At 47.8% G+C, this 143826-nt stretch overlaps 1 protein-coding gene across 1 annotated transcript; it reads left to right on the top strand.

Moving 5' to 3' along the window:
* The first annotated feature begins 40518 nt into the window (after positions 1–40518).
* On the top strand, positions 40519–118505 carry slc23a2 (solute carrier family 23 member 2). Its single transcript, XM_078429178.1, has 16 exons — positions 40519–40687; positions 43496–43778; positions 68567–68665; positions 78632–78748; positions 85030–85187; positions 92254–92342; positions 94404–94471; positions 96036–96217; positions 102627–102747; positions 106669–106825; positions 108858–109005; positions 110636–110741; positions 112140–112269; positions 114306–114443; positions 115771–115866; positions 117996–118505. Exons 2-16 carry the CDS (start codon positions 43671–43673, stop codon positions 118220–118222), a joined length of 1944 nt encoding a protein of 647 aa, XP_078285304.1. The 5' UTR covers positions 40519–40687; positions 43496–43670; the 3' UTR covers positions 118223–118505.
* Positions 118506–143826: the final 25321 nt, after the last annotated feature.

Raw genomic sequence — 143826 nt, 5'->3', positions numbered from 1 at the left:
CAAATTCATAGCAAACGATGTAAATATATTTTAGATTGTGAAACACTGTATTAGTCCCTGCTTAATTAGCTCGTTTTCTGCCAAACAACTGCCCAAAGGCCTAATCAGAAATGTACAATGAGCAAACATCTGTCCATGCATGAATTGTCTTCTCACCTTTTCTTCATGTGTGAAATGTCTGCTAACCTTTTGCAATAAACTGTGGGTCAGTTGTTCATCAGTTGAAAGGATATAGCGATATTCTATAGTTATATATCAGAAGAAACAACAAACTGTCAGATGCATTAGCGTCCACATAGACACCAGAGAGTGCTGGAATCTGGAGCAACAAATAATCTGCTATCCAACATCATTCTACCCCACCCTAAGCACCTTTCTTTCCACTTGCCCTGCTCTCATTACCCACCTCCCACTTTTCCAGGTTCCCCATTTTTAATCCCCTCCCCTTCCCTTTCCTCCCCTCCCCTCACATTCACTTCCACCCACCAACCATTCCTGATTCTACAGTTTACAAGCCATCTTTCTTTCTTAACAGATTCTACCTTTTGCCTTCTACACTTATTATCTCCAGCCTTGGTTAGGTCCAAATTTGGTTACCATCTACTCCCCCCCGCCCCATCTGGCATCTGTCAAGCAACCCCTGCACCTGGATTCAAATATCACTTGCCAGCCCTTGGCCCACCTCACCTCTCTACAAGCTATCTAATCTCCATCACTGAAGAAAGGTCCCGACCTGTACATTTCCTAACACAGATACTGTCTGACAGCCTGAGTTCTTCCAGCAGTCTGTTTTTTACTCATGGACACAGCCATCCCCAACATTGAAAGTGTCCACGTGAGATGCTGCCTCATGAAGGTGGCATCTATCATCAAGGATCCTAACCATCTGGGCCATGCCCTCTTCCTACTACTACCAGTAGTAGGTACAGAAGCCTGAAGCCCCACGGAACCATGTTCAGGAGCAGCTACGTTCTTAACGAAGAAGGGTCTCGACCCGAAACGTCACCCATCCCTTCTCTCCAGAGATGCAGCCTGTCCCGCTGAGTTACTCCTGCATTTTGTATCTATCTACAACTATCGGGTTCTTGAACTCACGGGCACAATACTAATCCTACCTCGGCAAGGGAACACTACAGGCCATGGAGTTGTTTGTAATGTAGAAGCAAGGAACTGCAGATGCTGAGTTACTCTGCTGTGCTGCTTTGTGTCTTGTTTTCTAATTGAGTCTTGTTGCTTGCGGAGTCTTTCCCTTTTCCATGTCTTGTAGAAATTTGTATTATTCAGGCATGTGGTTTGCACTATTAACGATTGTATGTAGACACAAAATTCAGACAGCCTGAAGAAGGGTCTCGGCCCAAAACGTCAGCCATGGCTTCCGTCCTGAGATGCTGCCTGTCCCGCTGTTTTACTCCAGCATTTTGTGTCTAACTTCGATTTAAACCAACATCTGCAGTTCCATCCTCATGATTGTACGTGTTGTCTGCAAAGATTTTTATTGTGCTTTTATCTCACCGTGCATGTGACATTAAACTCGACTTGATCCAGATAACGTCCAGTGCAATTGGAGAACAAATTGCCTACCTTCTCCACAGTGCAGATAGACACAAAATGCTGTACTAACTCAACAGATCAGGCAACATCTCTGGAGAGAAGGAATGGGTGACGATTCGGGTCGAGACCCTTATTCAGACTGTGAGTCAGGGGAGAGGTAGACTAGAGCTACGGAAGGGTAATGTGTGAAAATGACAGATCAAAGCAGATGTTCATCCTTCAAAATGTAGAATGATTCATTGTTAGCTGAGGGGAAGGTGACAAGGAGGCACACAAATAGTAAAATTAATTGGGAAGGCAGTGAAACTGGTCAGAGAACTAGGGTGGGGGAGGGACGGAGAGAGAGGGAAAGCAAGGGTTACTTGAAGTTAGAGAAATCAATGTTCATACCACTGGGTTATAAGATGTCCAGATTCCACTGTGCCCTGTGTTTAGGAGGACCAGTGCCCTGGTGGTGGGAGGACCATTGACCAGTGCTCTGCTCTGACCCCTGGTGTTGGGAGGACCATCGGCCAGTGCTCCCCTGGTGTGACACAAGGGGTTGGACAGGCTAGATGCAGGAAGATTGTTCCCGATGTTGGGGATGTCCAGAACAAGGGGTCACAGTTTAAGGATAAGGGGGAAGTCTTTTAGGACCGAGATGAGAAAGTTTTTTTTCACACAGAGAGTGGTGAATTCTCTGCCACAGAAGGTAGTTGAGGCCAGTTCATTGGCTATATTTAAGAGGGAGTTAGATGTGGCCCTTGTGGCTAAAGGGATCAGGGGGTATGGAGAGAAGGCAAGTATGGGATACTGAGTTGGATGATCAGCCATGATCATATTGAATGGCGGTGCAGGCTCGAAGGGCCGAATGGCCTACTCCTGCACCTATTTTCTATGTCTATGTTTCTAAAATGCTGGAGTAACTCAGCGGGTCAGGCAGCATCTCAGGAGTGAAAGAATGGGTGGCGTTTCGGGTCGAGACCCATTTTCAGACTGATGTCAGGGGAGGAGGCGGGACAAAGATAGGATGTAGTCGGAGACAGGAAGACTAGTGGGAGAACTTGGGATAGAGAGGGGAAGCAGGGACTACCTGAAGTGGGAGAAGTCCGTGTTCATACCGCTGGGGTGTAAACTGAGCTTGTATAGACTCAAATGGAGAAAGTGCAGAATATCCTAGTATCACACCCAAGGACCCTCAAAAGTCAGGTCTTGACCAAAATAGTGGTGGGTTACTAGGCGATAGACTGTATACATCCTATAAGATGAATAATGATCTGGATAGATTATTTCAGCAGGTCAGGCAGCATCTCAGGAGAGAAGGAATGGGTGACGTTTCGGGTCGAGATCCTTCTTCAGACTGATGTCAGGGGGCGGGACAAAGGAAGGATATAGGTGGAGACAGGAAGATAGAGGGAGAACTGGGAAGGGGGAGGGGAAGAGAGGGACAGAGAAACTATCTAAAGTTGGAGAAGTCAATGTTCATGCCGCTGGGCTGCAAGCTGCCCAAACGAAATATGAGGTGCTGTTCCTCCAATTTCCGGTGGGCCTCACTATGGCACTGGAGGAGGCCCATGACAGAAAGGTCAGACTGGGAATGGGAGGGGGAGTTGAAGTGATCAGCCACCGGGAGATCAGGTTGGTTAAGGCGAACTGAGCGAAGGTGCTGAGCGAAACGATCGCCGAGCCTGCGTTTGGTCTCGCCGATGTAGAGAAGTTGACATCTGGAACAGCGGATGCAATAGATGAGGGAAGGGGGAGCAAGAGCGGAGCTGCAGGATACTGAGGAGACCCCAGTGAGAGCCTCATCTATAATGGAAGAGGCAATCCCCGTTTCCTAAAGAATGAGGAGATCTTCGATGCCCTAGTATGGAACACCTCACGCTGGGCGCAGATGTCAACTTCTCTACATCGGCGAGCCCAAGCGCTCCCTCGGCGATCGTTTCGCTGAACACCTCCGCTCCGTCCGTCTCAACCAACCTGATCTCCCGGTGGCTCAGCACTTTAACTCCCCCTCCCATTCCCAATTCAACTCCCACTCAATTAGAAAACAAGTCACAAAGCAGCACAGCGGAGTAACTCAGCATCTGCAGTTCCTTGTTTCTACATTACAAAACAACTCCATGGCCTGTGGTGTTCCCTTGCCGAGGTAGGATTAGTATTGTGCCAGTGAGTTCAAGAACCCGATAGTTGTAGATAGATACAAAGTGCAGATACAAAGTAACTCAGCGGGACAGGCTGCATCTCTGGAGAGAAGGAATGGGTGATGTTTTGGGTCGAGACCCTTCTTCGTTAAGAAAGTAGCTGTTCCTGAACATGGTTCCGTGGGGCTTCAGGCTTCTGTACCTTCTGTACCTACTACTGGTAGTAGTGGGAAGAGGGCATGGTCCAGATGGTTAGGATCCTTGATGATAGATGCCACCTTCCTGAGGCAGCATCTCACGTGGACACTTTCAATGTTGGGGAGGGCTGTGTCCATGAGTAAAAAATAGATTGCTGGAAGAACTCAGTGTGTCAGATAGTATCTGTGGTAGGAAATGTACAGGTCGGGACCGTTCTTCAGACTGATGGAGATGAGCTAGCTTGTAGAGAGGTGAGGTGGGCCAAGGGCTGGCAAGTGATAGGTGAATCCAGGTGGAGGGGTTGCTTGACAGGTGCCAGATGGGGCGGGGGGGTGGGGGGGTAGTAGATGGCAACCAAATTTGGACCTAACCAAGGCCGGAGATAATAAGTGGAGAAGGCAAAAGGTAGAATCTGTTAAGAAAGAAAGATGGCTTGTAAACTGTAGAATCAGGAATGGTTGGTGGGTGGAAGTGAATGTGAGGGGAGGAGAGGAAAGGGAAGGGGAGGGGATAAAAATGGGGAACCAGGAAAAGTGGGAGGTGGGTAATGGGAGCAGGGCGAGTGGAAAGAAAGGTGCTTAGGGTGGGGTAGAAGGATGTTGGATAGCAGATTATTTGTTGCTCCAGATTCCAGCACTCTCTGTTGTCTATGCGGATGCTAGTGCATCTGACAGTTTGTTGTATCTTCTGATGTATAACAATAGAATATCGCTATATCCTTTCAACTGACGAACAACTGACCCACAGTTTATTACAAAAGGTTAGCAGACATTTCACACATGAAGAAAAGGTTAGAAGACAATTCATGCATGGACAGATGTTTGCTCATTGTACATTTCTGATTAGGCCTTTGAGCAGTTGTTTGGCAGAAAACGAGCAGGGACTAATACAGTGTTTCACAATCTAAAATATATTGACATCGTTTGCTATGAATTTGCAGCTGTCAATTTTCAGGAATAAGTCTTAATATTATGCATAGAATGGAACTGCAGATGCTGGTTTATATGGAAGATAGACACGAAAAGCCTCGTACCCCAGCGGGGAGAAAAGGATTGGGTGACGTTTCGGGCCGGGACCCTTCTTTAGACTCAATTAAATTTAATTGAGTTGGTATCATGAAAATGTGATTCAAATAATGAGGGTTTTCAAATTTTATTTTTAGGTCAATATTTTTTTAAAATGAAACGTAATTTTGCGCTGTTGACATATATGATTGTACTGATTGAGAATGATCAGCCATGATCACATTGAATGGTGGTGCTGGCTCAAAGGGCCGAATAGCCTCCTCCTGCACCTATTGTCTATTGTCTATTGTCATATGGAAGGAATGATTTGCATGAGGTTATATCAGGAGGGAAGGGCGCTTCAGACCCGTTCATTTGCGAGTGAGACTGGGTGCGAGTGAGTTGGCCCTGCAATTAAACCGACTCCCTCTCATTTCTTCGGCGCTGCAAGTGCTTGATATTATTCGTAGATGTTCGAGGCCCACTTGGTGCAGGGGAGCAGCCTGAAGAAGGTGCTGGAGTCCCTGAAAGATCTGATCACCGATTTAGAAGGAATGGGTGATATTTTGGGTCGGGACGCTTCTGAAGATGAAGAAGGTTTGCCCACCTTAAGGCCTTGTCACCCGTTACTTTTCTCCAGAGATGCTTCCTGTCCCGCTGAGTTACTTCAGCATTTTGTGTCTATCTTCAGAGTAATGAATAAGTTGGCTGTTGGGTGCAAGTCTTTGCAATTAAACCAAAGATTGCTTGAAATAGACAAGTTCTACGGGGTCTTGATGGAGAGGATGTTTTCTATCTCGTGGGAGATTCTAGTTCAAATGATCACAAAAGTAATAAGCAGTCCTCTAAGGCGAGTGGGTTTTTGTTCTTGCAGAGAATCGTAAGTATTTGCAAATCTACCTCAAAGGGCAATAGATGTAGAAACAAAGAGCTGCAGATGCTGGTTTACACAAAAGGACACCAAGTGCTGGAGGAACTCAGCATTTCCAGAGAACATGCATGAGTGATATTTCAGGTTGGGACCTTCAGGCTGATTCTGATTTGCTTTACCAAAGAGGTGGCGGGCAAGGGGTTAGAGATTACCATGGTAGGTTGGAACCTGGCATTGAGGTTACAGCATCGGTGCAGGCTGAGCAGATTTGAGGGCCTGTGTCTGCTCCTACTTTGTATGTTTATTTGCCCATTGGATGTCGGGTTATGGGGAGAAGGCAGGAGAATGGGGTTGAGAGGGAAATATAGAACAGCCATGATTGAATGCCAGAGTAGGCTTGATGGGCTGAATGGCCTAATCTGCTCTGATAACATGAACAGACATCTATGGGCCAACGGTTAAAATTTATCTGTAAAAGAGAATTTCTCATAACCAATGCACGCAGGCGTTTTGCCCACCGTACGGCCTCTTCAAACCACCATGGGTGGAGCAGCTGGTGGAGCTGCAGCCACGCGCATCTACTGACCCGGGTTCAATCCTGACCTCCGGCATTATTTGCGGGGATCTGTACATTATCCCTGTGACTGAATGGGATTCTTGAATGAATGGAAATAATGAATGAATATAACTTTATGTATAAGAAAATAACTGCAGATGCTGGTACAAATCGAAGGTATTTATTCACAAAATGCTGGAGTAACTCCACAGGTCAGGCAGCATCTCAGGAGAGAAGGGATGGGTGACGTTTCGGGTCGAGACCCAAAACGTCTTCAGTCTGAAGAAGGGTCTCGACCCGAAACGTCACCCATTCCTTCTCTCCTGAGATGCTGCCTGACCTGCTGAGTTACTCCAGCATTTTGTGAATATAACTTTATTGTCATTCAAAAACTATACACCAGACGAGTGCATATTTGAACGAAATTCCGTTGCATCTGGCTCACAATGTAACACCGAATAATAAAAATAGATTAAAAAAAATATATATGTAACTCGCACATGAAAATAATGGCGGCCGATTATTGGGTGTTCAAGAGTCTGATTGCTCGGGGGAAGAAGCTATTGCAGAACCTGGCTGTTCTGCTCCGTGTGCTGCAGTACCTTTGACCAGAGGGCAGCAGGGTGAACAGTCCATGATGGGTGGGGTCTTTGATAATGTTGTTGCCCTTGGTCAAGCAGCGTTTGTGTGCAATGTCCTGGATGGAAGGAAGTGAAGTCCCGATGATTTTCCCAGCCGTCCTCACCACTCTCTGCACGGACTTCCAGTCTGAGGCAGTCTTCCAGGTGCTCCAGCATCCTTCCATGACCCACAGACGTTGTAGACCTTAAGACAGAAGAGCAGAAATTAGGCCCATAGAGTCTTGCCTGTCATTCGATGGTGGCTGAACTATTTTGAAAATGGATCCAAATTGCACTGGATACCTAGCTGGTGGGTTGGTAATCAATGGTTGAGGTTGAAGAAAAGATCATGTGGTAATAAATTGGTGGTGAAATGAGATTGATCAAAGAGCTTGTATAGACTCAAATGGAGAAAGTGCAGAATATCCTAGTATCACACCCAAGGACCCTCAAAAGTCAGGTCTTGACCAAAGTACTGGTGGGTTACTAGGCGATGGACTGTGCATCCTATAAGATGAATAATGATCTGGATAGATTATTTCAGCAGGTCAGGCAGCATCTCAGGAGAGAAGGAATGGGTAACATTTCGGGTCGAGATCCTTCTTCAGACTGATGTCAGGGGGGCGGGACAAAGGAAGGATATAGGTGGAAACAGGAACTATCTAAAGTTGGAGAAGTCAATGTTCATGCCCGTGGGCTGCAAACTGCCCAGGCGAAATATGAGGTGCTGTTCCTCCAATTTCCGGTGGGCCTCACTATGGCACTGGAGGAGGCCCATGACAGAAAGGTCAGACTGGGAGTGGGAGGGGGAGTTGAAGTGCTCAGCCACCGGGAGATCAGGTTGGTTAAGGCGGACTGAGCGAAGGTGTTGAGCAAAACGATCGCCGAGCCTGTGTTTGGTTTCGCCGATGTAAAGAAGTTGAGCATTGGATACAATAGATGAGGTTGGAGGAGGTGCAGGTGAACCTCTGTCTCACCTGTAAAGACTGTTTGGGTCCTTTGGTGGAGTTGAGGGGGGAGGTAAAGGGACAGGTGTTGCATCTCCTGCGGTTGCAGGGGAAAGTGCCCGGGGATGGGGTGGTTTGGGTAGGAAGGGAACGAGTGGACCAGGGAGTTACGGAGGGAACGTTCTCTGCGGAATGCAGAAAGGGGAGGTGATAAGAAGATGTGGCCAGTAGTGGGGTCCCATTGTAGGTGACGGAAATGTTGGAGGATGATTTGTTGGATATGCTGGCTGATGGGGTGGAAGGTGAGAACGAGGGGGATTCTGTCCTTGTTACGAAAGGGGGGAGGGGGAGCAAGAGCGGAGCTGCGGGATGTAGAAAAGGCCCGACTGAGAGCTTCATTTATAATGGAAGAGGGGAAGCCCCGTTTCCTGAAGAATGAGGACATCTCTGATGCCCTAGTGTGAAACACCTCATCCCGGGCGCAGATGCGGCGTAGACGGAGAAACTGGGAGTAGGGGATAGACTTTTTGCAGGAGACAGGGTGGGAAGAAGTGTAGTCCAGATAGCTGTGCGAGTCAGTGGGTTTATAGTAAATGTCCGTCACTAGTCTGTCTCCTGTGATGGAGATGGTGAGGTCCAGAAACGGGAGGGAGATGTCGGAGATAGTCCAAGTATATTTAAGTGCAGGATGGAAATTGGAAGTGAAGTGTATGAAGTCAGTGAGTTCTGCATGGGTACAAGAGGTAGCACTAATGCAGTCGTCGATGTAACGGAGGTAGAGTTCGGGGATGGGGCCAGTGTACGTCTGGAACAGGGATTGTTCGACGTACCCGACAAAGAGGCAGGCATAACTAGGGCCCATGCAAGTGCCCATAGCTACGCCTCTGGTTTGGAGGAAGTGGGAGGAGTCAAAGGAGAAGTTGTTAAGGGTAAGAACCAGCTCTGCTGGGCGGAGGAGAGTGTTGGTCGATGGGGATTGGCTGGTTCTACGGTCGAGGAAGAAACGGAGGGCTTCAAGACCATCCTTGTGGGGGATGGAGGTGTAGAGTGACTGGACATCCATGGTAAAGATGAGGGAGTGGGGGCCTGGAAACCGGAAGTTATTGAGGAGATGGAGAGCATGTGAGGTGTCTTGGACGTAGGTGGGGAGGAATTTGACCAGGGGGGATAGGATGGACTCGAGGTAGGTGGAAATAAGTTTGTGGGGACATGAACAGGCAGAAACAATGGGTCTGCCGGGACAGTTCTGTTTATGGATTTTACGTAGGAGGTAAAATCGGGCCTTGCGGGGCTGGGGAACGATAAGTTTGGAGGCATTGGAGGGTAGAGCGCCGGAAATGGTGAGGTCCGTGATGGTGCTGATGATTAAGGTCTGGTTTTCGTCGGTGGGGTCATGGTCCAACATCTTCTCATCCCCTCCCCTTTCTGCGTTCCGCAGAGACCGTTCCCTCCGTAACTCCCTGGTCCACTCGTTCCCTTCCTACCCAAACCACCCCATCCCCAGGCACTTTCCCCTGCAACTGCAGGAGATGCAACACCTGTCCCTTTACCTCCAATTTGCCTACACCGACTGAGGTCCCATCTGCACTAGTCCCACCTGCCTGTGTTTGGCCCATACCCCTCTAATCCTATCCTATCTATATACCTGTCTAAATGTTTCTTAAACGTTGGATAGTACCTGCCACAACTGCCTCCTCTGGCAGACGAGATGTGTAGACCTATTCCTGATATACCACCAGGGGGCGCCGCATGATGGCTGCCTCGCCAACGGTCCGTCTTCGTCTTTTCCTTCTTTGTGTTTTTAGTTTTGTCGTAAAATGTATGTTTTAGTTTACCTTTAGTTTTGTATTATGTGTGGGGTGGTGGAAACTTTTCTATATCTCTTTCCTCGACGGAGATGCAATAGACAATAAACAATAGACAATAGGTGCAGGAGTAGGCCATTCGGCCCTTCGAGCCAGCACCGCCATTCAAGGTGATCATGGCTGATCATTCTCAATCAGTACCCCGTTCCTGCCTTCTCCCCATACCCCCTGACTCCGCTATCCTTAAGAGCTCTATCTAGCTCTCTCTTGAATGTATTCAGAGAATTGGCCTCCACTGCCCTCTGAGGCAGAGAATTCCACAGATTCACAACTCTGACTAAAAAAAGTTTTTCCTCATCTCTGTTCTAAATGTCCTACCCCTTATTCTTAAACTGTGGCCCCTGGTTCTGGACTCCCCCAACATTGGGAACATGTTTCCTGCCTCTAACATGTCCAACCCCTTAATAATCTTATACGTTTCGATAAGATCCCCTCTCATCCTTCTAAATTCCAGTGTATACAAACCTAGTCGCTCCAGTCTTTCAACATAGGACAGTCCTGCCATTCCTGGAATTAACCTAGTGAACGTACGCTGCACGCCCTCAAAGATGCGACTTTTTCCATGTGGTATCTCCGTCGGCACTGCGGCCTAACATCGTGGAGTTGGCGGCCTCTTGCTGGGACTTGCTGGGAGCTCCAAAACCGCGGAGCCTTCGGACTTTAACATCTCGGAGCGGGCGATCCCTTTGCCAGGGGTCGCCCTTTGATGCTCCAACCTGCGGGAGCTGCGGAATTTAACAGCGTGAAGCTCAAGGTCCCTGGTTTGGGACTGATTTCGGGTACTCCAAGCCGCAGGAGTTTCGACCGCCCCGATACAGGAGCTTAGACCCCCCCAACATGGGAGCTCGATCGCTGTCTGTGGATGGTTCGACTCCCCCGACGGGCGGGAAGAAAGGAGGAAAGAAGATAAGACTTTATTGCCTTCTACCACAGTGGTGAATGTGGAGAAGCCGCTGTGGTGGATGTTTATGTCAATTTTTATGTAGTTGTGTGTCTTGTTGCTTCTTTGGTATGACTGGATGGCAAACTAAATTCCTCGTATGTTGCAAAACGTACTTGGCTAATAAATTATGATTATGATTATGATGATTATGATGCTGTGTCCTTTTGTGTATTAACCAGCAGTTGCAGTTCTATGTTTCCACGTGAGACAGGAAAAGCTGGGTGACGGAATGGGAAGAGGAGAGCGGAGCAGGGAGGGAAAGAGAGAGCCGTGGATGTGTGAGTGAGGAAGAGCGAATGAGATCATTTGGGGGAGTGGGAGAGGGGAGAGTGAGAAAGAGCAAGGGGGACTGAGAGGGGGAGAAAGAGAGAACATTAGAAATGGGAGCAAGATAAATTACTTGGCTCCTCATGCATGCTCCTCCATTTAACATGATCATGGGTAAACATGAATCTCAGCACCTCGTTCCTACGTGAACCAAGTATCCATTGATTGAGAGAGTATCCAGAGAGGGGGAGGGAGAGAGGGAGAGGGAGAGAGAAAACAAAATGGAGGGTTCGTCTGATCATTTTCCAAATGAGTTGCAGAACCTCCTCAGCTCCTTTGCATGATCATTGATTTAGCCACAATGGTTCTCAATGCCATACTTTAGGAGAGATGTTAAGGTCTTGCAGAGGGTGTGCAAGTTATCTACCAAAATGATTCAAGTAAGAAGGATTCCTCTGAATACACCAGAGAGGTGAGGTTGCTCTCCTTAGAACAAATAGTTGAGATAGAATGTGTTATAAGGATTTTCCATCATGGAAGATAAGATGGCAGCACAGTGATGCAGCGGTAGAGTTGCTGCCTTACAGCGCCAAAGACCCGGGTTCAACCCTGACTGGGGTAGGTGCACAGTTTGTACGTTCTACCTTTGACTGCTTGGGCTTTCCCTGGGTGCTCCCTTTTTCCTCCCATACTTCAAAGACGTACAGGATTGTAGCTCAATTGGCTTCGGTAAAGATTGTAAATCGTCCCTCGTGCGTAGGATAGTGCAGCGTACAGGGATCGCTGGTCGGCACGGCCTCGGTGGGTTGAAAGGCCTGTTTCCACGCTGTGTCTCGAAACTAAACTAAACTAGACTAAATACCACAGATGATATCTGCGGATCACTGCTATCTGAGTACGGACCAGGCATAAGCACCGCCGTGCAGCACCCTTTAGGCAGAATTCTGTGGTGAAGTTTACTCGAGGTGCTCTTGGATGTGGGAAAAAGCTTTTTTTTTTCTGGTGGCTGCATATTACACTGTGCGACTGAAATGAACACAAACAATTTCAGGTTACCCAGGCCATCGTTAATGTGTAGTAACAAGCTATATGTCCGGGTCTCGAAAAAGTCAATAGACAATAGGTGCAGGAGTAGGCCATTCGGCCCTTCGAGCCAGCACCACCATTCAATGTGATCATGGCTGATCATTCACAATCAGTATCCCGTTCCTGCCTTCTCCCCATACTCCCTGACTCCGCTATCCTTAAGAGCTCTATCTAGCTCTCTCTTGAATGCATTCAGACAATTGGCCTCCACTGCCTTCTGAGACAGTTGGCTACTTCAGACACACAAAGGCATCTCGAATATTTGGAAAAACAGGCTATTCACTCCTATGACTACAGCAATCCAAACAGGCAAATTCTAAGATGTTCATCAGCAGTTCTGGGTATGTATTTACTATTTCTGCAGCTTGATAAAAATCAAAGAAGCTTTAGGGGAATTTGTATTTCCATATCTGTGACTGAGTTTATAAAATTCAGATATGCATTGACCCAGATTAAAAAAAAATGTTTTTTGATGATATTTCTTTGAGGATGTTCTAAATGAGATTTGCAAACCTTTTGTTCTGGATTAATTATGATACTATTTAATTTTTGTTGAAACGTTATTGGTATTTGGACCTATCTCCTGCCAGCCACCAGGAAACAGAGAGTGGGTTTAGTTTAGTTCAGTTTAGAGATACAGCGCGGAAACAGGCTTTTCGGCCCACCGATTCCGCACCGCCCAGCGAGCCTCGCACACTAACACTATCTTACACACACTGGGGACAATTTATAGAGACCAATTAACCTACAAACTACATGTCTTTGGAAAGTGGGAGGAAACCGGACCACCCAGAGAAAACCCGCACAGTCACAAGGAGAACATACAAGCTCCGTACAGACAGCACCTGTGGTTAGGATCAACCCCGGCTCTCTGGCGCTATAAAGCAGCAACTCTACTGCTGTGCCACCGTATCACCCCATGGTTGTCAGAGGGTCATTCTCTGGTTGGGAAGATGTAATATGTGGTGTGCCACAGGGATTGGTGTTGGATCCTTAACCTTTTACTATTTATATAAATGGATTGGGGTAAATAATTACAGTCATTTTTCCCAGGGTAGGAGAGTCTATAACTAGAGAGTATGCTGTGTGTTAGAGAGGGAAAGATTTAAAGTGGACCTGATGGCCAAATTTTTCACACAGAGGGTGGTGGTTACATGGAACTAGCAGCGAGAGGAAGTGGTAGAGGCAGGTACAATTAGAACAATTAAAAGTCACTTGGACAGGTGCATGGATAGGAAAGGTTTAGAGGGATATGGGACAAATGCAGGCAATGGTATTAACTCATATCAGCACAGAGGAGTTAGACCAAAGAGCTGTTTCAGTGCAGTATAACTTTATGATTCTAAATAACTTGGAATAGTATGACTGTTAAAATTCTTAGTTATTGAGTCGTGCATCATGAAAACAGGCACTTCGACCCAACTTGTCCATACTGACTGACATGTCCCATCTACACCATTCCAACCTGCCTGTGTTTAGCCCATCTGTGTTTTGCCTGAACTACAGCCAAAATGGTACACGATAGCGCGACAATTTTAGGCCCACCTTACTCACCGTCGTCCCTTTGGTGCTAATGGAAGAAGTTTCATTGAAGTCGGTGTTATATATTTTTAAAGTTATTCATATTTTACAGTTTAAATTTATCTCCTGAGGAGGGAGCGGGGGGAGGGAGGGAGGGAGGGGAGGGAGGGAGGGAGGGGAGAGGAGGGAGGATAAGGGGGGTTGAGGGGGGGTGGAGTGGGAGGGAGGAGAAGGGGGAGGGGAGGGGGAAGGGGAGGGGGAAGGGGAGGGGGGAGGGAAGGGAGGGGAGGGGGAAGGGGGAGGGGAGGGGGAAGGGAAGGGGGAAGGGGAGGGGGGAGGGAAGGGAGGGGGTGGGGGGAGGGGAGGGGGGAGGGGGAGGGAAGGGAGGGGGAGGGGGGGAGGGGAGGGGGAGTGGGGGGATGGGGGGAGGAGAGGGTGCTGCACCAATACAGAAGAGGTTTGGGCCCAACGGGTCCACTTGGTCTAGTATCCCTCGAAACTTATCCTATTCATGTACAGTACCTGTCTAAATGTTTCTTAAACATTGGATAGTATCTGCCTCAACTACCTCCTCTGGCAGACGAGATGTGTAGACCTATTCCTTTTCTCCAGAGATGCTGTCTGACCCGCTGAGTTACTCCAGCTTTTTGTACCTACCTCCTCTGGCAGCTCGTTTCATACACACTACCAACCTTTGTGTGAACAAATCTTGTTGACAGAAAGACAGCTAGAAAGGAAAGTTTTGTGATGTTCGTTCAGTCCCTATGGAACTCCAATGCCTCAGTGATGATATTGCTGCCATTTGAAGTGGTGACTGTGGATTATTTTTACAAGTTCAGTCCCTGCACCACGATGAAGATACCCCCCTGATTTTTCTTTGAATCAATCATTTTAGACAATAGACAATAGACAATAGGTGCAGGAGGAGGCCATTCGGCCCTTCGAGCCAGCACCGCCATTCAATGTGATCATGGCTGATCATTCTCAATCAGTACCCCGTTCCTGCCTTCTCCCCATACCCCCTGACTCCGCTATCATTATGAGCTCTTTCTAGCTCTCTCTTGAATGCATTCAGAGAATTGGCCTCCACTGCCTTCTGAGGCAGAGAATTCCACAGATTCACAACTCTCTGACTGAAAACGTTTTTCCTCATCTCAGTTCTAAATGGCCTACCCCTTATTCTTAAACTGTGGCCCCAGTATTCTTAAACTGTGGTCTCAGTTTTAACTGAGACTTTTGTGTGGTCCTCCGATCCACTATATTAACCATCCAATTTCTTTAACCTCGACAGCTCACTGGAAAAGTTGATGGATGGAAGAAATTTCGTACCGGGAACCAATTAACCAATTATCGGGAACCAATTAATCTGCAAACCCACGTCTTTGGGATGTGAGAGGAAACTGGAACAGGAAACCCATGTGAACGCAGGAAGAACGTACAAACTCCAAGCAGACTTTTAGGTCAAGGCATATATATCTTTAAGGTGAGAGAACCCAGTTTAGGAGCAAAGTTTAAAGGAGGTGTGCTGAGCAAGATTTGTTACACAGATGCAGGTGAGTGCCTGGAACGCACTACCATTGGTGGGGGTTGAGACACACACAATAGTCGCATTTAAGAGACTTTTGGATGAGGCACGTGGATATGCAGGGAATGGCGGAATATGGATTATGGGCGGACAGATACATGTTAGTCTTAGTTAGACACAAAATGCTGGAGTAACTCAGCGGGTCAGGTAGCATTTCTGGAGAGAAGAAATGGGTGACGCCCAGTGGTATGAATGTCGACTTCTCCAACTTTAGATAGTCCCTCTGTCCCTCCCTTCCCCTCCCCCTTCCCAGATCTCCCTCTATCTTCCTGTCTCCACCTATATCCTTCCTTTGTCCCGCCCCCCTGACATCAGTCTGAAGAAGGGTCTCGACCCGAAACGTCACCCATTCCTTCTCTCCAGAGGTGCTGCCTGACCCGCTGAGTTACTCCAGCATTTGTGTCTACCTTCGATTTAAACAAGCATCTGCAGTTGTTTTTTTCCTGCCTGTTGGTCTTAGTTAGTTAGTTAGTTTAGTTTATTGCCACATGTACCTAGGTACAATGAAAAGCTTTTGTTGCTCGTTAACCAGTCAGCGGGAAGATATTCCACGATTACAATCGAGCCATCCACAGTGTACGGACACATGATAAAGGGAATAATGCGTTATCATGTTTGGCACAGACATTGTGGGCCGAAGGGCCTGATTTGGTGCTGCACTGTTCTATGTCTACAAAGTGTGGCTTGAGTTTGCAGTTTCTACAGGAATGATTTGAACTGGGACAGCCGTGGGTAGCGGGGGTGTGAGTGTGGCTCATAGCATCACTGCATCCAATCAAGATTGCATCAACCGTTTCATCCTGCAACAAGGACTCATTCTGCAGAAGGACCTCGAGTGCCAAGGGCAAAAATCTGCACCGCACTTGACAACGTTCCTCGTGGCATGATACGGAATGAGCATCCAAGGATGAATGAATCCCAGTGGGCTCTGCTTCCATCTGTTGTAAAGCCACAGTCAGCCGGTTATCACGGTCTGATGGCGGAGGTCATCGCACGATGCATTCACATCGATATCTCGTCCTTGCAAGGAACAGTCTCACTGACTGGTCGCCACATCCTTTCCAAGGCATCTGTGAAGATACGATACGATAGAACTTTATTTTATCCAATGAAGGAAATTGGTCTGCCAACAGTCATGAAACACAACCAGATACATGAAGCATGAAATTAAAATGACGAGTAGGAAGTCCAGGATTGGGGTTGTGCAATGATTGGGGGTGCAGGGGGGGGGGGGGGGGGGAGTTTGAAGGGGAGTCGGTCTGCCCCATGGCAGAAGGGGGAGGAGCTGTACAGTTTAATAGCCACAAGGAAGAAGGATCTCCTGTGGCATTCTGTGCTGCATCTTGGTGGGACCAGTCTGTTGCTGAAGGTGATCTTCAGGTTGACCAGCGTGTCATGGAGGGGGTGAGCTGTATTGTCCAAGATGCTCCGCAGTTTGAGGAGCATCCTCCCCTCCAAGACCCCCTCCCATGAATCCAGCTCCACCCCCAGGCCGGAGCCAGCCTTCCTGATGAGCTTGTTGATTCTGTTGGCGTCCATGGCCTTCAGCCTGTGTCAAGAATCTATCAGGAGTCATTGCTTGTGAACCCAGGGGACTAATTTCCTTTTGTACTACGTCACTTTCATGATTAGATGTTGGGTTTATTTATTCATCCAATGGGTTGCAGCAAGAACTGTTTGTCCATGATCACTGAAGAGCTGAGTGACTTGAAGGCCCGTTGCAGAGAACGGTGAGTCATCTTGGGCCTGGAGGTGTACGAGTCAAATTGACTGAACACGTTCCCTTCGCCAGTGAATAGAAAGTGGTTTTTAACCACAATTTGTTCTAATTTGCTGCCACGGGGATTTGAACACGTGTCACCAGACCCTTGCGTCAGAGCTCCTCTCCTGATTACAGTGTAGAAATGTAGCTTGGGCAGCCTGGTGGCTCAGCGGTAGAGTTGCTGCCTTACAGCGCCAGGGACGCAGGTTCGATCCCGACTATGAGTGCTTGTCTGTACACTGTTTTTACGTTCTCCCTGCCACCTGCATGGGCTTTCTCCTACACTCCAAAGGTGTCGAGATTTGTAAGTTAATTGGCTTGGTATAATTGTAAATTGTCCCTAGTGTTAGTGCTTTGAGATAGCAGATCGGCGCGGACTCGGTGGGCCGAAGGGCCTGTTTCCACGCTGTATCTCTAAACTAAAACTGAAAATTAAACTTCATTTTGCCGTGCTCCCAATCATATGCCTTCCAGCTGTACCCACCGAATACTCCTGCCTCTCCCTTCCCAGTGTACTGTTCTCATTATGTGGCGACTCAATTTAACAGCCAGCCAAACGCCGCCCAATAAATGCATAAGAGTCAGGGATCATCTTAGTTGTGCCTTTTATTAAGATGCCGTTGTAGGTGCATTCATCATATCATATCATATCATATATATACAGCCGGAAACAGGCCTTTTCGGCCCACCAAGTCCATGCCGCCCAGCGATCCCCGTACATTAACACTATCCTACACCCACTAGGGACAATTTTTACATTTACCCAGCCAATTAACCTACATACCTGTACGTCTTTGGAGTGTGGGAGGAAACCGAAGATCTCGGAGAAAACCCACGCAGGTCACGGGGAGAACGTACAAACTCCTTACAGTGCAGCACCCGTAGTCAGGATCGAACCTGAGTCTCCGGCGCTGCATTCGCTGTAAAGCAGCAACTCTACCGCTGCGCTACCGTGCCAAAAGATGATGCTTTCACAAGCTGAAAGGAAAGGATGGCAGCAGATTTACGAGTGTGCTTCTTGGACTGTCTGAGGAGAAAATGCCTGCTTTGAGGTCACGCTTTGAGGTCGCGCTTTGATGTCACAAGAGACCTACTACCTGATCAAACAAATCACCACTAGGGGGCGGTAAAACAGAGCTAAAAGAACTCAAAAGCCTGGGGCAGAACACCCAGCAAGTTCAGTCTGAAGAAGGGTCTCGACCCGAAACGTCACCCATTCCTTCTCTCCCGAGATGCTGCCTGACCTGCTGAGTTACTCCAGCATTTTATGAATAAACACCCAGCAAGTTCATCTTTGCAAGCCCCGCCTTTCCGTGCCGAAGTCAAGATTTCTCATTCATTGACTGAATAATTACGGATCATGAATGAATGAATGAATAAATGAATAAATTTATTGGCCAAGTAGGTACACGTACAAGGAATGTGCCCTGGTGCTCCACTCGCAAGTAACAACACAAACATACAGTAAACAATTAAGAATAAAGCATAAAACATTAAAACATTAAGAATACAACATTACAATTGAAACAAAGTGAGTGAAATAAAGAGCAAAAAGAGACCACAGACTTTTGGCTATTGAGTAGAGCTACTACTCGTGGAAAAAGGCTGTTTTTTGATGATGTTTTTATCATCGGTCGAACAGTTAGTAGAGCCACACAGCTTGGAAACAGGTCCTTCGGCCCAGTTTGTCCATGACAACCAAATTGCCAAACTAAGCTAGTCCCACTTGCTTGCACCTGACTCATACACCTCCACACTTTCCCTATCTATGTACTTGTCCTAGTGTCTATTGAATGCTGTAATTGTATCCCCCTCTACCACTACCTCGGACAAGTGGTTCCATATATGCACCCCACTCTGTGAAAAAGTTGCCCCTCACGTCCCTTTTAAATCTTTCCTCTTCTACCTTAAACCCATGCGTTGGACTCCCCTACCCAAGGACAAAGATTGCGGCAGTTCACCTTATCTATGCCCCTCGTACATTTATATACCTCCACAAGATTACCCCTCAGCCCACAAGCTGAGAAACACCCAACGTATCCAGCCTCTCTTGATTACTTGGTCTTTTCCCAGCCACAGTGCTTTTTAAAAAACGAAACTACAGAAGTGGGCAGCACAGTGACACAGTGGTTGAGTTGCTGCCTGAGAGCGCTAGAGACCTGGGTTCAATCTTGACTGCAGGTGCTGTCTGGATGGAGTTTGTACGTTTTCTCTGTGGCCACCTGGGTTTTCTCCAGGTGCTCCGGTTTCCTCCCACACTCAACAGACATGCAGGTTTGTAGGTTAATTGGCTTCTGTAAATTGTGAATCGTCTCTAGTGCATAGGATAGTGCTAGTGTACCAGGATCGCTGGTTGTCGTGGACTCAGTGGACCACAGGCCTGTTTCCACACTGTATCAGAATCAGAATAACCTTTATTGTCATCCAAAATGAAACAAGTCTAACAAGTATCTCAACAAAAAGGTATTCAAGTCATATAGACAACGTAGAATATAGAACAGTACACCACAGCAACTGGCCTTCCAGCCCACAAACTCCATGCCGAAACTTCACCTATTCATTTTCTCCGGAGATGCTGTCTGACCCGCTGAGTTACTCCAGTGTTTTGTGTCTATCTTCGGTTTAAACCAGCATCTGCAGTTCCTTCCTGCAAGCTGGCGTAATCTCTTATACCTGCACGTAATCCAAATCTCTCCATTCTCTGCATGTGCCTATCTAAAAGCCTCTTAAATGCCACTGTCCTAACTGCCTCCATTGCTGTCCGTGACAGCGCGTTCCTGACTCTCACCACTCTCTGTAGAAAAGACTTAATCCGCACATCTCCTTTCAACTTTTCCCCGCTCACCTTAAGGCTATGTTCCTGTCTCCACCTTCCTGTCTTCCTGTCTCCACCTACATCCTTCCTTTGTCCCGCCCCCCTGACATCAGTCTGAAGAAGGGTCTCGACCCGAAACGTCACCCATTCCTTCTCTCCCGAGATGCTGCCTGACCTGCTGAGTTACTCCAGCATTTTGTGAATAAATTAAGGCTATGTTCTCCAGTCTTAAACATTTCCAGCCTTTCTACCCTATCTAAGCCTCTCATTATTTTATATCCTTCTTCCAGGTTACCTCTTAACCTCCAGCATTCCAGAGAAAACAATCCAACTATCCAAATAGTTGTCAAATTAATCTTAAAATATAATAAGGAAAGTGGTGTGATTTCATGAAGAGAAGTGTTCTCTTTAGTTTAGTTTAGTTTAGTTTAGTTTAGTTTAGTTTAGTTTAGTTTAGTTTAGAGATGCAGCATGGAATCAATCCCTTTGGCCCATTGACCAGCGATCCCCGTGCACTAACACTATCCTACACACACTAGGGACAATTTACAATTTTTACCAAGCCAATTCATCTACAAACCTGTACGTCTTGATAGCATGGGAGGAAACCGGATGATCGGAAGAAAACCCACACAGGTCTCGGGGAGAACGTATAAATTTCGTACAGACAGCACCCATAGTCAGGATCGAACCCGGGTCTCTGGTGCTGTAAGGCAGCAACTCTACCGCAGAGCCACTGCGGTGCCCTAAAGTCCTTTCAATGCTGCACTGCCATGCATTGAGTGTGATCCTGCACAAGCCCCCTTCAACTTCATTCACTCAATGGGTCAAAGGTTCTTTATTATCACATGTACCAAGCTACAGTGAAATTCCTTTTTCTTTAACATACTGATCAGTAAGATTACTGCAATATGTAAATACAATCCCAGATTAAGTACAGAATGCATAGAACCAGCCAACTGACAATAGGTGCAGGAGGAGGCCATTCAGCCCTTCGAGCCAGCACCGCCATTCAATGTGATCATGGCTGATCATTCTCAATCAGTACCCCGTTCCTGCCTTCTCCCCATAACCCCTGACTCCGCTATCCTTAAGAGCTCTATCTAGCTCTCTCTTGAATGTATTCAGAGAGTTGGCCTCCACTGCCTTCTGAGGCAGAGAATTCCACCCATTCACAACTCTCTGACTGAAAAAGTTTTTCCTCATCTCAGTTCTAAATGGTCTACCCCTTATTCTTAAACTGTGGCCCCTTGTTCTGTTTCCTGCCTCTAACATGTCCAACCCCTTAATAATCTTATACGTTTCGATAAGATCTCCTCTCATCCTTCTAAATTCCAGTGTATCCAAGCCTAAACTGAACCCATACGCAGGCGTTGCCAGGTTTTGATGCCATTTTCACCGTTCCAGCTACAGCTGGCCATAAAGACCAATTGCAGCCATCACCTCCTCCCGCGAACCGTTGACCCGCTCCTCGCCCGGCCACTTTCAGCCTTTGTGCCCCGCGAGGCGGACTCTCACAGCCGACCTTGAAGGCGCAGAAGGTAAGACCCCCGGTCCATTAGTGTTGTGTAGAAAGGAACTGCAGGTGCTGGTATATACTGAAGATAGACACAAAGTGCTGGAGTAACTCAGCGGGTCAGCCAGCATCTCTGGAGAAAAAGGGTGGGTGACGTTTCAGATCAGGACCCTTCCCCAGTCAGAACTATCAATGGAGATGTATTGGAACTCTATACATTGCGAGTTTGAACATATGCAAGAAATGAGCAGCTACGGTCCTATATAAATAGAGAATTGCAAACATTTTAATCCTCTATAAATAAATCTCTTCTAAAGTCTTAAAGTTTGATCGCCCATTTTGTGGGAGTATGCTCCCTAGTTCTATCCAACAAACTATATCCTCTATGCCAATTCCAATGATAATCCTCAATAATGGGATTAATTGCCACAGAAGGCCAAATCAATGGATATTTCCAAGGCAGAGATAGATAGATTCTTGATTAGCACGGGTGTCAGGGGTTATGGTGAGAAGGCATGAGAATGGGGTTCGGAGGGAGAGATAGATCATCCATGATTGAATGGCAGAGTAGACTGGATGGGCCAAATGGCCTAATTCATCTCCTATCACTTATGAACTTACACCCTTCTCCATGGTGGAAGATGGAGGCATTCAGCGCAGAAACAGGCCCTTCGGGCCAACTCGTCCATGCTGACCAAGATGCCGCATCTAAACTAGTCCCATTCGCCCTTGTTTAACCCATATCCATGCACCTGTCCAAATGTCTTTTATAATCTTGTTATTGATAGAGTGAAATCAAATTAACCGTTAACGCAAGCAATCAGGATTGAAACCAACCTTTGAGGAATGAATCACACGGTCTGATAAAAGACAGCAATCTGGCTTGATTTCTCTCCCATGATCTGATTAGCTTTCCTGATGTAAGGATGACTGTGAGATAATGAAATTCTCTGTTCTGCAACAGACCCCCTGAAAAACGGCAGCAAGAATCTATTTCCCATCGCAGGGATGTCGAAGACACGAAGGGAAAGTTTTAAAGTGAGAGGTGAGGGGTTTCGAGGGGATCTCAGGGGAAGATTTGGGAATCTGAATGTACTGACTGTGGATGTAATGGAGGAAGTACACTCACAACACTTACGAAGCATTTTGACAAGCATAGAATGCCTTGGCTAATGAGGACAGATGAGACTAGTATAGAAGGGTGTAATGTTCAGCGCAGACAAGGTGGGCCGAAGGGCCTGTTTCTGTGCTGTACAACTCTCTAAAACATAGAACGCTACAGCACAGGAAAGGGCCCTTCAGCCCACAAAGTTTGTGCCAAACATGATGCCCAGTGGAACTATGTAGGAAGGAACTGCAGATGCTGGTTTACATCGACGATAGACACAGAATGCTGGAGTAACTCAGAAGGACAGGCAGCATCTCTGGAGAGGAATGGGTGACGTTTCAGGTCGAGATCCTTCATCAGACTGAGAGTCAGGGGAGTTAAACTGATCTCATCAGTTCGGGCAGCACAGTGGCGCAGCGGTAGAGTTGCTGCCTTAAAGAGCTTGCAGCGCCGGAGACCCGGGTTCAATATCAACTACGGGTGCTATCTGTACCGAGTTTGTATGTTCTTCCCGTGACTGTGTGGGTTTTCTCCGAGAACTTCGGTTTCCTCCCACACTCCAAAGACGTACAGGTATGTAGGCTAATTGGCTTGGTGTATGTGTAAAGTGTCCCCAGTGTGTGTAGGATAGTGTTAATGTGTGAGGACCACTGGTCAGTCCGGACTCGGTAGGCAGAAGGGCCTGTTTCCGCGCTGTATCTCTAAACTAAACTAAACTATATCTGCCTGCATATGATCCAAATCCCTCTATTCCCTGCACTTCCATGCACCTATCTAAAAGTCTCTTAAAAGACATTATTGTATCTGCCTCCACCACACTCCTACAATGCGTTCCAGCCCCCACCACTCACTGTGTTAAAAAAAAAACTGGCCCCACACATCATTCACATCATTAAATTTTCCACCTCCCACCTTGCAGCTATGCCAATAGACAATAGACAATAGGTGCAGGAGTAGGCCATTCGGCCCTTCGAGCCAGCACCGCCATTCAATGTGATCATGGCTGATCATTCTCAATCAGCACCCCGTTCCTGCTTTCTCCCCATACCCCCTGACTCCGCTATCCTTAAGAGCTCTATCTAGCTCTCTCTTGAATGTATTCAGAGAATTGACCTCCACTGCCTTCTGAGGCAGAGAATTCCACAGATTCACAACTCTCTGACTAAAAATGTTTTTCCTCATCTCTGTTCTAAATGGCCTACCCCTTATTCTTAAACTGTGGCCCTTGGTTCTGGACTCCCCCAACATTGGGAACATGTTTCCTGCCTCTAACATGTCCAACCGCTTAATAATCTTAATAATAATAGTGTTGGACAGTTCCACCCTGACTGTAACTGGAAGGTTCCTGGAATCGGTCAGTCCAAATTGTACCAAAAGCCATCTTTTCCCATTTGGAGCAGTTTTCTTACCCATATCTGCTTTAACATTCATTCCTTGCATCAGAAATGTAATAATTTTGAAGACTAGACCGAAGAAGGGTCACGACCTGAAACGTCACCCATTCCTTCTATCCGGCGATGCTGACTGTTCCGCTGAGTTACTCCAGCATTTTGTGTCCATCTTCGGTGTAAACTGGCATCTGCAGATGCCTTCCTACACATACTGTATTGTAAGTCAAGATGTGCAACAGAATAGAAAGCTTGGCAAAATCGGCATGGGAAATTGTATTGCGTTTCATTCTTTTTCTCTCTGAAACATTTTGAAGCTCAATTTGCCTCAGAGTCAAACATAATCGCAACATCTCTGAGTTATTTCATGTCATTCTGGAATTTTGCCGTTGGGTGTCAGTATGATTCATCCTTGCACGTATGGCGAGTCCGGAAACTTGTTGGTTGTAGAAGAAGTTTATTGCAGCCGCAATATTCGAATACAGAGTTAAACAACAAGGTAAAGGACAACCATCAAAAACTTACTGTCTTCTTCGAAGACTTCGCCGAACTAACTATTTCGGGCGCCAAACGTGCACATGACATCGCTGGCCAATCAGCGATGTCGCTCCCTGGACCAATCCCCATGGTCGCGTTCACACGTGACCTCGCTGGCCAATCCGAGGGTTCGACGACCTGGACCATTCTCTATGGTCGCTACATGACCCCCCCCAGAACCCGAGGTGCGGAACCTAGCAGGGAGCCGGATTTCGCGACCATAACGAGTACGGAGAGGGACAGCCTGAACCACAGGAGCCGGGGGTTCCGAACTTGGCGGAACAGCCGGAATGGGAGGTCCTGGAGGAACTACCGGAACGGGGGGTCCTGGAGGAACTGCCGGAACGGGGGGTCCTGGAGGAACTGTCGGAACGGGGGGTCCTGGACTGAGCGGAACTAACGTAGGTCGGCCTCTCCTAGGGGTTTGACCGACCAGGACTGGTTGATCCGGATCCAAATGTGCAGGTTTGAGCCGGGACACCGAGACGAGCTCACTCTTGCCGCACATGTCTAAGGTGAAGGTAGCCGTTCCCTTACGCAAAACCCGGAACGGCCCTTGATAGACCCTCTGCAACGGGGCGCGATGGGAATCTTTTCGCAGAAAAACGAACTCACAGTCCTTCAGGGAAGGCGGTTCATGTACCATGGGACACCCATGACGTGAAGTCGGAACTGGAGCCAGGGAGCCCACCCGTTCCCGGAGAGATGCTAACACTGATGGGACTGTAGGCAGCTGGTCTGAAGGGTCCGGAAACAGATCTCCGGGTACTCGAAGTGTCGAGCCATATACTAGCTCTGCGGACGACGCACCGAGATCTAGCTTAGGAGCAGTCCGGATGCCCAAAAGAACCCAAGGGAGCTGGTCTACCCAGTCCGGGCCTTCAAGCCTTGCACTGAGGGACGCCTTAAGTTGGCGGTGGAACCTTTCTACGAGTCCATTTGCCTGGGGGTGATATGCAGTCGTGGGTTGTAACTTGGACCCGTACAGTTCTGCGAGCGCGGCCCAGAGGGACGAAGTGAATTGTGGGCCTCTGTCAGTGGTAATAACTGCCGGGACCCTGAAACGAGCTACCCAATGAAGGGCCAAAGTCCTAGCACAAGACGCTGACGAAATATCAGACAATGGGAAAGCCTCTGGCCACCGGGTGAACCGATCCACCACCGTGAGGAGGTGGGTGTAGCCCCGGGAGGAAGGCAAAGGACCGACCAAATCCACGTGGATGTGGAAAAAACGAACAGCCGGGACCTCGAAATCCTGTACGGGGGGGTGGACATGGCGCTGGACTTTAGCGGTCTGACAGGGAACGCAGGCACGCGCCCAACTCGCTACCTGTTTCCGTAGGCCATGCCAGACAAACCGAGCTGCTACCAAAGCAGAGGTGGAGCGGATGGACGGGTGCGCCAGCCCATGAATGGCATCGAAAACCCGGCGCTGAAGGGAGGGCGGTACTACCGGCCTGGGACAGGGAAGAGAAACATCGCACCAGACTTTTGTGCCTTCTGACCCACAAGCTACCTGGGCCAACTTCAATCCCGAAGTGGTGGACTGGTATGCCGAAGCGGTATCCGCTAGAAGCTGTGCCTCCGCAAGCTCTTGGGGATCCACTTCGCAGTCCACCGCCGAAATAGGGGGAAAAGCAGGTCTAGACAGGGCGTCAGCAACGGCATTAAGCTTACCCGCGACATGACGGACATCGGTGGTGAATTCGGAGATAGCAGTCAGGTGCCGCTGCTGGCGGGCCGACCGTGGATCAGACAATTTGACAAAAGCAAATGTTAATGGTTTATGGTCCGTAAAGGCCACAAATGGGCGGCCCTCAAGGAAGTACCTGAAATGACGAACAGCTAAATAGAGGGCCAAAAGCTCTCGGTCAAATGCGCTATACTTCAGCTCAGCCGAATTTAGTTGCCGGCTGAAAAACGCCAAAGGCTGCCAACGGCCACCGACCTGCTGCTCCAGAACCCCGCCCACCGCCACGTCAGAGGCGTCAACCGTCAGGGCCGTGGGGGCGGAGGGGCTCGGGTGGACCAACATGGTGGCGTCTGCCAAAGCTGCCTTAGCTGCTGTAAAAGCCGACTCTGCGGTCGGGGACCATATCAACTCTACCGGATTCCCTGCAAGGCATTGGAAGAGTGGGCGCATGACTCGCGCAGCTGCCGGAACGAACCTATGGTAGAAATTAACCATGCCTACGAACTCCTGTAGCCCTTTTACTGTGGTGGGCCTAGGAAATGCCCGGATAGCCTCCACCTTTTCGGGCAAAGGGGAGGCGCCGGCAGGGGTAATTCTGTGCCCTAGAAAATCAAGAGCAGGAAGGCCGAATTGACATTTGGAGGGTTGGATTATGAGCCCGTGGTCTTGGAGCCGCTGGAAAACGGTCCGCAAGTGGGCCTGGTGTTCCTGTACTGAGGTGCTGGCAACCAGGATGTCGTCTAAATAAATAAACAAAAAGGGTAAATCCCGGCCCACGCGGTCCATCAGTCGTTGGAAAGCCTGTGCCGCGTTCTTTAAACCAAAAGGCATACGCAACCATTCAAACAACCCGAACGGAGTAATCGTTGCAGTTTTCTGTATGTCCTCCGGTCGCACCGGGATCTGGTGGTATCCTCGCACCAAATCGATTTTGGAGAACACCACCGCTCCTTCCAGCCCAGATGAAAAGTCCTGTAGGTGCGGTATGGGGTAGCGATCAGCCGTGGTGACAGCATTGAGACGCCGATAATCGCCACATGGTCTCCACCCCCCAGATGCCTTGGAGACCATATGTAACGGCGAGGCCCACGGGCTGTCAGACTGACGAACAATTCCCATTTCCTCCATCTTCCTGAACTCTGCCCGTGCCACCACCAGTTTGTCTGGCGGTAGCCTCCTGGCCCGAGCGAAAACAGGAGGGCCTTCGGTGCGGATGTGATGGACCACGCCGTGCTTGGCCGAAGACGTGTCGAAACGTTGAATGAGCAGCTCTGGAAACTCCGCCAGAATCTCAGCATACGAGTCGGGGGCCGCGACGACGGCCTGGACAGTAGGGCTGGGCGAGGAGGCGATTGTCGGAGCGAGGTGCTCATCTTCGGCGGAGGGTCGGAGGTCGTTACCGCGGACATCAGGGACCAGTGAAAAAGCCCAGAGAAAATCTGCTCCCAAGATCGCTTGTTTGACGTCGGCTATGATGAATGGCCATTCGTACGTGCGGAGGCCTAACACAAGGGACATCTTCCGTATACCGAAAGTGCGAATTGGGCTGCCATTAACCGCGATGAGGGTGGGACCTGTCTTACCCGATCTGGTTTCGAGGTCGGTCGGCGGCACTATACTGACGATGGCTCCCGTGTCCACCAAAAATTCTGTGTCCGTGAATCGATCATGGACATAGAGGCGCCGGTTCTGGCCAATCGTAACTGCCCCTATGTACGATCGGCCGAGGCATTTCCCGCGAAGGTACAAGGTGAGCGGCAGTTGTGGGATTCGCTACCCCATCGTAGGTGATAATAGCACCAGCCGCGCTTGTGCGGATCTTTTTGGCGGGCTTTCGGAGAATTGGCGGGAGACGTGGCGCCATCTTGCCGTCGCTGTGGCGTGGTCACTGATGTTGAGACCTTGTTGATCGAACCGCTTGCCTGGTCCTTTGCCTTGTTTTTAGCCGCTATGAGCGCGTCCGCTTTCGCTGCATATGCTTCGGGGTCCTTAAAAGAACAATCCGTGAGCAGCAGTCGGACATCCTCAGGAAGCTTCTCGCGGAATGCCTGTTCGAACATCGGGCAATCCGTATGCTCACCGGCTAGCATCATCATTTCGGACATGAGGACGGAAGGCAGTCGGTCTCCAAGATCCGGTAGGTGCAGAAGTCTTGTCGCACCACCATGCTTATTAAACCCGAAGATTCGCAGTAATACTTTCTTCAGGGCCTCGTACTTGCTTTCCGCAGGTGGATTAACGATGAACCGCATCACGCGCGTGGTCGTCTCCGATGATAGAGCGCTGACGAGGTAGTAATACCTCGTGGAGTCGTCCGATATCTTCTTTATATGAAATTGAGCTTCGGTGTGTATAAACCAAGATTGCGGTGCGTGCGTCCAAAACCACGGAAGGTGAACGCTTACCGCGCTTGACTCCGGTGTGCCCGGCGCGGCCATCGCCGACGAGGCGTCGGGTCCCTGCATAGTCGGTGATCGTCCAGATCACGTCGGGGTCACCAATATGGCGAGTCCGGAAACTTGTTGGTTGTAGAAGAAGTTTATTGCAGCCGCAATATTCGAATACAGAGTTAAACAACAAGGTAAAGGACAACCATCAAAAACTTACTGTCTTCTTCGAAGACTTCGCCGAACTAACTATTTCGGGCGCCAAACGCGCACATGACATCGCTGGCCAATCAGCGATGTCGCTCCCTGGACCAATCCCCATGGTCGCGTTCACACGTGACCTCGCTGGCCAATCCGAGGGTTCGACGACCTGGACCATTCTCTATGGTCGCTACACACGTGTTAAAATGTGATGATATAATTGCCCATTGGAGTGCACCTGTTTGGACAGGGAAACATGGAGCAACATTTCATGGGCGTTGTACCCTTGGCCACTACAGGGACAATTACGTTTCCACATCGCATGGGTGGGTTAAGATCTGATTGATGTTAGGGTCATTAATTTGTACTAAAAATAACCTAATAAGACACATGCTCGTAACTATATTGAAGCAATAGGCAGAGGCATGTTTGTTATAAGCACAATACATTTACTGTCATTGGTGCCTTGGCACAGACTGCTCTTTGAAATCTCAAGGGCTTTCCCCTTTTGGAAACATGATCTCTTTTCAAAATGCTGTATCATGCTGAATAGTTTAGATTCGTTTAGTTTATTGTCACGTGTACCGAGACCGAGGTACGGTGAAAATCCTTTTTTGTTGCGTGCTAACCAGTCAGCGCAAAGACTGTACGATACGATACGATAAAACTTTATTCATCCCCAGAGGGGCCAACAGTCACAACACACAACAAGGTACACGAAAGACTTAAAATTAAAAGTGTAAAGAAAAAGAAAAAGACAAGCGACTGTTGGAACAAATGAACAAACAAACACAGACTGTATATAAACCCAGGCTACTTATCTATTGCCAACACAACCCCAGGACTTCCACACCCTGCAATTCTTAAAGATGATTATGTTTCAACGCATTTTTTACAGATTGCACCTTTTTGTTCAACGTACCACTTTGCTTCTCAACCTTATACCAATGAGTACATAGTTAAAGTTCCTATTTTAAGGGGCGGCACAGTGGCACAGTGGTAGAGATGCTCCCTTCCAGTGCCAGAGACCCGGATTCGATCCTGACCTCTGGTGTGGTTGGTGCAGGGTTTGTACGTTCTCCCAGTGACCGCCTGGGTTTGCCCCGGATGCTCCGGTTTCATCCCACATTCCAAAGACATACCGGTTTGTAGGCTAACTTGGCTTTGGTAAAAACTGTCAATTTTCCCTAGTGTGTCGGATAGTGCTTGTGTACGGGGTGCTCGTTGGTTATCTCTGGCTCGGTGGGCCGAAGGGCCTGTTTCCGCGCTGCATCTCTAAACTAAACTAAACTAAAGTGTCTTATATGAAAATATTTTACTCTTTGGTTAAGCAGCTTCCCGCACATCGTTCTCATGTTCATCTTGTCCCGCACGGCTTCATTACCCAACCCTCCCTGTAATATTAATCCCACTCTGCGAGGAACAGGTCCAACTGATCTTGTTACTGAGCTCCCTTTCTCCAAGGTCTAGACCCAGTTCCTGCTGCTGATTCTCACTCCCCAACCCCTATGATCTTGCTTCCGCAATCCTCTAAATTCATTTCCCAACATACGGATTCCATTCCTGTCTTCCTGACCCCTCCCCGATCAACCCCATCTCTCCATATCCCACCCTTCTCCTGCCATCCATTTGACTGTCAACCCATTTGACTGTCAGTCTGAAGAAGGGTCTCGACCCGAAACGTCACCCATTCCTTCTCTCCTGAGATGCTGCCTGACCTGCTGAGTTGCTCCAGCATTTTGTGAAATAAATACCTTCGGTAGAACTGGTTGGGCAGGTTGGGCCAAAGGGCGTGTTTCCGTGCTGTTTGACTCTATGACGAAGAGTCATAGTAATGGAGAAGGTAACGGAGGTAAACATCAGTGGCAAGATGAGGGGAGGAGGGTTGTCTCCAAGCAGGATCAGAGTTAGTAGGAGGGTTGACGGTCAAATGGGTGGCAGGAGAAGGGTGGGATATGGAGAGATGGGCTTGATCGGGGAGCTCAGTAACAAGATCAGTTGGACCTGTTCCTCAGAGAGTGGGATTAATATTACCGGGGTCAGAGTGAAGAAGGGTCACCCATTCCTTCTCTCCTGAGATGCTGCCTGACCTGCTGAGTTACTCCAGCATTTTGTGAAATAAATACCTTCGATTTGTACCAGCATCTGCAGTTATTTTCTTACAACTAGTTCTACCTATTTTCTTACAACTAGTTCTTTGCGTTTGGCCCATTTCCCTCTAAACCTTTCCCATCCACGTACCTATTCAAAAACTTAAATCAAATATAATACTTAAATAGACGTATGGGTTGAGACCATTCTGCAGACACGAAATGCTGGAGGAACTCAGCAGATCAGATGGAATCTGTGGAGGTAAATGGGCAGGCAAGGTTTTGGGTCAGGTCCCTTCTTCACACCCAAAACGTCGCCTGTTCATTTCCCTCCACAGATACTGCCTGCCCTGCTGAGTTTCTCTGGCACTTTGTGTGAGATGCTCAAGGTTTCAGCTTCTGCAATTTCTTGTGTCTCCACAATGTGTTTTGCTACCTACCAATATATTATCACAACATTTTCGAATCAATTATTAAATAAATTTGATAATGCCTCCACCTTCTCTTCACTTGATTCTCTTAAAATGCATGGATGCAGTCCATTTGGACAATGGTTCTTATCCTTCCAGTCTGATCAGCTTTTATTTTCCATTTTAAATGCATTCATTTCATTAGTCATCTGAATGTAATGACGTGTTCACATGTTCTATCCACCGAACAAATACTGTTATTAAAATAATGATTTCATGTTTGTCATCTTGCCGAGTTCATCACATTTGCTTTTAATTAAGTTTTAATAATAAAATCTCGGCTCAATAATTAGAAGCATGAAACTATTAGACTATTCTCCCTCTTTTCCCATCGGGCAATGGTGAAAGTCGTGTGAAAACTCATACCTCCAGATTCAGGGACAGTTTCTTCCCAGCTGTTATCAGGCAACTGAATCATCCTGTATCAATGGTCCTGAGCTACTTCCTACCTCATTGGAGACCCCCCAGACTATCTTTAATCGGATTTTACTGGACTTTATCTCGCACTAAATGTTATTCCCTTTATTCTGTATCCATGCACTGTGGACGGTTTGCTAGTAGTCAAGTTTAGTCTTTCTGCTAACTGGATAGCATGCATCAAATAAAACGCCTTATTAAATACTTTACAATACAATACTAATACAATCAGAGGTACTTTTTGATGTACACAGTGCTGGAGGAACTCTGACGTGAACAGCTAACCTGTTCATTATATAAATGTAATTATATAAATGCAAATATAAATGTTCACTGTATAAATATATACAAATTCAAACATTATGCAATATACTAAATTGCTTTACAATACTAAACTAAACTAAACTACACTAAACTAAACTATGCTAATTTAAACTAAGCTAAACCAAACTATTGTAAAATCTCATCCATGTTATTTTGATAGTTCTATTCATACTCTAATCTTTTGTTGTTTTCATTGATATGTCTATAATAATATTTTGTTATTGTTCCTTGATCATTAATGGCAGGACTTTCATATGAAGAAAGACTGGATAGACTAGGCTTATACTCGCTGGAATTTAGAAGACTGAGGGGGGATCTTATAGAAACATATAAAATTCTTAAGGGGTTGGAGAGGCTAGATGCGGGAAGATTGTTCCCGATGTTGGGGAAGTCCAGAACCAGGGGTCACAGCTTAAGGATAAGGGGGAAGTCTTTTAGGACCGAGATGAGAAAACATTTCTTCACACAGAGAGTGGTGAGTCTGTGGAATTCTCTGCCACATAAGGTAGTTGAGGCCAGTTCATTGGCTATATTTAAGAGGGAGTTAGATGTGGCCCTTGTGGCTAAAGGGATCAGGAGGTCTGGAGAGAAGGCAGGTACAGGTTACTGAGCTGGATGATCAGCCATGGTCATATTGAATGGCGGTGCAGGCTCGAAGGGCCGAATAGCCTACTCCTGCACCTATTTTCTATGTTTCTATGTTTCTATTCAAGGGGCCTTGAAGAACTTTTCAACCAACTAAGTATTTTTGAGGTCACTTTTGTATACTTGGTAGCCAATTTATGCGCAGCAAATTCACACAAGGAAAAAATGTGATACGTTTTTTACCGAATGTGGACTTTGCTAATCGTGCTAAAATGTGTTCTCTGGTCGTAATTGTTCTTGCATTGAGGAGGGAGTGAAATGTCAATGGCATTGGTGGATCTACACATAACATAAAGGCCAGGAAGGGTAGTTTTTTGGAGATTTCCTTCCCTGGAGGGTATTTTAAACCCATAAAGTTCTACAACAATCCATATTTTTCTCATGAGAGAAATAGTTTAGTTTAGAGATACAGCACGGAAACAGGACCTTCGGCCCATCGATTCCGCATCAACCAGCAATCCCCGCACATTAACACTATCCTACACACACTGAGAATGATCAGCCATGATCACATTGTATGGCGGTGCTGGCTCGAAGGGCCGAATGGCCTCCTACTATTGTCTATTGTCTATCTCAGAGAAAACCCACGTGGTCACGGGGAGAACGTACAAACTCCGTACAGACAAGCACCCGTAATTGGGATCGAACCTGTATTTCTGCCACTGAAAGCGCTGTAAGGCAGCAACTCTACCGCAGTGCACCGTGCCGCCCAATAGATAGGGTACATGCACAGTCTTTTATCCAGAGTAGGGGAAATCAAGAACCAGAGGAAATAGGTTTAAGTTGAGGGGAGAAAGTTTTAATAGGAACCTGAGGGGCCATTATTTTAACACAAAGGATGGTAATAATAATAATAATAATAATGCATTACATTTATATAGCGCTTTTCATACACTCAAAGACGCTTTACAGGGATTTAAAGAACATAGGGAAGTGAATAAATAGATAAATAAGTAAACGAACAGAGAAAGGAGACAGAAGGTGAGGTGACCTTCAGTGGTTGAAGGCAGTACTGAACAGGTGATACTTCAGTGATGTTTTGAATGTGGTGAGTGAGGAGGAGTCTCTGACGGTTTGGGGTAGTGAGTTCCATAGGGTGGGAGCAGCGATGGAGGTATATGGTAGGTATATGGAACGAGCTGCTGGAGGAGTTATTTGAGGCAGGTACTATCACAACATGAAAAAATATTTGGGCAGATACATGGACAATATAGGTTTAGAGGGATATGGGTCAAGGGCAGGCAGGTGGGACTAGTGTAGAAGGGGTATGTTGGTAGGCATGGGCAAATTTGGATGAAGGCCTGTTTCCACGCTGTATGACTCTGTGACTCTATTTTCATGCAGATTATTAGAGAGACTAATTTATATAAAACAGAGAATAGTGCAGCAGAAGAACATACCCTGTCTGTGCTGAACATGATACTAAGTTAAACTAATCTTCGATGCCTGCATGTGATGCCTAACCCTTCATTACCTGGATATCCATGTACCTATCTAAAAGCCTCACAAATGCCACTGCCGTATCTGCCTCCATCTCCTCCCTCAGAATCTGCTTTCCAGGCACCCACCTTCCTCTGTGTAAGAAAGTCTAGACCCGCACATCTCTATACTAAAACTCTCGTTTGTTTGTTTGTTTGTTTGTTCCTGAACTACAGCCAAAACGGTACACGATAGCGCGACAGTTTTAGGCCCACCTTACTCACCGTTGTCCCTTTGGTGCTAAAGGAGGAAGTTTCATTGAAAGTTTCATTATAACGGTGTTATATTTTAAAAGTTATTCGCATTTTGACGTTTAAATCTATCTCCGAGGGACGGGGGGGGAGGAGAGAGGATAAGGGCGGTTGAGGGGGATGGAGTGGGGGAAGGGGGGAGAGGGGAGGGGTAGGGGAGGGGTAGGGGAGGGGGAGGGGGAGGGGTAGGGGAGGGGGAGGGGGAGGGGAGGGGGAGGGGGAGGGGAGGGAGGGGGGGAGGGAGGGAGGGAGAGAGGGAGGGGGAGGGAGGGGGGCGAGGGGGGAGGGAGGGGGAGGGAGAGGGGGAGGGGGAGGGAGGGGGGCGAGGGGGGAGGGAGGGAGTGGGAGGGGAGGGGAGGGGAGGGGAGGGGAGGGGAGGGAGAGGGGGAGGGGGGAGGGAGGGAGGGGGGAGGGAGGGAGGGAGGGGGAGGGAGGGAGGGAGGGGGAGGGAGGGAGGGAGGGGGAGGGAGGGAGGGGGAGGGAGGGAGGGGGAGGGAGAGAGGGAGGGGGAGGGGGAAGGGGAGGGAAGGGGAGGGGAGGGGAGGGGAGGGGAGGGGAGGGGAGGGGAGGGGAGGGGAGGGGAGGGGAGGGGAGGGGAGGGGAGGGGAGGGGAGGGGAGGGGAGGGGGGGGGAGGGGGGGGGAGGGGGGGTAAGGGGGGAGGAAGGGAGGAGAGGGTGCTGCACCAATGCAGGAGAAGTTTGGGCCCAACGGGTCCACTTGGTCTAGTCTTTGAATATTGCTCCTCTCAACTTAAAGCTATGCCTTCTAAACTTTAACAACCCAAGTTTGTCCAATCTCCCATCAGAGCTCAAAAATCCTCTAACACTCTGGTAAACCTGTTCTGCCTCTTTTTGCAGATTTTTCCCCCTGAAATGTTTGAAAAAATAATCTAACTATCTGAACTTAGTTTCACTCGTTGCCATTGTCAGGATTCAAACACATCTCTGGATCAAAGATTGAGCCTCTTGGTATTAGACAAGCCACTTAAAGGTGATGCGACCATACCTCATGTTGCTTAGCCTGCAGGGCATGTTTATCCTTTCCAGCTTTAATTTTTGGCCTTCAGCATCTGAAGTATTTTGTTTCTGGTTCATCTGAGCATTATCACTGTATCACTGTGTGAATCAGTTGGAAGAAATTGCCTGATTATGTAGAATCTAGACAACAGTATCTGCAGTTTCTTCCTACACATTTTGCCAAATTATTTTGCCTTTCCATCTTATCTAGGGTGGTGCAAAATGACATGTTATACAATAATAGTGAACAGAATTAACGAAGGACAAAGGTATATGATCTCCGATCCTTAAAGGTTGCAGGGCGGATGGAGTAGGTAATATAAACAAATGGCACTGGAGGTTCCTTCCTTTATTAGACACATCTTTGAATATAACAGGATGCATCACAGCTTGGTTTGGGAACAGCTTCATCCTAGACTGCAAGAAATTGCAGCGAATTGTGGGCGCAGCCCAGACCATCACACAAACCACGCTCCCTTGTATTGACACCATCTATACCTCACGCTGCCTCGGCAAGGCCAGCAGCATAATTAACGATGAGTTGCAACCTGGCCACTCCCTCTTCTCCACCTCTCCCAACAGGCAAAAGGTATAGAAGTGTGAAAACTCACCCCACCAGATTCGGGGACAGTTTCTTCCCAGCTGTTATCAGGCAACTGGATCATCATGGGAGCTGTCGGGTCAGACGACGCTTCCAGTCCGAGCAGCGGACAGGTCTGTGACTCAAATCCTAGCACTGAGACGAGACCGGCGAGACCGACGTCAGACAGAGCCATCGTGGTGGGTGACTCCATTGTCCGAGGTGCGGACAGGAGATTCTGTGGAGACAGGCGAGACTCGAGGATGGTGTGTTGCGTCCCTGGTGCCAGGGTCCAAGACGTCTCAGACCGACTTCAGAACATCCTTGAGAGGGAAGGTGAGCAGCCGGAAGTAGTTGCGCATGTAGGCACAAATGACGTGGGTAAGAAGAGGAAGGAGGTTCTGCAAAGTGAGTATAGAGAACAAGGTAGGAGGCTGAAAAGCATAACTTCTAGGGTGGTTATTTCTGGGTTGCTTCTAGTACCTCGTGCCAGTGAGGGTAGGAACTGGGAGATCGGGGATCTGAATGTGCGGCTAAGAAGTTGGTGCAGGGGGCAGGGATTTCGTTTTCTAGATCACTGGAATCTCTTCTGGGGCAGGGGTGACCTGTACAAAAGGGATGGGTTGCACCTTAATTGGAAGTGGGCCGACATTCTGGCAGGCAGGTTTGCTAGTGCTACACGGGTGGGTTTAAACTAAAAAGTGTGGGGGTGGGGGGCTGGAGTCAATAACGTGGACGCTTATCCATGCAGCTAACGAGAAAGAGAGTGTAGGACAGGTCACATTTAATCTTAACAGGGCAGGGGATGGGACCCAATGCAAGGAGACACAGGGCCATAAAAGGAAGCAGAAGCAAAAGGTAGAAGGGAGATAAGAAAAACGAACCTGAAAGCTTTGTGCCTTAATGCGAGGAGCATTTGAAATAAGGTGGATGAATTGAATGCGCAGTTAGTAGTTAAGGGATATGATATAGTTGGAATTATGGAGACATGGCTCCAGGGTGACCAAAGCTTGGAGCTAAACTTGCAGGGGTATTCGATATTCAGGAAGAATAGACAGAGAGGAAGAGGAGGTGTGGTGGTATCTCTGGTTAAAGAGAAAATTAATGCAATAGCAAGGAGAGACATTAGCTTGGATGCTGTAGAATCAGTATGGGTAGAACTGCGAAGTAGCCAAGGGCAGAAAGCACTTGTTGGAGTTGTATACAGACCACCAAACAGCAGTAGGGAGGTTGGGGATAGCATCAAGCAGGAAATTAGGGATGCGTGTCACAATGGTACAACGATTATCACGGGTGACTTTAATCTACATATAGATTGGCCCAACCAAATTGGTAACAGTGCTGAGAAGGAGGATTTCCTGGAATGTATACGGGATGGTTTTTTAATGTGAGGTTATTCACTTTGGTGGCAAGAACAGGAAGACAGATTATTATCTGAATGGTGTCAGATTAGGAGAAGGGGAGGTGCAATGAGACCTGGGTGTGCTTGTACATCAGTCTCTGAAAGTAAGCATGCAGGTACAGCAGGCAGTGAAGAAAGCCAATGGCATGTTGGCCTTCATTGCGAGAGGATTTGAGTTTAGGAGCAAGGAGGTCCTACTGCAGTTGTGCCACACCTGGAGTATTGTGTGCAAATTTGGTCTCCTAATTTGAGGAAGGACATTATTGCTATTGATGGAATGCAGCAGGTTAATTCCCGGGATGGCGGGACTGACGTATGATGAAAGAATGGGTCGACTGGGCTTGTATTCGCTGGAATTTAGAAGGATGGCAGGGGATCTTATAGAAACATATAAAATTGTTAAAGAACTGGACAGGCTAGATGCAGGAAAAATGTTCTTGATGTTGGGGGAGTCCAGAACCAGGGGTTACAGTTTAGAATAAGGGGTAGGCCATTTAGGACTGAGATGAGGAAAAACTTTTTGACTCAGAGAGTAGTGAATCTGTGGAATTCTCTGCCACAAAAGGCCAATTCATTGGATATTTTCAAGAGAGAGTTAGATTTACCTCTTAGGGCTAATGGAATCAAGGGATATGGGGAAAAAGCCGGAACAGGGTACTGATTTTGGATGGTCAGCCATGATCATATTGAATGGCGGTGCTGGCTCAAAGGGCCAAATGGCCTACTCCTGCACCTATTTTCTATGTTCTGTTTCTATGTTTCTTTCCTACCACGAGAGAGCAATGCTGAACTACTATCTGCCTCTTTGATGACCTTTGGACTATCCTTGATTGGACTTTGCTGGCTTTACCTTGCACTAAACATTATTCCATTATCATATACCATTAAAATGCAGAATATATCTCATCTATCAATTCACAGATTTCCGTTATTTTTCTTTTTAAATGTTTCTGCAAGTTTCTGCCTTCTAAAATGGTGCCATGGCATACTACGGTTTTTAGGATTGAGTGCTCTATCTTGCTCTGCTCTATCATCTTTGATCTTGCCACAGCTTAAGCCTAATGGGCAGTTGTAGTCACCACATTGAAAGAAACTGTGATTACACTGGAGAGGAGAATTTTGACGAGGATCTTACCAAAGAACGCAGAAAAGTACACCATGGGAACAGGCTCTTTTGCCCACAATATCTTTGGCAAACATGATGCAAGTTAATCTAACCTCTTTTCCACCTGCGCTAATGTGGTGCTTCTTGTACATGTTACACTCTGTTCCCTCTCATCCTCTAGGATGGTTTTTAATTCCCCTGAAGGTTGAAGTTTTGTAGAACTTGAAGCCCTTCTGCCCACAATGTGCGTGTCGAACATGATGCCAAGATAAACTAAGCTTCACTTCCTACACATGATCCATATCTCTTCATCCCCTGCGCATTCATGGATTATGTGGTGTTGGCACAGACATTGCGGGCAGAAGGGCCTGATCTTGTGTAGAAAGGTTCTGCAGATGCTGGTTTAAAGTGAACATAAACACAAAATTCTACATGCTGTTGTAACTCAGCGGGGCAGGCAGCATCTCTGGAGAGAAGGAATGGGTGACGTTTCGGGTCGAGACCCTGCTTCAGACTGAATCTGAACTGAGTCTGAAGAAGGGTCTCGACACGAAACGTCATCCATTCCTTCTCTCCAGAGATACGGCCTGTCCCGTTGAGTTACTCCATCTTTTTGTGTCTGCCCCCTGCTTCAGACTGCTAGTCAGGGATGAGGGAGATACAAAGATACAAGTTCAGGGCCTGTGGAAGATCAGGTCCTGATCTTGTGCTGAGCTGTTCTGTGTATACACGGTGTGGCTTGAGTTCCCAATTCCTACAGGAAGAAAGCCAATGGAATGTTGGCCTTCATAACAAGAGGAGTTGAGTATAGGAGCAAAGAGGTCCTTCTGCAGTTGTACAGGGCCCTAGTGAGACCGCACCTGGAGTACTGTGTGCAGTTTTGGTCTCCAAATTTGAGGAAGGATATTCTTGCTATTGAGGGCGTGCAGCGTAGGTTTACTAGGTTAATTCCCGGAATGGCGGGACTATCATATGTTGAAAGACTGGAGCGACTAGGCTTGTATACACTGGAATTTAGAAGGATGAGAGGGGATCTTATCGAAACATATAAGATTATTAAGGGGTTGGCACGTTAGAGTCAGGAAACATGTTCCCAATGTTGAGGGAGTCCAGAACCAGGGGCCACAGTTTAAGAGTAAGGGGTGGGCCATTTAGAACCGAGATGAGGAAAAACTTTTTCAGTCAGAGAGTTGTAAATCTGTGGAATTCTCTGCCTCAGAAGGCAGTGGAGGCCAATTCTCTGAATGAATTCAAGAGAGAGCTAGATAGAGCTCTTAAGCATAGCGGAGTCAGGGGGTATGGGGAGAAGGCAGGAATGGGGTACTGATTGAGAATGATCAGCCATGATCACATTGAACGGTGGTGCTGGCTCAAAGGGCCGAATGGCCTCCTCCTGCACCTATTGTCTATTGATTGTTTTTTTTAAATTCCCCTGTAGATTCAAGATTCCTAGAGTCAGTGCCTCCCTCCAGGTCTTTTTTGTGTGTGTGTAATGTACAGGTTAGATGTTCACATCAGAGGGTGACTTGGGTGACTTGGATGAACAGGTTAGGTGTTCATTCACAAAATGCTGGAGTAACTCAGCAGGTCAGGCAGCATCTCGGGAGAGAAGGAATGGGTGACGTTTCGGGTCGAGACCCTTCTTCAGACTGAAGGAGGGTCTCGACCCGAAACATCACCCATTCCTTCTCTCCCGAGATGCTGCCTGACCTGCTGAGTTACTCCAGCATTTTGTGAATAAATACCTCCAATTTGTACCAGCATCTGCAGTTATTTTCTCATACTCAGGTTAGACGTTCACATCAGAGGGTGACTTGGGTGACTTGGATGAACAGGTTAAGCGTTCACATCAGAGGGTGTTCACATCAGAGGGTGGGTGACTGCAGATGGCTCGGGTGACTGCAGATGGCTTGGGCGACTGCAGATAGCTTGGGTGACTAGGATGAACAGGCTAGGCGTTCACATCAGAGGGTGTTCACATCAGAGGGTGGGTGACTGCAGATGGCTTGGGTGACTGCAGATGGCTTGGGTGACTTGGATGAACAGGCTAGGCGTTCACATCAGAGGGTGTTCACATCACAGGGTGACTGCAGATGGCGCTTTTTTTGGTTTAATTTTGCCAGGTAGGTTGCTGTGCTGTTTGGGAGGCTGCTGCTGCAATTGGTTCTGTCCTCCAGTGGATGACGTTGAGCAGAGCTGGGTGATACCTTCCGGCTGCAAAGCAGCACAGTTCCTCCGCCTCGCTGCAGGAACAGCAGTCAGTGGTCGAGGAGCCTGGGTTGTGGAGCCGGAGCTGCAGCTGGAGCCGGAGCCGGCAGCCGGCTTGCAGGAGAGGGGAGAGGCGAGAGGCCTTCCTTGCAAAGGTAAAGAGCTGCGGACCCTGTCTCTGTGTGTGTCTCTCTCTGTCTGTGTCTCTGTGTCTACACACACACACACGGCCAGCCGGCTCATTCATTGCTGCCACTCCACCCCTGCTGAACCTCGCATCAATCAATCAATCAGCGCACGCTTTGCATTCCCGTTATTGCAGAGGCAGAGAGGCAGGGACACGGGTAGAGAGACAGAGGCAGGGGTAGAGTAGAGGTAGGGACAGGGGTAGAGTAGAGGTAGGGGTAGAGTAGAGGTAGGGACAGGGGTAGGGGTAGAGTAGAGGTAGGGGTAGAGTAGAGGCAGAGAGGCAGGGACAGAGACAGGGGCAGAGAGGTAGAGGCAGGGGCAGGGACAGAGAGGCAGGGGTAGAGTAGAGGCAGGGGCAGGGAGACAGGGGCAGAGACAGAGAGGCAGGGGCAGAGGGACAAGGGCAGGGCTCCCCACGGTGCGGATTTCATGTCACTTTCACCCGGTTGTTGTCGGCCTCAGCTGGAACCTTTGCAGCAGCGGGGAGCCTGGAGGTGGGTGGGTAGATGGATCTGCCTCGCAAGCTTTCCCTCCATCCCTCCCACCGGCCACGGCTCGCAGCAATTAGAGAGAGAGGGAGAGAGGGAAGGAGAGAGTGAAGGAGGGAGAGGAGGGAAAAGAGGGAGGAGGGAATAAAGGGAGAGGAGGGAGAGAGGGAAGGAGGGAGAGAGAGTGATAGAAGAAGGAGGGAGAAGGGAGAGAGTGGAGGGGGAGAGAGAAGGAGGGGGAGAGTGAAGGGAGGGTGAGAGTGAAGGGGGAGAGAGTGATGGAAGGAGGAGAAAAGGAGGGGAAAGAGGGAGAGAAGGAGGGAGTGAAGGGGAGAGGAGAGAGTGAAGGAGGGAGAGAGTGATGGAGGGAGAGAGTGATGGAGGGAGAGAGTGATGGAGGGAGGAGGGGCGAGAGAGGGGAGAGAAGGAGGGAGAAGGAGGGAGAGAGTGGAGTGGGGAGAGAGAAGGGGGAAAGAGTGAAGGGGAGAGAGTGAAGGAGGGAGGAGAGAAGGAGGGAGAGAGTGAAGGAGGAGAAAAGGAGGGAGAGAGAGAAGGGGGAGATGAGGGGAGAGAGACAGAGGGAGAGAGTGAAGGAGGGAGAGAGGAGAGAGTGAAGGAGAGGAGAGAGCGAGAAGGAAGGAGGGAGGGGAGGGGGGTGGGAGAGGGAAGGAAAGACTTCATGAATGGGGATGATGTCCCTGCATTGAGTGTGACAGTGCGCTGTGCAGATGGACAATGCCGCGGTTCGCAGTGACCTCCACTGTCTTCCCCCTTCTATCTATTTATAATTGATCCCGCTCTCCAGTCATCGGATCCAGCGCTGTTCCTCGTTTGCTGTTAAATTGCATTTACGCAAGATCTTGGCGGTAGAGGCTGTGTGGGTGTTTTATCTTTTGTTTTTTTGGGGGGGGGGGGGGGGGCTTTATTTTCATGGCGGCTTCTCGTGTGCATTTCAAGTGTTCCTATCTAAGCACCACAAGCCTTGTGGAAACGCGTGGAGACAGACATTTCCCTTCCTCACTCTCTCTCTCTCTCTCTCTCTCTCTCTCTCTCGCTAACACACACACACACCTCCAATGAGAGGGATCTGTCTTCAACATCCCACTGTTCAAATTCCTCAAATTTGCAAACTCATGGTGCGTGGAGTAACTGAGATTACGTAAATAGTGTCTGCTTTTGTTATCGGCAGCATGTGGAAGATGGCTGAACTTTGAGAATACAGAACAAACAGTCCTGCACGGTAACGGCCATTCGGCCCACAATGTTTGTGCTGAACATGATGCCAAGTTAGTCTGAAGAAGGGTCTCGACCCGAGGCGTCACCCATTCCTTCTCTCCCGAGATGCTGCCTGACCTGCTGAGTTACTCCAGCATTTTGTGAATAAATCGATTTGTACCAGCATCTGCAGTTATTTTCTTATACTACATGATGCCAAGTTAACCTGCCTGTACATGAATCTGTAGAAACTGGGAACTCGAGCCACACCATGTACATATAGAACAGTACAGCATAAGATCACTGTACTGTTCGGCCCACAATGTCTTTGCTGACCAAAACTTATCTGCACATAATCCATATTCCTCCATTCCCTGCGCACCCATGCTCCTATCTAGAAGCCTCTGAAACGCCTCTTTTGTACCTGCCTGTGATGTGAATTGATATTGTTAAACAGACCTTTAGACTTTAGAGATACAGCTTGGTAAAAGGCCCTTCAGCCCAATGAGTCCGTGCCGACCAGCGATCACCCTGTACACTAAGTGTAAGAAAATAACTGCAGATGCTGGTGCATATTATTCACAAAATGCTGGAGTAACTCAGCAGGTCAGGCAGCATCTCAGGAGAGAAGGAATGGGCGACGTTTCGGGTCGAGAACCTACGCACACTGGGGACAAATATTTTTACAATTTACCAAAGACAATTTACATGCAAACCTGTATGTCTTTGGAGTGTGGGAGGAAACCGGAGCACCTGGAGAAAACCCAGGTGGAGACAGGGAGAATGTATAAACTCTGTACAGCCAACACCCATAGTTAGGATCTAACCTGGGTCTCTGGCACTGTAAGGCAGCAACTCTACTGCTTGCAACAGTGCCACCCAGACCAGAAATGTATGAAATGTTGCTTTGTAGACTGACAATTGGAGATCTATTCTATGGTGAAATGATGGCATTTATTAAGAGAATTCCTGCACATAGTTTCACCTTGCAAGCCTGCCAATTACATGGTAGGCTGGTTCCAGATTCTCACATTGCAACGTAATCGGTCTTATTTTTCATTTGATTTTCAGATCTAGCGACGTACGCAGACTGGCCTGGATTGTCAAGTCATGTCAGCAGAGCAACTGATCGATACCTGACTGTCCCTGGGGGCCGGTGTGTGGGAAAACTGTCCCCCGCCTACCCTCTGCTGTATTCTCGTATCAGACGCTCAACCCCCTCCGTCTCTGTTCCTCCCGGAAACTGATGGGAACCGGCAAAAACACAACCACCAAGGGCAGCATGGAGTCCGGGAGCACATCCGATAGCAAGTATGAGGATGAGAAACACTCGGCTTCATTGTGCCCAGTGCCGGTAAGAGACGAACAAAGCATCAGCCTGCATTTGTGTAGCGCCTTGCACCCATTTGGATAGCAGCCTGAGCACGATACGATACGACAGAATTATTTATTTATCCCAGGAGGGAAATTGATCTGCCAACAGTTGTAAAACACAAAATGCATGATACATGAAATTAAAGTGACGGGTGGAAAGGATTGGGGATGTGCAAAGATTGGGGGGGGGGGGGGGGGGGGGTCAGACTACTCCACGATAGAAGGGGGAGGAGTTGTACAGTTTGATAGCCACAGGGAAGAAGGATCTCTTGTGGCGTTCTGTACTGAGCGTGAGGGAAGCAATATTTGTCACACTCTGCCCTGTAGCAAGGGAAGGTCTGGCTGATGAGACGCTTTATAAGGAATGTAAGAAAATAACTGCAGATGCTGGCACGAATCGAAGGTATTTATTCACAAAATGCTGGAGTAACTCAGCAGGTCAGGCAGCATCTCAGGAGAGAAGGAATGGGCGTCGTTTCGGGTCGAGACCCTTCTTCAGTTACTCCAGCATTTTGTGAATAAATACCTTCGCTGTGTAAGGAGTGTCATTGAGCAAAGGAGTGAGGTTTAAGGAGATAATTCATTGATTTTGTTTATTGAAAGATACAGCATATAAACAGGACCTTCAGCCCATCGGGTTTGTGCTGATCAGCGATCTCCACTGGTTCTATGTTATCCCACTTTCGCAACCACCCCTTACACGCCCGGGGGAGTTTACAGAGCACCACTTAACCTACAGGTCTGTAGAAACAAGGAGCTGCAGATGCTGGCTTATATTAAAAGTGCCGGAATAACTCAGCGGGTCAGGCGGCATCACTGGAGAAAAAGGATCAGTGTCGTTTCGGGTCAGGACCCTTTCTTCAGATTCTGTCGTCTTCCAAGGTTTTTCCTCCTTTGTGAGGTGCCACCTGACCTGCTGAGTTACACTAGCGCTTTGCGTCAACCTACCAATCTGCACGCCTTTGGGATGTGGGAGGAAACCAGAGCACCCGGAAGAGACCCACGTGGTCGCAGGTAGAGCGCACAAACTCCGCGCGGACACGCCCGAGGTGGGGATCGAACCCGGATCTCTCGCGCTGTGGGGCAGTGCCGCCCTGAATTCCAGGGTTGGCTGATGAACGACTGAATGGCTGCCTGCGGTGGGAATTATTAAATTCTGACATGCAGTAGACGGCAGGTAGAAGTGGCGCGGAGATCTCGGAGGTTAGTTCCAGAGGGAACAAAATACGAGCTGCTGGAGAGACTGGGTAGCATTTGTGGCGGCCGAAAGATTGTTGAGACCCTGTGTGAGTTTCAGTGGAGAAAGCATTCAATCCTTTGTTTGGGACCTCTGTGTTTCTATGTGTGAGTGAATGAGAGAGAGTGAGAAGGGCCAATATTGGAACATTCAAACACCTAAAAAGGGGCGGCACGGTAGCGCAGCGGTAGAGTTGCTGCTTTACAGCGAATGCAGCGCCGGAGACTCAGGTTCGATCCTGACTACGGGTGCTGCACTGTAAGGAGTTTGTACGTTCTCCCCGTGACCTGCGTGGGTTTTCTCCGAGATCTTCGGTTTCCTCCCACACTCCAAAGACGTACGGGTATGTAGGTTAATTGGCTGGGTAAATGTAAAAATTGTCCCTAGTGGGTGTAGGATAGTGTTAATGTACGGGGATCACTGGGCGGCACGGACTTGGAGGGCCGAAAAGGCCTGTTTCCGGCTGTATATATATGATGATGATGATGAATTACAGGATCGATTCAGTGTATCATAGAAACAGAGAAAATTGGTGCAGGAGTAGGCCTTTTGGCCCTTCGAGCCAGCACCGCCATACAATATGATCATGGCTGATCATCTAAAATCAGTACCCCGTTCCTGCTTTCTCCCCATATCCCTTGATTCCGTTAGCCCTAAGAGCTCTATCTAACTCTCTCTTGAAAACATCCAGTGAATTGGCCCCCACTGCCTTCTGTGGCAGAGAATTCCACAGATTCACAACTCTGGGTGAATTTTTTTTTCTTCTCATCTCAGTCCTAAATGGCCTAACCCTTATTCTTAAACTGTGACGCCTGGTTCTGGAATCCCCCAATATGGTCTTTTGAAAGAATGATATAATTTATCCTGCACACTGTAGCTCTTCCCGACAAGCCAGCTCTCCACAACAGCAACCCCAATTGTCTTTGGAAAGAGAGGCGCAATGCTGGAGTAACTCGGCGGGTCAGACACCATCTCTGGACGTTTGCTGTTAGCAGTCAGAAGGTGGTGGGTTCGAGACCCGCTCCAGACAACGAGCAGAAAAATCATCCTCTGACACTCCAGTGCTAAATCCTGCCATGACATTTTATGCCAAAGATGGACATAGCATTTTCTGTGGCAGTATTTTGAGGGTTATTCCGTGATCATCATATCATATCATATCATATATATACAGCCGGAAACAGGCCTTTTCGGCCCACCAAGTCCGTGCCCCCCAGCGATCCCCGTACATTAACATTATCCTACACCCACTAGGGACAATTTTTACATTTACCCAGTCAATTAACCTACATACCTGTACGTCTTTGGAGTGTGGGAGGAAACCGAAGATCTCGGAGAAAACCCACGCAGGTCACGAGGAGAACGTACAAACTCCTTGCAGTGCAGCACCCGTAGTCAGGATCGAACCTGAGTCTCCGGCGCTGCATTCGCTGTAAAGCAGCAACTCTACCGCTGCGCTACCGTGCCGCCCCAGTATCCCTTGATAAACGTTACAGAAGAAAAAGGAAGATTGCCTTGTCACTGTTACGGTGTAGCTTGTACCAGCTTGCTGAGTTACAGTGTCTGCAAGGGTTTGGATGTAACACCGACTGCTTTACAAAAGCACTCTATGTCTGAAAGGGATGTTAGGGCTCCAAGAGAAGTGCATCTTTTATGAATGATCCTGTGGAATGCCATTTCCCATCCTTTGTGTTCCAAGAAGCAGCATATTTCAACTCTTAACTTCCCCCTGTCAGTAGAAAATTCTCCTTGCACCACCTTTTTATTCTGATGGCTCTTTTACATTGACAGTATCTGATCATAAGACACAGGAGCAGAGTTAGGCTATTCAGCCCATCAAGTCTACTCCACCATTCAATCGTGACTGATCTTTTTTTCCCCCCTCAACCCCCTTTTCCTGCCTTCTCCCCATAACCTTTGACACCTTTACTGATCAAGAATCAGTCTGAAGAAGGGTCTCGACCCGAAACGTCACCCACTCCTTCTCTCCTGACATGTTGCCTGACCCGCTGATTTGCTCCAGCATTTTGTGGATACCTTCAATTTGAACCAGCATCTGGAGTTATTTTCCTACAAGAATCTATCAATCTCCGCTTTAAAAATACCCAATGACTTAGCCTCAGCCGCTGTCTGTGGTAATGAATTCCACAGATTTACTACCCTCTAGTTAAAGAAATCCCTCCTTATCTCTATTTTAAAGGTACGTCCTTTTATTCTGAGGATCTGCCATGTGGTCCTAGACTTTCCCATTACAGGAAATCTTTTCCACGTCCATTCTATCTATCATATCATATCATATCATATATATACAGCCGGAAACAGGCCTTTTCGGCCCACCAAGTCCGTGCCGCCCAGCGATCCCCGTACATTAACACTATCCTACACCCACTAGGGACATTTTTTACATTCACCCAGCCAATTAACCTACATACCTGTACGTCTTTGGAGTGTGGGAGGAAACCGAAGATCTCTGAGAAAACCCACGCAGGTCACGGGGAGAACGTACAAACTCCTTACAGTGCAGCACCCGTAGTCAGGATCGAACCTGAGTCTCCGGCGCTGCATTCGCTGTAAAGCAGCAACTCTACCGCTGCGCTACCGTGCCGCCCTATCTAGTCTTTCATTATTCGGTAGGTTTGATGAGATCCGCCCTCTAAACTCCAGCGAGTACAGGCTCAAAGCTATCAAACTCTCCAAAATACCTTAACCCAATCATCCCTGGGATAATTCTCGTAAACCTCCTCTGGACCCTCTCCAATGCCCCAGAACATCCCTCCTCGGCCCATAGCTGCTCCCAATATTAGAAATGCGGTCTAACCAGCACCTGATAAAGCCTCAGCATGACATCCTTGCTTTTATATTCTAGTCCACTCGAGATGAAGGCAAACATTGCATTTGCCCTTACGACTGACTTAACCTTTTGTGAATTCCGCGCTGGCACTCCCAGGTCTCTTTACACCTCCAATTTCTGATTCCTCTCCCCATTTTGAAAGTAGTCCATGCCTGCATTCCTTCTCGCGAAAGTGTGTGACCGTAAACTTTGCTATGCTGCATTCCGTTGGCCACTTCCGTTCCGCCCACTCTCCCAACCTGCTTCCTCAGCCGGTCAGCCTGCGGTCTGCTGCGCTGTCTGTCTTTGCATCATCCAAAAACCTGGCCACAAAGCTGTCAGTTCCATCATCTTGATCATCAACGCATAATGTGAGAAGTAGAGGACCCAACACCGATGGCTATGCAACACCACTCTTCACCTGCACTCAACCAGAAAAGGCTCCCTCTATTCCCACTCTTTGCCTACAATGCTAAAGCACTATATTTTGCTCCCTGTTATTTTTCTCTTTGCACTACCTGTTGTACTTCTGTACGGCATGATTATACTTGTGCATGGCACGGTTTGATTCGACTGGATCGCATCAAAAACAAATGCTTTTCGCCGCATGTCAGCACGCATGGCAGTAATAAAACCAATACCGTCCAAATGTTTTTTTAACCGTTGTCGTTGTACTTGCCATGACCAGCGTTCAACACTTCCAGTGACCGCTCATCCCCACCACCCCACGGGTGAAATGCCTGCCCCTCACATCTCCTTTAAATTATCCCCCCTCTCTTTTTAAATCTGTGACCTCTGGTTTTAGATTCCACTACCCCGGGAGTAAAAGGCTACAACTATTTGTGTAGGATGGAACTGCAGATGCTGGTTTAAACCGACGATAGACACAAAAAGCTGGAGTAACTCAGCGGGACAGGCAGCATCTCTGGAGAGAAGGAATGGGTGATGTTTTGGGTCGAGACCGTTCTTTGGACGAAACGTCACCCATTCCTTCTCTCCAAAGGTGCTGCCTGTCCTGCTGAGTTACTCCACCTTTTTGTGTCTATCTTAGGGGCAATTACTTATTATGTCATGAGTCTATTCAGCCCAATGCATTGATGCTCGTTCATTGCAGTCGTTCTCTGACTTATCCCACATCCCAATCCCTGTTTGCTCTCCAAAGCAATGTTTTTCCCCAAGAACTTAACCAGTTACCTTTTAAATGTGATGCTTAAATCTACTATAATTGCCAATTCATGTCCGATCCTGTAAAACAGTAGTTCAATGGTACTTTATTGCCACATGTACAGTGAAAATCCTTTTGGCATGCAATTCGGTATATATATTAAAGATGGACACAAACTAGAACAGATAAATATAATGGACCCGAAACGTCACCCAGTCCTTCTATCCAGAGATGCTGCTTGTCCCGCTGAGTTATTTCAGCATATTATGTCTATCTTCAGTGTAAGCCAGCATCTGCAGTTCGTTACTACACATTTAGTACAAGTATATTACTATACATAGCTCATCTTGGATACAGTGCAAGTATACCGAGACAGTATGTCTTAAGTAGTTTTCCCTTCTCCTCTGCAGTGACAAGTACAATCGGGCCCTCACAAACCCTTCCCTAAGAGTCATCTTGTTTGACGTATACAGAAATTTAATAATCGTCCTAGATTTTGAAATTGGGCATCATGTGAGTCTTGCTCCTTTACCCTCTTTGAACTTTGATACAATGAGTTTGCTGTAGTTGTTGATCTAATTGGTGTATACATTCTAGATCTGTATGCAACTCGTCTATCCGCTGAGATTTCCTTGTTCCCTGTTCCTAAATGTAATCTGCAAACCCCTTGCACTCTTGCTTTTGAAACTACAACTTCCCATTTTTGAGTATTGACCTTCCTCCAGGCTGTGTTTCCTTCTGAACTCTCTGTTGAACTTCCTACTCAGCAGCTTGACTATGGGGGAGATGGGAGAGATACAGCGTGGAAACAGGCCCTTCAGCCAACTGGGCCCGCACCGACCAGCGATCCCCACATATTAACACTATCCTACACACACTAGGGACAATTTTTACATTTACCAAGCCAATTAACCTACAAACCTGTACGCCTTAGGAGTGAGGGAGGAAACCGAAGATCTCGGCGAAAACCCACGCAGGTCACAGGGAGTACGTATAAACTCCGTACAGACAGCACCCTTAGTCTCCAGTGCTGCAAGTGCTGTAAGGCAGCCTCTCTACCGTTGGACTTGGCTGGTGATTTGCCAACCGTCCTTAGAACTCTAGTAAAAAGGGGCTTATAAGCGCAAACTCAAGATCAGACTAGCTTGGGAGTTTTGAGACGGCACCTTCTAAGAAAAATACCCATTGCGTGGGTGAATTTTGACATTTTGATCACGGCTGGTGGTCTGTGCCTCCACAGTTGCTATGAAATATGGATTTTTCAGAACTTAATTGGGCAAAGTGATAATTAACAGCTGCTGTGTATTTAACATAGGAGATTTTCTTTTAAGTTCCACGATAAAGTTGTACTTCTTTTCTTTCTGCTTTGGTCTTGTTTCAACGTTCTACAAATATCAACATTTCTTCAGGCATGCAAATGGTGGTAGGAGGCATAAGCCCACAGGAGTCAAAATTAAGAAGCTGCAGTTTCCAAAAGAGGAGTATTGGGAGTTTAAAGAGGCTCAGTAGAAAAGATAGACGCAAAATGCTGGGGTAACTCAGCAGGTCAGGCAGCATCTCTGGAGAAAAGGAATAGGTTCAGGTTCCTGGGTACGCACATCGCAGAGGATCTTACCTGGTCTACCAACACCATCACCACAGTAAAGAAGGCACAGCAGAGACTCCACTTCCTGAGGATCCTCAGGAAAACCAACCTGCAGGAGAAGCTCATGTTGTCCTTCTATCGCTGCTCCATCGAGAGTGTGCTGGCATACTGTATAACCACATGGTATGCCAGCTGCTCAGAAAAGGACAGGAAGGCCCTTCAGAGGGTCATCACGACGGCCCAGAAGATCATCGGCTGCTCACTGCCCTCCCTGGAGCACCTGTTCAGCCTACGCTGCCTCAGTAGAGCAGGCAAAATAATAAAAGATCCATCCCACCCCGGCCACCGTCTGTTTGTTCATCTGCCCTCTGGTCGACGTTTCAGGTCGATCAAATCCCGAACAAACAGACTTAAGAACAGTTTTTACCCCAGGGCCATACGAGAACTGAACACTACCTTTGCACTAGGCAACACCGTTAAAAAATCTTGTACTTAATATAATTGTATTTAATTGTATTTATGTATTTATTTGTTTTTGCATTTATGGCATATATGTTTGTACGCACCGTCAGGATTGGCTATTTTTTAATTTCGTTGTACTCGTTGCAATGACAATAAATGAATATTATTATTATAGGTGATGTTTTGGATCGAGACCCTTCTTCAGTAGAAAGATGAGTTGCTACAACTCTCTACTGTATTGCGTACAGTTTTGGTCTCCTAATGTATTGCGTACAGTTTTGGTCACCTAATCTGAGGAAAGACATTCTTGCCGTAGAGGGAGTACAGAGAAGGTTCACCAGATTGATTCCTGGGATGGCAGGACTTTCATATGAAGAAAGACTGGATAGACTCGGCTTGTACTCGCTGGAATTTAGAAGATTGAGGGGGGATCTTATAGAAACTTACAAAATTCTTAAGGGGTTGGACAGGCTAGATGCAGGAAGATTGTTCCCGATGTTGGGGAAGTCCAGAACAAGGGGTCACAGTTTAAGGATAAGGGGGAAGTCTTTTAGGACCGAGATGAGAACGTTTTTTTTTCACACAGAGTGGTGAATCTGTGGAATTCTCTGCCACAGAAGGTAGTTGAGGCCAGTTCATTGGCTATATTTAAGAGGGAGTTAGATGTGGCCCTTGTGGCTAAAGGGATTAGGGGGTATGGAGAGAAGGCAGGTACAGGATACTGAGTTGGATGATCAGCCATGATCATATTGAATGGCGGTGCAGGCTCGAAGGGCCGAATGGCCTACTCCTGCACATATTTTCTATGTTACTGAGGAAGGGTTTTGACAGTTGTGGGCCAAATGCAGGCAAGTAGGATTAGCCTAGAATGTGAACTCGGTCAGCATGGACATGTTGGGCCAAAGGGGCCTGCTTCCATGCCATACAGCCCTATGACCAAGAATCTATCCACTCACCTCGTCAACCCAAAACTCAAACGTGGAAAATAAGCACGTCACATGAGGCCCAAATTAAAAAGCGATGGCTGTTATGAAATGCATTTCCCTGCGCAGAAGCCATCCTTTCCTGTCTGTTTTCAGGAACGGGCATACTGTTGGAATCCTGCTACAAATCCAGGAAACCTTGGATGTATCTGGATAAAGCATGTTTAATGGGTTAAGGTGTTGCGTTGCCAAAGAATGTTATTTGCTCACAGACTATTGAGTTTATTGGTTATTGATAATTAATGGTGTGACATTTTATGCTTTTATAGTTGCTATTCAGTATAGGGCTGTCAGAGAAATCAATTGAGGACTTGGACTCGTGGAGAGCGAGAATTTATTACGTGATATCATGGAGGAACTGCCCCGAGAGACAGCTCCTTACGAGTACAGATAGCACAATAGACAATAGGTGCAGGAGGAGGCCATTCAGCCCTTCGAGCCAGCACCGCCATTCAATGTGATCATGGCTGATCATTCTCAATTAGTACCCCGTTCCTGCCTTCTCCCCATACCCCCTGACTCCGCTATCCTTAAGAGCTCTATCCAGCTCTCTCTTGAATGCATTCAGAGAATTGGCCTCCACTGCCTTCTGAGGCAGAGAATTCCACAGATTCACAACTCTCTGACTGAAAAGGTTTTTCCTCATCTCAGTTCTAAATGGCCTACCCCTTATTCTTAAACTGTGGCCCCTTGTTCTGGACTCCCCCAACATTGGGAACATGTTTCCTGCCTCTAACGTGTCCAACCCCTTAATAATCTTATACATTTCGATAAGATCTCCTCTCATCCTTCTAAATTCCAGTGTATACAAGCCTAGTCGCTCCAGTCTTTCAACATATGATAGTCCCGCCATTCCGAGAATTAACCTAGTAAACCTACGCTGCACGCCCTCAATAGCAAGAATATCCTTCCTCAAATTTGGAGACCAAAACTGCACACAGTACTCCAGGTGCGGTCTCACTAGGGCCCTGTACAACTGCAGAAGGACCTCTTTGCTCCTATACTCAACTCAGGACCTCTTTGCTCCTATACTCAACTCCTATATCAACAAGTTTATATAATGCCTAAACATCACTACTCAGACCCATACATAGACGAGGCAGATAATGAAAACAAATAACATTCTTAGATTCTTATAAAATTCTTAGAGGATTGGACAGGGTACATGCGGGAAAAATGTTTCCGATTTTGGGGGAGTCCTGAACCAGGGGTCACAGTTTAAGAATAAGAGGTAGGTCATTTAGGACTGAGATGAGGAAAACCCTTTTCACCCAGAGAATTGTGAATCTGTGGAATTCTCTGCCACAGAAGGCAGTGGAGGCCAGTTCACTGGATGTTTTCAAAAGAGAGTTAGATTTAGCTCTTAGGGTTAAGGGAATCAAGGGATATGGGGGAAAAAGCAAGAACGGGATACTGATTTTGGATGATCAGCCATGATCATGTCGAATGGCGGCGCTGGCTCGAAGGGCTGAATGGCCTAGTCCTGCACCTATTTTCTATGTAACAACATCGGTCACAAAGAGACAGACGACATCTGTGCTGTTCATTTGGCAGTTAACAGCTAACAAATTGATGCATGAAGGAACAGATGGCTCTCTTAAGAATAATGCGGCTTCTCCAGTCTCGCAATAGGTGACAACAAGCAGGACAGTAAAAATTCTCTCACAAGGGCTCAGATGATTAATATTGTGGAATTGTGCCATTGGTGACAACCGGGAGCACACAATTCTGCTTCTAGCATTTTTCACATTGGAGTTCGTCTATCAGGAGAAGGGTCTTGACCCGAAACGTCACCCGTTCCTTCTCTCCTGAGATGCTGCCTGACCCGCTGAGTTACTCCAGCATTTTGTGTCTACCTTCAAGAGAAAGTCAAGAATATTTTATTGTCCACGGAACAATAAAATTCTTATTTGCAGCAGCACAACAGATGTGCAAACATAATTGTTGGGAAGAGGCTGCTCCTGAACCTGGACATTACAGTTTTCTGACTCCTGTGTGAGCGTGGCCAGGGTGGTGTGGGTTTCTGACGCTGGCTGCCTTTGATGGGTGCAGGTAGCGACTCCTGTTGGTCCTTTCGATGGTGGGGAGGTCGGTACCCGTGATGGACTTGGCAGTGTTCACCCCTTTTTGCAAACGTCTTCATTCCTGGGCATTCAAGTTTGCCAAACCAGGCTGTGATGCAACCAGTCAGTGTGCACCTTCAAGAAAGGAGCAAGCAGGTGATTCAGGGTTGGTATGTAGGTAGAAGGGCCTACTTCTGTGCTAAATGATTATGTGCTATATGATTGCACTCAAACCTTAGAACACTTGGGCACAACATTGATGAAATGCCCATCCCCACCTGTGGCGTTTTATCTGTGACTATTCAAGACAATGCCTATAGCTGAGATGTTGGAGCTTGCCTGGGAAAGAGGAAAGGGAGAGTTTGGCTACAAATCTATTATAGTGACTCACCTCTGTGCTGTAAACTCCATCTTTGACTCAATCTGACAGGCCCAGCAGTCCTAATTTTACTGTATGCCAACCACATATAGGCCACAGTCCTTGGTCATTCTGAGTCCTTGTAGCTTCCAATGAATGTTGAAAATGGTAGTGTGTGATTTAAAGACCTCCCCAAGTGAATCTTTACTGAGCAAAACAAAGTGCCAGAGGAGTTCAGGGGTCAAGCAGCCTCTGGGAATGGCACCTCGACAAACTGAAGAGGGTTCCTGACCTGAATCCATATCTCCTCTGCAGAGGCTGCCTGATCTACTGAGTTGCTCCAGCAGCCATTAGTTTATTGTCACGTGTCACAATGAAAAGCATTTGATGCGTGTTCACCAGTCAGTAGGAAGACAATGGATGATAACAATCGATCCATTTACAGTGTATAGATACATGATAAGGGAATAAAGTTTAGTCCCAGGTAAAGTCGGCAAAGTCCGATCAAGTTTAGTCAGAGCATCATCAAAGAGGTAAATAGTAGTTCAGCACTGCTCTCTGGTGGTGATAGGATGAAACCAGGAACTGCTGGTGCTGGTTTACAACAAAAGGCCGAAAGTGCTGGAGTAACTCTTCGGGTTAAGCAGCATCCCTGGAGAACATGGAATGGTATAGGAAAATAACTGCAGATGCTGGTACAAATCGAAGGTATTTATTCACAAAATGCTGGAGTAACTCAGCAGGTCAGGCAGCATCTTGGGAGAGAAGGAATGGTGATGTTTTGGGTCGCGATCCTTCTTCAGACTCCAGCACTTTGTTTTAATTAGTTCTGAGTTTGTCTTTCTATGTAGATATGTCCCTGGCAGGTTGTTGATCTCGTCATTTATGGCCTTGCACTCAGTTATCGCGGCCCTGAGGTCTGGATTCTCTCACTAAGCTTCTACCTTTCTCTTAAAAGTGTTCCTTAAATCTTACCAACACACTATCCTGAGATCTTTTGACACGGAAACAAAGCCGTTCTTTGAGATGGTTTGCTATATTTAAAGCAGGTTCTTTGCTTGATTTACTTGGGTAAAGGTAGACCATTGCTGAACAGTAGAGTCTAGAAACAGGCCCTTCGGCCCACCATGTCTATGCAAACCAAATATTTCATTCAGTTATCCAGAGGCTGAAGATGCTGGTATCCTAGGTTCTGTACCATGGTCATTTGGACCTCTGATGACAAAGCCTCGATCTGAGTCTTTTCATCTTCTATCCCCAAACTACCCGATCTGCTGGGGATCACATTGTCACATGGTGACAAAAACCAGTCCACCTTTGCAATTCTACCTGATGTGAACAGTGAATTCGCAGTTCTTTGATAAATGAGGAGAAAGTGCTTCCTGGGGCAGAAGATAATGCAGGGGACACCATGTTAAGGCGATTGGTAAGTTGAGCCAGAGCAGCCATTTTAGACCCAGAAGGTTCCCGTCACCTGCAAGGTTCTGCATGAAATAAAGGGGGAAACAGATTCGATGGTTAATTCAAAAATGGAATTGGTATATTGTTGACAGGAAGATGGACACAAAAAGCTGGATTAACTCAGCGGGTCAGGCAACATCGCTGGACAAAAGGAATAGGTGACGTTTCGGGTCAAGACCCTTCTTCAGACTGAAAAGTCACCGATTCCTTTTCTCCAGGGATGCTGCCTGACCCATTGAGTTACCCCAGCCTTTTGTGTCTTTCTTTGGTGTAAGCCAGCATCTGCAGTTCCTTCCTGCACATATTGTTGGCAGGAGTTTGGAGTATGGGAATAAGGGGATAGCAAAATCAAAGAGCCAGTACCAAGATGGAGGGATGAATGGCCTGTGTGTGATGAACGGTTTCTCCTGGGTTTAATGAGTTGACAACCAGAGTAGAGATACTTGTACAACTCGCCCATCAACGAACTTGGTGGCCGCTCTGCTTTAAGCGATTGATATTGATATTGATATTGATCAATCGCTTAAAGCAGAGCGGCCACCAAGTTCGTTGATGGGCGAGTTGTACAAGTATCTCTACTCTGGTTGTCAACTCATTAAACCCAGGAGAAACCGTAATCCTCCACTGCTTCGATTCTGGGGGAAATTACCAGAGATACAGAGGGAATCTCTGCATCAGGCATCACAGGAGCAGAACTGAGCCTTTGGGGGCTGGCTCTGATATCGCTGACTGGCGGACGAGGTTTGGAGGGCCAATGTTCTCCTTCATCTAAAGTTTTTGTGCAACCGTTATAATGGCGGAACTGTTTAGCGTAAGCCAGTGTGCCAAGCCTCCATAGTTACAAGTAAAAAGGCATCTTATGTCACCATTTTCAAGAGGTGGTAACTGTGAAGAACGGGGGTAGCAATCCACCCTCGACTTTGCTGAAACCACAACAGGCAAAGTTTGCGTTTGCAGCAGCAGCAGGTGCTTATCTTTGACACGGTGACACAACTGTTAGAGCCGCTGCCTCTCGGCGTCAGACATCCTGGTTCCACCCTGAGCTCGGCCGTTCTGCGTGGAATCTGCACATTCTCCCGGTGACCGTTTAGGTTCCCTCCGGGTGCTCCGGTTTCCTCCCGCTTCCTAAAGACAATAGACAATAGGTGCAGGAGAAGGCCATTCGGCCTTTCGAGCCAGCACCGCCATTCAATGTGATCATGGCTGATCATTCTCAATCAGCTCCTGCCTTCTCCCCATACCCCCTGACTCCGCTCTCCTTAAGACCTCTATCTAGCTCTCTCTTGAATGTATTCAGAGAATTGGCATCCACTGCCTTCTGAGGCAGAGAATTCCACCCATTCACAACTCTCTGACTGAATTTTTTTTTCCTCATCTCAGTTCTAAATGGCCTACCCCTTATTCTTAAACTGTGGCCCCTGGTTCTGGACTCCCCCAACATTGGGAACATGTTTCCTGCCTCTAACGTGTCCAACCCCTTAATAATCTTATACGTTTCGATAAGATCCCCTCTCATCCTTCTAAATTCCAGTGTATACAAGCCTAGTCGCTCCAGTCTTTCAACATATGACAGTCCCGCCATTCCGGGAATTAACCTAGTGAACCTACGCTGCACGCCCTCAATAGCAAGAACGTGCGGGTTTGCAAGTTAATTGGCCCTCTGTAAATTTACCCTTAATGTGCAAAGAGTGGTTGAGAAGCAGCGACAACGTAGAATTGGTGGTTCAGTCCTCGTGTGTCCATGTGCAGAAATCTTTCAACCCTGGTGTTTCTAGGAGGAACACTCCTGTGCAAAACCACTCCACTGCCAATGAGGCAGTCGTGCAAGGGGGTGGGGATGGGGTTTAGACTCTGACAACCACTGACTAGCCGGGCTGAATGTGTAAGAAGGAACTGCAGACGCTGGCTGAAGAAGGGTCTCGACCCGATACGGCATCCATTCCTTCTCTCCATAGATGCTGCCTGACCCGCTGAGTTACTCCAGCTCTTTGTGTCTATCAATAGTCGGGTTGAATGGTCTGCTTCCATGCTCCCGATACTATATAACCATCAAAGCCTGGAATCTGGATCAGAAAAATTCTTTCTCCGCCTCCTTTTTTAAATTCGGTGGTCACTGAGAAATTTAATGTTGATTCCTCGCTAATCACATCGGCAACTTAATCCCTGCAAATTATTTCCTCGCACGCCATGTCCATCAATTCCACCCTGTGCTCCCATTTTGTGTTCCCCAGTGCCGGCAGTAATTTGCAGTAAGTGATTAACACACTCCATAGCACGAAGATAGACACAAAAAGCTGGAGGAACTCAGCGGGTCAGGCGGCATCTCCGGAGAGAAGGAGTAAGTGACGTTTTGGTTCGAGACCCTTCTTCAGAATCGGAGCTGTACGGCAGCAGCACTATCTTCTGTACCTCTGTGACGTTCTCATGACTTGCCCTGCTTCTCTGCAGGTCCAAGGTGCAGGTCCCTGGTGCTGTCGTGCCAAACAGGTTTAGTTTAGTTAAGGGATACAGCGTGGAAACGGGTCCTTCAACCCAACAAGTCCACGCCAACCATCGATCGCCTGCCCACTGGTTCTGTCCTACGCACGAGGAACAATTTACAGAAGCCAATTAACCTACAAACCTGCACGTCTTTGGAGTGTGGGAGGAAACTGGAGCACCCGGAGAAAACCTGTGTGGTCACAGGGAGAATAGACAATAGACAATAGGTGCAGGAGTAGGCCATTCGGCCCTTCAATAGACAATAGACAATAGGTGCAGGAGTAGGCCATTCGGCCCTTCAATAGACAATAGACAATAGACAATAGACAATAGGTGCAGGAGTAGGCCATTCAGCCCTTCGAGCCAGCACCGCCATTCAATGCGATCATGGCTGATCATTCTCAATCAGTACCCCGTTCCTGCCTTCTCCCCATAGCCACTGACTCCGCTATCCTTAAGAGCTCCATCTAGCTCTCTCTTGAATGCATTCAGAGAATTGGCCTCCACTGCCTTCTGAGGCAGAGAATTCCACAGATTCACAACTCTCTGACTGAAAAGGTTTTTCCTCATCTCAGTTCTAAATGGCCTACCCCTTATTCTTAAACTGTTCTGGACTCCCCCAACGTTGGGAACATGTTTCCTGCCTCTAACGTGTAACGTGCAAACTGCGTACAGACAGCACCGGGAGTCGGATTTGAACCAGGGTCCCTGGCGCTGTGAGGCAGCAACTCTCCCGATGCCTCTCTGTGCCGCCCATTTTGCAGCTTCTGGAAAATGGCTCTGCAGAAATTGACGTCGCGGTTCAAAGCACCTCGAAAGTATCTTATTGTTACGGGCTAGACGATAGCAGGAGATTGTGGAGAGCACTCTGTGATTACGAGTCCCTGTCTTTGAGATGTTTTCAAAGAGGATTCCTCTGTCGTGGAAACTGTAATGCTCTGATGTTAACAAGAGGAAGTAAAACCTTCTCGGAGATGAAGGGAACATTTACAGGACCACCCATGCAGCTGACTTCTAAGGCAGCAGTTTTCTGCAATGTTTGCGATAGGCAATTGGGAGAAGTGTGTGTCGGTTGGTGGTTGTTATCAGTGCGGACTAGGTGGGCCATAATTCCTGGCTCATGCTGTATCTCTACATGGCAGAGCTTCAGGGTGATTGTACGTGTTGAGTGATGATGGGGAACCAGATGGATATTATGGTTCCCACTAGATGAATCTGCCTCCGCGGGTCGGGCGGGGAAGAGCGGGCGGGGAAGTGCATCCCTGAGGTTTTTTGAGTGGGGGAGATCCTGGGCAAGGCTGGTGACTTTAGGGCAGAGTGGCAGCTGGACCAGGCTTTGGGGATCGAAGGGGAGGGACACCGAAAAGGGCGAGCCTTAGCGATGGGTGGGTTGTCTCAGATGGGAGGGGAGAGAGAACACTCTTTTAGCTGGAGAGGACGGAGGAGAAAGGGGAAAAGTGAGGTGTGCGAAGGCGAAAGAATCACTGAGGGGAACAGGATGAGGAAAAGGGTTTGGCCACCATCTGTGTCCGAGTCTTCACACTTTTGCGTCAAGACGCAGTCTTGGGGCGGCATGGTGGCGCAGCGGTAGAGTTGCTGCCGAACAGCACCGGAGACCCGGGTTCGATTCTGACGATGGGTGCTGTCTGCGCGGAGTTTGTACGTTCTCCCCGTGGCCATGTAAGATTCCTCCATGTGCTCCGGTTTCCTCCCACATTCCAAAGACGTGCAGGCTTGTGGGTTAATTAGCTTCTGTAAATTGTCCCTCGGATAGAACCGGTGTCCAGCTGATCATTGGTAGGCATGGACTCGATGGGCCGAAGAGCCTGTTTCTACGCTGCATCTCTAAAACAGAAAGACTTTGCTCTGTCAATAACTGGTGCGCAGTGTCTGCCTCATGCTAAAGGAAGGAAGCAATCATTGAGGTCAGGCTGCATCTCTGGAGAAAAGGAATCTGCTGAGTTACTCCAGCATTTTGTGTCTACCTTCGGTGTAAACCAGCAAATGAAGTACAAGCAATCATGGAGGCTGTGGCATTGCATTGCAGGGAGAGGCTGTGAGTGTTTGGGAAGAGGCCATGAATGTTCACAAGTCATAGGAGTAGAAATAGGCCATTCGGCCCATCGAGTCCACTCCACCATTCAATCTTGGCTGATCTCTGCCTCCTAATCCCATTTTCCTGCCTTCTCCCCATAACCCTTGACACCCGTTCTAATCAAGAATTTGTCCATCTCTGCCTTAAAAATATCCACTAAATTGGCCTCCACAACCCTCTGCGGCAATGAGTTCCACAGATTAACTACCTTCTAACTATAGAAGTTCCTCCTCACCATCTTTCTAAAAGAGTGCCCTTTGATTCTGAGGCCTATGACCTCTGGTCCTGGACTCTCTGCACCAGTGGAAACATGCTTTCCACCCACTCTGTCTATGCCTTTCATTATCCTGTGAGCTTCGATGAGGCCCTCCCTAGTTGTTTGTGTATGTGTGCATGTTGAAACTGGTTCTGAAACGGTTGGTTTCCTCTCGTTGACCTCTGAACATTGCAGTTCAGCAGAGATCCTGAACCCTCCCCCAATTTGCTCTACGTTTCCCCAGTCTTTTAATTAAAATAGCTGACTGGAGCTTGTGCGTTTGGTCATGTGCCAGCCGATGCAGCAATCGCACGCACGCTGCGCTTTGTGGTCTCTCTCTCTCCCCTAGCCTGGGTGTGAAAACTGCTTTCACTCTCCCCCCCCTCCACATCATTGGTGACCTTTGGTTTCCGCTGGGTATATACCAAGTGTTGGAAAGGACTCGCATCTGCGCTGAATGAATCCTTAAAAGAAAAACCAAGTCTTGCGAAGCGCAGATCTGTTCCCATTTGTTTCAAAGTGTAGATTAGAAGGATATTTTGTTGATAGCTTCTCTTCTGTTGTTTGTCCTGCTCAGCAGCAACACTCAACGCCGAGCCCGGCAACAGTGAAGCCACGTGAGCCATCAGTGCAATAGAAAGGGAACAGCAGAGGCTAGTTTAGACCATAGACAGATGCAAAATGTTGAGGTAACTCAGTGGGTCAGGCAGCATCTCAAGAGGAAATGGATAGGCGACGTTTCGGGTCGCATTGGTGTTAGTGTGAGGGGATCGTTGGTCGGCACGGACTCGGTGGGCCGAAGGGCCTGTTCCGCGCTGTATCTCTAAACTAAATTAAACTAAACGGGATAGACACAAAAAGCTGGAGTAATTCAGCGGGATAGGCAGCATCTCTGGAGAGAAGGAATGGGTGACGTTTCAGGTCGAGACCCTTCTTCAGACTCAAACTAAAAAAGAAGCCATTTTGGCCTATCTAGTCAATGCCAGCTCACAGAGAAATCCTGTCAGACTCATTTTTTCCCGAAACTTGTGCTTCCCATATTTCCATCCACTCCCCTGAATTTTACTGTCCACCTCCGCGGCAGTTATTCTAATAACCTGCACAGTTTTTGGGACGCGTGAGGTAACTAGAACTCCTGGAGGGACCTGACTCAGTCACACGGAGAACATGCAAACTCCAGGTTGGCAGCACTAGCTAGGGTGGCTCCACACAGCAGTGGAGTTGCTGCCTTACAGCGCCAAAGACCCGGGTTCGATCCTGACTAAGGGTGCTGTGGGTACGGAGTTTGTACCTTCTCCCTGTGACCACGTGGGTTTTCTCCGATCGTGTGCTCCAGTTCCAAACAGCTGCAGGTTTGTGAGAAAATTGGCTTCCGTAAATTGTCCAGAATAAAGCCCTCAAGAGTGGAATATGTTTGGTTTGGGATGTTGATGGGTGGTGTTTGGAATGCTATCAGGAGATAAGCAAATGGGAATGTACAGCGAAAGAAATGTACAGTGCAAGAGGCAAGAACTGACCTCATGGTGCTCGTCCTCATTGATATGTGATCAAATCACATCCACTATGTCCTAGAATGGAATTTTGTCAAAGATGGGCGATTATGACCTCACTATTAGGACAAGAACTGGCTGAAACGATATTGATATTATGGTAGCTTAACTGCTGACCAGCGCAGGATCCTGTGAGCTACTCTCTCGCACGACACCTTTAACTAACTGCCCATTTGACCACGATGGTAACCTTGGGTTTAATACTCCTTCAGAACAGGGCTTGCTAGTTTGGGGATCGAACAACCCAGCGGTATGAACATTGAGTTCTGCAATTTTAGATAACATCTCACAACCTCTTCCCACTCATCGCCCCGCCTGGACTCGCACCTATTTCTCCACCCCTCTCCCCACATTCCTTCCTCTGACTTCACAATTTACAGCTCTTCAATCCTCTTGTCTCACACCTTCTGTTTTTTTAATCTCTGGCCTTTCTTCCAACCATTTGCCAATCTGAAGAAGCTTCTTGTCTTGAAAAATCGCCTATCCATACTCTCCTGCGATGCTGTTGGATGCAACACCGTGCTGCGGTGGGTTTTTTTGTAAACCAGCATCTGCAGTTGCCTTGGTCCTATTACTTGGTGGCAAGTTGTAGATCTCCTCCCCTTTCCTCCGTGAGAGACCAGAGGTAGACAGCATAACGTGCCAAGTTCAGGCAAGAGGAGGGCCTCTTATCAAATCCCAAAGTTAGGCGTTTGCTCAATCTTTGCTCCTTCAGGTAATGGGAGTTACTGCAGAGGTATAACTGAATTGGCAGTCATGCGTTTTATTATTATGTCATGAATTCTTGGCAATTGAAGAATATTTTGCGGCTGTAAGACACACTCCTAATGATTCAGGGTGTAGAGCATGTTGGAAACTTTCCTAATAAATTGTAAGCCCCAGGTTCAGAAAGCAACCATATTTTTTTGACGGTTGCGAAATAGGTTTGGTACTCAGTGCCAACGGATTTCAATTGAGTCACCTGAGTGTGAAACACATGACAAAGTGGCGAACTGAAGGGAAACTGGCCACTGTTGCTCTTTCTAGGGCCCTGGAGATATATAATTCCCTACATCTTCATGTGTGCTTTGCATTCCAAGCCTTACACATTGTTAGATATTTATATCCATGAATTAACTCTTTTTTTTCTTTGTTGTTAAAGAATTTCCAATGCTGCAGGAATTCTTTGTGAACTGTCTGTGGCTGTGCATGTATGACATAGAAAATAGGTGCAGGAGTAGGCCATTCGGCATTTTGAGCCAGCACCGCCATTCATATAACCATATAACAACTACAGCACGGAAACAGGCCCGTTCGGCCCTACCAGTCCATGCCGACCACTTTCTCTGACCTAGTCTCATCTACCTGCTCTCAGACCATAACCCTCCAATCCCCTCTCATCCATATACCTATCCAATTTACTCTTAAATAATAAAATCGAGCCTGCCTCCACCACTTCCACCGGAAGCCCATTCCATACAGCCACCACCCTCTGAGTAAAGAAATTACCCCTCATGTTACCCCTAAACTTTTGTCCCTCAATTCTAAAGTTATGTCCCCTTGTTGGAATCTTCCCCACACTCAAGGGGAAAAGCCTACCCACGTCAACTCTGTCCGTCCCTCTTAAAATTTTAAAAACCTCTATCAAGTCCCCCCTCAACCTTCTACGCTCCAAAGAATAAAGACACCTGTTCAACCTCTCTCTGTAGCTTAAGTGCTGAAACCCAGGCAACATTCTAGTAAATCTCCTCTGTACCCTCTCCATTTTGTCGACATCCTTCCTATAATTTGCGGACCAGAACTGCACACCATACTCCAGATTCGGCCTCACCAATGCCCTGTACAATTTCAACATTACATCCCAACTTCTATATTCGATGCTCTGATTTATAAAGGCAAGCATACCAAACGCCTTCTTCACCACCCTATCCACATGAGATTCCACCTTCAGGGAACAATGCACAGTTATTCCCAGATCCCTCTGTTCCACTGCATTCCTCAATTCCCTACCATTTACCCTGTACGTCCTATTTTGATTTGTCCTACCAAAATGCAGCACCTCACACTTATCAGCATTAAACTCCATCTGCCATCTTTCAGCCCACCCTTCCAAAAGGCCCAAGTCTCTCTGTAGACTTTGAAACTCTACTTCATTATTAACTACACCACCTATCTTAGTATCATCTGCATATTTTCTAATCCAATTTGCCACACCATCATCCAGATCATTAATGTAAATGACAAACAACAGTGGACCCAACACAGATCCTTGGGGTACTCCACTAGACACTGGCCTCCAACCTGACATACAGTTGTCAACCATTACCCTCTGGTATCTCCCATTCAGCCATTGTTGAATCCATCTTGCAACCTCACTATTAATACCCAACGATTTAACCTTAATCAACCTACCATGTGGAACCTTGTCAAATGCCTTACTGAAATCCATATAGACAACATCCACAGCCTTGCCCTTATCAATTTCCCTGGTAACCTCTTCAAAAAATTCAAGAAGATTAGTCAAACGTGACCTTCCAGGCACAAATCCATGTTGACTGTTTCTAATCAGGCCTTGTTTATCCATATAATTATATATATTGTCCCTAAGTATCTTTTCCATTAATTTTCCCACCACAGACGTCAAACTAACAGGTCTATAATTGCTAGGTTTACTTTTAGAACCTTTTTTAAACAAAGGCACAACATGCGCAATGCGCCAATCTTCCGGCACCATCCCCGTTTCTAATGACGTTTGAAATATTTCCGTCATAACCCCTGCTATTTCTTCACTAACTTCCCTCAATGTCCTAGGGAATATCCTATCAGGACCTGGAGACTTATCCACTTTTATATTTTTCAAAAGTGTCCGTACCTCTTCTTTAATCCTCATAATTTCCATCACTACTCTACTTGTTTCGCTTACCTCACATAATTCAATATCCTTCTCCTCGGTGAATACCGAAGAAAAGAAATTGTTTAATATCTCCCCCATTTCTTCCGGCTCAGCACATAGCTGTCCACTCTGACTCTCTAATGGACCAATTTTATCCCTCGCTATCCTTTTGCTATTGACATATCTGTAGAACCCCTTGGGGTTTACTTTTACATTACTTGCCAAAGCAACCTCATATCTTTTTTTCGCTTTTCTAATTTCCTTCTTAAGATTCCTTTTACATTCTTTATATTCCTCAAGAACCTCATTTACTCTCTGCCGCTTATATTTATTGTATATCTCCCTCTTTTTCCGAACCAAGTGTCCAATTTCCCTGGAAAACCACGGCTCTTTCAAATTATTATTCTTTCCTTTCCACCGAACAGGGACATAAAGACTCTGTACTCTCAAAATTTCACCTTTAAATATCCTCCATTTCTCTATTATATCCTTTTCATAAAACAAAATGTCCCATTTCACTCCTTTTAAATCCTTTCTCATCTTCTCAAAATTAGCCTTTCTCCAATCCAAAATGTCAACCCTTGGTCCAGATTTGACCTTCTCCATAATTATATTGAAACTAATGGCATTGTGATCACTAGACCCAAAGTGCTCCTCAACACATACCTCTGTCACCTGACCCGTCTCATTTCCCAACAGGAGGTCCAACACTGCCCCTTCTATGGTAGGTACCTCTACGTATTGCTGCAAAAAACTATCCTGCACACATTTTACAAACTCCAAACCATCCAGCCCTTTAACAGAATGTGATTCCCAGTCTATGTACGGAAAATTGAAATCACCCACAATCACTACTCTGTGCTTACTACTAATATCTGCTATCTCCTTACATATTTGCTCTTCCAATTCTCGTTCCCTATTTGGCAGTCTATAATCCAGCCCTATAAGTGTTGCTAAACCTTTCTCATTTCTGAGTTCCACCCAAACAGCCTCCCTAATCGAGCCTTCTAGTCTGTCCTGCCAAAGCACTGCTGTGATATCCTCCCTGACAAGCAATGCAACACCCCCACCTCTTGCCCCTCCGATTCTATCACATCTGAAACAATGAAACCCTGGAATATTTAATTGCCAATCGCAACCCTCCTGCAACCATGTTTCACTGATCGCCACAACATCATACTTCCAGATGTCAATCCAGGCTCTAAGCTCAGCCACCTTTCTTACAATGCTCCTAGCATTAAAATATACACATTTAAGGGACCCATGATTTCTTATTCTCAGTTTATTTCTTTTCACTTCTTTCTCTCCTACATATTGGGTCTGAGTGTTTCCCTTTTCTGCCTCCTGCCTCACACACTGCCTATTAGCTATCTGTGTTTGAGTCCCTCCCCCCAACCGTACTAGTTTAAAGTCTCCGCAATTACCTTAGCAAATCTCCCCGCCAGGATATTGGTTCCCCTCAGGTTCAGATGCAACCCGTCCTTTTTGTACAGGTCATACTTCCCCCAGAAGAGGTCCCAATGATCCAGAAACTTGAATCCCTGCTCCCTGCACCAGTCCCTCAGCCACGTATTTATCCTCCACCTCACTCCATTCCTATTCTCACTATCGCGTGGCACAGGCAGTAAGCCTGAGATTATCGCTTTGGAAGTCCTTTTTTTTAACTCTCTTCCTAGCCCCCTAAATTCTCCTTTCAGGACCTCTTCCCTTATCCTACCTATATTGTTGGTACCTATATGTACCACGACCTCTGGCTCCTCTCCCTCCCCTTTCAGGATATCCTGGACACGCTCAGACACATCCCGGACACCGGCACCAGGGAGGCAAACCACCATCCGGGTCTCCCGACTGCGTCCACAGAATCGCCTATCTGACCCCCTCACTATAGAGTCCCCTATTACTACTGCTCTCCTCTTCCTTTCCCTACCCTTCTGAGCAACAGGGCCGGACTCCTTGCCAGAGGCCCGGGCACCGTCGTTGCCCCCAGGTAGGCTGTCCCCCCCAACAACACCTAAACAGGAGTATTTATTACCAAGGGGTACATCCACTGGGGTACTCTCTAGTCCCTGCCTCTGCTCCTTGCCCCCCCTAACCGTGACCCACTTGTCTACCTCCCGTGGTCTTGGAATGACCACCTCTTTATAACTCCTCTCTATAACCTCCTCACTCTCACTGACCAGACGGAGGTCATCAATCTGCCGCTCCAGGTTCCTAATACGGTCCCTTAGGAGCCCCATCTCGTCGCACCAGGCGCAGATGTGGATGTCTGGAAGACTATCAGACTCCCAGATTCCCCACATCCGACACCCAGAACAATTTGATCGTGGCTGATCATCGAGAATCTGTACCCCGTTCCTGCTTTCTCCCCATATCCCTTGATTCCCTTAGCCCTAAAAGCTATATCCAACTCCCTCGTGAAAACATCGAGTGAATTGGCCTCCACTGCCTTCTGTGGCAGAGAATTCCACAGATTCACAACTCTCTGGGTGAAAAAGTTTTTCCTCATCTCAGTCCAAAATGGCCTACCCCTTCTTCTTAAACTGTGACCCCTGGTTCTGGACTCCCCCAACATGGGGGAATCAGCAAAGAGCTGTCCTTGCCTCTTAGAACAACTGTCGCCAGGTCAATACCTGTCATATCCAACCCGTTTCTGGCGGCTCATTACAGGTGCAGTTCAATGGATTAGTCCATAAATGTCGGGCTCCTTGCAATACTACATCCATGCAATGATATCATCTGCGTAAAATATCATCCATGTAAAAGACTGAAGATTCGTAGAACTGGAATTGGCCATTTTCTCCCACAATGCCCATGCCGACCATGATGCCAAACTAATCTCGCACGTGACCCATATTTCCTCATTCCCTGCTCTATCTAAAAGCCTCTTCAACGGTACCATCATATTTAGCTTCAGTTCCACCACCACCGGACGTGTGTTCCAGGCACCCCACCAAGCTCTATACATTGAAACAAATACGCTTCCTCTATATATTAAGACAAATTGCCCCTCTCATCTAACAGCTTCTTCCGGCCTTCTGTTATCAGGCTTCTGATCGGTCCTTCAATAAACTGGGGTACTGTCTGATTCGCCTCTACCCCATTGTGGCCGTTGGAATTTGTCTATGAAACTGATGCGCTACAATGCCGAGTGCTGTATTCTCTCCTTCCCCTTTGCTCTACCTATTGCACTTGAATGTGACTTGACTTGTATTTATGTACAGTATTATCTGGTCTGATTGGAAAGCATGCAAAACCACATCTCGGCACTTGTGATAACAATAAGCCTAAACCCTTCCTGGCGCTTTAGGAGCTCTGTCAGTCAGCCCTCTTCTGAGTCCCTGTCTCTTGTTGGTTCTCTTCCACTCCCCAGATGGCGATGAACGGTGCGGTTCCAGCCAGCGGCGAGCAGGACACGGAGGTCACCGAGCTGATGGCGGTGTACGGAAAGGAGAGCAGCACTCCAGAGAAAGTAAGAGTTGTCCGCCTACGGTGCTAACACGCTGGCCTCCATAATCGTGATCAAGTTGCTTAACGCTGGAGGAGCTAATGTTAGGTTTAAGATTGGTCAAGATACCTTGCCGTGGGTACCGAGTTTACCTTGGGGAAGTTGTTGCCCTGGTTATATTGTGTCGGAAGGAACAGTTTCAACCGAAGGTGGACACAAAAAGCTGGAGTAACTCAGCGGGACAGGCAGCCTCTCTGGAGAGAAGGAATGGGTTGCATTTTGGGTCGAGACCCTTCTTCAGGGTCTAGTTGTATTGATTGATCACCAATTTTGGTGATCTATTCGGGTGCTGATGCGAGACCTGGCAGTCGGCTCATTATTTCTCTGAAATGTTGTGGGAATGTGAGATGGTAAGATAATCGGTTGGCCTAGAAATTCGATTGTGTTCATGTACGCGCCTCAATTAAACTTTAATAGAAATCTGATCTTGGAGCGTACCTGGAAGAATTGTTCTTGGTCCTCTGTGCATTGAGTGCACGGAGATCACTAGGCGGAGTAGTGATGGCTTGAGATTGTGTTTTGGTATCATCCTTATGCAATATTCCACTGGGCTGTTCAGTTTAGTTTAGAGGTACAAAGTGGAAACAGGCCCTTCGGCCCACCGAGTCCGTGCCGCCCAGCACAATTCCTCCAGGTATGCCCCGAGATCAGATTTATTTTTAAGTTTAATTGTAGTGTGTAGATGAACATAATTCCCACACACCAACACTTTCCTACACTCGGGACAATTTACAATTTTACCGACGCCAATCAACCCACAAACCTGTTCCTCTTTGGAATGTGGGAGGAAACCGGCGCTCCTGGAGAAAACTCACGCAGATCCCAGGGAGAGAGTACAAACTCCGTGCAGACAGCCCCCCGTAGTCCTGATCGAACCCGGGTCTCTGGCGCTGTAAGGCAGCAACTCTACCGCTGTGCCACCCTGCCAGTTGTGTGTTAGCATTGGAAGCAGTTCCGGCTTCATGCATGTTCCCCAAATGAAATTCCAATACGAGCCAAAAGCATTGTATGGAATAGAACAAGTCTTGCGTATAAAAGACACAAAAAGCTGGAGTAACTCAGCGGGACAGGCTGCATCTCTGGAGAGAATGAATGGGTGACATTTTGGGTCAGGACCCTTTTTCAGAAGTCTTGCCTATAGTTGTACAGCATGGAAACAGGCTCTTTACGGCACCAATTCCATGCTAACCATCGACCGCCCATTTACACTAACCCCACCCCAGCCTGTTTTACTCTCCCCACACTCCCATTAACTCCTCCCAGATTCTCCCACTCACCCATGCACCAAAGACTGTTGTGTAGGGGAAAAAAAACTGCAGATGCTGGTTTAAATCGAAGGTAGATACAAATGGCTGGAGTAACTCAGCGGGTCGGGCAGCATCTCTGGGAGAGAAGGAATGGGTGACCTGATCAGTCCGAAGAAGGGTCTCGGCCCAAAATGTCATCCAGTAAAGACTTCACGCCACTAATTAACCCAGCAAGCTGCACATCTTTGGGATGCAGCAGGGATCTGGAGCGCCCGAGGGGAAACTCATGAATTGTGGGGAGAACGTGCAATCTGTACACCGACAGCACCTGAGATTGGGATTCAACCTGAATCGCTGGAGCTGTCACTGGACAGCTCTGCTGCATTGCTGCCCATTATCTTCCAGCCCGTAATATAATGAAGCTGGGCAGGAGGTCAGTCACAGCATTGTCTCGCGCCTTTTTCTAATTCATCCCACTATCCTATTCTTTCCCAATATCCCAGCAAATGATTCCCCTTCGTGTGTAGTCCATTCTCAAAAAAAGACTAAATCCTTTGCTATTGCCCTGTTACATCTATTGTACTATCCGCTGCTGTGAATGATGCCTCTCTAGAAACTGTGCTGCTGTCGACCATGGTTTTTCCATTAGACTTTGGAAGTACAACGTGGAAACTGGCCCTTTGGCCCACCGAGTCTGCGCAGACCAGCGATCACCCTGCACACTAGCACTATGCCACACACTAGGGACGTTTTGCAGAAGCCAATGAACCTACAGACCTGTACATCTTTGGACCGTGAGAGGAAACCGGAGCACCCGTGCGGTCACAGGGAGAACGTACAAACTTGGTACGGACAGCAGCCGTTGTGAGGATGGAACCAGGGTCTCTGGCGCTGTAAAGCAGCCACTCTACTGCTGCACCTCCCTGCCGTACTCGGCACAGACAGCAGCCGCAGTCGGGATCGAACCTGGGTCTCTGGTGCTGTAAGGCAGCAACTCTTACCGCTGCGCCACCGTGTCGCCACAACTCTTCCCTGTTTCCAAGACATCAATAGCTCCAGTGTCCCAGAGTTTTTTTTACGGCTGGTTGTTGGTTTCTGTGACCCACACTTGTGAGGTTTTGGCTTCTGTAGATCCTTTTGTTCGACCGCTTCTGATGTTCTCTCTCCTGGGACAATGGTGAGGATTGGGATTGTCCCTGTTTCCCTTGGTGGGAACTTGGAACCTTTTGTCCTTGTTGACGAGACGCTTCTTGGCGATCTGCCTCAATCTGTTTCTTGTGCACGAGGTGGGCTATGTACAGAAGCAGCTGGATACTGCATCAAGCAACTCTCTGTGTTCACGGGCACTATGGAAGTCTCTTCCAGTGCCTTCACCTGATTTCACCTGTTGAATGGGCAAGGTGACAAGCAGCTCTTCACGTTACCACAGTAGCTGCTAGGTCTCTGGGTACACTCTGCCCTTCCAGCCTGATTTAACCGTATCAGCAAGGCACACCTGTGCCCCACCTGGACTCGCACCTGTTTCTCCCTTCCCCCCTCCTCCGACGTTCCTTCCTCTGGCATCACAATTTGCAACACTTCAATTTACCTGTCTCACACCTCCTTCAATCTCTGGCCTTTGTTCCAACCATCTGCCTCTCAAACCTCCCCCTCCCTCGCCGGCGTCCACCTATTACCTGCCACGCCTTGTCCTGCCTCTCCTCCCTTCCAGCTTTCCTTCCCCTCCCACAATCGGTCTGAGGATGGGTCCCGACCCGAAACGTCGCCCGTCCCATGTTCTCCGGAGATGCTGCCTGACCCGTCGAGTTACTCCAGCACACTCTGTCGTTTTGTGTAAACCAGCATCTGCAGTTCCTTGTTTTGACAGTGAGATGTTTTGTATCTGAGGCCCATTCAGTTGCTGGTAGCTGTGAGGAAGCACATCAGTACAACATGGAGCAAATGTCATCTCTGGCCCTTTGTCCAACTGTGAGACTTAGAGTCTTAGAGTGATACAGTGTGGAAACAGGCCCTTTGGCCCAACTTGCCCACACCGGCCAACATGTCCCAGCTACACTAGTCCCACCTGACTGCGCTTGGTCCATATCCCTCCAAACCTGATGCATGAACCTGCCATTCTCCAGTTTCTGGGGCACGACCCCATGGTGCTTATGCCCAATTACATACATACATAAAGAGGCATACAGAATAGCAATGGGCCCTTCGGCCCACCGAGTCCATGTTGATCGTCAATTAATTATTTGTTCCAGTGCTGTGTTATTCCCATCTTTTGTTCTCCCCGCTTTCCTTTCCTTCTCCTCTTTACCCCTCCCCCATTCTAACAATCGCGTTTACACTGAGCGCAATTTACAGCGGCCAATTTACCAGCCTACCCACCCATCTTTGGGATATGGGGAGGGGGAGGGAAATCCAGAGCATCCAAATGAATCTCTCAAAGTCACAGAGAAAGCATGCAAACTCCATGCAGACAGCAATGGACATCAGGACTGTACCACCGAGGGATACCACAAGGTGTATCACCTACCAGAAGGTGCACTACCAGAAGGTGTACCACCTAGAGATACCAGTAGATGTGCCACCAAGAGATATCAGTAGATGTACCACCTAAAGTGTACCACCTAGACATACCAGAAGATGTACCACCTAAACGATACCACCTGGAGATACCAGCAGAAGTACCACCTAGACATATCAGTAGATGTGCCACCTGGAGATACCAGTAGATGTGCCACCTAGACATTCCAGTAGATGTACCACCTAAACTATACCACCTTGGGATACCAGTAGAAGTACCACCTCCATTGTACCACCTTGAGATACCAGTAGATGTACTGGCTATCAGTCGATGTACCAACTTCACTGTACCACCTAGAGATATCAGTAGATGTGCCACCTGGAGATACCAGTAGATGTACTGGCTATCAGTCGATGTACCAACTTCACTGTACCACCTAGAGATATCAGTAGATGTGCCACCTGGAGATACCAGTAGATGTACTGGCTATCAGTCGATGTACCAACTTCACTGTACCACCTAGAGATACCAGAGTGGAAGCCTCCAGTTGACTACCCTGACTTCTTGAACATCTGCGAATCCGCCAGCTTCCGTCCGAGACTCTTTAGTCTTAGTTTCCATCGTCTCTCTACTTCTCGCTCTTGCTTTAAGGTGTTCTTTAAAGCCCAGCTTCTTTACTCTGCGTTCACGTGTTGTGGAATTTCCCCTTTGTGACTCTGTTTACACGCGCCTTTGATAATTCACGACATTGAAGATATTGTGTAAATGCCAACCGATGGGATTTATTGTTTCACCTTCTGTCCTTTGTGCGTTCCCCCTGCTTTTTGCTGACATGGGCATTCCTTGCTGGATGAATGCTCTATTGACTGCAACAATGTGCTCTTGCTTTCAGGGGACGTGTCTTCAGCCCACTGGCATGCATTTTTTGTTGTTGAACAATTTGTTAGTGATACAGTTCTCTAGCACTTCAAATATTGCCACTTGCAAGACAAACATTTGATCCGTATCACTCACGCATTGCCAAGAAGATTTTAAAATGGTGGCCGACCAGTCTGGGAGTGTTCCTCTAATCCTTGGGGTGTTCTCGCCCATTGTCAATGGCAGGAGGTTTAGTTTAGAGGTGCAGCATGGAAACGAGCCCTTCGGTCCACCAAGTCCATGCCGACCATCACACTAGTTCTATGTTATGCTGCTTTCTCATCCACTGCATACAAACTAGGAGCAATTTTACAGAGGACAATAAAATTTTAGTTTTAGAGATTCAGCTTGGAAACAGGCCCTTCTGCCCACTGAGCCCAGGCCGAATATGTTGAAAGACTGGAGCAACTAGGCTTGTATACACTGGAATTTAGAAGGATGAGAGGAGATCTTATCGAAACGTATAAGATTATTAAGGGGTTGGACACGTTAGAGGCAGGAAACATGTTCCCAATGTTGGGGGAGTCCAGAACAAGGGGTCACAGTTTAAGAGTAAGGGGTAGGCCATTTAGAACTGAGATGAGGAAAAACCTTTTCAGTCAGAGAGTTGTGAATCTGTGGAATTCTCTGCCTCAGAAGGCAGTGGAGGCCAATTCTCTGGATGCATTCAAGAGAGAGCTAGATAGAGCTCTTAAGGATAGTGGAGTCAGGGGGTATGGGGAGAAGGCAGGAACGGGGTACTGATTAATAATGATCAGCCATGATCACATTGAATGGCGGTGCTGGCTCGAAGGGCCGAATGGCCTCCTCCTGCACCTATTGTCTATTGAATATTGATCACCCGCTCACAGCAGTTCTCTGTTGTCCCACATTCTCCTCCACTCCCTGCACGTTAGTGGTAATTTTTACGGAGGCCAATTAACCCTACAAACCCGCACGTCTTTTTGGGGTGTGGGAGGAAACCGGAGCACCCGGATGAACCCCACACGCTCGCAGGGAGAACGTGCAAACTCCACGCAGCACCCGAGGTCGGCATCGAACCCTGGTCTCGGGCGCCGTGAGACAGCAGCTCTAACCTCTGTGCCGGACCCACTTAAGATGAGGGGGTTACGAGGCCGTGTGACCTGTCAGTGGTTTTAGTTTCAGGTATTATAAGTTACTAGACCCGTTGCGCCCAAACCTCTCCTGCATTGGTGCAGCACCCTGTCCTCCCCCACTCTCCTCAACCCTCCCCTCCCCTCTCCCTTCTCCCCCACTTCCCCTCCCTCCACCCTCCTCCCCTCCCCCTCCCCTTAAACTTTAAAATGTGAATAACGTTAAAAATATAAGACCAATCACTGAAAGGTGAACTATAAGATCAGTCACTGAAAGGAAGCATGCAGGTACAGCAGGCAGTGAAGAAAGCCAATGGAATGTTGGCCTTCATAACAAGAGGAGTTGAGTATAGGAGCAAAGAGGTCCTTCTGCAGTTGTACAGGGCCCTAGTGAGACCGCACCTGGAGTACTGTGTGCAGTTTTGGTCTCCAAATTTGAGGAAGGGTATTCTTGCTATTGAGGGCGTGCAACGTAGGTTTACTAGGTTAATTCCCGGAATGGCGGGACTGTCATATGTTGAAAGACTGGAGCGACTAGGTTTGTATACACTGGAATTTAGAAGGATGAGAGGGGATCTTATCGAAACGTATAAGATTATTAAGGGGTTGGACATGTTAGAGGCAGGAAACATGTTCCCAATGTTGGGGGAGTCCAGAACCAGGGGCCACAGTTTAAGAATAAGGGGTAGGCCATTTAGAACAGAGATGAGGAAAAACTTTTTTAGTCAGAGAGTTGTGAATCTGTGGAATTTTCTGCCTCAGAGGGCAGTGGAGGCCAATTCTCTGAATACATTCAAGAGAGAACTAGATAGAGCTCTTAAGGATAGCGGAGTCAGGGGGTGTGGGGAGAAAGCAGGAATGGGGTACTGATTGAGAATGATCAGCCATGATCACATTGAATGGCGGTGCTGGCTCGAAGGGCCGAATGGCCTCCTCCTGCACCTATTGTCTATTGTCTATTGTCTATAATTTCAATAAAACTACTTGCATTATCACTAAAGTGGCAATGGTGAGTAAGGTGGGCCTAAAACTGTCGCGCTATCGTGTACCGTTTTGGCTGAAGTTCAGTCACAAACAAGATAACAAACGAGAGTTTTAGTGTATAGATGCAACTATAACCTTTGCATTGTTGAGTTAGAAACTTCTGCAATGATTCACTGCGTCCAGGATTTGCATTGTCAGGTGGAGTGGCCAGACCGCTGAACCTGGAAGTGCTTGCACGCCCTTCACCTCCTCCCTCTGTTGGCCTCTGATGGAGCACGGCAGCAAACTGGTTAACTTAACCCGAGGGCAGGAGTAAACATCTGGAGTTCAATTCCTGCAGCTGGCGCACTTGAATCCGAGCAAACAAATTAATTGTGGACTGAAGCATTAATCAGTGTGTGCGTGTTGGTTTGAGGCTGGCGTTCATTTGCTGTTGGGCTTAGTTGTTACTTTAGGGTCATTGTGGGTTACATTTATCTTGCATCACATGTTTTACTGTTGCAACTTTGTACGTAGCTGGCTTCAGTTTAGTTCACATTAGCCTGTGACAAATGGATGTGTGTGAATGCTCCGATACTCCTCAGCATCAGTGGAGGAGTAACTCACTGCTATAAAACCGATTATCCATTATCCAACCGCTCGAAATCTGGATGGTTCAGCAACGGCCTTGCCAGGTAATGTTCACTGTGTCTGATGTGCTCTCACTTGCACCCCAGTCACTAAGGTCATCCCTCCACCCGGCCTCGATCGCCCTTTTATACTTACCAACCCTTCTGACATTTTTAAAGAAAGTTAAATAATTAAGTATTCATAAAATCACATCTGATAGTCTGCAAAATCTGGTGGCACTTGATGTCCTGTGAATAGTTTTACCTCCGTGTAGACCATAGAACAGCACAGTGCAGGAACAGGCCATTTGGCCCACTGTGTCCGTGCCGAATATAATGCCAAGTTAAACTCGTCTCCTCTGCCTGCTCGTTGTCCATACCCCTCCATTCCCCACATGTCCATGTGTCCTATCTAAAAGCCTCTTATCTTCCTTCATCACTACTCCGACAGAGCATTTCCATCTTCCACCCTTCTCCGTGTTTACAGAAACGAACTTACCCCACACATCCCTTTCAAACTTTGCCTCTCTCGCCTTAAAGTTGTGCCCTCTGGTCTTTGTCATTTCCACCCCGCGAGACATTTCCACCCTTCAGTCCGGGGGTACGTGTTTTTAAGCTTCTGTACCTTCTGCCGGCCTGCAATCAGTCTGAAGAAGGGCCTCGACCCGAAACGTCACCCATTCCTTCTATCCAAGAGATGCTGCCTGACCCGCTGAGTTACTCCAGCATTTTGTGATACCTTCGATAATGACCATGGCGGGATAAGTTGTTGATTATGTTGGCTGCTTTTCCAAGGCAGCGTGAAGTGTAGGTGGTGGGAAGTCCGGTCTGTGTGATAGACTGGGCGACATCTACGACTCTCTACAATTGCTTGTTGTCTTGGGCAGAGCTATCCCCCAAACCAAACTGCGATGCAACCCGACAGTATGCTTTCTGTTGCATTCGTACAAGGTAAGATAAGGAAAGCATTTATCTGCGTTTGGCTCTTTCCCACACAGGGATCCCATTCATCTAAATGTGCTTTAGATTGGGAAGGGGAGTCTCCTCCTGGAACCAGTTTCACCCTTGAATAGCTTGACGTCTGATCTATTTGCAAGGTCATCTGAATGGGTTGGCTGCTCCCACATCAGCCCTCCCTGTTGGACAGCGGCGTAGCAGATGTGGCACATCTGGACCTCCCTCGACGTGTCGGTTCCATGTCAGAGCGCACAGCCAGATATGCCGGCTATATTTAGGAAATAGGTCTGGAGTCGTATAACACGAAAACAGGCCCAACTCGTCCATACCGACCAAGATGCCCCATCTATGCTAATCCCAATTGCTTGCATTTGGTCCATATCCCTCTAAACGTTTTCCTATCCATGTTCCTGTCCAAGTGACTTTTTAAATGTTATTGTACTTGCCTCGATTACCTCCTCTGGCAGTTCCTTCTGTATATCCACCACCCTCTGAGTGAAAAGGGTTGCCCCTCTGGTTCCTGTTAAATCTTTTCCCTCTCACCTTAAACCGATGTCCTCTGGTTCTTGATTCACATAACTCTAGGTGAAAGACTCTGTGCATTCAACCTAACTATTTCCCTCATTATATCCTGGATCTCTGTGTTCGGGAAATCCAAGACCCCAGCTAGTCCAAAGAAGGATCTCGAACCGAGACGTCACCTCTTCAGAGATGCTGCCTGTCCCGCTGAGGTACTCCAGCTTTTTGTGTCCATCCTCCAAAGGCACAAGTGGCTGGCGTGATTTGGCTCAGTGGGATGGATTCTTACTTGTGCTTTGAACTGGCCCTGCAAGACACTCTGTGCCCCGATTGCAATGGACAATTACTTTCATGTACACTTGCAGAAATAAAAATAAGTGTACCCTGCTGCAGTTGGGTGAGTGGGAGCTTAGTTTAGTTTGGAGACATGGCGTGGGAAATAGCCCCTTCAAGCCACCAGGTCCATGCCAACCAGCGGTCACCTCTACACTATCTTGCACAACAGAGACAATTTCAATAGTCAATAGTCAATTTATTTGTCACATACACACAAATGTGCAGTGAAATGATAGATTACCCACAGTCCAACAATAAGGCCAATAAAAATAAGCAATAAAAATAAGCAAGAAACATCCATCACAGTGAGTCTCCTCCAGTCATCTTCTCACTGTGATGGAAGGCCAGAATGTCTTTTCTCTTCCCCTGCCGTCTTCTCCCGCAGTCAGGCTGTTGAAGTTGCCATGTCGGGGCGGTCGTGGCTCCCGACATTGAAGCCCCTACAAACCTGCACATCGTTAGAATGTTGGAGGAAACCGAAGCACCTGGAGAAAACCCACGTGGTCACAGGGAGAACGTAGAAACTCCGCACAGACAGCGCCCCTAGTCAGGAACTAACTCTGGTCCCTGTTGCTGGTTACGGAGGTGGGTGGGGGGGGGGGGGGGGGAGGGCGTAAGAGGCAGGAGAAAAGGGTCGAGGGGGGAAAATAGATCTACCATGATTGAATGACAGAGTAGACTTGATGGGCTGAATGGCCTAATTCTGCTCCTATGCCTTGATGATTGACCTTTCATCCTTTTTGTTTTGGCAGCGTTCCCTAACTGATATCTCCAACAGCAGTGGAGGCCCAGAAGCCCAGAGAATGGACATGATCTATAGCGTTGAGGATGTCCCACCATGGTATCTCTGCATATTCCTGGGCATGCAGGTGAGTGAGAAGAAAGCCACAGCCCTCTGTTTAGCCGGGAGCTGGATCAGGGGTTGAGCATCGGGTTCTCAGGCACAACCAATGAGGCTCCATCTGTGTGGCGTGTTTTTACTGGGCTAACCCCATCTAACTTGGAGATCCACTCATCATCTGCATGGATTACAAAGGCTTCCAAGTTGAATCTGGGATCTGAGGCAGTGTAGAGACAAGAACTGCAGACGCTGGTTAATACCCGATACGTCACCTATCCACCTCCTCCTGGGATGCTGCCTGGTATGTTGAGTGACTCCAGCACTTTGTGTTCTTTTTACATAAACCAGCGACTGCAATTCCTTGCTTTAGACAATAGGTGCAGGAGTAGGCCATTCGACCCTTCGAGCCAGCACCACCATTCAATGTGATCATGGCTGATCATTCTCAATCAGTACCCCGTTCCTGCCTTCTCCCCATACCCCCTGACTCCGCTATCCGTAAGAGCTCTATCTAGCTCTCTCTTGAATGCATTCAGAGACTTGGCCTCCACTGCCTTCTGAGGTAGTGAATTCCACAGATTTACAACTCTGACTGAAAAAGTTTTTCCTCATCTCAGTTCCAAATGGCCTACCTTATTCCTAAACTGTGGCCCCTTGTTCTGGACTCCCCCAACATTGGGAACATGTTTCCTGCCTCTAACGTGTCCAACCCCTTAATAATCTTATACGTTTCGATAAGATCTCCTCTCATCCTTCTAAATTCCAGTGTATACAAGCCTAGTCGATCCAGTCTTTCAACATACGACAGTCCCGCCATTCCGGGAATTAACCTAGTAAACCTACGCTGCACGCCCTCAATAGCAAGAATATCCATCCTCAAATTTGGAGACCAAAACTGCACACAGTACTCGAGATGCGGTCTCACTAGGGCCCTGTACAACTGCAGAAGGACCTCTTTGCTCCGAAATGCAGAGGGTTTGAGGTAATGTGGTTGCCCTCAAAAGACTAATTAAAAAGGAACTGCATTTGTGGGTTTTTACCAAAGATAGACACACAATGCTGGAGTAACTTAGCGGGTCAGGAAGCATCTCTGGAGAAAATGGATCGGTGACATGTCTTCTTCAGGTGAAGAAGGGTCCCGACCCGAAACGGCACCCATCCACTTTCTCCAGAGATGCTGCCTGACCCACTCAGTTACTCCAGCTTTTGTGTCTATCATTGCCTTCAAAGTCTGCTCTCCAGTTGAGAGATAGGCTAGATGTGTAGGAAGGAACTGCAGATGCTGGTTTGAACCAAAGATGGCCACAAAAAGCTGGAGTAACTCGGCAGGAAGGGCAGCATCCCTGGAGAGAAGGAATGGGTGACCTTTCGGGTCGAGACCCTTCTTCAGACTGAAAGCCACGGGAAAGGGAAATGAAAGTTATAGACGATGATTGCAGAACAGTGATTGAAAGATATGCAAAAAAATAACGATGATCAAGGAAGCCGGCCATTGTCAGCTGTTTGTTGGGTGAAAACGAGAAGCTGGTGCGACTTATAGAAACATATAACAATTCTTAAGGGGTTGGAGAGGCTAGATGCGGGAAGATTGTTCCCGATGTTGGAGGAGTCCAGAACCAGGGGTCACAGCTTAAGGATAAGGGGGAAGTCTTTTAGGACCGAGATGAGAAAACATTTCTTCACACAGAGAGTGGTGAGTCTGTGGAATTCTCTGCCACAGAAGGTAGTTGAGGCCAGTTCATTGGCTATATTTAAGAGGGAGTTAGATGTGGCCCTTTTTGCTAAAGGGATCAGGGGGTATGGAGAGAAGGCAGGTACAGTCTACTGAGCTGGATGATCAGCCATGATCATATTGAATGGCGGTGCAGGCTCGAAGGGCTGAATGGCCTACTCCTGCACCTATTTTCTATGTTTCTATGTTTCTATGACTTGGGTGGGAGAGGGAATGCTGGGGTTACTTGAAGAGGGAATGCCGGGGTTACTGGAATACGGTGTGGAGGAGGAAGCTTATTTTAGAGATACAGTGTGGAAACAGGCCCTTAGAGTCAACGGTTCCACACCGACCAGCGATCACCCATGCGCTAGTTCGATGTTATCTCACTTTCGCATCTTTTACGACAATTTACAGAAACCAATTAACCGACAGTCCGCCACGTCTTTGGAACGTGGGAGGAAACCAGAGAACCCGTGAAAACCCACGCAGGTTGCAGAGAGAACGTACAAACTCCACACAGACAGTCCCTGCTGTCAGGATCAATAGACAATAGGTGCAGGAGGAGGCCATTCGGCCCTTTGAGCCAGCACCGCCATTCATGGCTGATCATTCTCAATCAGTACCCCATTCCTGCCTTCTCCCCATATCCCCTGACTCCGCTATCCTCAAGAGCTCTATCTAGCTCTCTCTTGAATGCATTCAGAGAATTGGCCTCCATTGCCTTCTGAGGCAGAGAATTCCACAGATTTACAACTCTCTGACTGAAAAGGTTCTTCCTCATCTCAGTTCTAAATGGCCTACCCCTTATTCTTAAACTGTGGCCCCTGGTTCTGGACTCTCCCCAACATTGGGAACATGTTTCCTGCCTCTAATGTGTCCAACCCCTTAATAATCTTATATGTTTTGATAAGATCCCCTCTCATCCTTCTAAATCCCAGTATATACAAGCCTAGTCGCTCCAGTCTTTCAACATATGACAGTCCCGCCATTCCGGGAATTAACCTAGTAAACCTACGCTGCATGCCCTCAATAGCAAGAATATCCTTCCTCAAATTTGGAGACCAAAACTGCACACAGTACTCCAGTACTGGGTATCACACCCGGGTATCTGACGCTGTGAGGCAGCAACTCTACTGCGTGCAACCGTGCTGCCCCAGAGAGAGAGAGAGAGAGTGATAGTGAGAGAGAGAGAGTGCAATGGTCCCCTCGGCTGATGTTGGTGTTCGCTGGCCTGGTTCGTTACCACATTGATTAGTCTAATCTTGCAGCATAACAACTGTTGAAGCGAGGAGAAGGACCAGAGTTCAGGCTGTGGCTTCACCACCACATCGTTGGTGAGGTTGATCGCATCATCCGAATGTCTTTGCCCACCAAGAACTCGACGAAGGTTGAACGCGGGGGGGGGGGGGGGGGGGGCAAAGTTGAGCAGCCGAGAGTGGCAGAGGAGAGATGCGGCCGCTGATTTCTTGACAGCGTATCATTAACCTGCCCGCTGGCTCAGTCTGGTTCTGTGTGTAACCTGGGCAACGCTGAAAGGGGAAAATTAAATCACAGCTGAAATGTTGCACATAAGTAGCCTCGGGGAAATAAAGAGAGACGCACGCAGACCGCTCCGGATCTCAAAGCAAAGAGGAGTGGTGTTCCCGATTGGGCAAAACCCATGGACATCTTGTCTGCTCGGAGCTCCCCAAGTTCCCTATTGTTCTCCATAGTTGAAAATGAAGGGCGGGTTCCTCAATATTCACGATTTGCAAACAAGTAGGAGTTTTCTTTTGCATCCCTCCCTCTGCCCTGCTCATTTGTGGGGTCAATATAGCAAAAAGATAGTGCCATTTAAAAGGCTTTTCGACAGTCGCATAGATAAGCAACAAATTGAGGGAGACGGATCATATGCAGGCCGATGAGATGAGTAAGAGGCAACACAGTGGCACAGCGGTAGAGTTGCTGCCTTACAGCGTCAGAGACCCGGGTTCGATCCTGACAACTGGTGCTGTCTGCACGGAGTTTGTACATTTTCTTTGTGACCGTGTGGGTTTTCTCTGAGTGCTCCGGTTTCCTCCCACCCTCCAAAAAAGAGGCAGGTTTGTAGGTTAGTGGGCTTCTGTAAAATTGCCCTTAGTGTGTGGAATGCAAAAGTGGGACAACGTAGAAGTAGTGTAGGGGTGATCGATGGTCAGAGTGGTGGGCCAAAAGGCCTGTTTCCACTCTATAATCTCTAAACCAGTAGATATTGGGCATCATATTCGGCACATACTGGGGTGAGAGGGAACTTTTTCACCCAGAGAGTTGTGAATTTGTGGAATTCTCTGCCACAGAGGGCAGTGGAGGCCAAAATCACTGGATGAATTTAAGAGAGAGTTAGATAGAGCTCTGGGGGCTAGTGGAATCAAGGGATATGGGGAGAAGTTGGGCACAGGTTACTGATTGTGGATGATCAGCCATGATCACACTGAATGGCGGTGCTGGCTCGAAGGGCCGAATGGCCTATTTTCTATGTTTCTATGTTTCTATACATAGTGGGCCGAAGGGCTGGTTTCGATGCTTCACCTCTAAATAAATTTGAATATCTTGGCATCATATTCGGCACAGACATAGTGGGCCGAAGGGCCTGTTCTATGGTCTATGAGCGTGGGCTGAGGAGCCTCCTTGCAGTGTACCTCCTCTCACTGGGACAGCCTGCGTCGATGGCCAGCTGATGCCACAGGTGGGAGTGGGAATGGCAGGGTGGGAGTGCTGGCTTCCCACAGGGCTTTATTGTTTAATCGTGCCGGCTTTGTTTACTTGGCTTCCTGTTGGGGGAGCCTTCCTCTCCTCAAGGTCTTGCTGCAGCCACCAGCTTTCAAAGAGTTCCGAAGCCTTTCAAGGTTTCTCGCTTGATGTTCCTTTTGAAAAGGAATCCTACTGTGGGGAGCTTAAACAGGCTCTAAGGAAACCCCACGAGCCAACCTCGACGTTAAGTGGGTGAGCTCAACAGCCACTTAAGCAGGGCAGAGTAAAGTTAGAAATCAAAGACATTTTAAGGTGCAAAGGAGGGGAGAGCAAAGAGTGTCTGTGTTGGGGCAGAGAACAGGAGAGGCTGATTGAAATTGGAGATGGTGGCTATCGCTGGGAGAGGACAATGAAGGCTTGTGAATTCAGTGGAGGGAGTATATGAAGTGATTACACATGAAATGCTGGAGTAACTCAGTGGGTGAGGCCTGCATCTCTGGAGAAAAAGAACAGGGGGCGCTTCGGATTGAGACCCGGGTCTGACGAAGGGTCTCGACCCGAAACCTCACCTCCTCCCTTTCTCCAGAGATGTTGACTGACCCGTTGAGTTGCTCCAGCATTTCGTGCCCATCTTCGGAGGAAACCAGCATCTGCAGTTCCTTCTTGCACATAACCAGTGATTGGTAGCTTCGGAGGGAGAGGCAATTAAACACTGAAACTGTGGGATGCAAAACACTGCAATAAACATCAGAACACGCGCGCCACAGTGTTGCAGTTGATGGAGCTGCTGCCTCACTGCATCAGAGACCCGGGTTCGAATCTGACATCGGGTGCTGCCTGTCTGGAGTTTGCATGTTCTCCCCGTGACTGAGTGGGTGCTCCGGTTTCTCCAGGTGCTCCGGTTTCCTCCCACATCCCAAAGACATGCGAGATTGTAGGTTTATTGGCCTCTGTGAATTGCCCCGAATGCTAGGGGGTGGATACGAGTGGGATCACAGAGAACTGGTGTGAACAGATGCTCTGCATCTTGAAACACATTTAATTTGTATCTATTCACTGTTCTGAGGAGAGGCCATTGATGTAATAATAATGCTGTTTTTCTTCCAAAGATGCCGTCTAGCCTCGTGACTATCAATATTTTCTGTTTTTATTTCAGACTTTTAAAAAAACCAATAATTTATTTGAAAAAGGGACAATGTACATTAATTGACATTTAAACAAATGTAAATGTACTCGAGTTAGCCGAGAGGCTAGTTTTTATCGACAGTCCCTTAGCCTGATGTTGTTAGGCATCCTAGAAAAGTAATACAATACAATATGTACAATAGTTAAAAACATAGCACATTACCACACAAAGCAGTGCAGTCAATTAAAATGAGCTGACAAAACCCAAACAGCAGATGTAAAAGATGTTTGAGTACAGTCTTAATTTAAAGTTTACATTTTTTAGGTTTAAGTTTTAAAAGTCACGTTCAAGTTGGACACTTCTGGTGTCTTCTGCATTGTTGCTTTTCGTTGGGTGGCAAGTCAAGTTTATTTGTCACATACACATGCACGATGTGCAGTGAAATGAAAGTGGCAATGCCTGCGGATTGTGCACGAAAAAGAATTACAGTTACAGCATATAAATAAAGTTAATAAGTTACTATAGTGTAGACAAAAATTTAGTCTCTGGAGTTATAAAAGTTGACAGTCCTGATGGCCTGTGGGAGCCTTCTCTGACCCTCCAGACACTGCTTGCTCCCCTATCCCATGCATGGACAGCTATGCATGTCCGCTTGGCATTTGTGAGACTGTTGGGATGGGCCGCAGGGGGTTTGAGTGTTTCCAGGCTGCGATCGTTGAGTTTGACCTCGGCTTCTCTTTCCCTTGTTGTCTCTCTCCAGCATTACCTGACCTGCTTCAGTGGCACCATCGCCGTGCCCTTCCTGCTGGCCGAAGCCATGTGCGTTGGCTTCGATCAATGGGCCACCAGCCAACTGATTGGGACCATCTTCTTTTGCGTGGGCTTGACCACCCTGCTCCAAACCACGTTGGGATGCAGGTAGGTCTTTGCCAAGCACAAACCTGGTGACCACCGCAATGCAGCCACGGTCAATGGCAGAAGGACCGCCAATGACCGTGACCGATGACCATGATGAAATATCGCCTGTAACATGTCACTGTGAAATTCTTTGTTTTGCTTGCCATACACAATGTATGCAAAGAGTCACCACCTATAGGGCGCAGTCAAAGTCACAAAGTGTTGTCGGCGGCCCTCCCACGTCAGGTCCCTATTTGTTCTTGGTGTTACCCCCCCCCCCCCCATGCTGAGTGCCGCTTTTTTTATTAACCAAAAATAATTTATTCAACTATTTACAATAACATGTACAGTACGAAATAAATCAAAACAAAACCCACCACCATAATACAAGTCAAACAAATATTCTTCAATATTAAGTATCCTATTATTATACAACTATATCTCCAAGGGGTTGGACACGTTAGAGGCAGGAAACATGTTCCCAATGTTGGGGGAGTCCAGAACAAGGGGCCACAGTTTAAGAATAAGGGGTAGGCCATTTAGAACTGAGATGAGGAAAAACTTTTTCAGTCAGAGAGTTGTGAATCTGTGGAATTCTCTGCCTCAGAAGGCAGTGGAGGCCAATTCTCTGAATGCATTCAAGAGAGAGCTAGATAGAGCTCTTAAGGATAGCGGAGTCAGGGGGTATGGGGAGAAGGCAGGAACGGGGTACTGATTGAGAATGATCAGCCATGATCACATTGAATGGCGGTGCTGGCTCGAAGGGCCGAATGGCCTCCTCCTGCACCTATTGTCTATTGTCTTTGTCGTTTCACCCCCTGCGGTGCCCAGCGCTCCCGGAAATCCCCGTGGACATCCCTCTCTAGAACCACCCGGGCGCGGACGTAACCCCGGAAAAGAGTCAGGCAGCCGGCTCGGGCAGAGTCCTCTGGCGCCTGGGGCCCTCTTTGTTCTCTCGGCGGCGCGTTATTGACCGGCCTCTGGCTCGTTCCTGTGTTGGACAGTTCCATGTTCCAACTCGTAGGTGCAGAGGGACGTGCACTTTCAAAGTACTCCATTGGCTGAAAAGCAACTGGAGACATCCCAAGACCTTGGGCGGCACGGTGGCGCAGCGGTACAGTTGCTGCCTTACAGCGAATGCAGCGCCAGAGACTCGGGTTCGATCCTGACTACGGGCGCCGTCTGTACGGAGTTTGTACGTTCTCCCCTTGACCCGCGTGGGTTTTCTCCGAGATCTTCGGTTTCCTCCCACACTCCAAAGATGTACAGGTTTGTAGGTTAATTGGCTGGGCAAATGTAAAAATTATCCCTAGTGGGTGTAGGATAGTGTTAGTGTGCGGGGATCGCTGGGCGGCGCGGACTCGGTGGGCCGAAGGGCCTGTTTCCGCGCTGTATCTCTAAATCTAAAAATCTAAAAATCTAAAAAAAAATCTAAACCTTGACGGGCACAATTGAAAAGCAAGCCCCATTTAAAGTGTTAGATCAACAAAAGAGAGAGAGCAAAAGAAACTGGGAGGCATTGGTTGGTTAGCTGCCCTGGAATGTGGTGACCAGCATCCGCCTTGAGCTGCTTTGGTCCCTTCCACAGGAAGGCAGGGAGTTTCATGATTTGGCCAGTGTTATGGAAGCATTGAATGATGGCAGGCCATTCTCGGAGAAATGTGTTCCCATGACTTGCTCTCTTGGGCTCAGTTGGAGGTGGCTGCGGCTGGCATTTGCACAAAAGAAGGTGAAATGAAAATGTGCTGTTTGTTTAAAAATCACCACTAGATGTAAGAGCAGTAGGGGGCCATTCCCCCCCCCCCCCCCCCCCCTTCTGCTGCTTGCTAGAAACATAGAAAATAGGTGCAGGAGTAGTCCATTCGGCCCTTCGAGCCTGCACCGCCATTCAATATGATCATGGCTTATCATCCAACTCAGTATCCCGTACCTGCCTTCTCTCCATACCCCCTGATCCCTCTAGCCACAAGGGCCACATCTAACTCCCTCTTAAATATAGCCAATGAACTGGCCTCAACTACCCTCTGTGGCAGAGAATTCCACAGATTCACCACTCTGTGTGAAAAAAAACGTTCTCATCTTGGTCCTAAAAGACTTCCCCCTTATCCTTAAACTGTGACCCCTTGTTCTGGACTTCCCCAACATCGGGAACAATCTTCCTGCATCTAGCCTGTCCAACCCCTTAAGAATTTTGTACGTTTCTATAAGATACCCCCTCAATCTTCTAAATTCCAGCGAGTACAAGCCGAATTTACTCCATTCAATGAGATCACGGCTGAGTTGTTATTGTAACTACCTGTACGTGCGAATGACAGAATCGAGGGCCGTTGGCGGGAATGGGAGGTGAGTTAAATAGGACCAATGTAGATTGTGTGTAAATGAGTGTTTGATGGTAAGCATGGACTCGATGGGCAAAATGACCCGTTTTGATGCCGTATGACTTTCCCATACTCGCACATATCCCTTGTTTCCGACAATATTTAAACATCTATCAACCTTATCTTGAATATACTCAGTAACTGAGCCTCCACAGCTCTGGGGTGTTAATTCCGGAGACTCCCCTCCCTCGGTGTGACTCCTAGTTTGAGGCCTTGGTGCCCAGGTCTGAGGAGTTGGAGAAACTTTGGCCGCCCTTCCCTCTCCTCCCCTCCCAGAGACCTTGCTTGCGGCAGGGAGCCGCGAGCTGTATCATTGATACCTTGTTGCAGACCCATTCCTTCTCTCCTCAGACGCTGCCTGACCTGCTGAGTTACTCCAGCATTTTGTGAAATAAATTCCTTCGATTTGTACCAGCATCTGCAGTTATTTTCTTACACTACTTGTTGCAGACCCTGATTAGTCAGTTTTATGTGTTTCCATACAGCATGGAAACAGGCCCTTCCTTCAGCTCAACCGAGTACACAACGACCGGCGATCACCCATGCACCAGTTCGATGTTATCTCACTTTCTGCACAATGGGGGCAATTTACAGAAACCAATTCGCCTACAGACCGCCACGTCTTTGGAATGCGGGAGGAATCTGGAGCAACCGGAGAAATCCCACACGGGGTCACATTGAGGACGTACAAACTCCGTACGGACAGCACCCGTAGTCGGGATCGAACCTGGGTCTCTGGTGCTGTAAGGCAGCAACTCTACCGCTGCTCCACCGTGCTGCCCTAAGACCGTGTTTTGTATGTAACCCTCTCACACCTCTCTTTGCCCTTTCCTCCTTTTCCAGCTCCAAACCTCTGCTATCCCAGGGGCGAGATAGGCTGGGACTGGAATATGGTGTGGAGGAGGAAGTTTAGTTTGGCTTGGAGATACAGTGTGGTAAACAGGCCCTTCGGCCCAACCGAGTACACACTGACCAGCGATCACCCATGCACTAGTTCTATCTTATCTCTCTTTCGCATCCTACAAACCAGGGACAATTTACAGAAGCCAATTGACCTACAAACTTGCACGTCTTTGGAACGTAGGAGGAACAGACAGCACCCATTGTCAGCATTGGACCTGGGTCTTTGGTGCTGTAAGGCAGCAACTCTACTGTTGCTCCTCTGAGCCGCTCCATTGTACCACGTGAAATGAGGTCGATGTGTTAAAAAAATGTGAATAACAGCTGCTAATCCCTGGATCTCTGAGAGACCCTCTGGATGGCACAGCCGACTAAAGCCTTGTATTGACCTTGGTTCAAAGCCAGCTCAGCCTCAAGGAAAAGCTCTCTTAACTCTTGTTGATTGCTTTTGACCTAATTTCAGCAACGCCACTCAGTGTATGTTTCGTAAGACATCCCAAGGTTTTTCCTTGTGCTTTAGTTTAGTTTAGAGATACAGCGTGGAAACAGGCCCTTCGGCCCACTCGAGTCCGCACCAACCAGCGATCCCCGCACACTAACACACACGTGGGACAATTTGCACATAAACCAAGGCAATTAACCTCCAAATCTGCACTTCTTTGGAGTGTGGGAGTAAACCGAAAATCTCGGGGGGAAAACCCACGCGGGTCACGGGGAGAACGTACAAACTCCGTACAGACAGCACCCGTAGTGGCTTGGAGATACAGTGTGGTAAACAGGCCCTTCGGCCCAACCGAGTGCACACTGACCAGCGATCACCCATGCACTAGTTCTATCTAGAGATCCCCGGGTCTCTGGCACTGCAAGCGCTGTAAGGCAGCATCTCTACCGCTGAGCCACCATAGCCGCCCACAAATGCGTTGTCAACCAAAACTGAGCACCATTGGCATTTGTTTAGATAAACGAAGTATCCAAATAGAACAGTGGAGCACAAGAACCAGCCCTTCGACCCACCTTGTCTGCGCTGAAAATGATGCCAAGACTATCACTTAACCACAAATTACCAATATCGCTCCATTCCCTGTCCAACCATATGCCTGTCCAAAAGTCTTTCACATGCCTCTAATATATCCTCTTCAACCACCACTCCAGATACCCACAGCCCTCTGTGTAAAAAAAACATGACCCGCGCATCTCCTTTAAACTTTGCCCCTCTCTCCTTAAAGAAATGCCCTCTATTATTTGACTTTTCCACCCTGGGGAAAGAATATTTTGACCAGCTACCCTATCTATGCCTCTCATCATTTAAAATCTTGTAGGTTTTCAAGAGTGTCTTGCATACCCTCCACAGAATTGTGCGCCTTTCCTCAAAATGTATGAGGGTGTCACGGGTGCAGCTGGTAGAGCTGCTGCCTCCTGTGCCCAGGATCCCGGTTCGATCCTGACCTCGGGTGATGTTTGTACCTTCTCTGCGCATGTGCTCCGGTTTCCATCTACTTCCTAAAGACACACGGGCTTGTAGGTTAATGGGTCTCTGTAGGTTTCCCCCTAGTGTGCAGGGAGTGGATGCGAGTTTGGGATAACACAGAACTCGTGTGAAGGGGTGATCAGTGCTCAGCGAGGTGGGCTGAAATCCCCATTCCCATGCAGTATCTTTCAATCAGTTCAACCTTGAATAATCTATATATTAAAACTCTCGTTTGTTTGTTTGTTTGTTCCTGGACTACAGCCAAAACGGTACACGATAGCATGACTATTTTGGGTCCACCTTACTCACCGCCGTCCCTTTGGTGCTAATGGAAGAAGTTTCGTTGAAACTGGTGTTATATTTTTAAAGTTATTCACATTTTAAAGTTTAAATCTATCTCCTAGGGAGGGAGGGAGGGGGGGGGGGGGGAGAGCGAGGATAATGGGGGGCTTGAGGGGGATGGAGTGGGGGGGGGGGAGGAGGGGAGTGAGAGTGGGGGGGGGAGGGGAGGGGGGAGCTGCACCAATGCAGGAGAGGTTTGGGCCCATCGGGTCCACTTGGCCTAGTTGTCTTTAAATTGCATATTGGAGGTGATTGTACCTTTATGCAGGCATAACAAGACGTAACTGTTCCACTGTAGATAATTGCAGAGGGAGTGTTGTAGATACAGTTGGTGCAAAACAAAATGGTGATAAGGTAATGAATGACTGGATTGTGTGTGTACTTGGTTTTGGAATTGTCTGGCAATCAGCAATAAACGTCAAGTGTCGTTTCCTCTCAGTCCAGCTGTGTTCACTGTGTGTGTGTTCAACACGAAGCATAAAGGAAGTGGCTACTTGGGAAAAAACTGGGCTTTGATACCACACACATAATGCACTGCACTGCAGTGCAGTGACCTTAACTAGTGAACAATCTTCAATCTAATCTTGCCAAGTAAGTGAAAACCCCTGGCTTGTTGTTTGTCTTCATTTTTTAAAAAAAAGTTTCAAATTACCCATAAATTTCAGATGCATGTCAGAGTTCAAGTCTGTACTTTTATCATGTTTGTGTCAATTGATTACCTTGCGCTGTTATCTCTATGTCCAACTCTTGAACAAATAGTTCATGGAGATTTCACTTGGATTCTGGCCACTGTCTGTACAAAGGGGCGGGGGCTTAAACTGCAGTCTTTTTAGTTTTTTTAGAGATACAGCGTGGAAACTGGCCCTCTGAGTCTGTGCGATCCGCATACATTAGCACTATCCTACAAACTAGGGACAATTTACGATTTTTATCAAAGTCAAATTAACTTAACACGCTAGTACGTAACACACTAGTTGAATATTGATTTCTCTAATTTCAAGTAACCTCTGCATTCCCTCTCTCCCTCCCCCCCCCCCCACACACACTCAAGTCGCACCAGCTTCTTGTTCTCACCTAGCAAACAGCTAACAATGGCCTGTTTCCTTTATCATTGTTACTTTTTTGCAGATCTTTCAGTCATTTGTTCTATACTTCGCCATCTATACCTCTCGTTTCCCTTTCCCGTGACTTTCAGTCTGAAGAAGGGTCTCGACCCAAAACATCACCTATTCCTTCTCTCCAGAGATGCTGCCTGTCCCACTGGGTTACTCCAGCATTTTGTGCCTATCTTCGGTTTAAACCAGCATCTGCCCTTCCTCCCTACACGTAACACACACCAAGGACAGTTTACGGAAGCCAATTAACCTACAAAACTGCACGTTTTTGGAATGTGGGAAGAAACTGGAGCACCCGTAGAAAACCCATGCGGTCACAGGGAAAATGTACAAACTCCGTACAGACAGCACCTGTCATCAGGATCGAACCTGGAGCTGTACGGCAGCAACTCTACCATTGCGCCACCATGTAAAAATTGTCCCTAGTGGGTGTAGGATAGTGTTAATGTACGGGGATCACTGGGCGGCACGGACTTGGAGGGCCGAAAAGGCCTGTTTCCGGCTGTATATATATGATATGATATGATGATATGTGGGAGGAAATCCTAGCACCTAGAGGAAACCCCCGCAGTTATAGAATCAAACTCAATGCTAACATTTATTTCAATAGGGCTTGTCTACATAAACAGGGTTGTAATGTTGAGGCTCTTTCAGCCTCACACTGGTAAGGCCGCATTTGGAATATTGTCAGCAGTTTTGGGCACCATATCTGAGGAACGAAGTGCTGGCTCTGGAGAGGGTGCAGAGGAGGTTTACAAGAATGATCCCAGGAATGTGTAGGTTATATCTGGTGCATACCGAGCACCCAATTACACTAATCCAGTGGAGAATCTTCAACGCCGAGTTCATCTGATGCATGTTTTTCTTTGTTTTGTGTTCCTCAGGCTGCCCTTGTTCCAGGCCAGTGCCTTCGCTTTCCTGGCTCCTGCACGCGCTATTCTGGCCTTGGATAAATGGAAGTGCAACAACACAGGTAGGGAACGTCCTTCAGCTGATCTCTCCATGTTCGCAGCTGGCAGGGAAGGGTCAAGGAAGTGCTGGCTTGGACAAGTCCTACAGCTGTCTCTGTTTGACCAGATGGTCTTGAGCAAAGATACTAGAGGAGCAAGATAGATCACTCGACCCTAAAAACCGTAGTACGTCACGGCGGCCATTTTAGTCGGCAGAAACGTGCAGAAACATTTAAAAAGAAAAATAACAAAAATCTGTGACTTGATAGATGAGATATTTTCTGCATTTTAATGGTATCATCACACATACTGTTCCCCCAAAACACTGATTACACTGCGAGAGGCAAAACGAACGGCGGGTTTTGCCTACTAAAATGGCAGACGTTACGCTCCTTTGCGTACTGCACTTCAGCAGAGGCGATTTCAACGGAGTGGTCCATCTTGTTCCTCTAGTATCTTTGATCTTGAGTGCAGGGCAACAAGTTCAACGTTTTGACTACGAGCGACCCCGTTGGTCACCGTACAGATGTTAATATGATTGGAGATGAAACTTGAAAGGATTTGCATCTGCATTTTATTTTCTCGTGTACCGTTAACCAGGTGCAGTGAAAAAGTTCCATTTACTTTCCCCTTCTTGCTTCTCGCTCGTTCTCTCATTTTCTTTATCTAATCCTGTCTCTTCCTTTTTCTCCCTCTTGCTCGATCTCACCAATCTCTGCCTTTTCTCTTTTTCCCACCCCCCCCCCCCTTCTACCCGGCTCACCCCATTTTCATTCTCCCGTCTTCTCATCCTTTAGTTTAGTTTAGAGATACAGTGCGGAGACAGGCCCTTCGGCCCACCAGGTCCGGGCCGACCAGCGATCCCTGCACATTAACGCTATCCTACGCACACTAGGGACGATTTTTACATTTACCAAGCCAATTTACCTACATCCCTGTACGTCTTTGGAGTGTGGGTGGAAACTGAAGATCTCGGAGAAAACGCACGCGGTCACGGGGAGAACGTACAAACTCCGTACAGACGGCGCCCATAGTCGGGATCGAACGTGGGTCTCCGGCGCTGCAAGCGCTGTAAGGCAGCAACTCTACCGCTGTGCCGCCTTTGGACTTGCCAACCATCCTTGGAATTCTAGTTAAGAGGAGCTTATAAGCGCCCACTTTCTCATACGTTTTTCCACTGTTACTCTACCCTCCCTCCCTCCCTTTCTCCCTCTCTCCCTCCATGCTAATGGTGGTAGATCTGCATCATTCGCCATCCAGGAGAGGGGTGCAAGACTTTGGTTTCCCCAATGCACTTGTACAATGGCGGAGTGTTGTTGACAGTCTCAATGTGGAGACTCGGCTGGTGTGGGAAGCCATGTTGAAGCACAATGTTCAGGCCACACTGCCTGTGGCCCATCCAAAGAATCTTCCCAAAGTCTCTCTTAATCAGGAATCATTGAGCCAACAGGTTTGGAGTGGAGTGCGGTATGGTCCTCTGGTTAATGGCTGCACACTGCCCCCATAGGCAGTGGATTTGCTCCTCAATAACACATAGTTGTAGAGAGAGAGGAGGGATTATGCTTTTTTTGTACCATTGTGGCATGGAACCAGTCAACAAACGAACCTTGCCCGATAATTTCATTGGCATGCAGAATACACTGGTTTGGTATTTTGTCACACGTACTGTGAAATTCATTTTTGTGTAAACCCATTATCTGTGGCATGATCCAAAAGCATTTTGCATTTGTTGTTTCGAGGTGGCGGAATGGCGCAGCGGTAGAGTTGCTGCCTTACAGCGCCAGAGACCCGGCTTCCATCCTGACTACGGGATGCTGTCTGTACAGGGAGTTTTGTGCGTTCTCCCTGTGACCACGTGGGTTTTCCCCGGCTGCTCCGGCTTCCTCCCGCACGCCGAAGACGTACAGGTTTATAGGTTAATTGGCTTCGGTAAAGGTTGTAAATTGTCCGTAGTGTGTAGGTACAGTGCCAGTATGAGGTTGCTGGTCGGCACGGACTTGGTGGGCCGAAGGACCTGTTTCCGCGCTGTATTACTAAATTTAACTACAAAAAAAGAAACTCCTATCCCTGTCTTTTCATTTCAGAGCTCTCTTTTGCAAATGGCTCTGAAATTGTGGACACGTCACATATTTGGCACCCACGGATACGAGAGGTAACTATCGCCATGGATTACTTATTTCATATTTCCTTGTGATATAGTAGGAGGCCACTCGGCCCACAAGTTTATCTTGTCCCTCCACTAATTTGTAGGTGACCTTTTCTCGTTATGTTTTCAGCAACTTGAGATCTACACTCGAGTACGCACAAGGGAGCGATCTACATTAGCCGGTTAATCTACCAGCACTCGGGTCTTTGGGATGTGGGAGGAAATCCTAGCACCTAGAGGAATCCCACGTAGTTACAGAATCAAACTCAATGCTAACATTTATTTCAATAGGGCTTGTCTACGTAAAGAGGGTTGTAATGTGGAGGCTCTTTCAGCCTCACAATGGTAAGGCTGCATTCGGAATATTGTGAGCAGTTTTGGGCACCATATCTGAGGAACAAAGTGCTGGCTCTGGAGAGGGTGCAGAGGAGGTTTACAAGAATGATCCCAGGAATGTGTAGGTTAACCTATGATGAGCGTTTGTCGGCACTGGGCCTGTACTCGCTGGAGTGTAGAAGAATGAAGGGGGAAACATACAGAATAGTGAAAGTATTGCATAGAGTGGATGTGGAGAGGATGTTTTCACTAGTGGGAGAGTCTAGGACTAGAGGTCATAGCCTCAGAATGAAAGGACGTTCTTTTAGGAAGATGAGGAGGAATTTCTTTAGTCAGAGGGTGGTGAATCTGTGACACTTTTTGCCACAGAAGGCTGTGGAGGCCAAGTCAGTGGAAAATGTTAAGGCAGTTAGAAAGTATTGATTAGTAAGGGTGTCAGAGGTTATGGGGGGAAGGCGGAAGAGTGGGATTAGGAGGGAGAGATAGATCAGCCATGATTAACTGGCGGAATAGATTAAATGGGCTGAATGGCCTAATTCTGCTCCTGTGACTTATGAACGTGCCAACTCCGCACAGACAAACCAGAGTTTAGGGTTGAACACAGGTCACTAGAGTTGAGGCAGCAGATCTACTAGTTGCACCACTGTGCCGCCACCTGCTCCATGGCAGAGGCCATTTGGCCCATTGTTCCTGTACCAGCTTGTTGAGGGTTACAAATTTGAATTGCTGGTGTCAGGCTAAGCGGCAGAAAGGAGGTGGGACCATTGGTGTTAATTTCTCCTGTACTTTTGTACAAATGAATATGGAGGGATCTGGGTTAGATGGACATATGGAGGGATCTGGGTCATGTACAGGTAGATAAGTGATGGACATAGGTCTGAAGAAGGGTTTCGACCTGAAGCCTCACCCATCCTTTTCCTCCAGAGATGCTCCCTGACATGCTGGACTTTGCGTCTAGCACTTTGCGTCTGTAAACCAGCATCGGCAGTTCCTTCCTCCACACAGATAAGTGATGGTCTTGGCATCATGTTCTGCACAGACATTGTGGGCCGAAGGGCCTGTCCTTGTGCTGTACTGGTCGATTTTGTTCTATGTTTTCTATGCGCCTGCAATTCTCCGTATTGGGTTCCCCCTTGTTGCTTCAGGAGTGTTTCATTGGCTGCAGAAGAGCTGTCTGTCTGGTGGTGATTTTGTTATGGCGTACATTCGAGTGATTCAAATCTCCTCTTTGCAGATCCAGGGAGCCATCATCATGTCTTCCCTCATTGAGGTGCTGATCGGTTTCGTGGGTCTACCAGGAGTGTTCCTCGACTACATTGGGCCTCTCACCATCACGCCAACAGTGGCACTGATCGGCCTGTCTGGGTACCAGTCAGCAGGGGAGCGTGCTGGCAAACAGTGGGGCATCGCGATGCTGTAAGAACATTCTTTCACACTTTCGAAATATCTTGGGGGCAGTTTTGATTCTCGAATCAGCGGATATTTTTAAGGCGGAGATAGATAGATTCTTGATTAGTACAGGGATCAGAGGTTATGGGGTGAAGGCAGGAGAATGGGGTGAGGAGGGAGAGATAGATCAACCATGATTGAATGGCAGAGTAGACTGGATGGGCCAAATGGCCTAATTCATCTCCTATCACTTATGAACTTACCCCCTTCTCCATGGTGGAAGATGGAGGCATTCAGCGCAGAAACAGGCCCTTCGGGCCAACTCGTCCATGCTAACCAAGATGCCGCATCTAAACTAGTCCCATTTGCCCTTGTTTAACCCATATCCATGTACCTGTCCAAATGTCTTTTATAATCTTGTTATTGATAGAGTGAAATCTAATTAACCGTTAATGCAAGCAATCAGGATTGAAACCAAGCTTTGAGGAATGAATCACACGGTCTGATAAATGACGATTGATGGGCCCAATGGCCTAATTCTGCTCCAATCTCACACGGTCTGATTGATGGGCCCAATGGCCTAATTCTGCTCCTATCTCTTATGATCTTACGACAGATTAGTTGATGCCGTTTGACTATCGAATTCTAGAAATTATATTTTCTACTTAATCATTTTAGATTCACAGTCGTACAGCATGGAAACAGGTCTTTCAGCCCAACTCGTCCATGCTGACCAAGATACCCCATCTCAGCTAGACCAATTCTACTCCTTTTACTTATAATAATAATAATAATGTATTTTATTTATATAGCGCTTTTCATATACTCAAAGACGCTTTACAGAGATTTAGAGAACATAGGGAAATGAATAAATAGATAAATAAGTAAATAAATAAACGAACAGAGAAAGGAGACAGAAGGTGAGGTGACCTTCAGTGGTTGAAGGCAGTACTGAACAGGTGAGATTTCAGCGATGTTTTGAATGTGGTGAGTGTGGAGGAGTCTCTAACGGTTTGGGGTAGTGAGTTCCATAGGGTGGGAGCAGCGATGGAGAAAGCCCTGTCCCCCCAGGATCTGAGTTTGGTCCGGATGTGGGGGGATAGGAGATTGGCAGCAGCAGAGCGGAGGGTGCAGGTGGGAGTGTGCCTGTGGAGGAGGTCGGTCAGGTAGGATGGGGCCAGGTTATGGAGGGCTTTGTAGGTTATGAGGAGGATTTTGTACTGGATTCTCTGGGGGATGGGGAGCCAGTGGAGTTTATAAAGGACGGGGGTGATATGGTCACGGATCGGGGTGTGGGTGAGTAGACGGGTAGATCATTATGACCTTATGATCTCTTATTTAAAGGATACATCAGCATGAGGAGGAATTCACTTGGACAATTCTTATGACGTGAGGGTTGTCCTTTTACGAACGGCTAAGGAAGTTGTATCCGCATTCTTTTGGGTGTGGGGTAAGAATGAGGGGTGATCTTATGGAAAGGTGCAGGATCCTGAGAGACAGGAAGGCCCTGTGGGGCAGCGGTAGAGTTGCTGCCTTACAGCGCCAGAGACCTGTTTCAGAGTTTGCACCATCTCCTCTGTGACCGTGTGGGTTTCCAGCCGGTGTTCCATTTGCCCCCCACACTCCAAAGACGTACAGGTTTGTAGGTTGATTGGCTTCGGTTAAAAAAAATTGTAGATTGTCCCCAGAGTACTGGATACTGCTAGTGTAAGGGATGATCAGTGGTCAGCGTAGACTCCGCGGGCCGAAGGGCCTGTTTCGGCACTGTATCTATAAAGTCTAAAGGTAGATGTTGAGCAAAAAACTATCTGTTGGAAGAATTCGGCACGGTGGCGCAGCGGTAGAGTTGCTGCCTTACAGCGAATGCAGCGCCGGAGACTCGGGTTCGATCCTGACTACGGGCGCCGTCTGTACGGAGTTTGTACGTTCTCCCCGTGACCTGCGTGGGTTTTCTCCGAGATCTTCGGTTTCCTCCCACACTCCAAAGACGTGCAGGTATGTGGGTTAATTGACTGGGCAAATGTAAAAATTGTCCCTCGTGGGTGTAGGATAATGTTAGTGTGCGGGGATCGCTGGGCGGCGCAGACCCGGTGGGCCGAAGAGCCTGTTTCTGCGCTGTATTTCTGAAATCTAAAAAAAAATCTAAAATTCGGTGGGTGGGGCAGCATCTGTGGTAGGAAATGAGCAGATGCCATTTCACATTGGCATCATTCTTCAGGCTTGATGTTTCCATGAGTGGGCGAGGCTGGAACAAGGTGACATGCTTTACAATGCAAGGGGGCGATCATTTCAAACTGAGATGTGTAAGAGGGCAGTGAATATCTGAGAATCTACATTTTCAGAGAATGATGCAGATTATATCATTGAGGTATTTAAAGAGAAGTTAAAAAAATAATAATTCGGGAATAAAGGACTATGGGGACAACACAGAAGAGATGAGATGAGATCTGGGGCATGTCAGACATGATTATACTGAATGATGGGGCAAGCTTGAGGGACTGAGTAGACTACTACTCCTGTTTTCTTGTGTTCTTAAGCTGGGAGGGGCAGAGCTCAAATGTCTGAGTTTTGCTCCTGGTTTGGGACTGGAGTTGTTCCTGGGAGTGGGGGCTTCTTGTGATACTCTTGGACCAGGTTGTTCATTCAAGAGGTCATTTGGGAATGAATGAGACATCAGCTGCATGAGTTGGTCTCTGGTCCCGGAAAGATTGGAGCGACTAGGCTTGCACACACTGGAATTTAGAAGGATGAGAGGGGATCTTATCGAAACGTATTAGATTATTAAGGGGTTGGACACGTTCGAGGCAGGAAACATGTTCCCAATGTTGGGGAGTCCAGAACCAGGGGCCGCAGTTTAAAAGAATAAGGGGTAGGCCATTTAGAACGGAGATGAGGAAAACCTTTTTCAGTCAGAGAGTTGTAAATCTGTGGAATTTACAGCCTCAGAAGGCAGTGGAGGCCAAGTCTCTGAATGCATTCAAGAGAGAACTAGATAGAGCTCTTAAGGATAGCGGAGTCAGGGGGTATGGGGAGAAGGCAGGAACGGGGTACTGATTGAGAATGATCAGCCATGATCACATTGAATGGTGGTGCTGGCTCGAAGGACCGAATGGCCTCCTCCTGCACCTATTGTCTATTGTCTATCACTGAGAAGGCCAAGCAACAATAACTTCGGGAATGTAGGTAGCACCTTTTTTTTTGGAAACCCAGCCAAGTGAAATGTCCCACAGAGCTGCACAGGAGTGTTATCAAATAAATTTTGACCCCCCACCCTTCTCCCACACCCCTACTAAACAAGAATCTATCTTTAAAATACCCTCTGACTTGGCCTCCACAGCCTCCTGTGGCAAAGAATTCCACAGATTCACCACCCTCTGACTAAATAAATTTGTCATCTCCTTCCTAAAAGAACGTCCTTTAATTCTGAGGCTATGACCTCTAGTCCTAGACTCTCCCACTAGTGGAAACATCCTCTCCACATCCACTCTACGCAAGCCTTTCACGATTCTGTATGTTTCAATGAGGTCCCCCGAAACCCGCAATGATTTGGAAGAGATGACCAAAAGCTTAGGCGCGGAATGGGGAAGGTCATTTCTTACCATGTCATTCACGTAGAACAGGAAGAGGATGTTCAATCCCTTGAGCCTAGCTTCCCCATGTAGTAAAGTTCCAGCTGACCCGTGGCAGAATTCCCTGTCAATCACACCGTTAATTAACAAAAACCCATCAACCTCCAGATTTAAAATGAGCAATGACATGGCGACGATGACCATTTGCAGAAGAGAATTCTGAACTTCCACCCTCTCTGCTTGTGGCAGGAATTGCTAACCAGTCCTGGCTACAATCTTTGAGCCTTTGTCTCCTAGGCAGATTTGCTGAGTCTGTGTGCAGTGATATTTATTCAATGTCCCTAGTAGTGACTGATATCTATGTTGGAGGCCATAATGATCAGGCACAATTAGGAATACAAGTGCTGACTGAAGAGTGATTTTATAAATGTGCATCATGTAGGATGTTTACTATGAAGAAACAACAATCTGCATCTTCTATCTTCCTGTCTCCACCTATATCCTTAATTTGTCCCGCCCCCCCTGACATCAGTCTGAAGAAGGTTCTCGACCCAAAACGTCACCCATTCCTTCTCTCCCGAGATGCTGCCTGACCCGCTGAGTTACTCCAGCATTTTGTGAAACAAAAATCTGCAGATGAGTGGCCGAAAAGCTTTTCACTGTATCTCAGCAAGCATGACAATAACCTTAAACTAAACTGGATGTTGGTCGACACAAATGGATGCAAAGTGCTGGAGTAACTCAGCAAGTCGGGCAGCATCTCTGGAGAAAACAGATGGGTTGCATTACGGGTCAGGATCCCTCCAGTCTGATTAAGGTTCCTGACTTGAAACGTCACCTGTAAATGTTCTCCAACGATGCTGCCAGATCTGCTGAGTTACTCCAGCATTTTGTGTCCTGGCGTGTTTCCTAGCTAGTCTGAGATTTTGCTTGACAGGTGGGTGAAGTAATCAGAGATCTCCAGTTGCTGATGTCTCCCTTCAAATATCATGGAAGCCATAGGGTATCAGTCTTGTGGGGTTTTGTTTTGGAAACCCAGCCAAGTCTTTGTCCTAACGTCCCCTAAAGCTCAGATAGTTGTGACGGATTGGGTGCTGGAGGGCCATTGGTGTGATGTGGGGTGAGCCTTGGACAATGGCTGAGGTAAATTCCTCGTGGGCAGGTTGGTGATAAGAGAAGCGTGGAATCCCAAAAGGAATAGGCCAAGCTTGGAAATAGACAGCGAGGGGGATGATAACAGGGAATATGGTGCCCGCCAATCCTTTATGAGACTGGATAGACTCGAGGACAAAGGCCAAGCATCCGAGGCAGAAGGTCCAAGCGTGGCGTGGTTAGGGGACACGGAAAAGTATCAGGTTTTGAGCGCGAGATGAGGGAATCGGCGACGGCGGCTGGCAGACGCTGGACGAGGTACAGGAGGAAGAATTGGGTGTCTCACCTTCCACGCCTTCCGGGTCATCAGTGGGAGGCCCCCCTGGGGCACGAAGATGGCCAGGCAAGGAGAAGGACGGCGGTTTGTGGGCTGATTGGATGGAGAGGACGGCTGCAAAGGGCCTTAATGGTCAGATGCAGTTGGGACTGAAATGGCAGCAGAAATGGCGACTATTGCATTTTGACTCAGTGGGCTGTTTCTATGCATCATGTGCTTAACCGTAGATTGTACATACGTGTGGCAATAATCTCGCTGATCTCTGTGCAAAAAAATAATCTCACTGTACCTTGGTCAGACGTGATAATAAAGGAACAATTGAGTGAGAATGCTGAGATGATGGGGTTGTTATTGGAGTGAAGCTCATCTCTGGACACTTGAGGGGTCAGTATCTGAAACCAGGCTGGAGAACACTGGGCAAGAAGTGCCCTGCATTGGGGCAGTGTGGGCATTGGGAAAGGGGAAGACTCATCACTGGAGAGCGGACGGGTCTTGATGGTAATGAGGACCCAGATACACTTAGGATGTGAAGAAAAGGCCATCCATCCTACAACCATATAACCATATAACAACTACAGCACGGAAACAGGCCCGTTCGGCCCTTCCAGTCCACGCCGACCACTCTCCCTGACCTAGTCTCATCTACCTGCACTCCGACCATAACCCTCTAATCCCCTCTTATCCATATACCTATCCAATTTACTCTTAAATAATAAAATCGAGCCAGCCTCCACCACTTCCACCGGAAGCTCATTCCATACAGCCACCACCCTCTGAGTAAAGAAGTTACCCCTCATGTTACCCCTAAACTTTTGTCCCTCAATTCTGAAGCTATGTCCCCTTGTTGGAATCTTCCCCACTCTCAAAGGGAAAAGCCTACCCACGTCAACTCTGTCCGTCCCTCTCAAAATTTTAAAAACCTCTATCAAGTCCCCCCTCAACCTTCTACGCTCCAAAGAATAAAGACCCAACCTGTTCAACCTCTCTCTGTAGTGTAAGTGCTGAAACCCAGGCAACATTCTAGTAAATCTCCTCTGTACCCTCTCCATTTTGTCGACATCTTTCCTATAATTTGGCGACCAGAACTGCACACCATACTCCAGATTCGGCCTCACCAATGCCCTGTACAATTTTAACATTACATCCCAACTTCTATATTCGATGCTCTGATTTATAACCGACTAAGGGGCAGTCCTGAGCTACCATCTACCTCATAGGAGACACTCTGACTCTCTTTAATCGGACTTTACTGGACTTTATCTTGCACTAAACGTTATTCCCTTTATCCTGTATCTGTGCACGGTGGACAGCTTCATTGTAATCATGTCTCGTCTTTCCGTTGACTGGATAGCACGCAACAACAACAAGAAAGCTTTTCACTGTATCTTGGTACATGTGACAATAAACTGAACTTTTAAACCGCTCCTTTCTCTTCCAGGACAATATTCTTGGTGCTGATTTTCTCTCAATACGCACGGAACGTCAACCTGCCTCTTCCGGTTTACAAATACAAAAAGGGGTGGACCGCCTACAAGTTGCAGCTATTCAAAATGTTCCCGGTAAGTTGCTGCTCTCCGAGGGGTAACGACGTGATAATGGGCTGGTGCGTAGTGAGCGTGTGGGATGTCCACACTTCTGCCACTTTCTCATCACCTGGGATCTCCTGCCTCAAAGATTTCACAATAGGAAAGCAAGACGGCTTGTTATAAAACGGGCGGCTTAAGTGTCCATTACTCTTTGCATTAACTCCAAGTGCCCCCATGTCCTCCACAGCCAGAGAGATCCGTTTTGTAATAAAGGAAAGGGGGCAAACAAATTTTGAATGGCACGGTGGCGCAGCGGTAGAGTTGCTGCCTGATAGTGCCAGAGACCCGTGACCTGCGTGGGTTTACGCTCGGTGCTCTGGTTAACTCCCACATTCCAAAGATGTACAAGTTTGTAGGCGAATTGGCTTGGTAAAATTGTAAGAAATGTGTGTTGGTTAGTGTGCGGGGATCGCTGGTCGGCGTGGAAGGGCCTATTTCCACAAAGTATCTCTTTTTTTTTTTAATGCTCCTCTAAACATTGGCAATGTTTTGAGTATGTGCTACCTGGGATATCTGACATAACTCCCCGATCCATCTTTGAATTGAGGCTTTCGAATGTTTGTAGCTATAGTTAGGATGGTTGGGTCCTTAACGTTCTTTCTCAAAGGTCACCAGCTCTTTCACAGCACTGTCCTGGACTGCCAGCCAACGTTAACCTGTCATGTTGGTCTTTTTTTATATACAAAATGGGCTAAGAAGTTCATCTACTGTGGAATGTATGGTTGAGATGTAACTGTTGACCTGTGATAATGGGCTAATAGGACCACTAATTGGCAAATCCTAAGCTTAGACAATAGACAATAGGTGCAGGAGGAGGCCATTCGGCCCTTCGAGCCAGCACCGCCATTCAACGTGATCATGGCTGATCATTCTCAATCAGTACCCTGTTCCTGCCTTCTCCCCATACCCCCTGACTCCGCTATCCTTAAGAGCTCTATCCAGCTCTCTCTTGAATGCATTCAGAGAATTGGCCTCCACTGCCTTCTGAGGCAGAGAATTCCACAGATTCACAACTCTCTGACTGAAAAAGGTTTTTCCTCATCTCAGTTCTAAATGGCCTACCCCTTATTCTTAAACTGTGGCCCCTTGTTCTGGACTCCCCCAACATTGGGAACATATTTCCTGCCTCTAACGTGTCCAACCCCTTAATAATCTTATACGTTTCGATAAGATCTCCTCTCATCCTTCTAAATTCCAGTGTATACAATCTTTCAACATATGACAGTCCCGCCATTCCGGGAATTAACCTAGTGAACCTACGCTGCACGCCCTCAATAGCAAGAATATCCTTCCTCAAATTTGGAGACCAAAACTGCACACAGTACTCCAGGTGCGGTCTCACTAGGGCCCTGTACAACTGCAGAAGGACCTCTTTGCTCCTATACTCAACTCCACTTGTTATGAAGGCCAGCTTTAGTTGGCTCATGCTAACAGGGGAACATTGAACAATGGCTGTGTAAGTTAACATTGTTAACATACCGTGAGATATTCCACAGTTATAAAAAATGGGTTGCACGAAGGCGCAGGGGTAGATTTGCTGCCTTACAGCATCAGAGACCCGGGTTTGATCCTGACTACGGGTGTTGTTTGCACATTTTCACTGTGACACTCCAAAGACATACAGGTTTGTCGGTTAATTGGCATCATTTGTAGATTGTCCCTAGTGTGTAGGATAGCGCTTGTGTGTGGGGTGATCGCCGATCAGCGCGGACATGGTGGGCCGAAGGGCCTGTTTCCGCGCCGCATCTCTGAAGTAAAGTCTAAAGGAGATTGTTGACACACATTCGGACAGTGAGTATTGGGTTGGTTGAAGAAATTGGTTTTGAGAAACGTCTTGGGGGAAAGGGAAAGGAGGGGAGAGATTTGGGGAGAAAATTCAGGAGTTTGATGTTGTCAGCTTGAAGACACGATTTAAGGAATTGCAAGAGGTTGGAATTGGAGGAGCACAGAGGTCTCGGACGGGTGGAAACCACAGAGGGACGGGTCCCAATTACAAGGTGGAACACCACTGCTCCTCTTGGGAGTATCTCAGCAGGACATCTCAAGTAAGATAAGCTTTTGTTGATCGTCCCGTCTACAGTGTGGTACCCCCATCCTGGAGCCAGAGTCCAGATGCTAAGGTTGTGCGCTTGATCCTTGATCCAACAGGTTGCCTCTTGTGTCTTGGCCCAAAGAGATGGCTGCCCATCTCTCCTCACCCACACTTCCAATCAGAGTAACTTGGATAACCTTAGGCTGTTTCCAACTGTAAACCAAAAACAAAATATTCTGGAAACACTCATTAGGTCACGCAGCATCTATACATAGAGGACCAGTTAATGTTTCTGATTGGTTCTGACCACAGATCTTCGACCTGATAGACACAAAAAGCTGCAGTAACTCAGCGGGACAGGCAGCATCTCTGGAGAGAAGGAACGGGTGACGTTTCAGGTCGACTAGCCTTCTTCAGACTAGTCAGGGGAAAGGGGAACAAGAGATATACGTAGACAATGATGTCGAGAGATAAAGAACAATTAAAGAAAGATATGCAAAAAAGTAACAATGATAAAGGAAACAGGCCATTGTTAGCTGTTTGTTGGTTGAATACGAGAAGCTGGCGCGACTTGGGTGGGGGTGGGATGGAGTGAGAGGGAATGCCAGGATATCTCACACCACAAATACTGCCTAATCTGACGTTTGCTTTCAGCATTTTCTGCCTCTGTTTCAGATTCTGGGATTTGCATATTTTTTTTAATCCTTAATTTCCCCACTGTAAAACCAAACTGCCCAACCAAGCAAATTCCAGGTGTGCAGAATTATCAAGTCAAGTCAAGTCAAGTCAAGTCAATTTTATTTGTATAGCACATTTAAAAACAACCCACGTTGACCAAAGTGCTGCACATCTGATTAGGACAAAAAGAAAAGAAACATACAGTGGCAGCAAGAGTTTTTAAATTGTCCTATGAACTGACAACAAAGTAATGAAGTTCTTAATTGCAGCAGCACAACCGGCAATAGACATCGATAATATATAAAAATCAATAAATTATTAACCCCAATACCAGTGCATAAAAAAGACCAAAGTCCTTACTGCAACCAAAGAAGTTCATAGGTTAATGTTGTATAGTGTCGGAAGGAACGGTGGCACGGTGGCGCAGCGGTAGAGTTGCTGCCTTACAGCGAATGCAGCGCCGGAGACTCAGGTTCGATCCTGACTACGGGCGCCGTCTGTACGGAGTTTGTACGTTCTCCTCGTGACCTGCTTGGGTTTTCTCCGAGTTCTTCGGTTTCCTCCCACACTCCAAAGACGTACAGGTATGTAGGTTAATTGGCTGGGTAAAATGTAAAAATTGTCCCTAGTGTGTGTAGGATAGTGTTAATGTGCGGGGATCACTGGGCGGCGCGGACTCGGTGGGCCGAAGGGCCTGTTTCCGCGCTGTATCTCTAAATCTGAATCAAATCAAACTGCAGATGCTGGTTTAAACCGAAGATAGACACTGAGTAACTCAGTGGGACGGGCAGCATCTGTGGAGAGAAGGAATGGGTGACGTTTCAGGACGAGACGCTCCTTCAGACTGAATGTCACGGGAAAGGGAAATGAGAGTTACAGACGATGATGTAGAGAGATAATGTTAAGTATGTAGATAATGTTGTACAGTGTTGTGGAGGTTAATGATTGTTAGGAAGAAGCTATTCCTGAACTTCGTTATCACGGTTTACAGATTTGTATACTTCCTGACTGTAAGAGTAAAATGAGAGCATGACCAGGGTGGTGTGAGTCTTTGATGCTGGCCACTTTTCTGAGTTGCATAAGATCAGTCTTCTGGTTCCTTCACAGAGATAAGAAATTGCAAGTGTAGCTAATCGCATTCTTTCCGATGATATCTAATTTTGCTCTTGGTTTGGCTCCTCCAGATTATTTTGGCTGTCCTGGTGTCGTGGTTTCTGTGCTTCATTTTCACGGTGACTGATGTCTTCCCACCAGACAGCGAACAGTACGGTTACTATGCCCGCACCGACGCAAAGAAAGGGGTCCTCAATGTGGCACCGTGGTTCAAAGTCCCTTACCCCTGTAAGTACGCACTCCTTATTATCCGGCCCTCTTTCTCTGAGGTTGATGGTTTCCAGCTATGGTTGCCAACTTCCCCACTCCCAAATAAATTGGTGACCTCACCCAGCCAGCGGCCACGTGCTCCCGCTTCACCAATGGCGGCCGCCCGGGCCCGAAGGCGGGTTGCTAGGCAACCTCCATTAGGCGGCGCCCGGGCCTCCGGACCTAGACTGCCCAGAGCTAAAATGTCAGAAACCTAAACTGTTGGGACCTAAACTGTCGGGGCTTACAGCGTCCCCCGGGCCTAATATGGTATTAGGTCCGGGGGGGCGCTGTAGGCCCGGGGGGTGCTGTAGGCCCGGGGGGGTGCTGTAGGCCCGGAGGGCACTGTAAGCCTGGACGCTGTATGGTTGGCATATGCTGTATGACACTCTTACCAAAAGTATCATTCAATATGTGTAGGAAGGAACTGGGGATGCTGCTTTACACCGACAATAGAGACAAAATGTTGGAGTAACTCAGCGGGACAGGTGGCAAGTTTCAAGGTCCCAATCCAAAATGTCACCTATTCCTTTTCTCCAGAGATGCTGCCTGACCCGCTACGTTACTCCAGCATTTTGTGTGAAAGATAGCTCCTCTGACAGCGCGGAGGTGCTGTGGTTCTGAATCTACCAACTGAGCCTTGTATTCAAGCACCTAGAGGCGTTGGACTGAAGCCCCCAACCTTCTGCCTTGGTGATGTGTCCTGAGCACTGAGCCACAGCCAACCTTAGCACCTGAGCTCAGTGCAATGATCAGACGGATCGGACTTGAGTTGAAGTGATTTTACTCTCTCTCCCTTTCCTCCTTCTACCCCATTTTATACAATCAGGTTAACACTGAGAGGCTTTATTAATGAAGATAGACCCAAAGTGCTGGAGTAACTCAGCGGGTCAGGCAGCATCTCTGGAGATAAAGAATGGTTGGGACCCTTCTTCAGAAATTGCCTACTGCTAATCCCTATTAATGGTTGGCATGTGTCATAATGGTAGTAGAAAGGAGCCTTGAGCTAATGTGACCTTACAGCCCAAAAACACTTGGACAATTATGTAGACGAAGACCAACATGGAGCATAAATACAAGGTGAAGTTTAAGCTGTGGAAACAAGGAATTGCCGATGCTGCATTACCAAAGACACAAAGTGCTGGCGTAACTCAGTGGGGTCAGGCAGCATCCATGGAGGACATGGTTAAGTGACGCTTTGGGTGGGGACTTTACTAATAGATTGAGATGTCATCTTCAGATTCTGAAGAAGGGTCCCAGCCCGAAACGTCACCCTATCCATGTTCACCAGAGATGCTGTCTGACCTGCTGAGTTACTCCGGCACTTTATCCTTTTGTGTATTAACCAGCATCTGCAGTTCCCTTTTACTACACTTTTCCACGTACTGTCAGCTAGGCTTTGTCCTGCCCTTGCTCTCTTCCAGCTTGCTTTCCTCCCCACCCCCTCCTCTCCTACAATCAGTTTGAAGAAGGTCGCAACCCAAAATGTTGCCTCTCCACATTCTCCAGAGATGCTGCCTGACCTGCTGAGGCACTCCATCACTTTGTGTCTTCCCATGATGTTTAAGCTATTTCTCCACCTCAGAAATGGGGGCCCCAATGATTCTTGCAAATTATCCTCATTTTTTTAAGTACACTGTTTTTTCTCTATCGTGTCTGCACTCTTTTGAAGTTGATCCTGCTATTTAGTTAGTATAAAAAAATAACTGCAGATGCTGGTACAAATCGAAGGTATTTATTCACAAAATGCTGGAGTAACTCAGCAGGTCAGGCAGCATCTCGGGAGAGAAGGAATGGGCGACATTTCGGGTCGAGACCCTTCTTCAGACTAGTCTGAAGAAGGGTCTCGACCCGAAACGTCGCCCATTCCTTCTCTCCCGAGATGTTGACTGACCTGCTGAGTTAATCCAGCATTTTTAGTTAGGCCTTATTGATTTGTCTTTTGGCGGTTGTGATATTGAAAACCTTGTTCCCCAAGCAGAACTGATCATTTTGTTCTGGCCCTCCACAGTTCAGTGGGGGATCCCCACCCTGTCCTTAGCGGGCGTGATTGGGATGATGAGTGCGGTGATTGCCAGTATTATCGAGTCTATCGGCGATTACTATGCCTGTGCCCGGCTGTCCGGTGCCCCAACCCCACCGGTGCACGCAATCAACAGGTAACCAAACACTGTCTGAAGCGCGTGTGCGCCATTATGGGTGTGTGTGTGTGCCTGTGCCTGTGTGTGTGTGTGCCTGTGTGTGCATGCGCCTTTGTGTGTGTGCACCTTTATGTGTGCGCGTTCGCCTGTGTGTGTGTGTGCCTGAGTGTGTGTGTGTGTATCTGCATTTGTCTCTGTAGGCGTGACCGTGCCTTGGTCTTTGTGTGTGTGCCTGTGCCTGAGTGTGTGTGTGTGCCTGAGTGTGTGTGCCTGTGTGTGTGTGTGTCTGCATTTGTCTGTGTAGGCGTGACCGTGCCTTGGTCTTTGTGTGTGTGCCTGTGTGTGTGTGTGTGCCTGAGTGTGTGTGTGTGCCTGTGTGTGTGTGTGTGTGTGCCTGAGTGTGTGTGTGTGCCTGTGTGTGCCTGTGTGTGTGTGTGTGCCTGTGTGTGTGTGTGTGCCTGTGTGTGTGCCTGTGTGTGTGTGTGCCTGTGCATGTGTGTGCCTGTGCGTGTGTGTGCCTGTGTATGTGTGTCTGCATTTGTCTCTGTGTAGGCGTGACCGTGCCTTGGTCTTTGTGTGTGTGTGTGTGTGTGTGTGTGTGTGTGTGTGTGTGTGTGCGCATCTGTGTGTGGGTGCGCGCAAGCACACCTTTCTGCCTTTGGGTGTGTGTGTGCGCGCGTGCCTTTGTGTGTAGAGATGGGAACATGGTTTAGATTTAGATTTAGAGATACAGCGCAGAAACAGGCCCTTCGGCCCACCGGGTCCGCGCCGCCCAGCGATCCCCGCACACTAACACTATCCTACACCCACTAAGGACAATTTTTACATTTGCCCAGCCAATTAACTTACAAACCTGTACGTCTTTGGAGTGTGGGAGGAGACCGAAGATCTCGGAGAAAACCCACGCAGGTCACTGGGAGAACGTACAAACTCCATACAGACAGCACCCGTAGTCAGGATCGAACCTGAGTCTCCGGCGCTGCATTCGCTGTAAGGCAGCAACTCTACCGCTGCGCCACCGTGCCACCCATGGTGCGCGAGTCACTGGACTAACAGTGCAGTGGGCAGTAAGACCAGGTACAAGAGTTCAAAACCGGCCACAGGAGTTGGGCAACTAAAAAAATAGTCACCAGTATACCCGGGGCATCAATAACAGAGACACTGAAATGACCAAAGCTATTTGACCAGGGTGGCACAGCAGTAGAGTTGCTGCCTCACTGCGCCCGAGACCTGGGTTCGATCCTGACCACCGCTGCTATTCTGTACGGAGTTTGTAAGTTCTGCCTGTGACCATGTGAGTTTCCTCTGGGTGCTCCAGTTTACTCCCACACTCTAAAGATGTACAGATTTGTAGGTTAATTGGCTTGGTATGATTGCAAATTGTCCCCAGTGTGAAGCATCGCATTAGTGTGCGGTGTGCCCTTAGACGCGGCCTCGGTGGGCTGAAGGGAGAATGTACAAACCTTGTACGGTTGGCCTCCTTAGTTAGGATGGAACCCGGGTCTCTGACGCTGTAAGCCAGCAATTTTACCGCTGCGCCACTGTTGAATTGCCCAGGTAACGATGGTGGCAGATGCTTGTCTGTTTTGTTTTTTGCCAGCGCTACCCAAGTGATTGTTCCCACACCTTGGTGTTTCTTTGTTTGCAGGGGCATCATGGTTGAAGGTTTGTCCTGCATACTGGACGGGCTGCTTGGCACCGGAAACGGTTCCACGTCCTCCAGCCCCAACATCGGAGTGCTGGCAATCACAAAGGTAAGACTACCACTGGGAATTTGCAAGGGCCTGGGCCCTCTCAGTGAAACTAAGAAGAAAGGATCAACTGTTGAACCCTTGTATCTGGGATAATTCTTGGGTTCGATGCCATTTTCCTGCCTATTCCCGATAACCCCCCAGTTTGGCCCTATCTAATTTTTTCTTGGAAACATTCAATAACTGAACATACTCAACTCCCAGGGTAGAGAATTCATATCATAAGTGATAGGAGTGGAATTAGGCCATTCGCCCCATCAAGTCTACACTGCCTTTCAATCATGTCTGATCTATCTCTCCCTCCCTGCCTTCTCCCCATAACCTCCGACACCTGTACTAATCAAGAATCTATCTATCTCTGTCTTAAAAATATCCACTGACTTGGCCTCCACAGCCTTCTGTGGCAAAGAATTCCACAGATTCACCACCCTCTGACTAAAAGAAATTCCTCCTCATCTTTCTAAAGCAACGTCCTATAATTCTGAAGCTATGACCTCTAGTCCTCGACTCTCCGACGAATGGAAACATTCTCTCCATATCCACTCTGTCCAAGCCTTTCACTATTCTGTGTGTTTCAATGTGGTCCCCCCTCAATTCCAAAGATTCCTGTCCCTCGGAGAAGTATTTCCTTCTCATCTTAGTCGGGTGATTCTTTATCCTGAAACTTTCCTGTAATGGGGCGACCGGAACTGTACACAATACTCCAAATGCGGCCTAACTATACAGCTGCATCATGACTCCCTGAGTCTTATATTCAATACCTCTAGCAATGAAGGCAAGCATACCATGCACCTTCTTTGCCACCCTATCTACATGTGCTGCCACCATTAGGGAATGCAGGGACATGGGTTATGTGCAGTTAGATAAGTCATGTTCTTGAGATCATGTTCGGCACAGACATTGTGGGCCGGAGGGCCGGCTCCTGAGCTGTTCTGTTCAATGATTCTATCATGTTCAGCACAGAAGTCGTGGGCTGAAGGACCTGTTCCTCTGCTGTCCTGTTGTAAGAATGGCGAGCCTCTGGTGTTCTCCAGGGACGTTCTGTTAACACCGAGTCAGCAGATGGGCTTCCTCATCCGATGGGCTTCCTAGTTCTGGGTTGACTGATCGCAAGCACACCATGTTGGAAGCCTGCTATGATCTATCATGTCTCCAGACTCCCGCTCCCCTGACTCTCGGTGCGAAGAAGGGTCTCGACCCGAAACGTCACCCATTCCTTCTCTCCAGAGATGCTGCCTGACCTGCTGAGTCACTCCAGTATTTAGTATCCATCTTCGGTGTAGACATGCTGCACATGTTGGACACCTTCTCTGCGTTGCACTGTCTCCTGGTTTTCCCGCTGGTCGGAGAGCTGATTTTTAAACCGTTTCTAATTGATAACCCTCCATGTTGTCTCTGTAGGTGGGGAGCAGGAGGGTCATACAGTATGGAGCTTTGATGATGATTTTGCTGGGGACCATCGGAAAGTTCAGCGCTCTCTTTGCATCCCTCCCCGACCCAGTCCTCGGAGCTCTCTTCTGCACCTTGTTTGGTATGTTGCCATTTCTTTGATTTATTAAATATCTGGAGTAGCTGCCTGCACTGACCTGGGTGACTAGCTTGTGGGAAGGTGGGTTAACAGATGGTAGTTGAATAGCACGCGGGAGGGTGAGTTAACATGGGTTCAACATGGGTCCTGCACCTTGGCTCCAGTAACGACAGCTCTCAACCACCAGGTTTAGCTTCGCTTAGAGATACAGGGCGGAAGCGGGCCCTTCGGCTCACCGAGTCCACACCGACCAGCGTTCCCCGCACGCTAACACTATCCTACACACAGTAGGGACAATTTACAATTTTATACCGAGCCAATGGGGTGGCACGGTGGCGCAGCAGTAGAGTTGCTGCCTTTCAGCGAATGCAACGCCGGAGACTCAGGTTCGATCCTGACTATGGGCGCCGTCTGTACGGAGTTTGTACGTTCTCCCCGTGACCTGCGTGGGTTTTCTCCGAGATCTTCGGTTTCCTCCCACACTCCAAAGACGTACAGGTATGTAGGTTAATTGACTGGGTAAATGTAAAAATTGTCCCTAGTGTGTGTAGGATAGTGTTAGTGTGCGGGGATCGCTGGGCGGCGCGGACTTGGTGGGCCGAAGGGCCTGTTTCCGCGCTGCATCTCTAAATCTAAAAAAATTAACCTACAAACCTGTACATCTTTGGAGAGTGGGAGGAAACAGATGATCTCGGAGAAAACCCACACAGGTCACGGGGAGAGCGTACAAACTCTGTACAGACAAACACCCGTAGTCAGGATTGAACCTGGGTCACTGGCGCTGATTGGCAATAGCTCTACCGCTACGCCACCGTGCTGCCCATTATGTAGCTCTGCAGTGATACAGTGTGGAAACCGGCCCTTTCGGCCCACCGAGTCCACGCTGACCAGCGATCACCTGTTCACACTAGTGCTATCCTACACACTGGGAACAATTTACAGAAGCCAATTAACCTACAAACCAGCACGTCTTTGGAGTGTGGGAGGAAACCCGGAGACAACCCATGCGATCACAGGGAGAACGCACAAACTCTGAACGGATAGCACCTGCAGTTAGGATCGAGCCAGGGTTGCTGGCACTGTAAGGCAGCAGCTCTACCGCTGTGCCACCATGCCGCTGGGCTGTGGTACAAAACCAAAGTGCTGGAAACATTGGGCATCATTTGTGGCGAGAGTAACGGAGGGAACGTTTCAGGTTTTGAGATCTGGGAACTGAAACAATAGGTCACTTTCCCTCTCCACATTTCCAGTATTTTCCGTCGTCTCTTCTGGTTTTCAGCATCTGTGTTTTTGCTCTTTTTTTCCCCCCCACCAAATTATGTCAATTTGCGATAGAGATCAGCAAAACGAGCTGGGCGACTGCTGGCACAATGCACCCGCACCATGCCGCTTGGTCGCACCAAACAAGCTGGGCGACTGCTGGCACAATGCACCCGCACCATGCCGCTTGGTCGCACCAAACAAGCTGGGCGACTGCTGGCACAATGCACCCGCACCATGCCGCTTGGTCGCACCAAACAAGCTGGGCGACTGCTGGCACAATTCACCTGCACCATGCCGCTCGCAGTCATTCCACACCTACCTGTGCATGGATTTGTGGGAAGATTATGGGCCAAATGCGGGTGGCTGGGGCTAGTGGAGATGGGGCATCTTGGTCGGCGTGGGCAAGTTGGGCTGAAGGGCCCGTTTCCTGACTCTCGAGTCAAGTGTGACCCTGACTGTCAAGTTATGATCTGAGCCCCTTAAACTGTGGCCCCTGGTTCTGGACTTCCCCCAACATTGGGAACATGTTTACTGCCTCTAACGTGTCCAACCCCTTAATAATCTTATACGTTTCGATAAGATCCCCTCTCATCCTTCTAAATTCCAGTGTATACAAGCCCAGTCGCTCCAGTCTTTCAACATGTGACAGTCCCGCCATTCCGGGACGTTAATGGGGGGCAGAGAGGCTGCCGATTATAAATGGCCGTCCAGAGAAGCTGAGTTGAGGTGTTCTCTGGTGAGGAGGCTTTTCAGTAAATGTGACACTTTACCTGCAGGAATGATTACTGCTGTGGGATTGTCCAACCTGCAGTTTGTGGACCTCAACTCCTCGCGTAACCTCTTTATCCTCGGATTCTCCATCTTCTTTGGTCTCATGTTGCCCAGCTACCTGAAGCGGAATCCCCTCGTGACAGGTAAGTCTGTTCCATATAACAGTGTTCCCTGGTGCTGTCTGCGTTTAAAAGGACACCTGGGCAGCTACATGGATAGGAAAGGTTTAGAAGGATATATGGGCCAAATGTTGGCAAGTGGGACCAGGGAACCAGCAAATTGGTCCTCCAGTCTCAGCAGATTGATCATACTACCCTCTGCTTGTCGAAACGCAGGGCTGAGACAGCAGACTGCCACTGTCAGAGTGTCCACAGACGCGTTGGGTGAAGTGAGAAGTGTCAGAGGATGAGGGAAGACACAGCGTAGAAACAGACCCTTTAGCCCACCAGTCCGTGCCGACCAACAAGCATTATCTGAAGAAGGGTCTCGACCCGAAACGTCACCCATTCCTTCTCTCCCGAGATGCTGCCTGACCTGCTGAGTTACTCCGGCATTTTGTGAATAAATCGATTTGTACCAGCATCTGCGGTTATTTTCTTATAAGCATTATCTGACAGACTAGGGACTATTTACAATTTACAGAAGCCGATTAACCTACAAACCTGCACGTCTTTGGAGTTCGGGAGGAAACCGGGGCACCCGGAGAAAACCCCACCAGTCACAGGGAGAACGTACAAACTCCATACAGACAGCACCTGTAGTGAGGATCTAACCCGGGTCTCTGGCGCTGTAAGGCAGCAACTCTACCCCTACGCCTTTGTGGTGCCCTCTTGATAGAAGTATATAAACATTATGAGAGGCATAGATAGGGTAGACAGTCAGAACTGTTTTCCCAGGGTGGAAATGTTCACCACTAGAGGGCGTATTGCAAGGTGAGAGGAGGGACAGTGTGATGGAGATGTGTGGGGCAATTTATTTTTACAGAGAGAGTGGTTGGGGGGGGGGGGGGGTTGGAACACTCTTCCAAGGGTGGTGGTGGAGGCAGATATAGTGGTGTTTAAGAGGCTTTTAGATAGGCACATGGAAGTGCAGGAAATAGAGGGATACGGATCATGTACAGGCAGATGAGATCAGTTTAACTAAGCACAAAGTTGGAGGATAAGGCCGCAGAATGGGATTAAGAGGGATAGATAGATCAGCCGTGATTGAATAGCAGATTAGACTCGATTGGCCAAAGGGCCTAATTCAGCTGCTATGACTTCTGAACGTGAAAAACCCCCAATGTGGGCCGATGGGTCTATTCCTGTGCTGTACAGTTGTATGTTCTATGAGTGCTTGCAATGGTCTCACACAATACTTCTGCGTGACAGGGGCCGGAGAACGTGTTCGCTACTCCATGTTTCACAAGATAACATTAATTGTATTGGTGCATTGTCACTGTTGATCGGTCATTTTGGGATTACCTTGCAGGTATTGCTGAGATTGACCAAGTGCTGAACGTATTGCTGACAACCGCCATGTTTGTGGGGGGCTGTGTTGCCTTCTTGCTGGACAACACCATTCCAGGTGGGTTCAACATGTCCATCCTGCTCAAACACTCGCACTCAGGGGCCTCGTGCATCTCAGGGCTGAATACTTGGCCACAGTGTGGTACAACCTCCCCCTTCACTTGGCCAGTACAGACCTAAGGGGTGAATCGGCCCATGTAAGTTCGAATGTGGAGTTTGCCACAGCCTCTGTTGGCCACACAGGGATGCAAGCCAGTCAGTGCAGGACCAATATTGCCCCACATCGTTAATTCCACATTAAGGTTGCAATGGCACATCAAAGTCTCCTTGTTGCATCATGAAATGTACTTGTAATGTGATATCCACCCCCTTTCAACTCCAACCTCTGCTGCCTGATTACCTTCACTCCACCACTTACTTTAATCCCCTCACTGCCCTGGACCTTGGGGTTCCCTCTACTCCCTCTATTTTCTCCTCCTCTTTTTAAAATCTAACTCGCTGATGAACAAATTGCAGGATTTCGGGAGCAAGGAACGAATTACAGGAGGAGCTCAGTGGATAGAGCAGCATCTGCGGATGCAGGTCAAGACAAGTCAAGTTTATTTGTCACATACACATACACGATGTGCAGTGAAATGAAAGTGGCAATGCCTGCGGATTGTGCACAAAAAAGAATTACAGTTACAGCATATAAATAAAGTTAATATAGAGAAGACAAAATTTAGTCCCTGGAGTTATAAAAGCTAACAGTCCTGATGGCCTGTGGGAAGAAACTCCGTCTCATCCTCTCCGTTTTCACAGCGTGACAGCGGAGGCGTTTGCCTGACCGTAGCATCTGGAACAGTCCGTTACTGGGGTGGCAGGGGTCCCTCATAATCTTGCTTGCTCTGGATCTGCACCTCCTGATGTATAGGTCCTGCAGGGGGACGAGTGTAGTTCCCATGGTGCGTTCTGCCGAACGCACTACTCTCTGCAGGGCCATCCTGTCCTGGGCAGAGCTGTTCCCAAACCAGACTGTAATGTTGCCGGACAGGATGCTCTCTATAGCCCCAGAGTAGAAGCATTGAAGTATCCTCAGAGACAGAGAAGGGGTTAGAGGGAAAGAATTGTTAACTTTATGGATAGAGACCCCGAATCTGGACCTGAAACGTCGACAATTCCTCCCCACTGAAGAAGGGTCAGTTTGAAGACCAGCCCTGACCCAAGAAACACTGTCAGTCCATTTCCCTCCAAAGATGCGGCCAGACCCGCTGAATTCTTAAGTTATAGGAGCAGAATTAGGCCATTCGGCCCATCAAGTCTACTCTGGCACTCAACCGTGGCTGATCTTTCTTTCCCTCAGCCCCATTCTCCTGCCTTCTTCCCATAACCTCTGACAGCCATACTAATCAAGAACCTTGTCAACATCCGCTATAAAAATACCCATTGGCTTGGCCTCCACAGCCTTCTGGGGCAATGAATTCCACAGATTCACCACCCTCTGACGAAATAAATTCCTCCGCAACTTTCCATGGGTAGTCCTTTTATTTTGAGGCTATGGCCTCTGATCCTCTCCACGTTCACTCTATCCAGGCCTTTCACTGTTCGGTAAGTTTCAATGAGGTTCTCCCTGATCCTTCTAATCTCCAGCGGGGAGAGGCACGGTGCCATCGAATGCTCATCACGGGAGTCCCTCCACCACCTCGTGGCCTTTCAAGTAGAGCAGTGTTCTTGGGAGCAAGCCTTCAGTATCACTAATATCTGGTTATTGTCAGGGAGCCTGCTGTACATACTTCATTGGCACTAAATTCTTCACTGACACCAGAGCTCTTCGAGATGCCGGTGGTGCTATAGTTTAGTTTAGAGACACAGCGCGGAAACTGTTCCTTCGGCCCACCGAGTCCACGCCGACCAGCGATCCACGCACCATAACACTATCCTACGCACACCCGGGACAATTCTTTTACAATTTTACCAAGCCAATTAACCTTCAAACCTGTACGTCTTTGGAATGTGGGAGGAAACCGAAGATCTCGGAGAAAACCCACGCGGTCACGGGGAGAACGTACAAACTCCAGGCAGACAGCACTCGTGGGCAGGATCGAACCCGGCTCTCTGCCGCCGCAAGGTAGCAACTCTACTGCTGCGCGATAGAAATGCCACTTCTTTCCCCATTTTGACCTCTTTCCCCATTTTGCTCCGCTGCAGGAACCGCTGAAGAGAGGGGCATTCGCAAGTGGAAGATTGGAATCGTTGGAGCCAAGACCGAAGAGAGCAAGACCTACGACTTGCCCATCGGCATGAAATTTCTCAGGCGTCACAAACTGTTCAGTTATCTGCCCATCAGCCCGACCTTCACTGGGTACTACTGGCAGAAGAGCAGGGAGAAGGAGAACAGTCGGAGGCAGGACGAGATGCCCGAGTCGACGGTATAGCGATGGGGGACACCATCACTGTTGGCTGTGGCTCCTCCCGTCCACCCTGTATATGTGCCCCAAAGCAGAAAATATAGTTGTATTGCGTCGTATTCCCTCCGCTCCCTCCTTAACGCACGCACGGCCGCACAAATCTCTCTTGACGTGTCGATTGGGATGGGAGCAGAGTGTTTTCCCATTGTCGGTTTGATATCTTTGTCAAGGAGTCATCGCTGGTCAGCACTTCATCCGAGTCATTGTTGCCTGTGCTGACAAAGCTGTTTTCTGGGGTCGTGTGTGTGTTGCGAGGGGGGGGAGGGGGGGGGGGGGGGGGGGAGGTACCTGGGGTGGGAGAAGCCCCACAGTTGGGACGCCATGTGGGCAGTGCAACCCCTCGACCTTCAGCTGAGCAGAGGGCGGGGGGCATTTAATTGGGAGGGAGGAGATGTCAGGCGTATATCAGTGATGGATTTAGCAATGCGTCACCTTAATGAGAAAACCTCGAGTCAGTTTCGTCTACCTGAAATTTCACCCCGCTATTATTCGTCCCCCACGTCCCACTCCTTGGTAAAGGAGTTACTGAAAGTGCTCGGCAGGTCATGTGGCGAATGTGGAGCAAGGAACAGAGTTGATGTTTTGGGTCAGTGAGTTATCTTCGTAATTGGGGAAAGGTGAGAACTCGACCACCCTGGCAGTGACGGGCAGAGGGGTGGCTGGCAAGGAGAAAGGGGAATGAATGCCTGCAATAGGGTGGGGCTGCAGAGAAACTGAATGAAGTAAGTGGCGGTGGGTCTTGTCTAAAGGAGATGCGAGGAGGAGCAGATGGGTGCAAGCGGAAAGGGCAGAGAGCGCAGTATTGGACGCAAGTGCCGGAGTAACTCAGTGGCTCGGACAGCATATCTGGAGAATAGGGATAGGACTATCCTTGTTGTCCAAAGATGTTCCCTGGCCCATTGAGTTACTCCAGCACTTGGTGGCACTTGCAGTTCCTCGTGTATCCAAAACACCATGTTGGACAACACTGGAGAGAAACACTGAAAAATACTTGAAATTAAAAGGAATCCCGGAAGTATTGGCCAGTTTACACAAACTGGAAGGGCTGAATATCTGAAATAGTTGCAGTCAAAGTGAAGTCCGGAGGTGTGTGATGTACTCTCAGGACAGTTCAGCTGAGATGACCAACCCTCTGGTCTGACAAGTACTTACTTGTGTGTTCAGTGTCTCAGTTATCAGAGGGTCGCAGTTTCCTTTCGCTCCGCCTCCCCTCCATTTCACTGCATCCTTCATCACTTTTACCTCTTGACTCCTGAAGAAAGATCATCGACCCTAGTTGTTAACTCCAGATCTTGCTCCACTGCTACTGTCTGGAAAGTTGAATATCTCCAGCATTTTCAGTTGTTATTTCAGATTTCCAGAACATGCAGTTTTTAAAAAGTAAATTGTAATGGGCTTTTTAGATTCCACCCCTTCACTCTCAAGAAGAAAAAAAAGCTTAGTTGTGGCATGATTCCAATGATTTTGAGCCCTTCAACTGGTTTTTTTTTGCCTGGAATCTGTCTTGTGCTAATCCACGTGTTTGTCTTGACCCAAATTCATCCATTTTTCGTCCTGTCCACGAGACTCTAATTGACCTCAGTGAGGTCCTCCTTCGCCCTGGTTCAGCTTGTGTCGTCCTTCCTTTGAGCCTGAACGCTTTGCGGCACTTCACCGCTTTCCCCAGCGCCCTCCGCCTTTGACGTGCGAGGGTCCTGAGTCAGTCTGAGGTGGAACTCCGCGGGGCAGTCAGTCTGCCCACTTCTCCCTGTCCCTCGCCCACCACCTCTTCACACTGAACATGCTCACCTCACCTGTCAATACTCTGGTCCGCCCTGCTCTCTCCACTGACTTTACTTCCAATGCTTTGCATTGGCAATCATTAGCTTTCAGACATTTGAATCACATTGGAGCCGAGGAGGATGCGGAAGTATGCAAGTATTTAGGCTACGAATATGTATCAGCCACTATCTTACTGAATATAGAACATGCTTAGGTAGCCAAGTGGGCTCTGCTTCTACTTGTGTTATAAGGTCAAAAGGAATTGTACAATTAGGCCATTTGGCCCTTCGTCTACTCCGCCATTCAGTCATGGCTGATCCATCTCTCCCTCCTAACCCCATTCTCCTGCCTTGTCCCCATAACCTCTGACACGTGTACTAATCAAGAATCTATCTATCTCTGCCTTAAAAAATTCCACTAACTTGGCCTCCACAGCCTTCTGTGACACAGAATTCCACAGGTTCACCACCCTCTGACTAAAGGAATTTTGTGTTCAGTCACCCTCTATCTTAATCTGTTTCCTGCATGTTCTCTGCTGTCCTGGGCTCAATGGGAAGTCGGGGAAGCTTCCAGGACTTGGGTGAAGCATGGGAGCCACCGTTGTTATGCTGCCGCACTGCCACTTCCATTCTCCACTTGCCCTTCCTCACCTCGTTTCCTCGCATGTTGCAAAACATGCTTGGCCAATGAAGTATGATTGTTAAGCAGGATCTCTTGCTTGGGCACCATTTCCCGTACGTTAGCTATCGGGCAAGGTCCCTTGAACCAGCTGGCTTGCAGCCACCTTCAAAGAGCTCCCAACTTTTGCCCATTGGGACCTCTCTCCTCAACTCTTGTCGGCTGAGAGAACTGGAGAGAGTTGCCGATGGTTAGCGATGGGAAAATGCTATTGGTGATGGGATGGGAGTGTGATGTTTGGAGAGGGCTCCTCTTCAAACAATAACAACTGTAGCGCCAAAGAGACAAACGTGTACAAAAGTATCTGTGTGAAACTGTAGAAGCTTCAGTCCTGACTCGAACCATGATATGGTTGTATCCCTGCTAGATGTGGGGATGCGTTGGGAAGTCTAACACTAGCCTTTATTATCCATAATGGTTTTTTTTCTCTTGACGTTGCATTCTTTGTGACATGACAAATTTTGAATGGCAAGGAGTGATTCCTTCATAGAACGCTCCGGTGTATTACTGACCTCCACCAAACATCTGGGTTCAGATGGGGGTGTGCGAGGGGAGGGGGGGGGGGGGGGGGATGGCGGGGCTGGGGCAGTAGATTGCTCCATTTGGGTTGCAGCTGACTTGCACAAGGAGAATGAAGGCCATCCTGGGTATCGCCTCATCCAGCGACCAACCACCTACCCCTCATACCCGTCAGAAGAGAACTGGGCATGATCTCTCACGATTAACAGCTTAAAAAAAAAATAGAGGAGAAAACCAGAACCACAATCTCATAAATATTGTCAACTTTATTTCCCTGACATCTTCCTTGTGTGTTTTTGAAGGGGGGGGGGGGGGGAGAGGATGCTCAATGGCCAATGAAGTGTGACGATTGTCGTAATTATCGTTGGAGTCACTGGAGTGACCATTGAGTGAATGCAAGTAACACGATAAGAGGGTTCAGTAAATATTGTCAACTTTATTTCTGTGACACCTTTCTCATGTGTTTAGATGGGGGGGGGGGGGGTGAGGCGCTCAATGGCCAATGAAGTGTGACGATTGTAGTAATTAGTGTTGAAGTCGCTGGAGTGACCATCTAGTTCGTGCAGGTACCAGGGTAGAGGGTTGAGTAACATGATCAACACCCTTTGTGGTGTCAGGGGTTTAAACATTGCTCAAGTTGGGTGGGTGGGTAGACTGGTAACCCGGTGATGAGTAAATGGGTCAAGTGTTCGCAGTGATGGATGTGGGAGGAAATGTCCCAAAGGTTAGTTAGCCACTGGACCACTTTGTGTGTCAGGGATTGGCTGACCCTGGAGATTGGCCCTCCGATCAGTTTCAGGCTGGCTTACAACCCAAACGGTTGCTACACCCATTAATTCCTTGAAGTGTGTAAATAGTATATATCTACAAATATATATATATATCTGTAGATTGTTTTTTTATTTTTCAGTTAATGTTAACATGCTGCTAGGGAGGAGAGAGTGGTTGAGATATGGGGAGGGGAGGGAAGTGGGGTGGGGGTGATCCTGGGCAATTGTTGCTCTGGTCTGGGTTTGGTTGGCATGAGTCGAGAGCGTTTCACTGGAGGTGAAAGTGTGTGCGCTGTTCTCCACCTGGTGAGATCTCGGCCGGGGAGAGGATACAGTGGGAGGACCTGCATCGTATTAGAAACTTTGTGTGTGACAGATCCACGTAACCTTGTATCCAACAAAGAAGCACTGTTGATCAATCTTTGTTGTCGTTTCCATTCGGTCCCTTCCCCGCCCTGCCATGTTGTGGTGTAGCTTTCTGAAACTGGCACCTGTGTGAGCACAAGAGGGATAAATTGGCCTCTTGAGACGGTGGTTGACAAACGTGACGGGGTCTTATTGAGTGGCTGTGGACCTGCACTCCAGCCCCATCAGACCAGTGAGGCAATGCTACCATATGTTCAGGTCAACAGCTGGCTGCATTGGGCAGGCCCTACTCCAGCACATTGCACCCTAACTGAGCAATGATGTCCCACCCTTGTCACTAGCACATCAATTCCACTCATCCCAGCCGAGGCCAATCGTCTTGTGCGGGTAGTGGAAACAATTCTTTTTTTTTAAGCCGTTTGGCGATAGTCTTCTGGCCACTTTTTGTGCCCGTTGATGTGGTTGCCCTGGCCAGTATCGCAGTGGTGCTTGTACAGTAGACAATGTAACTGGATCACTAGGAGACGATGGGGCATGGGCATTGAACTGAGCCTGGCACTCTGAGAGCCGGCGATCGATCGCTCATCGGAAACAAAAGCTGTGGTGATGTCTAATTTTTTTTTTAAATTGGTCCACTCACCACTCCCAGTCCTACTCTCTGTTGTATGATCGCTGGGCATCTACCTGATGAGAGATGGGGAACAAAGAGAGAAACCGGGCAGAACCATGTACGAACGGGCATATAAAGGTGCTCTCCCCCCTTCCCTGTCTTCCAGTTCATTGTACCAGTGGTAGGTGGGCTGGAAGATTTGGGCATTCTAGCTAGTTCTACCCCATCTCATAGGATAATAGTGAGTGAGTTTAGTGCCAGTTTCAGGTGGCTACTTTGGTTTCAGTCCAGGTTGGCTAAGTGCATCTTGCGTTATCTCAAGAGCTGGAACGATAGTTAAAAATTGTTCTGTTACTGCCTGTCTGTTGACAAAAATAACTCTTGTTTCTGTTTTGTACCCTGTGCAATATTAGCACATAGAAATGCAGATAAATTTCTAGTGTATTTTTCCAACATTGCATCATGAATATGTGTCAAATCTATTTAAATGCCTGTGATCTCTTTGCAAGAATTTCACTGGCTGTTTGTAACATGATATCTGTTAATCTCATTCCAAGTTTGTTGAATAATTGCAAAATTTTAAAAAAAAACTATGGTGTAAACTTAGCAACAAAAGTACCTTCTCTTCACGCATTTTATTTCCCATCCTTCGCTGCCATTACTGGCCAACTCAAGAGAATCAACAGCGTTTAATTGTCATATGTACTGAGTGGAACAATGAAATCATGACGGGCCAGTAAACAGATTACTCATGAACAGCATAAATCAATAAATGAATAACACCAATAAATGGTGCAAAAAAGCCCAAAGTCCTTACTGCCGCCAAATGTAGGCAACGGTTCATAATTTAACTAATGTTTAACAGTCCTGTCAGAGTTATCCACCATAGGGAGAGAATGAGAGATGATTAATTAGGTGCTGTTTCTGCAGGCCATTCAGCCCTTTGAGACTGTGCCATCACTCAATGGGATCATGGCTGATCAGATAATAATAATAATGCATTACATTTATATAGCGCTTTTCATATACTCAAAGACGCTTTACAGGGAAGTGAATAAATAGATAAATAAGTAAACGAACAGAGAAAGGAGACAGAAGGTGAGGTGACCTTCAGTGGTTGAAGGCAGTACTGAACAGGTGAGACTTCAGCGTTCAAATCCGCTGCCCTTTTCCCCACATCTCTCGGTGGCCTTTGTGATTTGGACTATATCTCAGCTTAGAATATACACAAGGGCTCACCCCCCCCCCCCCCCCCCCCCCCCCGTGGCAGCGGATCACAGAAACAGTTGTGATGGCCTGTGGGAATCGGCCTGTTTGCTGATGATTTTGCGCAAAGTTCATTTCCATTTGTAATGCCTCACCAAATGAAGCACCCCAGTACTGGCACGCAGGGAAACCTAGACACTATTGGGAACCTGAGGGGTAACTTTTTACACAAAGGGTAGTGGGTGTGTTGAACAAGCTGCCGGAGGAGTCACTGAGCGATATAGTGTGGAAACAGGCCCTTCAGTCCAACTTGCCCACACCTGCCAACGTGTGTCCCAGCTGCACTAGTCCCACCTGCCCAGCTGCACTAGTCCCACCTGGTCCATATCCCTCCAGGCCTGTCCTATCCATGTACCTGTCTAACGTTTCTTAAATGCTGGGATAGTCCCTGCGTCAACTACCTCCTCTGGCAGCCTTGTTCCATACACCCACCACCATTTGTGTGGAAAACGTTACCCCTCAGTCCCCTCAGAGTGCAGATGCTGGTTTAAACCGAAGATAGACGCAAAATGCTGGAGTAACTCAGCGGGACAGACAGTATCTCCGGAGAGAAGGAATGGGTGACGTTTCGGGACGAGACCCTTTTTCAGATGAAGAAGAGCCTCGACCCGAAACGCCACCAATTCCTTCTCTCCGGAGATGCTGCCTGTCCCGCTGAGTTACTCCAGCAGTTTGTGTCTATCTTCCCAACCATAAATAACTCCCATCCATGTTCTCCAGAGATGCTCCCTGACCCATTGAGTTACTCCAGCACTCTGTACACAATGTTCCTTTGGTGTGGCATTGTCAGCTGTTTTACACTTGAAAGTCTGAATTCTGCACATGTTAAATTTCCTTGCTCTTCTGATTCGCAATTAGATGACTTGGTCTCTTGAAGATGGGGGGTGGGGGGGGGGGAGGAAATAGCTTTTATTAGGCACAGTGACTGCTCTGATGCAGAGAACTGGTCTAGGCTTCCCAAGCTGTCTATGAAATTGCCCACGTCAAAGGTGGATGAGACCTCATGAAGCAGTCTCTCCTTTGAGGTAAATGACTCATTTATGGTGCGGCTTCATCCTTTGTGCAAGGCATCTTGACATCATTCGCACATCCCCTGAAGATTTATTAAGCATTATTGTCCTGTACTCTGACTAATGGATTTCTCTGACGTGGGTTTATCGTTACATCCACCAGTGCTGTATTTTAATCACCCATGACTAACTCACTCCTGCCACTTAATTCCACAAAAACGCACCGTGTTCATCTGAGAGAGCCAGCTGACTCCTGCTCCAAAATCGCTCAATTATGTTGCCTGCAAAATTATGAGAGGCACAGATGGTGTGGACGGTCAGAATCTTTTTTTCACGGGCAGGAAATATCACATATTAGAGGGCGTAGCTTTAAGTCGAGGGGGGGCAGAGTATAAAGGAGATTCGTGGGGCGTTGGAGGATGGTGAGTGCCTGGATCACGCTGGTTCGGGTGGCGGGTGAAACAGGTATGTTAGTGGCATTTGAAAGACTTTTCGATTGGCTTATGGATATGGTGGGATATGGGTTATGTGCAGGTAGATTAGCGATGGTCTTGGCATCATGTTCAGCATGAACATTGTGGCCCAAAGGCCTGTTCTTGTGCCGTACTGGTCCTTTTTTATGAACCCTCCACTCCCAGAACTGAGAGACCGAGAGATAGGTCCTGCAAACAGGCCCTTCAGCCCATCGAGGCCCTCTATGACTGAGAGATAGGTCATGCAAACAGGCCCTTCAGCCCATCGAGTCCACACTGACCCACTTACACATCCTACGTTTTTTAATTCCTCCCGCATCCTACCACTTACCTACAGCAGCCAATTAAGCTACCAACCCAAGATAGATACAAAGTGCTGGTGTAACTCAACGGGTCAAGCAGCATCTCTGGAGAGAAAGGATGGGTGACGTTTTGGTTTGGGAACCTCTTCAGTAGGGGGTGCGAGGGGAGTGGGTGGAAGGTTGGTGAAGAGCAGGAGGCGAGAAAAGACCAGGACCACTCTTTGGGAAGCGAGAGAAAACTGGAGCACCCAGAGGAAACCTCCACCATCACGCAAAGAAGTTGCAAACTATATATATGCATGGGTCAGTATTGCACTAGGTGCATGGCACTATGAGGCTGATGGTATGTTAGTTGTGCCAAGGTGCTGTTCCGTGTGCCGGTATCTTTTTTAGCATTTATGCGTAACCATGCTACAGTCTTTGGCTTGAGATACTCCCTTCTGATGTTATAATTCGTGTAGGAATGCGACTAGAATTTAGAAGGATGAGAGGAGATCTTATAATAAGCATTTAAGCATTAAGCATTTTTTAAAATTTTTATTTAGATCTTATCGAAACGTATAAGATTATTAAGGGGTTGGACACGTTAGAGGCAGGAAACATGTTCCCAATGTTGAGCGAGTCCAGAACCAGGGGCCACAGTTTAAGAATAAGGGGTAGGCCATTTACAACTGAGATGAGGAAAAAGTTTTTCAGTCAGAGGGTTGAGAATCTGTGGAATTCTCTGCCCCAGAAGGCAGTGGAGGCCAATTCTCAATGCATTCAGGAGAGAGCTGGATAGAGCTCTTAAGGATAGCGGACTCAGGGGGTATGGGGAGAAGGCAGGAACGGGGTACTGATTGAGAATGATCAGCCATGATCACATTGAATGGTGATGCTGGCTCGAAGGGCTGAATGGCCTCCTCCTGCACCTATTGTCTATTGTCTAAATCGGCACGGTGGCGCAGCGGTAGAGTTGCTGCCTTATAGAGCTTGCAGCACCAGAGACCTGGGTTCGATCCCGACAATGGGTGCTGTCTGTACTTTCCTCCCCCGTTTTCTCCAAGATCTTCGGTTTTCTCTCACACTCCAAAGACGTAGTTTGCAGGTTAATTGGCTTGGTGTGAGTGTAAATTGTCCCGAGTGTGTGTAGAATAGTGTCATGGTGCGGGGATCGCTGGTCGGTGCGGACTCGGTGGGCCGAAGGGCCTGCTTCCATGCTGTATCTCTTAACTAAACTACAGACGTTGTCTCTGGCCTCTGGTTCACTGACTTCTTCCAACACAAATCCATTAAGATTTGAGAATCTGACCTTTCCCGAAGGCACCATTAGTTCTCACCACTGCACAAGTCGTTTGCCTGTTAATAGCACAAATGAAAGTTCTCCATTATTCCTCATTCTGCTCGGTAAACAGGAATGTTTCGTAATGGTGTTTGCACCTCCACTTGACTGAATGGCAATGATGATCCATATCTATATCTATTGGTGGTCCGACAACTGTCAGCTGTATCTGTCAGTGGGCTCTTTAAGTCGGTCACAAGCCTGACTATAAATTGCACCCAAACGCCACCCCTGGCCACATTTGGCCCTACTCCCTGCTCCTTCCCACGGTAGCTGTCCAATCTCTGGAATGCTCCACCTAGAAGGTTTTGAAGGCTAGATCAACGCAGGTATTTAAAGAGGAAGTCATAGAATCATTGAGTAATGCAACATGGAAGCAGAACCTTTGGCAGTCCGTGTCTATGGCGAGCATTTTGCCTTTTCCTACTATTCCCACTTGCCTGCATTACATCCATGTCCCTCTATACCCTGCTCATTCAAGTACCTGTACAAATGTCTCTTGCTGGAATTACTGTTTCTCTCTCCAACATCTCTTCTGGCAGCTCATTCCGCATACCAACTACTTTTTGTCTGAAAGATTACCCTCAAGCTCCTCGTAAGTAAACTTATTATATAGTTTTTCACCAGAGAACGTAGTACATAAAACAGTACAGCTCAGGGACAGGTCCTTCGGCACAAACATAACGCCAATCTCATCTGCCTGCACATTGATCATTTGTTTGCCTCCATAGATGCTGCCCAACCCACTGAGTTCCCCCAGCAGGTGAATTTTGCTCCAGTTTTCCTGGTTGCCTTTTCTCTTCATATTCCTTGCTATTCCCACCAAATTCCACAACAGAGACAATTTACGGTGACCGGCCTGCACGTATTTGGGAAACTGGGGCACCTGGATGAAAGCCACTTGGTCACAGGGAGAACATGCAAACTCCACACAGACAGCACCACGCTTGACCCAGCACTGGTAACAAGTTGTGTCTGCCGTGGGCAAGGGGTTGGAGTGTCGTGTCTCCCAACAGATTACCCGTTTAATAAAATGGATGAAGGTTCATAAGTTCTTGGAGCAGAATTAGACCATTCGGCCCATCAGGTATACTCCGCCATTCAATCATGGCTGATCTATTTTTTTCCTCTCAGCCCCGTTCTCCCGCCTTCTCCCCATAACCCCCGACCCCCTCACTCGGGCTATGGACCAAATGCTATGAGTCTGCTTGCTTCGTCCGGCCTAGATTTTGTGGAAGGACAGCAGCTGTCAGTAAATATGAGTTGTCTGTGGCTTTTGGCATAAGTCTGCCTCGTTCTCCATATCCAGCCCTGGTTTGGGGCCAATTCCCACCCCTCTCCCCTTTGTGTGGTTGACCTTTTTCCCCAACTTGGCTTGAGGAAGCAAAGAGCATAGGTGGTTACTGTTTCACTAGTCCTGTCCTCCTGACAGTGTCATCCTGTGTTCCCATGCCAGGCCTGCACTTGAAGCTCCACGACCAACCTCAGGATATCTAAGAAGACAAAAGCTTCTTTCACAAGGCCGGGAAGTCACAAAGCACTTGACAGCCAAGAGAGTTCTTTTGAAACCAGGTCACTGTTGTAACACAGGCAACAGGGCAGCCAGTTTACACGTAGTGAGATTCCACAGGCAGTAATATGATAATAATCTCCTCACGACTAGATTTAGTTCCTGGTTGAGATATTGGCCAAGCCAACATGGGAAATGTGTCTTTAGACATTAGAGAAAAAGCGTGCAAAAGCGGGCACCTCAGCCCACCGAGCCGTGCTCACCAGCGATCATCCCGTACACTGTGTTATCTTGCACACTAGGTGACAATTTGCAGAAGTCAATTAACTTACGAACCTGTACGTCTTTGGAATGTGGGAGGAAACATAGAAACATAGAAAATAGGTGCAGGAGTAGGCCATTCGGCCCTTCGAGCCTGCACCGCCATTCAATATGATCATGGCTGATCATCCAACTCAGTATCCCATACCTGCCTTCTCTCCATACCCCCTGATCCCTTTAGCCACAAGGGCCACATCTAACTCCCTCTTAAATATAGCCAATGAACTGGCCTCAACTACCTTCTGTGGCAGAGAATTCCACAGATTCACCACTCTCTGTGTGAAAAAAAACGTTCTCATCTCGGTCCTAAAAGACTTCCCCCTTATCCTTAAACTGTGACCCCTTGTTCTGGACTTCCCCAACATCGGGAACAATCTTCCTGCATCTAGCCTGTCCAACCCCTTAAGAATTTTGTACGTTTCTATAAGATCCCCCCTCAATCTTCTACACCCAGAAACTGGAACACCCAGAGAAAACCCACGCAATCACTGGGAGAAGGTACGATTTCCGTACAGACAGCACCCCGTAGTCAGGTCCGATCCCTGGTCTCTGGCGCTGTAAGGCAGCAGCTCTAGTGCTGCGCCACTGAGATAATGGCACCTCAAAGGATCCACCTGACAATGTGTGGTTCCTGGTTTAGAATCTCCTCTGGAAGGATTTACTGCACCGGCTTTGATTAGAGTCATCGAGACATACAGCCTTTCAGCCCATTAAGTGAATGCCCACCATCAAACATTGATTTATAATAATCCTTCAATAATCCTATTTTATTCTTCCCACATTCCCATCAAATCCCCCCCAGATCCCCCCAAGTTATTGAAATCAAAATACATATTTTTTTTTAGAAAGGAAGGTTTTGCAAGGTTTGGCTTACCTGTACTGGGGAAAATTGACCTACAAACCCGTATGTCTTTGGAATGTGGGAGGAAACCAGAGCACCCAGAGGAAGCCCACGTGGTCACAGGCACACTGTGCAAACTTCACACGGGCAAGACCTGAGGTCAGGATCGAACCCAGGTTGCTGGAACAGTGAGGGAGCAGCTCTTCTAGCTGTGCCAATGTGCCACTTAGTAAAGATAGACACAAAATGCTGGAGTAACTCAGCGGGACAGGCAGCATCTCTGGAGGGAAGGAATGGGTGACATTTCAGGCCGAGACCCTTCTTCAGTCCCGAAACATCACCCATTCCTTCTCTCCACTTTGGGCGCCACTGGTAATTTATCCTGGCATTTGCAAGGCTCCTAATGTACACGTGCGAAACTGCCCGATTGCACTTGTGAAATACTGTTTGGCAGAGAGCTCCCATGTTCTATCTACTGCTTGACATCAGTCAGTCCACTGGGACAATGACTCCATTCATTTGCAGGCAAGATCTCAGTTTAACCATCTGTTAACCTCCACATTTGACTTCACCAGTCTCCCATTACAACCGTGTCTGAAGGGACTTTTGGAGACTAAAATCCAAAACAAACAACATTAGACACATTCAAATCACCCCGATTGTTATGCTTACTGATAAACTCAACAGTTGACCCAACAAATACATAATCACCGAGAGGTTTTTCGTCGCAAGATCATCGAGCAACAAAGAAGACAGGGAACTGGCCACTTATTCTATCAGCAATAATCCTGTGACATTTTTCCAAGGAAAGACTGGGAATTTTTAAGAAAGGGTGTTCTTGATTAGGAAGGGTGTCAAGGGCAGTGGGGAGAAGGCAGGAGAATGGATTTGAGAGGGTTTGATAGATCAGCCATGTTTGAATGGCGGGGTAGACGCGATGGGCTGAATGGCCTAATTCTGCCTTCTGAATGTATGAACTCAGCAACTTCTCAACCCAAAATGTCACATCCATATTCTCCAGGGATGCTGCCTGAGCCACTGGGTTAATCCAGCACTTTGTGTCTATTCATCCAATCCCCCACATTACCAAAGAAGTGGGATAATCACCCGACTACTCCTGAGCAGAGCTGAACTGTACGCAAATAGTTTGGATGTTGTGATTGTCAACCTAACTACACCCTGACATCGTGGAAAATTAACCAGGTATGTCCTGTCCACCGGAAGCAGGACAAGTACTAATCGGTTAAATCATCTACTGGTTCGGCAGAAACGTGAAAGCCCAGGAACAAAGAAGACTGCAAAAAGATGTGAATGCTGCCCAGTCCTTCAAGGGTACCGACCAGGGCCGTCTTAACGCATGGGCCTGATGGGCACTTGCCCGGGGGCCCACGAGCATAGGGGCCCCATGCTGATCTGTGTATGTTAAGTGACTTGCAATAAATAAATACTACTTAAAAAATGTAGGTTCAATAAGTGCTTTTTTCGCAACATTTTCGGTCACTAAGTGCTTCTCACAGCGATCTGTAAGTGCTTTTCGCAACAATGTAGCACCCTAAGTCCATCGCTAAGTGCTTTTCGGTAAGTGCTTTTCGCCGGCACGACAGGGGGGGGCTGGTAGGGAAAGGGGGGTGGGGGAGAGTAACGGTAGGGGCCCCAGTACACTGCTTTGCCCGGGGGCCCATAATGCTGTAAAAACGGCCCTGGTACCGACCTCCCCACCATCGAAGGGATCTACAAAAGTCACTGCCTGAAAAAGGCAGCCGGCATCCTCTGAGACCCACACCACCCGGGTCATGCTTTCATTTCACTTCTGTCATCAGGAAGAAGGTATAGGTATAGGTATAGCCTGAAAACTACAATGTTCACATTCAGGAACAACTTCTTCCCTACAGCCACCAGACTATTAAACACTGCTCCCTCCAAAGAGGCCCCGAACTACATGGACATGACGGCATTATTGCTGCAGGTCAGAATTTCATTGTTCCGTCTTGAGACATATGACAATAAAACATTCTGGATTCTTGACACGCTTGCAATAATAGATACAACGATAAATACAAGGACGAGGTGCAAAGCAGCAGAATGGTGCAAGGCTGCTGGGTAAAAGATAATACAATAACGGAATAACAATGAGTTAGAGATAAGGCAAGACTAAGGCAAGGCAAGCACAGTTCTCAGAGGTTATGGGGAGAAGACAGGAGAATGGGGTTAGGAGGGAGAGATAGATCAGCCATGATTGAATGTCGGAGTAGACTTGATGGGCCGAATGGCCTAATTCTACTCCTATCACTTCTTACCTTCTGACCTTATGGCCGATGTGGCAATACCCCTGGGAAGTGGGTGTGAATGAGGTGATTGGTTCAGGAGTCTGCTATCCGTGGGGAAGAAGCTGTTCTTAAGTCTGGATGTCTGGGAGTTCATCTCCTGTGTCTTCTCCCAGAAGGTAGAAGAGAGAATAGGGAAAGGCCCATGTGGCAGCATCCTTGCCGACACTTCCATTCTGCCTGATGCAAAGCCCCGTGAAGATGGACTGAATGGAGGTTCAGAGGTTCTAGATTTAGATTTTTTAGATTTAGAGATACAGCGCGGAAACAGGCCCTTCGGCCCACCGAGTCTGCACCGCCCAGCGATCCCCGCACATTAACACTATCCTACACACACTAGGGACAATTTTTTACATTTGCCCAGCCAATTAACCTACATACCTGTACGTCTTTGGAGTGTGGGAGGAAACCGAAGATCTCGGAGAAAACCCACGCAGGTCACGGGGAGAACGTACAAACTCCGTACAGATGGCGCCTGTAGTCAGGATCGAACCTGAGTTTCCGGCGCTGCATTCGCTGTAAGGCAGCAACTCTACCGCTGCACCACAGCAGAATTTGACCAGTCGGTCCATTAAGTCTACTCCGCCTATCAATCATAGCTTTTCTATTTGTCCCTCTCAACCCCATTCCCGCCTTCTCCCCATAACCCCTGACACCCTTGCTGAGGCTGTGGCTGTGGCGAGTCTATGGACAAACCACTCTGAATCTGCTTGCTACGCCCGGGCTAGATTTTGTGGAAGGACAGCAGTCATCAACAATTGTGAGTCTGTGATGGGCTGGGCTGTGTTCACCACTCTCTGCAGGTTTCAGGGCTGTTGTCACACCAGGCTGAGATACATCCCATCAGAACACTTTCTGTCGAGCACCTGTCGAGGTTCGAGGGAGGTAGGACATGCCAAATCTTCTCAAGATGACCGAGAAAGTAAGTGAGTGGATGTGCTTTTTTATCTCGGGTACCACTAATGCTCAAACAATTGAACTATAATGGAAGCAGAACAGATCCACCTGCTGAATAAACAGAGAGGCCATATGGGCTTCATAATGAATATGGTGAGTTGGTCTTTCACGTTTCAATGGGCTTCACTGAACCGCCTCTAAAAATACTCTGCTGACTTGGGGCCAAGAACAGGCTCGTTGAGGACATGATGCAGGAAAAACCTGATGCAAAAGCATTTGTGTGTTTACACGGACACTTGTTATTTCATAACAAAGGACAACTGTACTTGCAAAGCTGACGGGAAATCTTGCCCTTCACATCCCAAAGCATTTTTCGGCCTTACGGGTGTCTGTAACACAGGAAACACAACTGTTGGTTCACACATCGCAGAGTCCTGCAAGGAATATGAAATCAGAAACCGGAAACAAAGAGCAGCATTCAGAAGGTCAGGCCGCATCTGTGGAGGGAGGAGAGAATTGAGGCATCGATAGGGTGGTCAGTCAGAACCTTTTTCCCAGAGCGGAAGAATCAAATACTTCAGGGCAGAGCTTTGAGGTGAGAGGGGCAAAATTTAAAGGGCAGGAGAATATGGGGAGAAGGTAGGAGAATAGGGTTTAGGACGGAGAGATAGATCAGCCATGATTGAATAGCGGAGTAGAACTGATGGGCCGAATGGCCTAATTCTGCTCTTATCACTTATGATCTTATGATCTTATGACATGTGTAGGGCATGTTTTTTTACACAGAGGGTGGTAAGTGCCTGGAACGTACTGTAGGGGGTAGTGGTTGATGCAGATACGATGGTAACATTTAAAGCAGCCACAGCCAGACATAAAAACAGTTTTTTTCCATGAGTAGTAGTTACTCAATAACCAAACCAATAACTACTCAATAACCAAAGTCTGGAGTCTCTTTGTTGCTCTGGTTTATTTTCACCCACATGTTTAGACCGTAATGTTGTATCCTTATTGTTTTGTTGTGTTTATGCTTTATTTTTAATTGTTAACTGTATGTTTGTGTTGTCATTTGTGAGCGGAGCACCAAGGCACATTCCTTGTATATGCACATACTTGGCCAATAAACTTATTCATTCATTCATTCATTCATTCATTTAAGAGACCTTTGTACAGGTACTTGGATATGCAGGGAATGGGAGGAAATTGGAGCACCCGGGAAGACATCTATATGATCACAGGCAGAACTTGCAAGCTCCACATAGCTACTGGGGGCCAGGAGTGAACTTGGGTGAGTGAAGCTTAGAGGCAATGGCACTACCTACTGCAGCACCACAACTTTCCTTGACACAGGGCATTCAAACATCCAGTCATAGAGTCATACAGCGCGGAAAAAGACCATTCAGCCCAACCTGCCCACGCCGACCAACAAGCCCCATTTACACCAGTCCCATCTGCTTGCACTTGATCCACATCCCTCTAAACCTCTCCTATCCTAACCCTAACCCTAACCTGCCTAACTCTTTCTTAAATGTTGTTAGAGCACTTGCATCAATAACATATAACATATAACATATAACAACTACAGCATGGAAACAGGCCTGTCCGGCCCTACCAGTCCACGCCGACCATTCTCCCTGACCTAGTCTCATCTACCTGCACTCAGACCATAACCCTCTAATCCCCTCCTATCCATATACCTATCCAATTTACTCTTAAATAATAAAATCGAGCCAGCCTCCACCACTTCCACCGGAAGCCCATTCCATACAGCCACCACCCTCTGAGTAAAGAAGTTCCCCCTCATGTTACCCCTAAACCTTTGTCCCTCAATTCTGAAGCTATGTCCCCTTGTTGGAATCTTCCCCACTCTCAAAGGGAAAAGCCTACCCACGTCAACTCTGTCCGTCCCTCTCAAAATTTTAAAAACCTCTATCAAGTCCCCCCTCAACCTTCTACGCTCCAAAGAATATCCTCCTGTTCAACCTCTCTCTGTAGCCTAAGTGCTGAAACCCAGGCAACATTCTAGTAAATCTCCTCTATACCCTCTCCATTTTGTCGACATCCTTCCTATAATTTGGCGACCAGAACTGCACACCATACTCCAGATTCGTCCTCACCAATGCCCTGTACAATTTTAACATTACATCCCAACTTCTATACTCGATGCTTTGATTTATAAAGGCAAGCATACCAAACGCCTTCTTCACCACCCTATCCACATGAGATTCCACCTTCAGGGAACAATGCACAGTTATTCCCAGATCCCTCTGTTCCACTGCATTCCTCAATTCCCTACCATTTACCCTGTACGTCCTATTTTGATTTGTCCTACCAAAATGCAGCACCTCACACTTATCAGCATTAAACTCCATCTGCCATCTTTCAGCCCACCCTTCCAAAAGGCCCAAGTCTCTCTGTAGACTTTGAAAATCTACCTCACTATCAACTACTCCACCTATCTTAGTATCATCTGCATATTTACTAATCCAATTTGCCACACCATCATCCAGATCATTAATGTAAATGACAAACAACAGTGGACCCAACACAGATCCTTGGGGTACTCCACTAGACACTGGCCTCCAACCTGACATACAATTGTCAACCGTTACCCTCTGGTATCTCCCATTCAGCCATTGTTGAATCCATCTTGCAACCTCACTATTAATACCCAACGATTTAACCTTCTTAATCAACCTTCCATGTGGAACCTTGTCAAATGCCTTACTGAAGTCCATATAGACAACATCCACAGCCTTGCCCTTATCAATTTCCCTGGTAACCTCTTCAAAAAATTCAAGAAGATTAGTCAAACATGACCTTCCAGGCACAAATCCATGTTGACTGTTTCTAATCAGGCCTTGATTATCCAAATAATTATATATATTGTCCCTAAGTATCTTTTCCATTAATTTTCCCACCACAGACGTCAAACTAATAGGTCTATAATTGCTAGGTTTACTAGGTCAACTGCCTCCTCCAGAAGCTCGTTCCATATACCTAACACCTTTTGTGTAAAAAATGTTGCCCATTGTGTAAAGGTTCCTATTAAATCTTTCCCCCCTTACCTTAAACCTATGTCCTCTGGTTCGCGATTCTCCTAGTGTAAAAAAACTCTGTGCATTTACCCTATCTGTGTATTTACACCTCTATAAGATCACTCCTAATCCTCCTGTGCTCCAAGGACTAAAGTCCTTGCTTGCTCAACCACTCCCGATAGCTCAGGCCCTCGAGTTCTGGCAACGTCTTCGTAAATCTTATCTATCAATTGATTGTGGTCGTTCGGCAGTATTTCTGTTAAAGCTTCTACCAAGTGTTAGGGACCTTGGTTTTAATTTATACCTAATCTGTGAGGCCCAGGGAGGCTAATCGTTTAATCCCACAGCCTCTGCGTATGACATCAACCCCAAAGGGATCAATGGATAATCCCATCCATATGTGAACATCAGCTCTCATTGGGGAAGACAAACCTTATTCCACTCCCTTAATCCGGGTCACTCCGGATCACTTCAATCCTTAGAGGCTGGGCTCAAACCTTCAGTGGAAATATAACATTAAATTAATGAAATAACACAGCGTGCAAAGAGGTACATGGTTTAGTTTAGAGATACAGGGTGGAAATAGGCCCTTCGGCCCACCGAGTCCGCACCGACCAGTGACCCCCACACATTAACACTGTTCTATACTAGGGACAATTTTTACATACATAGCAAGCTAATTATGATCAGCCATGATCAATTGAATGATCAGCCATAATCATATTGAATGGCGGTGCTGGCTCGAAGGGCCGAATGGCCTACTCCTGCACCTATTGTCTATTAACCTATAAACCAATATGCCTTTGGAGTGTGGGAGGAAAACAATGTTCTCGGAGTAAACCCACACGGTCAGGGGTAGAACATACAAACTCATAGAGACATAGAAACATAGAAACTAGGTGCAGGAGAAGGCCATTCAGCCCTTCGAGCCACCACCGCCATTCAATATGAGATCATGGCTGATCATTCAAAATCAGTACCCCGTTCCTGCTTTTTCCCCATATCCCTTGATTCCGTTAGCCCTAAGAGCTAAATCTAACTCTCTCTTGAAAACAGCTAAATCCAGCTCTCTCTTGAAAACTCTGCACAGACAAGCTAGGATCGAACCTGGGTCTCTGGCACTCTACTGCTGCGCCACAGTGCTGCCTGTACCAGGACAGTGTAAAAGGACCGAATGGCCTGCTCTTTGCCCTATTGTGTACAAAGCACGGTTACTTATTTCATAATCCTTTATAAAACAGCAAGGCTCATTTCCTTCTTATTTTGGGCGGCGTGGGATTAGTGCAGATGTCATTAAACATTAGTATACATGTTTTGTTAAGCATCCTCCCTGGAGAAATATTTTTAAACCTACTTTGGGAGGGGAAGAATTTTATTTTGAATTGAGCCGTTGGTGTTGCATTGACAGGATGATCCTGAGATTAACTTTTAATTAGGATCTCAGTGTTCCATTCAATAGCCCAGCTGGGGTTGAGTTGAGATAATGTTGAGACAGGTGACATCAATCCAGGAGCACTGTCTGCTCAAAACAAAAACGGAATATTCCGGAAAGGCTCAGCAGATTTGGCAGTGTCTGTGGAAAAAGCGCTCCCAGAAAGAATGGCAATTATTTTTTGAGAAAGAGCATGAAATGAACTGAGGAAGGACAGTTTGAGGGTGAGAACACATGACGGAAGATAAATGCAGGCTTACGTTTAGGCTGATACAGGGAACTGCAGATGATGGTTTACAAAAAGAGACACAAAGTGCTGGAGTAACTCAACAGGTCAGGCGGCGTCTGTGGAGAACATGTATAGGTGACCCGAAACATCGCCTATTCCTTTTCTCCAGAGATGCTGCCTGACCTGCTGAGTTACTCCAGCTTTTTGTGTCTGTCTTTGGTTTAAACCAGCACCTGCAGTTTCCTTCCTACACTTTACGTATTGGTGACTTCTCAGGTTGGGACCCTACTTCAGACCAAAGATAATAGAGCAGAGCAAGATAGACCACTCGACCCTAAAAACCGTAGTGTGTCACGGCGCCATTTTAGTAGGCAGAAACTTTCAGAAACATTTTAAAAGAAAAATAACAAATTGATAGATGAGATATATTCTGCATTTTTATGGTATCATCACACATACTGTTCCCCAAAACACTGATTACACTGCGAGAGGCATAGCGAATGGCGGAGTTTGCTTACTAAAATGGCGGATGTTACACTCCTTTGCGTAGTACACTTCAGTATAGGCGATTTCAACGGAGTGGTCCATCTTGCTCCTCTAGTATCTTTGCTTCAGACTGATTGGATGGGGTAGGGGGAGCCAGCTGGAAGAGAGGTGGGGGGCAGGGCAAAGCCTGGCAAATGAAAGTGTGGGAACAAGGAACTGCAGATGCTGGTTTGCCAAAAAAAGACACAATGTGCTGGAGTAACTCAGTGGGTCAGGCAGCATCTCTGGATAACATGGTTGATGATGTTTCGGGTCGGTCTGAAGATGGGCCCTGATCTAAAATGTCATCTTTCGTTCTCCAGGGATGCTGCCTGACTTGCGAAGTTTACTCCAGTACTTTGTGTCTTACTGGCAAATCAATGATGAATATCTGGGTATATTTTTAGGTTTAATATTGTTGTGTGTACTGAGGTACAGTGAAAAGTCTTGTTTTGCATGCTATCCAGTCAGATCAGATAATACTATACATGAATACATTCAAGTCAAACTCAAGTACAATAGATCGTGCTACGTGCAAGATACAGAGTGCAGGATATAATTCTCAACATTGTAGCGCATCAGTTCCATAGACAAAGTCCAATGTTCACAATGGGGTAGAAGTGATTTGGACAGTACCCTGGCTTATGGACCCTACTGTTCAGAAACCTGATAACAGAGGGGAAGAAGCTGTTCTTGAGTTTGGTGGTGCGTGTTTTAAGGGTTCTGTACCTTCTGCCAGACGGGAGCAGGGAGAAGGGTTGACCGGGGTGGGACAAGTGTTGTTTGCTGTTTTTCTGAGGCAGCGTGAAGTGTAGATGGTGGCAATGGTGGGAAGTCCTGTCTGTGTGACGGACTGGGCTACATTGACAACTCTCAGTGAAATGGGAAGCTGCCAGTATCAGATGTGTGGTGTCGGATATTGGTTCATGTGGCAGATGAAAACATGTTGTTTTCCCGCCCGGGAAGCTAAGACATTTACTGTGTGTTGCTTTGTCTAGCTGATCAGTGAATTACCCCCAATCAGTGCCGTGTGAAAGCTGTTCTGTGATTGGGATGTTAATGACTGTCTGGATTTTATGATCAACTGACTTTTATGACAGGATGATTATTAAGGTTTGGAGGCCCTAGAGCAAGCAGGCCAAAAAAGCGACCAGATTGTAATTATTGTGCACAGGGAGGAGGTGAAATAGTTCAGCCTTTGTGCTACCGCTCACGATCCATCTGAAGAAATCTATAGTGTTCTTGGACCAACTGACCCCGACTGGACCGACCACCAAAATAAACCAAAATGGAGGCACAAGAGGAAGGAAGATAAGACACAAAAACCGAAGATAGACACAAAAAGCTGGAGTAACTCAGTGGACAGGCAGCATCTCTGAAGAGAAGGAATGGGCGACGTTTTGGGTCGAGATTCTGAAGAAGGGTCTCGACCCGAAACATCACCCATTCCTTCTCTCCAGAGATAGTTGTACAAACAACTCCAGTGAACTCGGGTGTAGAACATGCACGATCTCCCCATGACTGACGCGGGGCTCCTGACCCGAAATGTTGCCAACTCCTTTTCCCCACAGACACTGTTTGACCCATTAAGTTCCTTTAGCAGTTTGTTTTTTTTTGCTCCAGAGTTAAGCAGGGATTGGTAACCTTACTGTTAATTCCAACGGTGACAGAACTGGAAGCTTATTTACAGTAGGATGAATGAACGGAGGATATGGGTGAGTTGGATTTAGTGCTCCCTCTCTTTCTCCTTGTTTCCTCAAACACAGTGAAAGTCGAACAACCCATTCTGTTATTCTAAAATCTGCAAGGTTCAGCATTTGGTTCACCAGGGCTGTTTCCTGTGCTCTCAATTTAGCTAATCTTGAGGCCACATGCAAAATGGGACGAACAGCACTCCATATTCCACCAGGGTAGCTCACAACCCAACAACATGTACATTGAATTCTCCAATTTTAAGTAACTTACCAAACAATCCAAGTCTGTCCAACCTTTCTATGTAGCTAATCTATATACTAAAACTCTCGTTTGTTTGTTTGTTTGTTTGTTACTGAACTACAGCCAAGACGGTGCACGATAGCACAACAATTTTAGGCCCACCTTACTCACCGTCGTCCCTTTGGTGCCAATGGAAGAAGTTTCATTGAAACCGGTGTTATAATTTTTAAGTTATTCACATTTTAAAGTTTAAATCTATCTCCTAGGGAGGGAGGGGGAAAGGGAGGGGGGAGGAGGGAGGATAAGGGGGGTTGAGGGTGATGGAGTGGGGAAGGGGAAAGGGGAAAGGGAGGGGGAGGGGGAGGGGGAGGGGGAGGGGGAGGGGGAGGGGGAGGGGGAGGGGGAGGGGGAGGGGGAGGGGGAGGGGGAGGGGGAGGGGGAGGGGAGGGGGAGGGGAGGGGGAGGGGGAGGGTTTGGGAGGGGTTTGGGAGAGGGGTTTGGGGAGGGGTTTGGGCTAGGGGTTTGGGGGAGGGGTTTGGGGGGAGGGGTTTGGGGGAGGGGTTTGGGGGGAGGGGTTTGGGTTTGGGGAGGGGTTTGGGTTTGGGGGAGGGGTTTGGGTTTGGGGGAGGGGTTTGGGTTTGGGGTAGGGGTTTGGGTTTGGGGGAGGGGGTTTGGGTTTGGGGGAGGGGTTTGGGGGAGGGGTTTGGGGGAGGGGTTTGGGGGAGGGGTTTGGGGGAGGGGTTTGGGGAGGGTTTGGGGGAGGGTTTGGAGGAGGGTTTGGGGGAGGGGTTTGGGGGGAGGGGTTTGTGGGAGGGGTTTGGGGGAGGGGTTTGGGTGGGGGAGGGGTTTGGGGGGAGGGGGTTTGGGTTTGGGTTTGGGGAGGGGTTTGGGTTTGGGGGAGGGGGTTTGGGTTTGGGGGAGGGGTTTGGGGTTTGTGGTAGGGGGTTTGGGTTTGGGGGAGGGGGTTTGGGGGAGGGGTTTGGGGGAGGGGGTTTGGGGGAGGGGTTTGGGGGGAGGGGTTTGGGGGAGGGGTTTGGGGAGGGGGTTTGGGGGAGGGTTTGGGGGGAGGGTTTGGAGGAGGGTTTGGGCTTAACGGGTCCACTTGGTCTAGTATCCTCTAATCCAGGCATCATTCTGGTAAATTTCCTTTGTACCCTTTCCAAAACCACGACCAAAACTGCTCAAATACTATAAATGTGGTCTAACCAAAGTCCTCTAAGGCTGCATCAGGACTTCCTGACTCTTAGGTCCAAAGGGGCAAGCATACCCTATGTCGTCCTTACCACTATCTACTTGTGTTGTCAATTTCAGGGAATTGAGGACTTGGATTCTATGATCTCTTCTGTACATCAATGCTGTTCAGGGTCATGGCAATAATTGTATATTTTCCCGTAACACTTGACCTCCCGAAGTGGAACACCTTCCCTTTGCACAGATTTAAACTTGATCTGCCTTTTTCTCCGCCATTTCTGGCAGCTGATCTACACACGGTCAAAAGGTCATAAGGAAACAGGAGTTGATTAGGCCATTTGTCCATCAGTCTACTCCGCCATTCAATCATGGCTGATCTATCTCTCCCTCCTAACCCCCATTCTCCTGTCTTCTCCCTATAACCTCTGACACATATCCCACTGTCTTCTTCGACAGCCTTCCTTGCAGTCTGCGACCCCAGCAATCTCAGTGCCATCTGCACTACCTGCATCTTGGTGTTATATGTATGTTATTATGCTGGTGTATCATTTCTTTGTTTAAAGGAACATTAAGTGCGTTGGGAGAATGAATAGGAATCTATCTATATCCTCAAACTCTCGTTTGTTTGTTTGTTTGTTCGTCAACCACAGCCAAAACGGTACACGATAGCGCAACAATTTAGGCCCACCTTACTCACCGTCGTCCCTTTGGTGCTAATGGAAGAAGTTTTTATGGAAGAAGTGTTACATTTTTAAAGTTATTTACATTTTAAAGTTTAAATCTATGTCTAGGGAGGGAGGGGGAGGGGGGGGAAGGAGGGGGTAGGGGGGAGCGAGAGAGAGGGGTGGAGGGATGGAGGGGGAAGATAAGGAGGTTGAGGGAGATGGAGTGGGGGGAGAGGGGAAGGGGGTAGGGGAAGAGGGGGAAGGGAGGGGAGGGGGTAGAGGGGAAGGGGGGAAGGGGAGGGGGAGGGGGGAGGAGAGGAGGGAGTGGTGGAGGGGAGGGTGGGAGGGGGAGGGGAGGGGGAGGAGAGGGTGCTGCACCAATGCAGGAGAGGTTGGGGCCCAATGGATCCACTTGGTCTAGTAACTTCTAATAGTCTGGTCCAGGGATGGCTCAAGACATTATGGATCTGATCCTACACCTGCCACCTACCACAACAGACTCATCAGGAAATGGATCTTGCCCCCCTTTCCCAAGGTGGCTCACTCTCCTAGCAAGCCCCCCGCCACCAGCTGGCAGATCCCTAGCACATACGGAGGACAAATACAATCTGCAAGGTCTTTGCACTGGGTGTCAGGGGTTTTGGGGGGAAGGCAGGAGAATGGGGTTTGGGAGGGATGGATAGATCAGTCATGATTGAATGGCAGAGTAGAAGTGATGGGCCGAATGGCCAAATCTTGCTCCTATAACATTAACTTATGTACGCCCGCAAGGAATCTGGTGAATGACTGACATTTACTGTCCATTGCAAACTCGCCTTGAACCCATTGGTTTGCTGGGTCAGTGTAGAGTTAGGATTCGGGTGAAGATAGACACAAAATGCTGGGGTAACTCAACGGGACAGGCAACATCTCTGGATAGAAGGAAGACTCTGAAGAAGGGTCTCGACCCAAAACATCACCCATTCCTTCTATCCAGAGATGCTGCCTGTTCTGCTGAGTTACTCCAGCATTTTGTGTCTATCTTTGATGTAAACCAGCATCTGCAGTGCCTTCCCTCACACAGGGTTAGGGTGAACCGTACACTGAGTCTAGAGTTACACACAGAGCAGACCAGGTAAGGACAGGTAGATTTTATTTGCTCCTTGTTGATTCTGGTTACTGCATAATCAAAGCAACTGCTTAGTTGCTGAGTTGAGTGTACTGCATTGTCTCAAACACGACAGTGGGATTTTGATTCACACCACCGAATCTAGGCCACAATTATACTGAGTCACGGGGAAATTGAGAAGACGCACTGTGGAGCAAAGGGCTCGGGTTGTGTTCCATGCCTGAGATTGGCACTTGACTGGATGGCTGGAAGACTCGGCAAGCAGCCTGACGATTGTCGCCATGGCAACGTAAATAGAATTAGTTGCTTGACGCAGTTTGGTGGCGATGGCCGGTGGGAGTTAACTGCGAGGGACTGGATTAAGAATCCTCGTGTCATGGGGGGGGTCGCTCTGTTGAGGAGCACTCTCGCTGGACGTTACATCGAGTTTTGAGCAGTGCACACACTGTTTCACTGTTCCAGGATGGCCTGCACCTTCAGTG

The sequence above is a fragment of the Rhinoraja longicauda genome, chromosome 36, assembly GCF_053455715.1.
Source record: "Rhinoraja longicauda isolate Sanriku21f chromosome 36, sRhiLon1.1, whole genome shotgun sequence".
Lineage (NCBI taxonomy): Eukaryota > Metazoa > Chordata > Chondrichthyes > Rajiformes > Arhynchobatidae > Rhinoraja > Rhinoraja longicauda.
Note: the sequence above shows the minus strand (reverse complement) of the source record. Positions and strands in the feature narration are given on the sequence as shown.

Coding starts and splice junctions, on each gene's coding strand:
- slc23a2 (XM_078429178.1), top strand. CDS start 43,671: ATGGGAACCGGCAAAAACACAACCACCAAGGGCAGCATGGAGTCCGGG. Junction 85,188..92,253: donor CAAACCACGTTGGGATGCAG/GTAGGTCTTTGC, acceptor TGTGTTCCTCAG/GCTGCCCTTGTTCCAGGCCA. Junction 94,472..96,035: donor GGCACCCACGGATACGAGAG/GTAACTATCGCC, acceptor TCCTCTTTGCAG/ATCCAGGGAGCCATCATCAT.